Source organism: Spermophilus citellus, assembly GCF_964194105.1.
Source record: "Spermophilus citellus genome assembly, chromosome: 4".
Taxonomy (NCBI): domain Eukaryota; kingdom Metazoa; phylum Chordata; class Mammalia; order Rodentia; family Sciuridae; genus Spermophilus; species Spermophilus citellus.
In genome coordinates, this window is record NC_138185.1 from 192,313,921 (window position 1) to 192,435,321 (window position 121,401).

The 121,401-nt window shown below is 46.9% G+C and overlaps 8 protein-coding genes across 19 annotated transcripts; 5 read left to right on the top strand and 3 right to left on the bottom strand.

Moving 5' to 3' along the window:
• The first annotated feature begins 3,501 nt into the window (after positions 1-3,501).
• Positions 3,502-26,698, top strand: LOC308646928 (myosin-6). Its single transcript, XM_081290504.1, has 37 exons — positions 3,502-3,714; positions 5,138-5,281; positions 5,534-5,690; positions 5,782-5,809; positions 6,019-6,130; positions 6,397-6,489; positions 7,154-7,217; positions 7,491-7,589; positions 8,116-8,219; positions 8,312-8,450; positions 8,932-9,200; positions 9,463-9,633; positions 10,934-11,243; positions 11,866-11,936; positions 12,222-12,309; positions 12,399-12,516; positions 12,642-12,765; positions 13,040-13,176; positions 13,999-14,254; positions 14,413-14,655; positions 14,799-14,975; positions 15,253-15,398; positions 15,654-15,744; positions 17,734-18,123; positions 18,471-18,597; positions 18,688-18,806; positions 19,366-19,562; positions 20,067-20,250; positions 20,408-20,573; positions 20,668-20,792; positions 21,622-21,930; positions 22,437-22,640; positions 23,508-23,633; positions 23,741-24,016; positions 25,409-25,504; positions 26,160-26,294; positions 26,622-26,698. The coding sequence occupies exons 1-37, from the start codon at positions 3,514-3,516 to the stop codon at positions 26,643-26,645; spliced, it is 5,820 nt and encodes a 1,939-aa protein (XP_081146630.1). The 5' UTR covers positions 3,502-3,513; the 3' UTR covers positions 26,646-26,698.
• Positions 26,699-28,217: 1,519 nt separating this feature from the next.
• CMTM5 (CKLF like MARVEL transmembrane domain containing 5) lies at positions 28,218-31,439 on the bottom strand. 4 transcript variants are annotated; one of them, XM_081293231.1, is made up of 5 exons: positions 31,201-31,430; positions 30,118-30,270; positions 29,544-29,636; positions 29,270-29,354; positions 28,218-29,184 (listed from the first exon to the last, which is right to left on the bottom strand). In XM_081293231.1, exons 1-5 carry the CDS (start codon positions 31,324-31,326, stop codon positions 29,171-29,173), a joined length of 471 nt encoding a protein of 156 aa, XP_081149357.1. In that variant the 5' UTR covers positions 31,327-31,430; the 3' UTR covers positions 28,218-29,170. The 4 variants fall into 4 exon arrangements, with proteins under 4 accessions (XP_081149357.1, XP_081149359.1, XP_081149358.1 ...); XM_081293233.1 differs by lacking the exon at positions 30,118-30,270 and having other exon boundaries at positions 31,201-31,439; XM_081293232.1 differs by lacking the exon at positions 29,544-29,636 and having other exon boundaries at positions 31,201-31,431.
• A 1,319-nt stretch (positions 31,440-32,758) lies between these two features.
• Positions 32,759-35,915, bottom strand: IL25 (interleukin 25). Its single transcript, XM_081292417.1, has 3 exons — positions 35,829-35,915; positions 35,427-35,671; positions 32,759-33,099 (listed from the first exon to the last, which is right to left on the bottom strand). Exons 1-3 carry the CDS (start codon positions 35,835-35,837, stop codon positions 32,844-32,846), a joined length of 510 nt encoding a protein of 169 aa, XP_081148543.1. The 5' UTR covers positions 35,838-35,915; the 3' UTR covers positions 32,759-32,843.
• An 8,844-nt stretch (positions 35,916-44,759) lies between these two features.
• Positions 44,760-54,523, top strand: EFS (embryonal Fyn-associated substrate). Its single transcript, XM_081289730.1, is given in 9 exon segments — positions 44,760-46,102; positions 46,104-46,205; positions 46,207-46,257; positions 46,260-46,319; positions 49,742-50,020; positions 50,274-50,414; positions 50,514-51,236; positions 51,517-51,606; positions 53,509-54,523. Coding segments are annotated over 9 exon segments (1,926 nt in total). The 5' UTR covers positions 44,760-46,057; the 3' UTR covers positions 53,944-54,523.
• A 2,779-nt stretch (positions 54,524-57,302) lies between these two features.
• Positions 57,303-64,373, top strand: SLC22A17 (solute carrier family 22 member 17; the record flags this gene model as incomplete). The annotated part of the gene is made up of 11 exons (XM_081292924.1): positions 57,303-57,308; positions 58,034-58,174; positions 58,407-58,910; positions 59,003-59,106; positions 61,213-61,367; positions 61,935-62,100; positions 62,287-62,432; positions 62,738-62,843; positions 62,998-63,215; positions 63,506-63,617; positions 63,738-64,373. 11 exons carry the CDS (start codon positions 57,303-57,305, stop codon positions 64,024-64,026), a joined length of 1,947 nt encoding a protein of 648 aa, XP_081149050.1. The 3' UTR covers positions 64,027-64,373.
• Positions 64,374-75,882: 11,509 nt separating this feature from the next.
• LOC308647005 (bcl-2-like protein 2) lies at positions 75,883-94,157 on the bottom strand. Of its 5 annotated transcripts, XM_081290699.1 has the most exons (7): positions 80,037-80,417; positions 79,555-79,669; positions 78,805-78,872; positions 78,395-78,501; positions 77,198-77,285; positions 76,956-77,107; positions 75,883-76,084 (listed from the first exon to the last, which is right to left on the bottom strand). In XM_081290699.1, exons 1-7 carry the CDS (start codon positions 80,385-80,387, stop codon positions 76,045-76,047), a joined length of 921 nt encoding a protein of 306 aa, XP_081146825.1. In that variant the 5' UTR covers positions 80,388-80,417; the 3' UTR covers positions 75,883-76,044. The 5 variants fall into 5 exon arrangements, with proteins under 5 accessions (XP_081146825.1, XP_081146826.1, XP_081146829.1 ...); XM_081290700.1 differs by lacking the exons at positions 75,883-76,084; positions 76,956-77,107; positions 77,198-77,285; ... (2 more) ...; positions 79,555-79,669; positions 80,037-80,417 and adding exons at positions 89,254-92,149; positions 92,746-93,185; positions 93,656-93,743; positions 94,043-94,157; XM_081290703.1 differs by lacking the exons at positions 75,883-76,084; positions 76,956-77,107; positions 77,198-77,285; ... (2 more) ...; positions 79,555-79,669; positions 80,037-80,417 and adding exons at positions 89,254-92,149; positions 92,746-93,185; positions 93,656-93,743; positions 93,989-94,126.
• Positions 94,158-98,566: 4,409 nt separating this feature from the next.
• PPP1R3E (protein phosphatase 1 regulatory subunit 3E) lies at positions 98,567-105,227 on the top strand. Of its 5 annotated transcripts, none has more exons than XR_014021363.1 (4): positions 98,567-99,350; positions 99,654-100,114; positions 101,708-101,879; positions 102,132-105,227. XR_014021363.1 is itself a non-coding variant. In XM_081289110.1 (3 exons), the coding sequence occupies exons 1-2, from the start codon at positions 98,934-98,936 to the stop codon at positions 100,074-100,076; spliced, it is 840 nt and encodes a 279-aa protein (XP_081145236.1). In that variant the 5' UTR covers positions 98,567-98,933; the 3' UTR covers positions 100,077-100,114; positions 101,708-105,226. The 5 variants fall into 5 exon arrangements, 3 of the variants coding, with proteins under 3 accessions (XP_081145236.1, XP_081145237.1, XP_081145238.1); XR_014021364.1 differs by having other exon boundaries at positions 102,400-105,226; XM_081289110.1 differs by having other exon boundaries at positions 101,708-105,226.
• A 5,972-nt stretch (positions 105,228-111,199) lies between these two features.
• HOMEZ (homeobox and leucine zipper encoding) lies at positions 111,200-119,837 on the top strand. Its single transcript, XM_081290515.1, has 2 exons — positions 111,200-111,835; positions 118,235-119,837. The coding sequence occupies exons 1-2, from the start codon at positions 111,517-111,519 to the stop codon at positions 119,830-119,832; spliced, it is 1,917 nt and encodes a 638-aa protein (XP_081146641.1). The 5' UTR covers positions 111,200-111,516; the 3' UTR covers positions 119,833-119,837.
• Positions 119,838-121,401: the final 1,564 nt, after the last annotated feature.

A 121,401-nucleotide genomic window follows, 5' to 3' on the forward strand; every position in this document is an offset into this window, starting at 1 on the left:
GAGCCAGGCAGAAAAGGGGCTACTCACGCCAAGGAGACCCTGCCTCCTGGTCCCCCTCACCTGTGCTGGAGTCTCTCTCCTGTGCCTGCACACTTCAGGACTCCCAGCAGAATGCAGAGCTGGTTTGGGAAGCAGCTGAAGAAAGATGGAGAAGAGTATGTGAGAGCCAGGAAAGAGGAGGGGGCCCAGCAAGGGAGGAGGAGGGCAAACCAGACCATACAGGGGGGTAGAGCCAGGAGCCAAGTTAACTCCTTCCTTCTTCCTCCTTCCATAGGAGAAGCAGGAACCGCCTGCCCACCTTCACCCCTCCAATCCATACCTATACCAAGTTTGGCATGCTCGGTGCACTGGGTTCCCTGAGGACAGAGCCTGGTCTTTGTCACCTGGACCTGACCCAACCTGACCTGGTGTTCTCAGCCCCTTATCATGTCCCCAGGGCCATGAGAAGCAGGCAGTGACGCATGTGGGTCATGGGCTAACCCCCAGTTTGCATACTGGCACCTTGAGTAACCTAAAGCTGGGAACAGGTGGCCTGCATCCCCTGGGAATAACAATTTGGCATATGCACCTGCAGAAGATGGGGATGTGGGATCAACTCAGGTCCCTTCAAGGACACTGAATACAGGGTAATAATTCCCCTGGTGGGAGATGTATGTTCTTGATCCCCATAATGGGGCAGTGAAGTGTCCTAGGGGGTTGATGACCTTGGGGGGAAGTCACATCTTTAATGGAGAGTGCTCCTACCCAGAGAGGCTGACCCCTGTCTGTCCTACCCACCTCCACACCCTAGAGCTATATTGAGAGGTGATAGTAGATGGCGTGGGAGGGGGGGAGCTGGGAGATTGTTCCTGGGTGTGAGGGTGTAGGGGAAAGCCAGAGCAGGGGAGTCTGGCTTTGTTTCCTGAACACAATGTCCACTTAGTCATAACAGGCACGGCCTGTTGAAGACCCAATACCTACAGCCTCTGAGAGGTGGCGACACTGGAGGATGGGGAGGGGTGCCTTAGGGCCTGGACACTTGAGGACATCATGAAGAAAGCCATGTGAGTGTGGGCTCCAGAAAGGTTGGGAGGGGACACCAGAGTTCTACCTGGGGTGGAGGGTCGTCTGCAGAGCCCTACACCCCTGGAATGCAGAGCCTGGGGCCCAGCTGGTGTAAATCCCCAGGACTGCCAGGCGCCCCAGCCATCCTCAGCAGCACCTGCACCCTCTGGCAGCACAGAGAGGCGGAAGGGAGCAGCCCCCCACCCCCACCCCTCCTCCCTCAGGCCCCAGGATTAACGCCTCTGACCTCTCCACCAGGAACGAAGGATGGCAGTGGGACAGTAAAAACCTATGTGAGCAAATGTTGGTGGGCAAATGTGTGCATTAATGTGCATAAAAGCAAAAAGGGAAATCTGCAAGCTTCAGTGGGTAAGTGAAAAATCTGCATGTGTATGGCTGAAAATGGCCATGGACTTATGGCTGGTCAAGTCTATATGTGAAGGTACTAGACTGTAGGTCTCTGTGCAAGTCTGCCTGAGGCTGTGTGGGAGAAACCTCATTGTATGAGGGAGCTGGATGACAGCCACTGTACCAGAAGCACCAGGAGTTGGGTGGGAGCCCCAGATGTGCCCCCAAATCAAGGCAGCCTCAAGTTCTCTAGAGAACACCTGGCTGGAGACTTGAGGGATAGAAACCAAGCAGAGCATTTTGGGCAGAGTAAGGGCAGGACAGAAATTCTTTTCCTGATGATGGGAAATTGAGTCAGGGAGCTGATGTCCTCTCTGGGCATCCTGGTTCTAGCCCCCAGACCCCAGAACTGTGGGACTCCAGGTCTGAGAGAGTAGGGAGATGCTCTCAGCCTGAGGCTATGTGAGAACAGGCAATGTAGAAAGCAGAGGGTAGGGAACCAAGGAGGGGGCCCTGTGACTGAGGGATAGGGGACAAGTATTTGTCCTGCAAGAGAAGGTGACCCTCGCCCAGTGTGTTCAACTCACCCTTCAGATTAAAAATAACTGAGGTAAGGGCCATGGTGGATGGGGGAGGTGGTGCGAAATGGTCCTGTCTTCTCACTATCTGCCCATCAGCCCTTTGGAGGGGAGGAATGTGTCCAAGGACTAAAAAAAGGCCCTGGAGCCAGAGGGGCTGGGGCAACGAACCTTTCATGGGCAAACCTGGGGGCCCTGCTGTCCTCCTGTCACCTTCAGAGCCAAAGGGATCAAGGAAGGAGGAGCCAGGAGGCAAGAGAGGTGGGAGGAGAGGGTCCCTCCGGAAGGACTCCAAATTTAGGCAGCAGGGTGGGGGAAGTGAGATATAAAGGAACCAGAGCTCTGTGGACACACAGAGACTCGTCCGACACAGGTAAGAGGGAGTTTGGGATGAGGGCTCTGCAGCCAGTGCAGACAGCTCCCCTCGAGGGCTCCTGTCTTCCTGGGAGTAGGGTGCGGGTCCACTGGGGGGCCCATGGGTTCTTTTACGGCTGCCTTCCTCCAGCTTAGGAAGTTCCCTCCAAGAGTGTGTTTCTACTGCAACACCAGCCCTCTTTCTTCTCAGACTCCATTCTCTTCCTGCACCTTTCTGAGTCTTGCACATGCTGCCTCCTTCCCCTCCTTTGGGTGTTTTCCTTCCCTTGGTCCTGATCTTATCATGCTTCTTGGTCTTTACCAGTCCTTGTCTAGATGGTGCTTCTCTACCTGTCTCTCTCCCTGGCCCTTCCCTCTTGGCTGTGTTCTAATCTGCCTCTCTGTGTCTCACTCTGTGTCCACTTATCATGGCTCATGCTTTTACTAACTCTTCACCCTTTTTTTTTCCTTTCTCTCTCTCTCTCCCTTTCCCCACCCCCACCCCATCCCAATGCTGGGAGGTAGAACCCAGGGTTTGGTGGCATGCTAGGCAAGTGCTCGACCCCTGAGCCGTGTCCCCAGCCCCTCTGCATCTGTTTTGCTCTTTCATTCTCCCTCTCTGCCTCACTCCTTGTTTTGGTCTCTTCTGTTCAGTCTGGCTCTCTGGGTCAAGTCTCCTCTTCCCAGCTGTTCATTCTCCTGTCTGTTCTTCTCTCTGTCCTGTTGCACCTCTGGGCTGCCTCGCTCCACCTGTGGTCCCAACTCTTCAGGATTCTCTGAGAAGAGATAACCAGGTGAGAAGCCCCCTAACTTCCTCTGTAAATGGCAGATCAGGTTTCTCCTGCCAGGTCGCTGGACCAGGGTCCTCTGTCTCTCCCCTAAGCAGCTTAGCACCTTCCCTTGGCAAACTCCAGTCAACCCGAACCTACAGAAACCCCTTTTTGAAATCCACCTTCAGGTGACCTCGGAGGGCAAGGAAAGCAGAACTCCCAGGACAGGACAGGGGTGGGGAGGGGGGGCAGGGGGGCGTTCAGCATGTACCTAGGCAAGCGCCTATTGCTGTGGTGGAAAGCAATAGGAAAGAGGTGGGGCAGGAGGTAGGGGTGAAAAGGACAAGGCCACCCACCAAAGTCTGGACCCACTGCAGAAATAACAGGTCCCTCCTGTCTTCAACCAGAAGAGCGACAAGATGACTGACTCCCAGATGGCTGACTTTGGGGCAGCAGCCCAGTACCTCCGCAAGTCAGAGAAGGAGCGTCTGGAGTCCCAGACCAGGCCCTTTGACATCCGTACTCAGTGCTTTGTGCCAGATGACAAGGAAGAGTTTGTCAAGGCCAAGATTGTGTCCCGGGAAGGGGGCAAGGTCACTGCTGAGACCGAGAATGGCAAGGTGCGTGGGGCACGGTGTCAGGGCAGAGGGTAAGTTCCTGGGGGGGGGGGAGTGCAGGACTGGAGCCACCTATAGTGGGAATTGAAGGCCTGAGGAGAGAGCTGGGATGCAAGGTCATTTCCCTCAACAGCCCAGCATCTGAGCCTTCTCAGAGGACCCTGAGCAGATGCATCAGGATGTCACCCCAGGGATGCATACCACTTGCCAAAGAGGATGCTGGAAGGGGTGCAGGGGGTTCACTGTTTCCCCCTCAGAGAGGTCTTATAGATAAAGAAGGCACAGACACACCATTAAATGAAGCCCCCTTCCCCCATCCCACAGAACATGGTGGCACATGCCTATAATACCAGCACTTGGGAGGCTAAGACAAGAGGATTGAGGGTTCAAAGCCAACCTCAGTAACTTAGTGAGGTCTAAGCAACTCAGTGAAACCCTGTCTCTAAATAAAAATATTTAAAGGACTGGGGATGTGGCTCAGCGATTTAGTGCCCCTGGGTTTAATACCTGGCACTAAAAAAGAAAGAAAGAAAGAAAAAAAAGAAGCTCCCCCTTCTGGCACTTGCACCCCTCCTCTCTGTGCCTCAGTTTCCTCTACTGGTTCCTTTTCTCAAATTCTCCTCAAACAAACCAAGAGCCAACTCTTAGATCCAAATGAACATAGAGCAGAAACTTTTGAGCTGAAATCTCAGTACTGGGGCCAGTGATTGTCACTCGGAAACCCCTGCTCCTGGCTTGCTCACTCTAGCCATGAAAATCACCACAGCTCACCGGCAGGGCTCAGAGCTGTGTGCCTCCCAGACTTGCTGACTGAATGTTGCATCCACTGAGGTGTGTAATAACGGGCCAAAACCCATGAGGCCCTTGCTTTGATTCTTATCCTGACTCTGCCACTACCTGGTCACTGTGAAGGCAAATCATTTAATTGTTGAGAGCCACAGCCACCACTATAAAAAAAATGCTGCAATACCTACTGACAGGATCTAATGTCAGGCCATGGCAAATTAACTAATGCCAATCAAACCACACCAACAGTGGTACATGTGGTGTGTAGGGTCTGTAAGTTGTTCTTCCAGTAGGGAAAACCCTTGCCTTGAGCAAACACTGCCCTGGAACACAGACCCCAGGAGACAACTCCTGGTAACACATAAGGTGGGCACATATCTTGGAGCTGCCAGCACCCAGGTTTGCCTCTAGATACTTAAAACATAGGGACGGGGGTGATATCATAGGGCCTGGAGAACTGGCAAAATAAAAGGGTCCTAGGACAGTCTCTAGGGTAGAGAGTCTGTGAGCAGGAAAATTATCAGGGGACTGTGTCCTGTAGAAGATAGAACTCGGATGATGGAAGAGCTAGGGGAGCAGAGCCTTACTTGGCAAGCACAGGCTGGGAATTTGGTTGTCCTACCACCCACTTCCTCTCTAGACGGTGACTGTGAAGGAGGACCAGGTGATGCAGCAGAACCCACCCAAGTTTGACAAGATTGAGGACATGGCCATGCTGACCTTCCTGCATGAGCCGGCGGTGCTGTACAACCTCAAGGAGCGCTACGCAGCCTGGATGATCTATGTGAGTGGCTGCTGCACACTGCAGGCCTCCTCGTCCTGGATGGAGGCCCTAGTAGGCCAGCAGAACCCTCCAAAACAAAGGGGATAGGGACTTTCCCAAGGGACCCAGTCTCTTCCTGCCCGCTATCCCTGGTCAGCTGCAGAAAAAGAGAAACCAGCTGGAATAACTAGAAAAGCTCCTGCCTGTCACCACTGTCCATCCCAGTCTCCCTGTTTTCCCTAACCTCATGCCCAGCCCTGTCTCCTACTCCAGACCTACTCCGGCCTCTTCTGTGTCACTGTCAACCCCTACAAGTGGCTGCCAGTGTACAATGCCGAGGTGGTGGCCGCCTACCGGGGCAAGAAGAGGAGCGAGGCCCCACCTCACATCTTCTCCATCTCTGACAACGCCTATCAGTACATGCTGACAGGTGAGCCCTGCACCTGCCCTGTGCCTACCCACCCAACCCCCAGCTGAGCCCTCAGCCCTCACTGCATTGCCTCTCCTCTTTTCTCTTCCAGATCGGGAGAACCAGTCCATCCTCATCACGTGAGCAAGTGCCATCCACCTACGGGGGAGGGGGTGGTATATCCAGACTGTGATTGCAGGGAGTGTAGAGTATTGGACTCTTTCTCAAGGGAAATTCCTATACTGTGCTGGACTCTGGTTGCTTAGATTGGGAAGGGAAAAGCAAATGCTGAGCTCTGTATGAACAACAGCAAGAATCCTGGGTTCTGATTGGTCCCTGTTATCCCCAGTGGAGAATCCGGAGCAGGGAAGACTGTGAACACAAAGCGTGTCATCCAGTACTTTGCCAGTATTGCAGCCATAGGTGACCGTGGCAAGAAGGACAATCCCAACGCAAACAAGGTATCGTGTGGCTGACTCACAGGTTCAGAAGGGGGCGGGGCGTTGGGGGCAAAGCAGGGCTCCTGAGGGTCCACACTGTGCAGAAGACCTTGTTAGCAGGAGTCACACTCTGAAATCTGAGGTCTGACTCCCTTTGGAGCTGCAGATACACCAGCAGTTCATCCAACCCCACCTCACCCCCCAGGGCCAGAGCAGCCTTGCTGCCCTCCCACCACCACCTAGAAGTGGACAGAGGATGAATGCCCATGGTTCTGCTCCCTTCACAGGGCACTCTGGAGGACCAGATCATCCAGGCCAACCCTGCTCTGGAGGCCTTTGGCAACGCCAAGACCGTCCGGAACGACAACTCCTCCCGCTTCGTGAGTTGTCCCTGACCACTGCCAAGTGGCCTCATTCAGAATTGAAAAGAGAAGGGGGTGCTGTTTTGCCAACAGTGGGCACACTCAGTTGATTGTACTGTGTCTAGCTTTGGGATATCAACAAGCATGTGCATACACACAAATCCTCCCAATCCTCTCCTGGGAACCCAAGGAAAGTGGCCCAGAGTCACCATAACTGTTCTCTAGCCAAGTAATAGAAATGATTTGGTCATATTTTAGATTTCTCTTATGAGTATTTCCAAAGCTCTTCCACAATGGACATAAGAAGATAGCACAGGCTTTGGAGCCAAAGGCCTGACTCTCTGTGTTCTCAGCAAGTTCCCACACCTCCCTGAGCCCACTTCCTTCACTGTGAAGTGGGAGCCATGACGTCTACCTTGCATAGTACGGATGGGATTACGTGAGAGAATGTAAGAGGCATAAATGGGAGAGGTTCTCCCTGTGTCAGTCCCTGGGCTGCTGATTCCACTCACATTCCCCACTGGGCATTGACACTGCTTTCCAATTTACTGAAAATGGAAAAGAGATACCGAATATGTCATTTACATTCCAGAACAACCAGGGTTTCTAGGTTGAGTTGAGGTGCATGATTTCACTCTGTCCCTTCTGGCCAGTCCCCTTACGCTGTTCCATCTGCCCACAGGGGAAATTCATCAGAATCCACTTTGGAGCCACTGGAAAGTTGGCTTCTGCGGACATAGAGACCTGTGAGTAACAGCAGAGAGCCTGCCTGTCCTCTGAGTCCTTCTCCTTTGCCTGCCCTCCCGGCGGCACCCTGACCTCCTCATTCCCTCCACCTTCTCTCTAGGTCGACATCTGCTTTATGGGTTTAGTTTTTTTTTTTTTTCTTTAACTCAGTCTTTTCCTGTGGGTCTAGCTGTTGCTCTGCAGGAGCCTTTCTCCCCATCTCCACCCTTCTGTTGGCTCTCCTCTCTTCCCTTGCTCTCCCACCTCACCTTTCTCCACCTTCCCCACCTCAGACCTGCTGGAGAAGTCCCGCGTGATCTTCCAGCTAAAGTCTGAGAGGAACTACCACATCTTCTACCAGATCCTGTCCAACAAGAAGCCAGAGCTGCTGGGTGAGCCCCACCTGCACCCTTGCCCTACTGCCTACCCCAAAGCCCACCTGTGTGCAGTGCGGGTCCTCCTTCCCCTCACTCTGCCCACCTGCCTGCTTCCCTTTCCTCTGCTCACTCTCTTCCTCCCCCGCCTGGGACCCTGAGTCTCCTGCCTCCCCGCTACACCACCACACTCCTTACTCCTTCTCAATGGCTTCTTTCCACACCTCCCCTGGCACCTTTCTTCTCCTCATTTCTGGTTGATTCTCTCCTTCTCTTCACTCGCCTTCCCTTCTTCTACACGCCATTCCCTACTATCCTCCCTCTTCCTTCTTGCTGAGGCCTCAGGTATGTTCCCTTCCTGGCCCCCCCCCCATGTAGGTCTTCATGTCCTCTGGATTCTCTCCTTGCTCCTTGCTGATCCTCCTTTTCTCTTCCTGTTCCCTTTCCTCTCCTCCTCCATTCTCCCTCCATTCTCCTCCCCCTTCCCTTCCCTGCCCCGTCCCTATCTCCTTGTCCCTGCCCTGCCCTCCCTTGCCTGGCACAGACATGCTGCTGGTCACCAACAACCCCTACGACTACGCCTTCGTATCTCAGGGAGAAGTGTCCGTGGCCTCCATCGACGACTCTGAGGAGCTCATGGCCACTGATGTGAGTGAGGAGGCTGGGGTGGTGTTGTGAGGGCTCCTGAGAGCTCCTGGCCACTGCTCCAACCTCCCTCTGAACCTCTGGTTCTGTCCCAGAGTGCCTTTGACGTGCTGGGCTTCACTCCAGAGGAGAAAGCCGGTGTCTACAAGCTGACGGGCGCCATCATGCACTACGGAAACATGAAGTTCAAGCAGAAGCAGCGGGAGGAGCAGGCGGAGCCTGACGGCACAGAAGGTGAGCAGGGCAGGCGGCCAGAGGCGTTGACTAGGCCAAAGGGGCCTGTTGACTTATTATGCCAGAGACGGTCATGGGAGCAGGGTCTCCCATGCTGTGTCCAAAGGTCCTTTCAACAATTCTTAAGGAATTAGGTTGAAAACAGGCTTATTTGGACCCCACAAGAGAATGTGAAAGGAAATCAGGAGAAGTAGATGGTTGGAGAGCCTGGCCTTTTCTGAGGGGCAAGCCCTGAATCCAGGCTTTCTTCTCATTTAGAGCCCAGTTAGGCCTCTGACCACTCACGGTCCCCAGACAGGCTGGTTCCTGAGGACCCGAGGCTTGGGGGCCAGAGGAATGGGTTGACAGGTGGGAAGGACAGAGACACAAGGGAGTTGGGCAGACAGGGAATCCTCCCATGCCCACAGCTGCACTAACTAGAAGTGATTTGAGGCAGGGAGGGAGAATCTTTGTAAGTGCTCACTCTCTCTTTCTCAACCAGATGCTGACAAGTCCTCCTACCTTATGGGGCTGAACTCAGCTGACCTGCTCAAGGGGCTGTGCCACCCTCGGGTGAAAGTGGGCAATGAGTATGTCACCAAGGGGCAGAGCGTACAGCAGGTGTACTACTCCATCGGAGCACTGGCCAAGTCAGTGTATGAGAAAATGTTCATCTGGATGGTGACACGCATCAACGCCACCCTGGAGACCAAGCAGCCACGCCAGTACTTCATAGGAGTCCTGGACATCGCTGGCTTCGAGATCTTTGATGTGAGCCAGGGAGCCACTTGCACACTCACAGTCACTTGTGGAGGGCCAGCTATGGGTCAAGCACAGAAAGGCAGTGGCACTGACAGGGCAGTCATTGTCCCTGTCCTCAGGGCAAGCCCTCCTTCCCCTGCCCTGACCTGGGAGGGGACCAGCCCCATCCCTCCTGGGCTTGGGCATGGTGCATGGCACAGCCCTGGGCTGACCCCCATGGCCACCCAGACACCTGCCTGCCTGACCTGCTCCTGCCCCTCCCTGCCTGCAGTTCAACAGCTTTGAGCAGCTCTGCATCAACTTCACCAACGAGAAGCTGCAGCAGTTCTTCAACCACCACATGTTCGTGCTGGAGCAGGAGGAGTACAAGAAGGAGGGCATCGAGTGGGAGTTCATCGACTTTGGCATGGACCTGCAGGCCTGCATCGACCTCATCGAGAAGGTGCCTGGCCCCATCTTCCGTAACTCCCTCCTCTGCCATATCAGAAAAAGTGACAGCCCCGCTCCCTTCTGCATTCAAGAAACTAGAGTTCCCCAGAATCCTGGGTCCTTCTCCAGACCCAGCTTTCACCCACTGTGAAGTCATGGGCATACACAGGATGATCCCCTTTGGTCTTTCCCCAGGATTTCTAATCCTGTTCTCTCTGTATGGTGGTGGCATTTCTGTAGTAAAAGTGAAGTGTAGAGAAGGAGAATCTTCTGGCCTCTCTCAACCCCATAAGAAGCATCTTTCATGGAAAAATCCTAGACTAAAACTAGAGACGTTTGGCTTCCTATCCTCTTCCGGTTCACTGAGAAATAAGCCAGTCTGCAGCCCCTCTTCTCTGTGGATGGTCCTCAGGAGAGACGGGGGAGAAGGTGGGAGCCACCTCATGCCAGTGCTGACTGCCCTCAGTGTGCCTTTGTTCTTTGCTAATACAGGCCAGAGCCTGAGTATCTCCCATCCAAATAGTAACTAGGTCCGACCCTGCTTAGATTCTGAGACAAGAGGAGATCTGGAACATTTGAGGGTAGTATGGTCACAGAGACAGCCTGAGTATCCCACCTGCACCTAACCAGTCTCTACCTTCACAAAATGTGAGCTTCCCATAGTCTTTGAGTCATTATCCTAAAACTATGGGAAAAAAGCATGAGTACATACATATATACATGTATGTGTGTGTGTGTGTGTGTGTGTGTGTGTGTGTGTGTGTGTGTGCATACATATGTTTTTCTAGAGAGATATTCTTTGGCTTAAACAAATTTTCAAAAGCATTCCTATACCAAGAAAAGCCAAGAACTACATTCCCTGAAAGATGGAGCGTTGTACAGAGCCTAGGTCCTTCTAATCAACCCTTGAAGCATTGCTACCTGTGTCCAGTAGATAGACGTCTGACCTGCCCCTGCAGTCTGATTCCTCTGACACTTCTGTTCCTGGCCTAGTGTCCCTGGTGCAGAGACATCAGGAAAAAATGGTCAGTGTTGTGAAGTATTGAGGCCTTGAGGGATGATTAGGAGTACATAGCTCTTTGCTGGGTCCCCTGAAGCAGAAAAGGTCATACAGGCTAGATCTGAGTGTAATTGGATTTAGGTCATTTCCAGGAATATTGGCTTCTTATCCTGGGACAAGAGGTATAAGCACAGGTTGCCTTTGGCCCACCAGCAACACTGGGCTGTGGAGTCTTCTCACTCAGGATGTGGGACTCTGGAAGCCTGGGAATATGCTAAGTGATTCTCTCTCTACCTTCCCACCCTGACCTCAGCCCATGGGCATCATGTCCATCCTGGAAGAGGAGTGCATGTTCCCCAAGGCTACTGACATGACCTTCAAGGCCAAGCTCTATGACAACCACCTGGGCAAGTCCAACAACTTCCAGAAGCCACGCAATATCAAGGGGAAGCAGGAAGCCCACTTCTCCCTGGTCCACTATGCTGGCACCGTGGACTACAACATCATGGGCTGGCTGGAGAAGAATAAGGACCCACTCAATGAGACAGTGGTGGGCTTGTACCAGAAGTCCTCCCTCAAGCTCATGGCCACACTCTTCTCTTCCTATGCTTCTGTTGATAGTGGTAAGGAAGCAGCCCCTGCATTGAGCCAGGGGACTTTTAGAGGTGCAGGGTCCAGAAGTAGGCAAGGGGAGGCTGTTAGTCAGGAGGTCCCACCAGAGTCCATCTCTACCTCCCCTTAGTACCTGCCTTTGTCCACTTGGTGTTTTGCATACTGGTGCACATGTCTGCTTCCTCAAGGTCAGTAAGAGCAGTACATACAACCTTGTCCCAGGCCCAGCATAGAGCCATGCAAGCAAGAATTCTTAGTCTACAGGAAGAGGATCACTGAATACATGGTAGAACTAATGGACCTGTAATTCAGAGAGAAAGAAAAAGGGTGTGGATTGAAATTAAAAGGATAAGAAGAAAACTAGAAAGTGGGAAGACATAAGAATGGAGGGGAGTGTTAGAAGAGGAGGGTCAGGCCCTTGATGGGATTTCAATGTCTACCGATGAGCTTCCTTATGGGCTTGGTCTTATCCAATCCCCTGTCCAGCTTTTAGAGGTAGTTACTCCATCCTCATGGAAACCTGAAGAATAGCCTTACCAAAATCACATAGCTATTGAGTGCCAGAGCCCTGTCCCTGCCCCAGGGTTCCTCTGTTGTTAAGCTCTTGTTCCTTGTTCCTTTTCCCGTTATTAGGGGATAGTGGTAAAGGCAAAGGAGGCAAGAAAAAGGGCTCATCCTTCCAGACCGTGTCTGCTCTCCACCGGGTAAGAAGGGCCCAGGGATTCCTGAGGACCTGTGGTGGGGAAGCCCTAGGCCTGGGGCTGCATTGCCCTCTCCTGCTGCTCTGAGGTTGAGGAGGAAAGAGGCCAAAGTCATGTGGTAATTTTTAGCATGTAAATTCTAGACAAGCCTGAACTCACATGAATTAGTTGTCAACCCTCTGTCCCATGGCTCCCATAAGTTCTGGTGACAGGGTGCCTGGGACCAGGGCTCAGGGACCTAAAAACAGGCCCTTGTGGTTCCTAACTCTCCATCTTCATCCACCCCAGGAAAATCTGAATAAGCTGATGACCAACCTGAGGTCCACCCATCCTCACTTTGTGCGCTGCATCATCCCCAATGAACGAAAGGCTCCAGGTGAGCCCCGGGGAAGGCTTAAGTCTGGAGAGGATGCCTGACATCCACTTACCCTGAGAATGACCCCTTCTCCTCCCCTCCTGCCACAGGGGTGATGGACAACCCCCTGGTCATGCACCAGCTGCGCTGCAACGGCGTGCTGGAGGGCATCCGCATCTGCAGGAAGGGCTTCCCCAACCGCATCCTCTATGGGGACTTCCGGCAGAGGTGGGTACGGGTGTGCCCCGGAGTGCAGGGAGAAGAGGAGCAGTAGTCTGCAGACAGCCCTGGAATTCTGTAGGCAGAGCATAATCCATGCACAATGCAAGTGACCCCAGCACTCCCTTCCCCAGGTATCGCATCCTGAACCCGGCGGCCATCCCTGAGGGACAGTTCATTGACAGCAGGAAAGGGGCAGAGAAACTGCTGAGCTCTCTGGACATTGACCACAACCAGTACAAGTTTGGCCACACCAAGGTGAGTCTAGAGCCCTGCTAGGTGGTTGCAAGGCAGGTGGCTATGATGGGTAAAGCTGCAGGAGGCAGATCCCCAATTCCTGGCTTCCTTGTTAGCCCAAGAGCTGAAACCCAGGCTTCACTTCTCTCTTGTGTTTTGCATTTGCAGTCTTGGGTTTAGGATGTGGAGTGATGGGTCCTCTGGGAACTCATCCAGGGTCCTCCCACCTCTTTCTCCACCCCAGTTGTCTCAGATCTGAGGCTGAGGCCTCCTTGGTTCTAACCCCTGTCCACAGGTGTTCTTCAAAGCTGGGCTTCTGGGGCTGCTGGAAGAGATGCGAGATGAGAGGCTAAGCCGCATCATCACACGCATCCAGGCCCAGTCCCGGGGCCAGCTCATGCGCATTGAGTTCAAGAAGATCGTGGAGCGCAGGTAAGGCAGGAGGGAAAGGGGAAGGCACCCCAGAGATGCAAGAGGCAGACAAGAAGTACCAACTAGTATGGTTCAGAAGATTGGGCTGCACATCCTGGCTTTGCCACTTACTTGCTGGCCTGAAAAAGTTATTTCTTACCACTCTGGGTCTCATTTGGATTTTTTTTAAATAAAAATACTCCAAAGAAATACCATTTTAAAACACCAGATCAACCAAAATTATGAATGCTGACCCACTGTTAACAAATGTGTAAATTAGTACAACCTCTTTGGAAAGCAATTTATCATTATCATTTAAAAATGAACAGTCACAAACTTTTAAATTCCCATCCTGAGTACTTTTCCACAGAGAAGCTACACATGTGCACCATGAAAAAAAAAAAAAAAAAGAATCTTCATAGGAACATTGGTCAGAAATCTAGAAACAATCTGAATTTCCATGTTTTTTATCCAAAGGCGAATAGATAAATAGTATTATAACCATTCAGTGGAATATTACAAAGCAATAAAAAGAGTGAACTACAACTATACAGTACCATGTGTTGAACCTTAAAGTGTATTGTTGGTTTTTTGTTTTGGTTTGATACTAGGGACACTTTGGTACCCAGGGAAACTTAATCACTGATTTTTATTGAGCAACTCCATACTCAGTGTAGTGATGTTGGGTTGGGAGTACACGTAGGGAGTAAGGCTACAAGAAGGGCTCCTGCCTCTGATGCCTACAAACTTGCTTAAATGGGAGGAAGGCCAAGTGCAGTTGGCTCCATGATTGGGAAGTGCTCCTTCATGGGGTTCCTCCCTACCTCCACGTTTCCTTGTCAGGGATGCCCTGCTGGTAATCCAGTGGAACATTCGGGCCTTCATGGGAGTCAAGAATTGGCCGTGGATGAAGCTCTACTTCAAGATCAAGCCACTGCTGAAGAGCGCAGAGACAGAGAAGGAGATGGCCAACATGAAGGAGGAGTTCGGGCGCATCAAAGAGACACTGGAGAAATCTGAGGCTCGCCGCAAGGAGCTGGAGGAGAAGATGGTGTCCCTGCTACAGGAAAAGAATGACCTGCAGCTTCAAGTGCAGGCAGTAAGTCCATGTGATTACCTGCGCATGTCTCCCTTTCTCTCACCCGGATCATAACCCTTTTTATCACAAGGGACCCCAAGTCTAAGAGCTCAGCTCTCCTTAGACCCTGCATATCTCCTCTCTTAATCACCAGTTTCTTCCCTGTCCTCTTCTCCCAGGAACAAGACAACCTCAATGATGCAGAGGAGCGCTGCGACCAGCTGATCAAGAACAAGATCCAGCTGGAGGCCAAGGTGAAGGAGATGACCGAGAGGCTGGAGGATGAGGAGGAGATGAATGCTGAGCTCACTGCCAAGAAGCGCAAGCTGGAAGATGAGTGCTCTGAGCTCAAGAAGGACATTGATGACTTGGAGCTGACACTGGCCAAGGTGGAGAAGGAGAAGCACGCAACAGAGAACAAGGTGAGGGCAGCTCCCTCTGACTCCAGCCCAGGTCTCCTCAGGATTCCCAGGCCAGCATGTGGTCCTGGTCCTTGACATGGAGGTCCCAGAGAGGTCTCCAGACCAGTGACCTTTGACCTTAAGCTGGGATTTCGGATTGACAGGTGAAGAACCTGACAGAGGAGATGGCTGGGCTGGATGAGATCATTGCCAAACTGACCAAGGAGAAGAAAGCTCTGCAAGAGGCCCACCAGCAGGCCCTGGATGACCTTCAGGCTGAGGAGGACAAGGTCAACACCCTCACCAAAGCCAAGGTCAAGCTAGAGCAGCAGGTGGATGATGTGAGTAGAAAGAATCATGTTCTGTCTCTCTCAGGTCCAGATTTTGCAGTCAACACCAATGGTCAAGGGGGTTCCTGATCCCTAGACCTAAGTTCTATGGCCCCTGGAGATTTTTTTGCTCTCTTCATTGGGCTAGGTCTCTGAATCCTGTGGGCTCTCAAGATTTCTCTGCTAATTTGACTTCCAATCCCACTGGACTTCACGTTTAAGTAAAAGCAGATGAACACATATGGATTTCAGGTTTTCTGGATGTTGTTCATTTTCTTCTCCTCACCAGCTAGAGGGATCCCTGGAGCAAGAAAAAAAGGTGCGCATGGACCTGGAGCGAGCGAAGCGGAAGCTGGAGGGTGACCTGAAGCTGACCCAGGAGAGCATCATGGACCTGGAGAATGACAAACTGCAGCTGGAAGAAAAGCTCAAGAAGTATGCAGCATGGCAGCCGGAGGGGCTAATGGCGGTGTCAGGCCTGGTAGTTGGGGCTCAGGGTGCTGCACCTCTTCTGGGTATGCGCACCCTGGACACACTGAAAATGAGGGTGATCACAACCCTCTACCTTCACTGTCTGGGCCCGAAGGGAGGGAGTTTCACTGTCTTGGCCAGCTTGCCATGCTGAGGCAAGCAAAGAGAATGGGCCCAGAGGAAGGAGGACCACTATTCACCATCCCCATTCTCCTCCAGGAAAGAGTTTGACATTAACCAGCAGAACAGTAAGATTGAGGATGAGCAGGCTCTGGCCCTTCAGCTGCAGAAGAAACTGAAGGAAAACCAGGTGATGTTCTTCCCAGCTCAGCCAAGGGGCAACTCAACCTCCTGAGGCTGAGGGAACTGCTTAGGGTTTTAGATGATGTCTGGAACTCAGTTATCCCTGACTTACAGGCACCCTAGAACACCAGCCTACCCCTAGTGAGCAAGGATATATTATTTCAGCAACACTATTTTAAGGATGAATTGTACCTACTAAAAAGGTTTCTCTCTTTGAGATATGCTTTACATCATGGGCTTTCTGCTCTGGGGTTAGTAATGGAACTCAGTTCTTCCCTAATCCTTCCTCTGCATGGGTGGGGCAGCTCCTACCACCTTGAGCAAGTCACTTACCCTTTCTGATCCTCAGATTCTCTTCTCATCTGTAAAATGGGACTGACAAAACCCTGCCTTTCAGGACCAAACAAGATAATGTATATGGAACCACTGTGTCAACTACAAAGCTCCACATTAATGTCATTTTGAGAATGAAGTTACAGAAGTTACCAACCCCTAGCAAGAGAGTATTCTTTCACTATAGGCCACGCATGCTAGTGCACACCTGTACTCCCAACTGCTCAGGAGCCCACAAGTTTGAAGACAGCCTTGGGCAACACAGCAGGACCTATCTCCAAAAAAACAAAAACAAAAACAACCCAGTCCAGTCTCTCTTACCTTTAACGTAACTTGAATTTTAATGTGTTTTTAGCAGTGGGTTTGTCAAACAAGCCCTGGAAACCTAAAGACAGGCACTGTCTCCATGGCCATATCTGGACAGAGTGAAAACAGACACTCAGCTACCAGGGGCAGGGCCTTGTTCTCTCATTTTCTGAGTAGGCTGCAGCTTATAGAAAGAACTGGTCTCCCCTCAGCACAGGGGGCCCTTGGCTCAGAGTACAAGTAACTTGTAAACACAATTTCACTCCTTTAAGCTATTCAGGGATTCCCCTCTCATCTTTGGTGCTCCTTCTGGGGTTTGGCCAGAATATTGGGCCATTCCTGGGATCTTCTATCCTGGTGCAGGCAACTTCTTTGTTTTTGTTTTTTGTTTTTTTTTTGGACCCAGAACAACAGTGTCGTTATCCTCACCAGGTCTTGACATGAGCTGTGGCTTCTCCCCTCCCTCTTTGCGTTCTTGAGCATAAGTTCCAACTTCTCCATCCCAGGAACAGAAGCATGGTCCTCTCTCTCTTCCTCCCAGGACCAACCCTGTTATCCATTAAAGCCACCTATTTTCCCAGATGCAGGAAACGCCAACAATCCTCCTCTTTGCTTCTAACTAACCAAACAGCAGATCAAAATGGTAGATGGGACATTCTCCCAATTTGGTCCCAACCAGGGCTAAGTCCAGAGCAATGAGATAGGGGCACAATAAAGAGGAGGGCACTCTTCTAGCTCTCACCTGAACTAAAGGGAGCAAACAAGCTAGAATCCAGTCCTGGTCATAAATAAGTAAGCCCCGAAGAGTGAGGAATATGGTTGATCAGACTTTGTCATTAACTTGGAAAATTACAATAGTATTTGATTGTTCTGAGGCAATTGAAATATTGTTGCAAACATTTGTAGAAATACAAGCACCCTCTGTCCTGTCTAATGGTAAGGGGAGCACAATATGTGGACTCTGAGATTCCTGATTTCATGGGATCTCATGGTACTCCTCAGAACACCAGCTCTGAGAGTTGAAAGCTGCAGATGCCCAGATGGAGTCTGAGAAGCCCTTAAGAAATGCCTTGAAGGTTTCACTTCAACTAAATTCTTATTGATGGCCAGTGCATTATATGGTTCTTAGCCTTATCCCTGGCCTCTACCCACTAGACACCGGTAGCATCTCCAATTATATTATAACAATTAAAAATGCCTCCGGACATTGCCAACTGTCCTATAGGGGTGCAAAATTGCCCGTGTTAAGAACCACTGCTCAAGAGGGACCAAAGTATTTGGGAGTATTTTAGAGTCTTGGTGGGGCCCAGTGGAAGAGTCTGACCAGCTGGTCTGAGCCCTTCACATCTGGGCCCAGGCACGCATTGAGGAGCTGGAGGAGGAGCTGGAGGCTGAACGCACGGCCAGGGCCAAAGTGGAGAAGCTGCGCTCAGACCTGTCCCGAGAGCTAGAGGAGATCAGTGAGAGGCTGGAGGAGGCCGGAGGGGCCACATCTGTGCAGATCGAGATGAATAAGAAGCGAGAGGCTGAGTTCCAGAAGATGAGGAGGGACCTGGAGGAGGCCACGCTGCAGCATGAGGCCACAGCTGCAGCCCTGCGCAAGAAGCACGCTGACAGTGTGGCCGAGCTGAGTGAGCAGATCGACAACCTGCAGCGGGTGAAGCAGAAGCTGGAGAAGGAGAAGAGCGAGTTCAAGCTGGAGCTGGACGATGTCACCTCCAACATGGAGCAGATCATCAAGGCCAAGGTGAGCCCAGCTCCACTTCTCCTCTCCCTCTTCTCTCGGAAACTGTGGCTTCCTCCCATGTTCTCTCTACGTGTCCTCTCTCTTGTCCTTCTCACTCCCTTCATCTTCCTGATCTTCAGATCCTCTCTATCCTGCTCCTCCCTGGCCCTCACCTCCTCCTTTCTTTAATTCATGCCCCCTCTTCAGACTGATCCCTTTCCACACTGCTTCTGTCTCCCTCCTGCCCTCTGTGCTCTTCCCACCTTCGCCCTCTCTTCTTTCCTGAGGTCTGGTTAACCCAGTCCCTTCTCCCTGCCAACCCTGGCCCTTCCCGCATTCACCTTCTCTGTGTCCATTACTGCCTGAAGGCAAACCTGGAGAAAGTGTCTCGGACACTGGAGGACCAGGCCAGTGAGTACCGCATGAAGCTGGAAGAGGCCCAGCGCTCCCTCAATGACTTCACTACTCAGCGAGCCAAGCTGCAGACCGAGAATGGTGGGTGCCCCTGACCATCCCCGCTCCTGCCCTGCAGAGGGCATTGGTTTCCCTCTTTCACGGCCCACAAACCCCTCATTCTGCCTCCAGGAGAGTTAGCCCGGCAACTAGAGGAAAAGGAGGCTCTGATCTCCCAACTGACACGGGGGAAGCTCTCCTACACCCAGCAGATGGAAGACCTCAAGAGGCAGCTAGAGGAGGAAGGCAAGGTGAGGCCCAGCTAGGGGAAGTGGGACAGGCTTGATGGTGGCCCTGAACATTAAACCTCAACTCCAGAACTAGGTCTGGAGAGACTGGCTCAAAAGTACACACCTATAATCCCAGCTACTTGGGGGGCTGGGGCAGGTAGAACACAAGTTTGAGGTCAGCCTAGGCAACTTAGTGAGATCCTCTTAAGATAAAAAGAACTGGGGATGTAAGCTCAGTGGTAGCGTGCTTACCTAGTGTGATGAGCCCCTGGATTCATTCACCAGTTTAAAAAAAAGGAAGGAAGGAAAGGAGAGAGGGAAGAATTGGGCCTGGAGGCTGGAGAGACACCTTCATAATGAAGAACACTCTAGTCCAGATTCTCCTACCTTGCAGCTAAGCGATACCCTGTCAGTGCTTCTTTCCTTGTTTGTAAAGGTGTGGGGTGGGCAAACTGGGAAGCCACTCGAAGACTGAGATTCCACCTCAGCGCTCATGCTGAAAGAGGCTGAGGCTCAATTGAAGGGTCTAGCGAATGTGGGCAAGGATTCCCTCTACCTCTTGGTGTCCACCTCTCCCCAGGCCAAGAACGCCCTGGCCCACGCACTGCAGTCGGCCCGGCATGACTGTGACCTGCTGCGGGAGCAGTATGAAGAGGAGATGGAGGCCAAGGCTGAGCTACAGCGTGTCCTGTCCAAGGCCAACTCAGAGGTGGCCCAGTGGAGGACCAAGTATGAGACAGATGCCATCCAGAGAACAGAGGAGCTGGAGGAGGCCAAGTGAGTGCCGAATGCCTCCACCCTGATTCTCAGAGAGGAACAGAGAACCTGGGGTGGAGACAGGCAGAGTGGATATAAGTAAGTGGTTTGGGGTGGGAGTGACAGGGGATGGGTGAAACCTGGCAGGCAATAGAAGTGCTTGAAAGGAAGCCTGGATTCTGCGATCTGTGAGCCCTGGCTGGCCCTGACCCACTTCCTGTGACAGGCGAGCTTTTGGCCCGGGTTATACCTAATGCTCATGTATAAGACGAGCAAAAAGCTTGTTGGTCAGAGGAGCGATCGTCAATCAGCCTGATGAGGGACTAGGAAGAAGTTGTGCAGCCTATGCTGATGAACTGTTCTAGGCACCAGCAGTCTTGGCTCCTCTAGGCTGGGGTTCCAGTGTCCCAGGGAGCTGTGGAAGGATGTGGGTCTTCCTCATCTGCAGTACCAGTACGAGAGAGTCAACACTGATCCCCACCGTTCCCATGTAGAGTCACACACACACACATATTCCCTGGGCAGGAAGAAGCTGGCCCAGAGGCTACAGGATGCAGAGGAGGCCGTGGAGGCCGTCAACGCCAAGTGCTCTTCCCTGGAGAAAACCAAGCACCGGCTGCAGAACGAGATCGAGGACCTGATGGTGGACGTGGAGCGCTCTAACGCTGCCGCTGCAGCCCTGGACAAGAAACAGAGGAACTTTGACAAGGTGGGTCATGGGTGGGGCCACAGCCAGTGTGCAGGTCTGGAGGGCCACAGGCATGGTACTAGTGCTGGGGAGGAAGGCTGAGCCCAGGCCAGGGGTCTGGAGCACCTGGACATGGGACTGGATGCGGAGGCTGCACAGTGAGCCTTGTCCCTTGCAGATCCTGGCCGAGTGGAAGCAGAAGTATGAGGAGTCACAGTCCGAGTTGGAGTCTTCGCAGAAGGAGGCTCGCTCCCTCAGCACCGAGCTCTTCAAGCTCAAGAACGCCTATGAGGAGTCGCTGGAGCATCTGGAGACCTTCAAGAGGGAGAACAAGAACCTGCAGGGTGAGTGGCCCCAAGGCAGGAACTACAGGGGCAGGAAGGGTCATGTGGGTCAGGGTGAGCCAGGTTTTGAGCTTTCTGACCCTCTAACCCCCAGAGGAAATCTCGGATCTGACTGAGCAGCTGGGAGAAGGAGGAAAGAATGTGCATGAGCTGGAGAAGGTCCGCAAGCAGCTGGAGGTGGAGAAGCTGGAGCTGCAGTCAGCCCTGGAGGAGGCCGAGGTGAGGTGGCCTTCCCAGCACTGCCCCCCAGCCTGTCCTGCTGTCTTCCACCTCACCCTCACCCTGGAGTGACCTTGACCCCAGGACAAAACATATTAGTGAAAGGCTATCTACTGCCCCACTACCCATGACTACCTCTAATGCCAAGGTCTGCACAAAGGGAAATGTCAGTCTTAATTTTAGGCAGAAGGTTTTTTAAAGTTGGAATCTGGCCTCATGATAATCACTCAGACAGTGGGGACCTGAGTTTGAAATGGCTTGAGGACCAAGTTTCCTCTGTGTCATTGGACATTAACCTCTCTGTGCGTCGGTGTCCTTTTCTGTTAGATGACATTCATATAACATACCTCCAAGATTGTGTGTCTGATTATTATGAAGATTAACTGATGTGATCTGCTCAAGCACTTAATTTACATTAGCTATTGTTTCTATGCATTTTTAAGGCACTGGGAACAGCCCTGAGTTTGGGACTTCTAATTTTTTCTCACTCAAGGAGAGGGACCTAGTAAACAAAGAGAGTTTTACATTATAGAAATCTCTCTTTTTTTCTGTGATCTTAAAGTGGGTCAAGAATCCCTGCCATGTTAGTGCCAGGGGTCTGGCATCCGACAGGTTCAAACTCCTCCCTTCACAGAGGAAGACCCATGAGTCAGGAAGCCCAGGAAGTCCAGCACTTCCTCCCCAACAGGATCTTGGGTGCAGGGCCCACCTCCCCATCTCTTCTTCAGGCCACAGTCCTGGTGATTCCTGTCATCCTCGGGTCCTCCCTCCCTGTCCACCCTGGGCCCTGACTGTCAGCCTCAGACCTCTCTCCCCACCCTCCTTCTAGGCCTCCCTGGAGCATGAGGAGGGCAAGATCCTTCGAGCCCAGCTGGAGTTCAACCAGATCAAGGCAGAGATTGAGCGGAAGCTGGCAGAGAAGGACGAGGAGATGGAGCAGGCCAAGCGCAACCACCTGCGGGTGGTGGACTCGCTGCAGACCTCCCTGGATGCAGAGACACGCAGCCGCAATGAGGCCCTGCGGGTGAAGAAAAAGATGGAGGGCGACCTCAATGAGATGGAGATCCAGCTCAGCCATGCCAACCGCATGGCTGCTGAAGCCCAGAAGCAAGTCAAGAGCCTCCAGAGCTTGTTGAAGGTACACAGAGACTCTTGGAAGCAGGAGGTCACCTCATCCAGAAAGGGGATTGGCTTCCATGGGTCCTTTTAAGGGGACACCAGCCCCCTCCTGCCCTCGGTCATTGCAGAGACCTTTATCAGGTCCCTGCTAAGCTACTTCAATGGGCTCTCAGCCAGGCCAGAGGCCCAGAAGCACCTGAAGACTGCCCAAGCCCATCTGAAGGTAACAGGAGCTGAGGCTCTCAGAAGATGGGGAGCCCAGAGGAATGGTGAAGGCCATAAAAAGTGTCTTGGGCTAACAAAGATGAGAAACTAGGAGCTGCCTGTCTCCCAGATTTGGAGGCTTGATGATTAGAATGTCCTGGACCAGTCCAGCCTCCAGGATAGAGAATTATTGAGGGAACATGCCCCTGTTTCCTCATTTGACAAGAGGTTGATGAATGTAGGATGGGGTGTTATCAGAGCCAGAATGGGAGGCCTGATGGTACAGGGTCCAGGCCTGTTCTCATCATGCTTTCCCCTCAGGACACCCAGATCCAGCTGGATGATGCAGTCCGTGCCAATGATGACCTGAAGGAGAACATCGCCATCGTGGAGAGGCGCAACACCCTGCTCCAGGCTGAACTGGAGGAGCTACGGGCCGTGGTGGAGCAGACTGAGCGGTCACGGAAGCTGGCTGAGCAGGAGCTGATTGAGACCAGTGAGCGGGTGCAGCTGCTGCACTCCCAGGTGAGGGGTTCAGAGGCTATCATGTGGAACCCTGCTGAGTGTCAGAGCCCAAGACAGAAACCAGATGTTCCAAGTGAGCATGTCCAACTAGGATTTCAAATTATTTCACCTCTTGGGCCAACACTCATCTGTTAGTAGCAGCTGACAGAACCACTATTTTGAGAAGTTTTACATATAAAGTCTAGAAAAAGCTAAAGGTGTCATGATTGATTGGTGATGGCTGCCAAAGTTACAAATTTGGGAGTAGTAGAATGCATGCTGTTATTCGATACCCTTGACCTAGAAGACAGCCTCCAGTTTGCTCTGTAAAGATGGGAATCTAAAGAAGTATATCTGAATCTCTTTGCCACCTGAACTACAGAGAGAATACCATTTTCTGCAATTCCACTCACACTATTTTCAATTATACTCTGCAGTGGGTGTTTGTGCCCATCTATTGAAGTGCCCTGTGGAGTTTTGTCTTGTAATTTAATGTGTGTGCATGAGTGACACCATCCGATGACCTACTGTCCTCTTTTAGCCCACTCCATTCTTTCTCTAACTATAATCACTTCCAGAATATTGTCCTAGTGTGAAACTTGGTTTTATTTTCCTTGGAATATTTTCATGCTCCTACATAAACATGCAACTGAAGAGTTCAGGAGTAGAACTGTGGACCTTTTGCTATTTGAAATCTTTCTTCAGAGATGAGTAGTTTTACATATAAAGTCTAGAAATGATCTGTAGGAAAGGGTAAAACAGGTGCAAATCAATGTCTATCCCAAAAGCAGGGCTTGTTGTTTTAATGTGGCCCCTTTCAATTCTCTCTGGATAGTGGTGTGAAATCCAATAACAAAGTATATGATCGTTTTCTCTACTCATATCTAGAACACCAGCCTCATCAATCAAAAGAAGAAGATGGAGTCAGACCTGACCCAGCTCCAGACTGAAGTGGAGGAGGCAGTGCAGGAGTGCAGGAATGCCGAGGAGAAGGCCAAGAAGGCCATCACAGATGTGAGTCCCCCACCCTGCTCACCCACTCCAGGCCCGTGTCCCCTGGGCTAGGCAGTGAGGGTGTGAAGACTTGACCATACCACGTACCCCTGCTTTCCTGTGCACAGGCTGCCATGATGGCAGAGGAGCTGAAGAAGGAGCAGGACACAAGTGCCCACCTGGAGCGCATGAAGAAGAACATGGAGCAGACCATCAAGGACCTGCAGCACCGGCTGGACGAGGCTGAGCAGATAGCCCTCAAGGGTGGCAAAAAGCAGCTGCAGAAGCTGGAGGCCCGGGTGCGGGAGCTGGAGAATGAGCTGGAGGCGGAGCAGAAGCGCAATGCAGAGTCAGTGAAGGGCATGAGGAAGAGTGAGCGGCGCATCAAGGAGCTCACCTACCAGGTGCGGGCAGGTAGATCAGAAGCAGATGTGGCAGCTGCTTCGCCAGCACACACAGGGCACCTGCTGAGCTGCTGTCCAGGATTGCCGGGCTGCACACCCATCAGCTACTCCTTGAGATATTGTTTGTAGATTTATTTTTCTTTCTGACCCTGGAGTCAGTTCCACTTGCATCCATGAATTTTTGTAGCAAAAATGGAGAATTCACTTCCATTTTAACCAGAAAACTCTTTTAACCAGAATCCCCCCAGAGTTCTTTGTTTAATTCCTTTTTTGCAGTGCTGAAAATCAAATCCGGGGATTTGTGCATTCTAGGCAAGAGGTTTACCACCGATCTATGTCCCCAGCACCCCTGCCCCAGGAGTTTTTGTAACCCAAAGTTATAAAAACATGATAGCCAAAGTGCTACCATGAGTGCTACCACGAAAGCTTCAGAATAGTCGGAAATCTTTCCACCTACTACCAGCCTGACAGGGAGACATGAGTCAGGTGATGGGAAAAGACTCAGAGTTCTTCCAGGAACTTCTGGGACCCACACACACACAAAAAAAGCCTTAGAGAAAAACCTCCACCTGCATAGCTCAGAGCCTTCGCAGTCTTCTGGAAAGTAAGACCAAGAAGATGGAGATGTTGGTCCATTAGAGAGGTGGATATCAGAGGCATAGGAAAGAGATTATAGATAGAGAACTGCAGATTTTTATGGATAAAGATGGAAAGGGCCTCCTAGCACATACATGATACGAAAATAGGAATGATCAAATGACATTGGAATCAGTGATCCTGGTGCCCAGATTTTGGCACAGGGCAATGTATTAGAATATTAGGCTGTGATAGATTAGAATAATCTGGACGGGGTGGGGATATAGCTCAGTTGGTAGAGTACTTGCTTCTCATGCACAAGGCCCTGGGTTCAATCCCCAGCACCACACACACACACACAAAAAAAAAAAATAGGAATAATCTGGACAATGATAATATCCCCTTCTTTCTTCCTTCCTCATTATTTCTCTCTGGTCATCTCAAGAACCACTATGCAATAGCACCCAAGTTGTTCCAGGTGGGAACTCTATCCACCAGATCAAGGCTGGAACAGGCCAAGTGCATCCAAATGACCACATTAGAGAATTCTATTAGGTTCTGAGCCCCTTCCCTGACTTCCAGCATTTGGACCACAAGCCTCATTGCTTTGTGAGTCCCTGACTTAGAAGCTTGCCCTGCTCCTTTGACCTACAGTTAGAAGCAGAGATGGACCCTTACCTACCACCTCTTTGATCTGGGCTATTGGAGGGAGGAGGAGTGGTTGAGGCCTGGGGAGAAGAGTGGAATAGGGAAGACAAAAAGGTAATTGCACTTATTGTTCTCTGAAAACTGGATTCTCCCACCCACACACTCTAGACAGAGGAGGACAAAAAGAACCTGCTGCGGCTGCAGGACCTGGTGGACAAGCTGCAGCTGAAGGTCAAGGCCTACAAGCGCCAGGCTGAGGAGGCGGTGAGTTTGTGGTTTTCTCCCTTCTTTCATCAACATACCTACTATGTGTGAGAGCACATGAGTATCTGCCATAGCCAGGCCTGGACGAAGGGTCAACTCTAATCTTTATCAGACATTAACTCTATATGTCTGTGAGCTCTGAGCTGTGTCAGGCACTCTGAGTTCATGATGTAGTGACCCAACAGCTGCCCATAGTCCACTCACCATAAACCCAAGGGAAAGCAGTGGAGAGGGACCATTGGTGTTGAAGGCAGGAAGAAGGCCATGGAGTTAGAACCAGGCCTGAAAGGGAATCTGACTAGGCATAACACAGTAAGGAATACATCTGGTGAGCATGAAAGTGTGGGCATGAGGTATGGATGAGCATATCTATGCAGGAAGTTCCAGGGTCAGCAAGCATCTGAGTTATGATTAGAATAGGTGCAGTGAAGCTGGACTCTGGGGTGGGGAGAGGGCCATACCAACCAGCATGGCATTTATCCTGGGCACTGGATGGCTGTGAAATATTCTAAATGCTGGACAAGTTTGAGGAAGGTGTAATGTCAGGTGCATGAGACCCTTTAAGGCTGTTGCAGGAACTTGGGTAAGAAGCGAGTGGTTCAGAGACAGGGAGCTGGTCTCAGGCCCCATCCTCACATCCTCCCCCTCCCCATAGGAGGAGCAGGCCAACACCAACCTGTCCAAGTTCCGCAAGGTGCAGCACGAGCTGGATGAGGCAGAGGAACGGGCCGACATCGCTGAGTCCCAGGTCAACAAGCTTCGGGCCAAGAGCCGTGACATTGGCGCCAAGGTGGGTCTCTCCCTTGGTCTGTACTAGTCAGACAGGAATCTCTGCAGAGAGCCCAACCCCCTTCTCTCATCCGCTAAACTATAAACACCCCTAACATGGGATCCCAAGATCATTGAAGCCTAACTGCCCCCACTTTCTTTGGTGGTTCTGGGGATTGAAGTACTCTACCACTGCACTGCATTCCCAGCCCTAACCTCTCCCTTTCTATGGGTGTCTCTCTTGGCTCCTGAAAGCCCTAGTGACCCAGCACCTGCCCAACAGCTGAATCTTCCCCAAACCTTCCTCCCTCTTGCCAGCCGCCTCTCACACCCCCTTTTCCTTTCTCAGCAAAAAATGCATGATGAAGAGTGATGCTGCCTCCAAAACCTGGCTGATGCTCACCCACAATAAAATATGAGACCTGACACTGCTGTGCCTTTTTGTTCTTCCCACCTGAAGCCCATCCTGGATCAAGAGAGCTGGTGGCCATAGCCCCTGTATCAGAGCTGTGGGAATCAAAGCACCTCACATCTTTAGAGGAGGAAACCAAGCCCAGAGAAGTGAGGTGTCCTGCTTGGCAGCATGAGTCCTAGATCTGCTTGGTCAATCCCAAGGAAGGGGGACAGAAATTTTAGCAGTGGAAGAAATAAAGACACCAACAGAGTGAGCCAATTATAGACACTGAGATACAGAATTTTGGTGTCAAAGCGGAAGCTACCCTCTGCCTACCCATCTCTGAGGCCACTACCGGCATTAACATTGTCCTGGGATATCTGATCTTTGCAAACAAATTTTCTGCTGATACCCAACATGGTTCAGAGCTGGTCTAGGAGGGAGGCACAGGGAAAGGATGTGGAAAAGGTCCTATTCTAGTCAGCTCCTTGGAAATAGCTCACAGGAATTACCCCCAGCAGCCCCAGGGGTCTGACTCCCAGCCTCTGTGGGTTAGCATCTCCCCATGAGGGTATCCCAGGACTCCAGGGCCAGCCAATGCTGAGCCCATTCAGTATGCAGGGTGGATGAAGTGTGGCAATGCTCATCCATTTTTACTGTCACACAGACATGGACAAGCACAGAGGCATACACAGGCACTCACCATTGAGCAAGGTTCTCCTGTCTCTGAGCTTTTACTGAGGACCAGTCACATAGTTGCTCAGGGTTCAGCTGGTTTAACTTCCTTTTGCTCAAAGTAAAGCTCTACCCTCCACTGGACTTTTTGACGAGGCTCTCCAGACTACCTTCTCATTCTTTTACCTGGCACCCCGCTCCCCAACTCCACTAGTTGATCTTCTTCTATCCCTCCTTTCAGGTGGTGCCCATCCAATCACATTCCTGCCAGGTCAGCCACCTCGTCTTGAGAATTAATTATACATAAAACCTGAGAGCTGTGAGCAGAATCCAGGAAAACAAAATCCAGTTGGTTCTAGACTTGGAGAACCTGCCAGGAGAGGCTGTCAGATCTGATGAGTAGCCAGGGCAAAAGGATAGGAGAACAGAAAACAGGAGGCAGGAAAAGTCAATCCAAGAGAGGAGTGGGCAGGACCCAGGAAGCAGAGCACCACCCTAGAGCTCAAGATCCAAGGTCCAGGCAGGGCTTGGGGACTGGGGCCTGCAACTGTAAGGAGCACCCCAAAAGATAAAAGAAGGCATTTCATAACAGGAACAATCAAGCACTCGGGATAGGGAACAGCAAGTCAGCTGATTGCAGCCACTGAGCTGGGCCCTGTCTTAGACTGGGCAGGGAAATCCTGGCTGCACTGAACTCCATGGACCAGGCCAGGCTGATTCCCAGGCTGTGGGTGCTGCTCCAAACTCTTAGAGCTGAGCTCTCCCATACCTTTCATTGTGGGAAGCCCTCCACCAGCCTGTCTCCCAATCTGTGAGGGCTCATGGACAAGGCTTCACCTCTGAATGCCTGATACGCAGCACAGGGACAAAAAGCACTCAGGAAATGTGCTCTGAGGAACCAGCAAGCTGAGAAAGAGGGCCCATTGGTAGAGAGAGCTGCAGATGAGGCTGGTCTATTGTTTTCAGAGCTACAAGGGAGCTTCATATCATACTGTATCTGGAACACCTGTCTAGGTGTTAGGACAGTTGGCTTCTAGCCCTAGTTCTGTCAACAAATCAGTAGGTCACTTCTCCTGAGCCCCAATTTTCACTTATGTAGAACTGCTGATATCTAAGAGCTCTTCTACTGCCAGCATTTTGTGAATTTCTTCTTATGAAGCCCCTGACTGCCCTCTTCCCTGCCGCCTGCCGGCCAGGTCCTCCCCTAACCACAAGGGGGAGCTCTACACAAGCCCGGGGCAAGCACCTCGGCTCAAGCCTACTGAGGTGAGCACAAGTAGATGGGGGGCACTTCCTCACATCAGGACTCAGAACTCCAGGTGCCCAGTCACCAGGCACACACAGAGTGGCCTTGAGCACAGCATTTCAGAAATCTCTCCCTCTGCTACCTCAGGCTGTGGGGCATTTTTTGCTTTGGTGAATGTCTTTAGCTTCTTCAGGCTGGCTCCCACCTCCTCACTGCTTGGACCTGGTCTCAGATAGGGATCATGGCCTGCTCCAGGCAACATTCCCATGAATACTACTTGGCATTCCTAATCTGCCTTAATTTCTGGGGAACAAGAAGACTCAATAGTAGGATTTGAATCTTTTAATTTGGGGGCCCAGTTTCCTTCCCTCCCCTCTTCCCCCTCCTCCTCTGGACAGAACCTCATCAGGAACCAGGCTCAGGGCACTAGGCTCCACAGATACATCCCCACTGACTTCTTGGGCAGACGCCTCTGTAGATCTGGTGTGGGGGATGGTGGCCAGGGGGTCAATGAATCCATAGGAGACATATCTGGGCTTCATGGTTCCCTGTGTCTGGGTGGGCTTGGGAGACAGCCCAGGAGTCACTGCTGAGTCCCTGTGAAGATGGAACCAGGCATGGAAGCCATGTCAGGCTGGGGCAGCTAGGGTGAGGATAGGGGCATCTCAGGGAGCAGACTCACCCTGGGTGGCTCTGGGTGCCATCTCAGTCCGGTAGATCTTAAAGGCGTCGTAGGCAAAGACCGATACCAGGATGATACCAAACACCTGTGGGAGGAAGGTCAACATGGCACAGCAGAGGCTATTGAGCCATTGGACCAAGAGAGAGGGAGGTGGATGTACAGGGAGAGGGGTGAGCCAGACCCCAGGCATTGGCTTCCACTTTGGACACAAGAAGTGTCCAAGCATCAGCCAGAGGTCCTAAGGAACCAGAGTGCCCCACAGGACTGGACTCACGAAAGCAGCAATGGCAGCCCCTTCCCTGGAGGTCACAGCAGCAAAGGAGACCACGAGGAAGATGATGATGGCACTGAGGCAGCGGAGGAAGTCCTGGGGAGCCAGGGATGTCAGAAGGCAGGGAGAAATCACCCAGAGGTTTCCCAGGCTAGTCAGCAGCCTGACCCTCGGGGACCCTGAATTTCTATATAGGGATGGCCCTGGACACTTTCAAGAGAGCTCACAATGCTATCCAGGGAATAAGAACAGAGTCCACAGCAGCCAAGGACTGGGCAGAGTCAGCCCAAGCCAGTGGCTGAGCTTCCCAGCCTGCAGGCCCAGGCAGGCAGGGCTGATGCTGGGCCTCTGGTGAGTGGGAGGGCAGACTTAAGGGATGTATATCCTCCTTGTTCGCAGGGACCCTGTAGCTGTGAAATCTGTCTGGGTAAAAGCACAGTGTGGAATACAGGGCATAACCTGGGACAAAGCCCAGCTGGGGTGTGGAAGTGGAGGGGAGCTGGGAGAAGAGAGGAAAAACTCAGCAATTGGATAGAAGGATGGACCAAGATGGGGTGAGGGAGGCAGGGTTCCTCACCAGACAGGGCCAGTTAAGCTGGTCGAAGCGCTGGTAGTACTGGGTGGCGTAGAAGAAGAGGAAAGTGAGCGTGATGAGGAACTCCAGCAATGCGGCCGCCATATAGGCGGAGATGGAGGCCGTGAAGCAAATGAAGATGATGAAGGTCAGGGCCTGCAGGACCGAGTGTGGAGATCTAGCCAGGAAGGGGACACATGCACAGGCCTGACCTTGGCCTTTCCCTCCTCAGGAACCCCACAGGCTGGCACCCACCTCCCATCCTTGGAGAGGATAAGGAAGAGCTCTGGCATGTCTCCCGGTCCTGGTGTTGGGGACACCATTCCAGGCATTTGACCGTAGAGGGCCATCCCTAGCCCCAGGGACCCCAGTAACCCCAGCAGTTAGGCCAAGCTACACAGCTCCAGGGAGTATGAGCCTATGTGATCCTCTAGAGTGATGTCCCCCAGGAGTGCACAGTAGGCCTCTGGAGTTGTGCCCACAAAGGCCCTGCACCTCAGGAGGTGGCCCCTGGCCCACAATGCTCTTTCCACTCTCAGATGTCCTAAACTTCTCTGATGAGAACCAGAGCCTTTATTCCACACCAAGAGAGAAGGCTTAGAAGGCAGGTGCTCCCCAGCTATACAGGATGACAGAGAGGCAGAGGCCTTGCTAAGGAACTGGGGGAAGAGTCTTCCTGAAAATAGATGTTCATGGGCAGCAGCCAGCAAATAAAGCAGAGCTGTAGGAAATCTGCCCTTTTTGGTAGTTGGGTTTCTTAGGCATGCCAATAAGTGGTCACCCTGGAGGCTGGGAAAAGACAAGCCAGCTTTTTATCCCTGTCCTATCCCTATGTCCAATCCCTCCATGTCCCAGGAAGCTGCCCTTTTGTCTAACTTCAACCCATCCTGCTGCAACTGAAACCTGCTCCAAATGGAGAGGCAGCAAGAAAGCTGAGCAGGAGATGAAGAAGGTGCAGCTGGAGACGGGAGGAGCTCGAAAAGAGAATTGCTGGGCTGTGAACCTGGGAACCCAGCTCAGGGCTGGTGGGCCAGGGAGCTGGGGATGGGGGAGACAGAAGCACCAGATTGGGGAGGCAGCTGTTACCAGCTCAGTTTCCAGCAGGATGCCTTTGAGAGAAGAGAAGAAGGTCTTGTCCACAGCGAAGCCCTGGAGCTCTGCAGCTGCCCCCTCCTCAGGGGGCCGGTCCCGGCGATTCCAAGCACTGAACATCTCCTGGGGACCACTGGGCACCGCCCCACCCACCCACCCACACACTGCCACCAGCCCAGGAAGGGACCCAGAAACCCGGCAGGATGAGAAAGCAGACAGGAGCAAGAAGCCACTTGGATAAACCTGAAAGTGAAGCAGAGAGGTCTGCTGGGGGCCCAGGAAAAGGCAGCCGCTGAGGAGGCCTCCCAGATGGGCCTTCACCAGGCTGCCCAGAGAGCCTCTGCTGTTGCCTGCACCAGCCCCCTAGGAGGACACTGGGAGGGCTGAGAGGCGTGGCCAACCCCTCCCCTTACTGGGAGCCCAACCCAGCCTGGAAAAGGGGAGAAGGAAGACGGAAAGAAGGAGGTCAGAAAGAAACTACAGGAGCTGGGAGTAAGCATTAGACAGGGACAAGAGTAAGACACCCCACAACACCTCTTTGACCTAAGCCTGAATAAATTTATTTCCCCCTCCTATAACCTTAACCCTCTTCCTTGGCTGGTCCTTTCTCCCTTTTCCTTTTAAAGAGGGTGAGAGCTGGAGCCCAGCCCAGGCAGCACCCTCAGGACCAAGCTGCAGCAGAGGACAAAGACAGATTGTTGGGGAGACAAGGGGGCGCTGTATGCCTGCTGCAGTGCCTCAATGGGCCTCTGTCTCTCCAGCATGCCAGGAGGAGGTCTGACCCTTCCCTGGTGTTCAGGGCTGGGTCAGGGAGCCAGAGAGTGAAAGGGATGGGAGAGTGCAACAGAAACTGCATGGCATGGAGAGCTGGCAGGGCGGGCAGTAGGTGAGGGCTGGTGGTAGGAAGGAGGAGGTGGTGGGCTGAGGGCCGTGGGATGTTCGGGCACCATGGATGCCAAAGACAAATTAGGCCATTTTTAAATACAGATATTTATTTGGATAAATCTCTCCACATTCAATAACAGCTTCCTCCTCAGAATGATCCATGTTGAAGGATTTGTAACTACACCAGGACATGTGCAAAGTAGATGATCACTGAGTGTTTGATGAATGAATGAATGAATGAATGAATGAACAAATGAAATGAGGGGCAACAGGGCAAATATGAAGAAAGTTCCTGTGCTGGGCCAGGGCAGCTGGAGATGGGAGGATAAGAAGAGTCAGGAGTGTGGCCTCCAGAAATGGGCAGAGCTTTGAAGGCCTTTTCTGAAAGGAAATGCCAGGACAACAGATTCCAGCAGCCACAAGCTGCAGTTGCTCCCTTCCAAAAGTGCTTCCAAAAAAAGTGCTAAAGTGGGGGGCTGGGGATATAGCTCAGTTGGTAGACTGCTTGCCTCACATGCCCGAGGCCCTGGGTTCAATCCCCAGCACCTCCAAAAAAAGAAGTGCAAAAAAAAAAAGTGCCAAAGTGTGTGTTCTCCCTAAGGCCTCCATCCTGTCCGAGGAGCTTGCTGATGCAGGTGGTGCTTCAGAGGGACCAAGCATGTGGGTATCTTGGCCTACCATGGCAAGATGGTTGTGCACCTGGCTGCAGTCTTACAGATAAGGATCTGGCTTCAGGTAGGTGGCAGGCATGACTAGGCCATCACACGGGGCCGTACACACACACAAGCCAAGGAGACGCGGTAGAGCCTACGCTCCAGGCAGTAGCCATGGTGGGTGCCCCTTTCACCATGGCATGGACGCCGGTAGAAGACGGTCTGGTTGTGGTAGAGCAGCTCCGAGTTGCCCAGGGGGTCCATGTGAGAGCCCGTCTGTAGGCTGACGCAGTGTGGACACAGGCAACGGGCATGATACAGATCCTGGGGGAGCCGGTTCAAGTCCCTGTCCAACCTGTGGGGATGCAACTGGTCAGTCCCTGGAGAGATAGGCCAGAGCAGGGAGGGCCAGGTGGGATGGGGCTGCTAGAGGAAGGACATGGGGGCCTGACTTCTTGTCTCAGTTCTGGAACCCACATGCTGTGTAACTTTGAAGAAGTCATCACCCTGCTCTCTGGGATTTATCTTCCCTGACTGAAAGTGAATGTAGGGGACAAAAGAGTAGTTTTCCACCTGGTCCTGTTCTGGAGCCCTTCAGGAGGCAGGGGACGGTAAGCAGGCTTCTGCCTCCGCCTCCACCAGACCAAGTTCTTCTTCCATATGATATCGAGCTGGGCTTTAGCATGAGGTTTCTTAGGGTAATTATTACATTTCAGGTCTTTTAAAATTATAATTGTTAAGCCAGGCACAGTGTCGCACACCTGTAATCCCAGTGGCTCTGGAGATGGAGACAGGAGGATCTCGAGTTCAAAGCCAGCCTCAGCAAAAGCAAGTTGCTAAGCAACTCAGTAGAACCCTGTCTCTAAATAAAATATAAAATAGGGCTGGGGATGTGGCTCAGTGGTGGAGTGCCCCTGAGTTCAATCCCTGGTGCCCAAAAACTAAAATAAAATTATAATTGTTTCAAAAGTAAAAACTACTCTGACAGCCAAGTATAAAATAATTTTAAAAAAGAAAGAAAAAGAAAAAGAAGACAATCTCTCTCTCTCCAACAGTTCTACTTCCTAGAAGGAGCTGTTTCCTATACCCACAAGACACTACCAAAGCATATATTATAAGCACACTTAACAGTGCAGGGAAAGACTTCTTTTCCTATTCTGAAAAGCTTTTGTGGCAAAAAAAAAAAAAAAAAAAAAAAAAAAACTTGAAAAACACAGAAAGAGTAGATACTCCAAAGGTTTGGATTCCGACAGTGGAGCAGGAAAACCCCCATCCCAGGTTGTAAGACTGTTTTCCATACAGAAAAACCCTGGAAGACTGGGGTCCACCTTCTATAGCATTTCCCAATGGGGTTCCCTAATAAACACCATTCAAGAAAAGGTTCTGAGGTCAAATGAGTTTGGGAAACATTGAATTTAATGGTTCCTTTTCTGCAGACTTCTTGCAGATTTTAGTGTGTAAGGGGCACTATAAATCTCAGGGTGTGGGGACTGGAGCTGCTGCACCCAAACTTACTTGACATCACTTTTCTGAAGAGCAGCTTGTAGAACAAGTGTTGTACATAACAGAATGGGCAAGGCTGACTAAGTGGTTATCAGGGAATCACGGCCTCCCAACCAGTGGTCTGAGCCCTAGTTCAGTCAGCCATCTGGCACCTAACCTCCCCCAACAGGCTTTACACCATCAGATTTGGCCCAGAACCAACTGACCTTCTGAGACCACTCAAAATTGTTGACTCCACCTGAGATGTAATCTCAGTTAAGTGGAGTAGGCCCCCTCCCTACCCCCACTAAACTTCATCCATTCCCAAAGTCACTAAGAAGAGTCAGATGTATGGGGAGTGGAAACACAGAACCCCCAAAGACAAAAGAATTATGGTTGGGATCCCTAAGACCCTAATCTTTAATATGTTTTTAAATCTCTGTCTCTATTGCAGTATTTCCTAACATTTTTCACATTATGGCACAAATAGAGAATTATAATATTTCTGTGGCACACGGAGTAAAAGAATAAGGTGACATTATCATGATCAAAGATAAGCAGCCCAGGGTTCTAGATGCCAGGTTTACCCCAAGAATTGAGGTTTTTACAATCTTCATATACTTAAAACCCATTCATGACCCAGAGAAGTTACATTTGGTACTGGGATGCTTTGTGCATGTATTATACCATATATCCTAATATTTTAGTTTTTTAAAAAAGTGGGATATTATAGAAAAAGAAGGAGAAGGAGGAGGAAGATAAGAAGGAGAAAGAGAAAGAAAAAAGTAGAGTACCAACATTAAGAACAGATTTTACATATGTGATTTCATTTGATCTACATATTAGCCTATGGGGTATAAGAGTACCAACATTAAGAACAGATTTTACATATGTGATTTCATTTGATCTACATATTAGCCTATGGGGTATAATCTCATTTTACAGATTAAATAAATAAATAAATAACTTGGGGGGAGTTATTGGCCCAAGGTGACTAAATGGGAGTCACAGGTAGGACTCAAATCTAGGCTTGTTAATTTCTGAAACTTTATGGCCTCTGAGATCAAAGAGGGAAAGTAGAATTGGGTAGAACTTGCCTGCTCCTTCACACGGCCCTGACACACACACACACACACACACACACACACACACAGGAAAGCAAAGGCAGGGTTTTCATTTGGGATAGGGGGGAAGACTCACTCATATCTCCAGGGTGAGATGGCCCTGCTATTGAGGGGTCCATCTTCACTGGCCCTGCAGGATTCTGGGTGCTGGGCAAGGCTTTCAGGCTCCGGGGGAGACATGAACACAGTTGGCCCCTGCAACAAGTCCTCGGAGAGATCCTGCCCTTTGCTGGGACCACAGCTGGGCCAGTGGCTGCAGTCCTTCCGGAGTCGAAAACTAAGGGTGTGGGTTCCCAGCATCATAGCCAAGAATGCGACCACCTGGAGAAAAAGGCCAGTGTGAGAACTGCTCCCACCTAATCCAGTCGCTTACCATCCAAACGTCTCCCCCAAACCTGAGAGCCTGGCCTCCCTCAACCCTCAGCAACACTCTGCTCAGTTTCCTCTCAGCAACCCCTCTGGCAGCATGTGCACTCACCTGGTACATGCTGGATGCTGCTCACTCAGCCACTGGTGGTGGTGCCCTGACTGACAGGCCTTCTGGAAGCAGGCTGACTGGAGTGGTTTGGGAGTCCTGGTTTTATTTTCAGCAAACCTGTTTTGTTTATTCAAATTTATTTCCACTATCATTTGGAGGGAGTGGCTTGAGATTAAAAAACAAAACAAAACTGAAAAAACCTGAAAGCATTTCCAAAAGCTGTTTAGAATGCTACCTTCATGGAAGTTGTGGTGACATCATTATCTGTCTGGTAGCTGATTGGGTAAGCTTTGCTCGTTGTGCTTTTCCGGGTGTGGGGTCAAAGCAATAATGTTCTGCTATTATGTATCTTTGTAACTGTCATTATGGGAATTTTCCGGGTTGGTTTGCCACCCTAAATTATGGAATATCATTGGCCTTTCCTTCAAAGGCCTCATTTCCGTGGTCTCTGCTACTCCCACCAAGCATCTGATCTGCACTCTTCCCCTTCTTCAGATGGCCCTGACCACCCATGATAGTAAATATTTCCCTTTCTCTCCATCTCCTTTGACCCCCTCATCCCCTGGTTCTCTGACCTCTTTCCATCTTTGATGACCACAATTCCTATGACCCCATCATCTATGGCTTCTCCCCCATTGTTCAGACTTCTCCCCCAAAGTTCAGTAGCTGCCCCCTGACTTCCCCTCACCCTCTCTAGTTGCTGCCCCACCCCCACACTTTCCCTGGCGTCTTCCTTAGAATAAGGACACAGGCCTCACCTCACAGGACTGCCAGGACTGACCCCCGACCCCATAAGTTTGTTAGCTAGATGGGCAGGGCCTGATGGAAGAAGGTGTGGGTGAGTGTTCCCATTGCACAAATGAGAAGGTGGAGCAAGGAAGAGGAGGAGCATGGTAACAACCTTACCTAAGTCCTGAGAGGAAGTCACCTTCACTCACAAGGCCTTGAGGACAAGGCTCATGGCAGGAATAGCTGCCACTCTCAGGCCATGGGGGGACCCCACTCAGTCTCACTCCAGTATCATGATGCACCATCCACCAGAGGGGATATACATGCTTCAGAAAGGATGACCCCAAAGACACAGGCCAGTGGGGGTCCAGCATGCTGAGGAAGACTGCAGAAAACAGACCAGAGTTCACTTCCTGCCCATTGACCACCCCACCCCAACACACTCATACACAGACATTGTCTCTAGAATAATGCTTCCTGATTTGCATGTGCTTTCCCTCAGAAAATACTCCTCTAGTAACCAAGGACTCGGGAAATAAACAGAAGGAACCAGGAATAACTTTCTGTAGAGGGGGATTCCTCCAAAAGCAGCCCTAAAGGAGAGTCAAAATGTCAGAGGGCATTTTGGAGAATTGGGATAAGCTGTTCTGGTGAGTCTTGGTGGGGTCTGGAACAGTAGAGAAAGGCCACTTTGGGGAAAAATTGTGGTGGCTGGGAGAACAGGAGCACTTGGGAAGAACAACAAGGTCAGGAATATCATCACCCCACTCCTACTACCCACCCTCAACCCCTGTGCTCCCAGACACCCTCTCCCTTTTATCTACTGTTGGCCGGGCTCCTGTGCACTTAAACATTGCCAAGGAGGATGATAAGCCCTGGATATGCATCATCTTACTTTATCCTGACAATAAAACCAGGACATGGAAACTATTATCTCCATATTACAGGTGAAGAAACAGACCCAACGAAATTTCGTCATTTACCCAAGGTCACATAGTTAGAAAGAGCCAAGCTGGTTTTCCATTCTAGGCCTGATGAACTCCAAATCTGAGTCCCTGACATATAAGCTAGGCCAACCCTCAGGTGGCTGCAAATGGAAGGGGAATCACTACAGTGAATACTTCAATTTGAAACAGACTAAATTTGGGGGTCACCTCTCTGAATTAAGATCAAACTTCCTCTTGTTGAGAGAAGGAAGCTTGCCATCCCCAACCCTGCAGACCCCAAAGTGGGAGAGCAAGGGAGAACCGAGAACTACCCCTTGCTCTCATCCTAACACAAGATGACTAAATCTATAAATGTATGTCACCTGGCTTTTGTTTCTTTAAATTGTAACTGCTTCTGTGGGGCCTGTGGAGAAAAGCAATTTAGTTGCTTTTCCTTAGTTCTATCAAAGTATATAAAGCTCAAATCTAGACAGGATCCAGGAATAAAGGTCCCTGGGCTAGACTGCCAGGAACATGTGCACCTAGGCTTGGGTTGCACAGGTCTCACCTGCACCTATCAACACCACGGGGCATTCAGCCCTGCTGGAGGGGATCCTGTGCTCCAGATTCCTGTTGTCCAGCCTTTGTCTGACACATGATCTCAGGGTGGCTTCTGGTGTTCCTGGACAATCCCCAAACCTAGAATGGGTCCCCAGGTATAGTGCTATTTCAGAAGAACAGTTTTCCTATGGGTCTCCTCTAAAGGATCAGAACCCCAGGGCAGAGGGAGAAGAACAGGAGTCTGATCTTGGCTCAAATCTCTTGATCCTGCAGAGAGGGGTGCTCAAAGGAGCTGGAAGTGATCCCAGCTGCTTGCTTCATTTGCTGACACTGCAGAAAGGACTCAGCCTGGGTTACTGGGGACACTGCCCTTCAAGAGAAGCCTTTGGGGAATCTCCCTGCCTCTGTACCTCAGAGCAGAGGAAACCCCTAGAAGGTAAAGGGAGGGCCCCTTCCAAAACAGAGTTTCCCCCAGGCTTGGCTTTTTCCATACTATGAAGACTGGGCCTGACCCAAGAACCTGTTCTCTGAGCCACATGTGCCCACCCCACCCCATTTGCTCAGAGCCTCTATCCTTATCTCAGTAGCAGCTTTGTGGAACTCTTTAGGGTGACTCCCTGCCATGAGAAACATTTTCCAGAGGGTTTCCTCCTGGGGTGACTAGTTTGGGAATCCCTGAGTCACTTCAGCTTCCAGGGAATCCCTGGGGGAGGTGTGGGGATGTGGAGGTGGCAATAAGGACAATGCTGGAGGCAGAAGCAAAGGAAAATTCACCCAGCACCTGACATCAAGAGTAACCTCCCAACACGTCCCCACTTGCCTGGGCCTGACCTCACAGCCAAAGAGGGCTTTCTGGGATTCCTACCTCTGTGTCCCTGGAAAAAGTGGTCGGCACCTATCAGGAAAGGGCAGGGAAGGTGTGATGGAATTTACCTCCCACCCTTAGCTTGAGAAGGTTCTTGGGGCTCATAGGGAGTTAGAATCTAGCAGTCCTGCCCCTTCTCAGAAAGATTTTCAATTTTTTACCTGCTTCCTCAAAGTCTCAGGCCAGCTCCTATCCTCTCTTGACTTTACGTTCTCTCTCTGACGTTTCCTCCTCATTTGCAGAAGTGTGTGTATTAGTGCGGTGGTGCCGGGGGTTGCCCTGGATGGCCAGAAAAACGCTAACCAGTCTAGCAGCTCTGCACCTCAGTTCCTGAAATAGTGTTGAATCCAGAGGACTCAGCAGTGTCCACTGATGTTCATCAGCACTTAGTTTTTTTGAGGCTGGAACACTGGTTTTATTAAAATGTTAAAATATACCAGATATGGTGGTGCCTGCCTATAATCCCAGTTAGTCAAGAGACTGAGGGAGGAGGATTGTGATTTCAAGGCCAGTCTGGGTAACACAGCAAGACGTCATCTCAAAATACAAATAAACAAAATAAATAATGTTGAGATACTTCTTCACCTGCTAGTAAGTATCTGCTGCCCTCAGACTTGGAAACCCCCCATACCAACACACCTCCTGATCTAGCCACTGAAGTGTAAATACCTGGCATGGATGGAGGCCTCCAGAATATTGTTTCTTTTTTCTTATTTATTTATTTATTTTTATGTGGTGCTGAGGATCCAACCCAGGACCTTTTACTTGCTAGGTGAGTGCTCTATGGCTGAGCCACAACCCCAATCCCTTCTGTGGGTTATTTTAATAAAATGGTCTGACCATAAATAAGTAAAAAAACAAATACATTAATAAATAAATAAACCCTCAATTGATGACCCATTACGGTTTTTAAAATTTCTTAATTGGGACACATAAACCTCATTTAGGAGAGATTCATTCTTTTTAATGTCACCTAATTTTATTCTGCTTTCTTCTCATATGAAAATCTCAGAGTGATAAATTAAAATCTTTTAAAAATGCACTTCAGTTCTTGTAGAAAAACATAAATGATGCATCCATTTGAAATAAAACATGGGAAATAATGATTCATAAGGCTGAAAGTGGAGTTTTGAGATGAGCCAAAATTTCTCAGTTTGCCAATTGCATCTGGGTGCTTGTCTCATAAATTTTGAAGAGAAAAATCTAAGAAATAGAACTCCCACCATGTGGTATGAGGAATGACACTAGGAAAAAAAAAAACTCATTTTGGTATGCCATCTTAGAAGTTTACTCCAGAATATTGTTTCTCTGTTCTGACTGGTAGGTGATAATGATCCCAGTTGCTAATTTGTTTATTTATTTATTTTTGGCACTGGAGATTGAAGCCAGGGGTGCTTTACCACTGAGTTACATCCCCAGCCCTTTTTTTATTTTTTTATTTTGAGACAATGTCTCACTAAGTTACTGAGGGTCTTGATAAATTGAGGCTGGCCTTAAACTTGCAATCCCCCTGCCTCAGCCTCAGAGTCACTGAGTGCCTAAGAGTCACTGAGATTAGAGGCATGCACCACTACCAAGTGCTAATTATTCTTAAGATATCACTTTTTTTTAATTTTAATTTTTTAAATTTACATATGACAGCAGAATGCATTACAATTCTTATTACATATATAGAGCACAATTTTTCATATCTCTGGTTGTATACATAGTATATTCATTCCAATTTGTGTCTTCATAGATATACTTTGGATAGTAATGATCATTCCATTCCACCATCATTAATTATCCCATGCCCCCTCCCTTCCCCTCTAAACCTCTCTGCCATATCTAGAGTTTGTCTATCCCCCCCATGCTCCCTATCTCACTATGAATCAGCCTCCTTATATCAAAGAAAACATTCAGCATTTGATTATTTTGGATTGGCTAACTTCACTTAGCATTATCTTCTCTAACTCCATCCATTTACCTGCAAATGCCATGATTTTATTCTCTTTTATTGCTGAGTAATATTCCATTGTGTATATATCAATGTTTATAGCAGCACAATTCACAACAGCACAATTCACAATTCACAACAGCTATACTGTGGAATCAACCTAGATGCCTTTCAATAGAGGAATGAATAAAAAAAATGTGGCATATATACACAATGGAAGATATTTAACTACAAAAATGCTTTAGGTCAGGAGCCTGCCTTCAAGAAGAACTCAGGGAGTCACATGGAGAATCAGAATTAAGAGGACAAAGATTCCAACAACTCAATACTCCAGCACATCGATGGTGCCTCCCCAAGGAGGACCAATATGGTTCAAGTCTGGAATATCTGCCAAAGGCTCATGTTGAAGGCTTTGTCCCAGTGTAACAATGTTCAGAGGTGGGACTTTTGGGAAGTGATTGGATCATAAGGGCTCTAACATCATCAGTGGATTAATCCACTGATAATTCATAATTTGATGGCATTATTGAGAGGTAGTGGAAACTGTAGGAGATGAGTCCTAGTTGAATAAAGTGGGTCACTGGGGGCGTGTTCTGGAAGATTTATCTTGTTTCTTCTTTGCTTTCTACTTCTTGGCTGCCATGAGGTTAGAGTTTGTTCTGCTATGCCCTTCCGCCATGATGTTCTGTGCCACCAGAGGCCCAAAGCAATGGAGCCAGCCAATCTTAGACTGAAACCTCTGAAACCACAAACCAAAATTAATCTTTCCTCCTTTAAGTTGTTTTTCTCAGATATTTTTGTCATAGTAACAAAAATCTGACTAACACAAAGACCTTCAGCTTACTTAGCTGTGTCCTATAGCCATGGATGTCTGAGTGCATTTATCAATTCATCAAATATTTATTAAGCACAATATACACCAAGCACTACTACTCTAAATGCTAAGAATGCATAAGAAGATAAGACAAGCAACTTTTTTAGGAAGAGATGGATAGTACACAATGAATCAAGATAATTTCTGATAATAATAAGTGTGATGAGGAAAATGAAACAGTGTTATGAGATAAGGTTACAGGGGGATGGGGAGGGGAGAGGGAGGGCAACTGTAACTCAGAAAGTCAGGGGTTGTGGTATTTAATGTGATGATAGAAAGGATCTGGGAGAAGAAAGAGGGAGCAAGACGTGCAGTGTCCTAGAGATGGGAAAGGGCTTGGCATATTTAAGAAACAGAAAGGACAGTGTGGGTGAAAAAAACAAAAGGTGAAAGTGAAGAGAAGATGATGTGGAAGAGGAGGTAGGAATCCATCACTTAGAGTCTTAACAGGGCATGGTGGAGCATTTGAATTTTATTCTAAGGTCAGTGGGGAGGTACTGACTGGATTCAACCCTATCTATGAGTTTCTTGAGGGCAGACATCATGTCCTCCTTATCCTGGTGCCCCCTCAGGGTACCACTAAATAACAATAATCATAGTTGCCTTTGCCAACATTTATATATCATGGGTCAGGTGCTGTTCTCAGGATTTTCTTAATGCTCACAACAAGCTGGTATTCTAGGTTCCATCATTATGCCCATGATTATTGTCCTTTGTGGACAAGAAACCAGAGGCTGCAACAGGTCACAGAGCCATCATGGTCATTAGCTAGTGTTGGAACCAGGATTAGAACCAAGACAGTAGGGGTGCTGTGGGTCCAAAGAGATGAGGGTTAGAAGAATTAGCAAGTACCCGAGAAGTTTTGAATAATAAGAGGGATCAAAGAGACCCAGGAAGTCCCAAGGTGAGGTGAGGAAGAAACCAGCTGGTTGGACCCTCCTAGGAAGAGGAAAGATGGGGAGAAGATTGGAGCCCTAGAAGCCAGATGGAGGGTTCCTGCCTTTCTATTCCCTGACATGTCTAGGACAAATCTTTGGAGCCCAACTTATTGAGGCTTCTACCCACCCAAGGCCTCCACGACCTCCCAAGCCTGGACCCTAGAGCTCCTCCTGACAAAATTCAAATCACATTAAACTTTTGCTTGCAAAGAAGAGGGTAAAAGGGTATAGAACATGAGAAAGGTTCCTCCTGCCCTCATTCAAGATACCTTTTCAGCTTTCATACCATGGGGAGCTAAATATATAGAAGAAAGTATGAAAGAAGAATAGTGTGTCAGGCTCTTTCCATGTATTTACTTCCTGCCAAAATTATTGTTAAAGATGAGAAACTAAAGTTGGGCACAGTGGTGCACGCCTGTAATCCCAGCAGCTCGGGAGGCTGAAGTAGGAGGATCTCGAGTTCAAAGTCAGTCTCAGCAAAAGTGAGGCACTAAGTAACCAGTGAGACCCTGTCTCTAAATAAAATACAAAATAGGGCTGGGGATGTGGCTCAGTGGTAAAGTACATCGGGTTAAATCCCCAGTACAAAAAAAAAATGATGAGGAATTGAGATTCCAAGATGGTCTATAACCTGACCAAGGTCACACAGCTAATAAACCAGTACTCACTTCCAAGACTGATTGGCACCATTCCATGCCTGGGCATTCCAGAAGCACAGTCTTCTCATGCTGATGTGCATTCTATTGTCCATCACTACACTGCCCAGGCACTGAGTTCCACTGCCCAGCTCCCAAGCCACTACCTTGCCTGGTCCTAGCAGCTTCATCTCCTCTTGGCCTCCATCTACTTTCCTGTGCCAGGTAAAGCACTTGTCTTTGTGAACAGAGTATCCTACCCACCTCCCCTTGACTCCAAATTTGCCTTGGCAGACCCTGAGCAAAGATCATACCCAGTCTCTCTTTAGCAGCAGCATGTCTGTGTACCTAACAGCCAGGCCCACCAGAACTGGTGTCTGGAGGAGGATGAAAGTCTTCTCTAGTGACTACCTCTAACCAGACTGAAGCTGGAATGGGGTAGCTCTCCTTTCAGATGTATCTGGAAATTTAAAAGTTCCTTTATGTTCTAATGGAGTTTCAGTCTGTTCCAAATTCCTAGCCCCATGCCCTAACCAGGTTTGAAATCCATCACTGACAACCAGGCTCAGGGCCAATAGTGTTTGACCCCATGTTGACACCAGAATCTCTCACTAACCCACCCCACAGATTCCACCTCTTCCTTCTGCAGGGGGTCCTTCATAGGTGCCCAAATAATAGGGTGAGGAAGGGGCTGGGGCAGAGAACCTCCCCACACAGAGAAACATGTGCAAGTGTGAGCCTCCAAAATGTGAGGATGGAGGGCCTTAAATTATACTTCTGATATTATCTCCAAATGAAGTTATGCATACGTCCTTGTCTATTTTATGTTGAAGTGCTTGTTAAACATAAATAGTGAAAATACACTACAGCTTTTCACTCTGATAGCATCTTGCTTTTTAAATACCAGGGACTTTAAAAGTGGAAAATGGGCTTCCCCCAAGCCTCAGGAGGCTCTGTTGTGTGCTCTAAAATAAAGATCCAAGAAGCAGGGCGGTGGGAAGGCAGACGGGAGAGATGTAGGAGGCTAACAGCCCTGCCCTCGGCTGAAACTCCTGGGAGCTAGATCCGCAGACCCTCTAAAAGACTTCTGCCTTTTTGTGCCTGTAGTCCTCAATCCTGCTTCTAGAAGCAGCAAGAGCCAGGCAGGCTGAGGAAGGGCGACAGGCCCAGACTAGCAGAGGAGGCTAGGAGGCCGCCCAACCGGCCCGCCTTGCAGATCTGGGGCCAGACGTTAAGGCTTCGTGTTTTCTCGCCAAGGCCAGAAACTATGTCCAGCGCCAGACTCCTGGCCCGTGCCCCGCAAGATCGGCCGAGCTAAACCGGCCACCCCTGCAGAGGCAGCACTAAGGAGCTGAGAGGCTAGGCTAAGGACCCCAGCAAGGCGGAAGGAGCGCGCTCCCTCCCCACGAGAAAGACAGATGTGGGGCTAATGAAAGGGAGGCGCGGGGCTGACGGGGGAGTGTGGGGGCGTGGCAGGGAGAGCGAAGCTCCCAGGAAGGAGGGGACCAGACCACCCGGAGGTCTGCGGAGAGGTCCAGAGGAAGAAGGCGCCGGAGAGAGGGGCTGGACAGGGACCGGCAGTTTGGCCCCAAGGTCCTAACTGAAACTCAACACCCGCCTTTGGAAGGATCGTCCCCTTTTCTCCTCCGCCCCTTCCCTTTCCCTCCCTTTCCCCCTCCCTCCTTTCTCTTAATCCCCAGGACTGAGCCCCGCGCTGGAGAGGAGAGGGCCCGAGGGGAGGAGGAAGAACTGCATTGAAAGGGAGCCGGGAGCCGGGGAAGGGGAGGGAAGGGAGCCGCGAGCGAGGGGTGAGCCGGGGAGCCACGCGCGGCCCCCCTGAAGCCTACCCAGCCCTCTTGGTGTCCCCACCCCGACCCTAACCCCAGTCGAGCCCACAGGACCCTAGCCCCTGCCTCTCCTTCGCCTTCTCTTTGCTCCTTCGGTTGCTTCTTGGCCTTTCTCTTCTTTCCCAAAGACACTTGGGAGCTGCCTCAACTCCTGGGGCGCGCCGAGGGGCCCTGCCAAGGGTGCGTGCGGTGGGGGCCGGCTCCGGGTGTCAGGGCCGAGGGTGGGGGTGGGAGCTCCCGGCCTGGCACCCCCGACCGAAGGTGGAAGGGGGCTGGGCCCCTCTGCTCCCTGGGCGCAGGAAGGCAGTCCCGCCTCTTCGAGTTGTACCTCCGTGCTGCTTGCTGTGACCCGGGCGCCTGGCGTCCCCGGGCCCCTGGGTGCGCTGAGAGCTATTGTAGAGAGTGAGAACACGCCTCATCGCCGCGGGTGCGAGGTTCTGGGCAGAAAACAGCCACTCCGGCAACCCAGCCCAGCGGCCTCGCTGTTGGAGGACTTGGGCGCCAGTCTGGCTTCCTTTCGCCAATTTGGGCGAGTTTGAAGAGGGACAAAAGGCTGGGACCTCGCTGGTCTTTCCTCCCAGTGGGGTCCTGTCACAGTGCCCTGGGCCTCCACTACCACAGCCCTGGGATTCCTGGTCCCCAGCGGGGCCAGTGGTTGGGAAGGGTTGGCCCCTAAACTTGCTCATCCAGCCCAACCGTCCCGGCGGCTTCTCCCAGCCCTTGGGGCTGTCCTGAACCTCCTGGACAAGCGTCGAGCAGCCCCAGATCCCGCCTCCTCGCCAGCCCAGCCCTGGAACGAAGATTTCGGCCCATGCGGGCCAGGGAGGCCTCTGCGGCCTAGGGCAGGCAGCTCCGGGGGCCTGGCCAACCCAGCGGCCCCTGGGAGGCCGTGGGGACAGTTCAGAGCGCGCCCCTTGGATGAGGTCCCGCAGCGACGCCCCGGCCCGCCCCTCTCCTCCTCCTGCCTGGCCAAACTGCCTCCCATTTGGGAAGTTTTGTGGGTTTTCTTTCTCCTCCAACCTTGGCGGAGGCCACTGCTCAAGCGCCACAGCCGGGGGTAGCCTCCTTGCTTGGAGGCCGCGAAGCATGGTGCGGGGCAGCCACCGCTGAAGTCAGCGAAATCGAGCCTGGCCTGAAGCAGGCGGCGCTGGAGGCCAAGGCCATGGCCATTGCCACGTCGGTGAGTCCACCAGGGAGAGGAGCAGAAACCTGTCCAGCCTGCCTTGACTCCTGTAGCGTTTATTTCTGCCCTCTCTTTGTCTCTCTCCTCGATCGATCCCTTTCTCCTCCAGGAGGCTGTGTCCTATCACTTTTGTTTCCTTTCCCCCTCTCACTCATCCCCTGCTCCTTCGGCTCCTGGGTTCGCCCCTCCTCTTCTCCCCCTCCCCAAGCTCTTTCTTTCTAGAGGTTGCTGCTGGATAGAGGGGAGGGGGCAAGGGTAGTCCCAGTCCTATCTGCTCCTTTCTGGGCGGGAACAGATGGCCACTGGTGGTTGGCAGGGATTTGTGATTGGGAAGCAAAGTAAACGGGATTGAAAGGACAAGCTGCTCAAGGAAAATGGGAGGCCAAAAGACCAGGAAGACCTATCTCTGGAGGAGGGATGGAGGAAAGGAGGCAAATAGAGGAAAGGGGGGTGATCTGGCAGGGAGAGAGAATATAGAGGGAGGAGAGAAGGTGATGTCAGCCTGCCTCAGGCCACTTTCCCGGGACTAAGGACAAAGGGAGGAGACAGCTGGCATGATGGGACAGTGGGAGGTGGCCTCCCAGAAAGCTGCAGTGGTCCCCTGCCACCTCCATTTAGCCAGCCATTCCCTAGCAAGTCAGCTGGGCCGCTAGGCGGGAATAGAACAGGGGCCACACCCATCAGCACTCCTTCCATCAGCAGCTCTGTCCTGGGTTTCTACAACTGCAAGGCCCAGAGGTTTAGCTCCATTGGACAGAATTCAAACCTAACACAGGGAGGAGCTCACCACTGACCCACCCCTCTGCTTTCTGTCCAGCACTCTGAGTAGTCTGAATCCAGGCAACTTCGCCTTTCTGCCCTTCCCTGGCCTCTGGCTTGAATTTCCAGGAAAAGCAAGGGTAACACCTGCTTTCTGATCCCCTCTGAAGAGGGACTCTGGGAGTATTTTGAGAGTGGAAAGAAAAGCAGAGAGCCACCCACACCCTCCCATTCCTCTTAAGGACCAGTTGGATTTGGGCTCCTTCCCAGATCAAACTCCTGTTAGTTCCTCAATCATGATGACTTGAAGACACTAGCCCAATGCTGGGAGAGGGGGAGAGCCTCTGGGAGTACTTGGACACAAGGTGATGATTGTGTGACTTTGCAGTCCCAGGAGGTAGAATTTTTTTGGTGGGGTGGAGGCATATTTATGCTGAGTAAGCTCAAGGATCCTTAATAATGTTAGTATTTATTAAGTACTTGCTACACCTGACCTTATGCTAAAGTTTTTCACATTTTGTTTTTTGAGATGAGGTTGATGTTGCCTAGGCTGGTCTCAAGCTCCTAGAATCAAGGGATCCTCCTGCCTCAGCCTCTCAAGTAGCTAGGACTATAGGCTCATGCCTAGCTATGTTGTGGGGTTTTTTTAAGGAATTATCTCATGCAGCCCTCAGAACAGCCTTGTGAGGATACTACTGTCCTTATACAAAAACCGATATTTGGATAAAAAGATGGAATTCTACAAAGGAGGAAATTAAGGCTCACAAAGGTCAAACAACCTAACCAAAGTTACCCCGTGAGAAAGGGACAGAGCCAGGACTCAACCCCAGGTCCATCTGCCTCTTGAACTTTACTTTTAATCCCCTGACTATATGCAAAACACTGATTTATAATTTACAGTTAGAAAGAAAAGTGTGGAGCCAACCAGGAATTTGTGTTATCTGATTAGCATTCCCTTACCCCACCTGCCATGGGACAATATCCTTTAGGAGCTACAATACAATTAGAAAATAGTTGGATGCATTTGGAATCAAGCAAGAGGAAGAGTCCATTTGTTAAAACCACTTAGCCATGAAGGGTTGGACAGCTATTGTCCACCAGCAGAAAACACCAGCCAAGAGGAACATGCACTGGTGCTGACTGAGCAGGGATTCCTTCTCCTCACAGTCTGGTGGCAGTCCGCCTGAGGTCTTTAGCTTGAAGGTGTTTGCTGAATTAGTGAGTTCACATTGTTTCCTGGCTAGGAGCTGTTCTCCAACACTATTGTATATGCCACCACTTCCCAAGATCCTACCAGCAGGCATGGTCCTTTAATAATATATTTTGACATTTTGAATGGTTTAATTTTGATTCTACCAAAGGATTCTTGGAACAAGAGCATCATGAAGGGTTACAGAAAAGGGAAATTGAGTATAAGGAAGACTTGATATGTACTTGACTCACCTTTGAGTCATGGACCCTTTTGACTCCACCACTGGTACCATTGAAATAAACAAAACAAAAATAAGCAAATATCTGCCATTGTGGAAAGGTAATGGAATAAAGTGACTGAGGGTGCAGGCTCTGAAATCAAACAGCCTGAGCTTCAAATCATGCTCCACTACTGTACCAGCCATGTGTCATTGAGCAAAGCACTAACCTCTCTTCCCAGTTTCCTTTCCAAAATGCAGATAATGGTTTCTCCCTGATAAGGTTGTTGTGAGAATTAAATGTGATGATGAATGCAAAGACTTGCACAGTGGAAAGAAATATCATCTGCACTTAGCTTCTGCATCTGACCTGAGCATGTGGCTCCAATGTAAAAAGCTCACATGCCCCCTCCAGACAGGACTGGAAATGAGATAGATGCTTATTCCTGATTGGCCTGCCAGCTCCCTTCCTTGTTCACACACTAGAGCATATACACTTTTCTCCATAGTAACCTCAGCCTCTTCTGGTAGAACCTTATTTGCTCAGACTGAGAACAAAACAATTGCTTTGGTTTCTGTTTTCTTTCATATCATGCCTAGGCACTGTCTGAACAGGGCTTTTTCCAGTCTCCCTCAGAATAGGGGTCTTTGCAGCTGCTTAATCTAAGCTTTTGCATGTGAGGGGCAGCCACTAGGGAAAAGAAGGAAAGTGAAGGAGATTCCATGAGAAACCTTAGCAAGACCTCTTCATGTGCTTTGGGAGAAATTAATTCAACAAATGTGTACTGAGGACCAGTTCCAGGTGAGTCCCTATTACAGGGACTAGGAAGAAGTAAGGGCTTACAGTGTAAGGAGAGAAATTGCTAATAATAATAAAAGAAATGACTAAAAAGACAAATAACTTTGGGTATTATGAAGGAAACAGTGATAGAGATGATGCAGAGAATGGGACGGGGCAAACAGTGATTAAGGAGGAGGAGACATTTAAGCTAAACTAAAGGATGAAAAAGGGCCAGTCAGATGAAATCAGGGGAAGAGCATTCTGAGGAGGGAAAATAGTAAGTCCAAAGGTCTTGAGGTCAGAATGTTATGGAAGAGGAGGACAGAGGTGATAAAGCTGGAGGCAAGACGGGACTCGTCAGTGCTGAGTCAGGAGTCAAATTGTTAAAGGGGATGGGAAGCTCTAAAGAGGCTTCCCATGACCAGATAGGTGTGTACAGACCCTCTCCTTATACTCTCCTCACCCACCAGGCCCAGCTGGCCCGGGCACTGTACGACAACACTGCTGAGTCTCCCCAGGAGCTGTCCTTCCGCAGAGGGGACGTTCTACGGGTACTGCAGAGGGAGGGTGCTGGCGGATTGGATGGCTGGTGCCTCTGCTCCCTGCATGGCCAGCAGGGCATTGTGCCTGCCAACAGAGTGAAGCTTCTTCCTGCTGGCCCAGCGCCCAAGCCCAGCCTCTCCCTGGCACCCTCCGCCCAGCCTGGCTCACCACACCCAACCCTAGAGCACAGCAATGAGGAACAGGAGGTGAGACTTGAAGTCCCCCAAGCCCCAAACCTGGAGACCCCTTGTCCTCCCCTGGGGCCTGCAAGCAGGCAGGCAGACCCCCCCCCCCCCCCCCGTCACTGCTCTCCTCCCACTGTGCTCTCTGAAGTCTGTGCCACCCCTTAGCTCTGTGTCCCTATTGGTAGCACAGCAGGAAGGTTTCTAAGCTCCTCCAAGTCTAACATGGTTCACCAGCCCCCTCCTTCAGACCCACCCACCTGTTTTGATCTCCCAGGTGTATGTGGTACCACCCCCAGCTCGCCCCTGTCCTGCCTCAGGACCTCTGGCTGGACCCTGCCCACCCTCCCCTGACTCCATCTACAAGGTCCCCAGAGGCAATGGGACCCAACTGTCCACTCCCAGAGATGCCTTGGAGGTGAGGGTTAAAGGTCTGTGTATTTGGGGTAAGGGACAAACAACCTCAGGGTTGGTCCATTGCTGAGCTGAAGGGTGACTCACTGTTCCCTCTCTCCAGGTCTATGATGTGCCCCCCACTGCCTTCCGAGCTCAATCCAGTGACCCCTATGACTCCCCAGCTTCCTTTTCTCATCCACTGGCCCGGGTTGCCCAGCAGCACCCTGGGGAAGATGAAGCTCCCTATGATGTACCTCTAGCCCCAAAGCCATCCACAGAGCTGGAGCCAGATCTGGAGTGGGAAGGGGGCCGGGAACCAGGGCCCCCACTCTACGCTGCCCCCTCCAACCTGAAACGGGCATCAGCCCTCCTCAACCTGTATGAAGCACCCGAAGAACTGCTGGCCAACGGGGAAAGTGGGGACACTGATGAGGGCATCTATGATGTGCCCCTGCTGGGTCCCGAGGCACCCCCTTCTCCAGAGCCCCCAGGAAACTCGGCCTCCAACGAGCTGGACACCCTGGCCCAGCTCCTGGCCAGAAGCCCTCCACCACCACACAGGCCTCGGCTGCCCTCTGCTGAGAGTCTGTCCCGGCGCCCTCTGCCTGCCCTGCCTGTCCCTGAGGCTCCCAGCCCTTCTCCAGCTCCCTCTCCTGCTCCAGGCCGCAAAGGCAGTATCCAGGACCGGCCTCTGCCTCCACCCCCACCCCGCCTGCCTGGCTTTGGGGGTCCCAAGATCGAGGGGAATCCAGAGGACAGGGAAGTGGAGGATGATCCAGCAGGACCCCACAATGAGTATGAAGGCATCCCAATGGCTGAGGAGTACGACTATGTTCACTTGAAGGTGAGTTCCTCCTGGGGCACTCCCAGAAATGCCCCAAGAGGAGGAGGAGTGTGGAGGCTTGGGGCAGAACTTCCCTGCTTCCCTTCTTCCTCTCTCGCCTGCCCCTTCACCCTGTGGCCAGGGACCCTACCACATGTTCTTGGCCTTACCACATGTACTAGTGCCACACTCCCCCCTTAATCCCAGCCTGGGACCACCAGAGCTCCCTCCTGAGTTAAGGGACTGGAAGGGAGACTGGGGAAGCCACCACTCCTACACTGAGACCTGATCCCCTTTGCAGGGCATGGATAAAGCTCAGGGATCTAGGCCCCTGGATAAAGCCTTTCCAGAGGATCCTGAACTGCAGGAGAAGGGACTGCCTGAGCAGCAGGTAACCCCCTGTTGGAGGTGTGCTAGAGAACGGGGCTGGTGAAGGAGGGCTGAAGACTTGGGGGAAGGGGTATTCTTAACCAAACTATAGAGGGAAATAGATTAGGATGAGGTTAGAGTTCACATGAAGCAGGGACAGAGTAGACAGGAGTTAGAATTCAACTGGAAGGTGCTGGAACTTGGAAGAGGATATTAGAAATTCAGAAAGAGGGGAAAGAATGTGTTGGAGAGGAGTCAGAAAGCCGGGCAGCCAAGGGAGCAGAAAGAGTTTCTGGGCTGTGGCTCCTTCTAAGGCTCCTTCCAACTGTGAATTCCTGGGCTCCTAAGAGACCTGGCTCCTAATCCCAGCTCCACCACTAAGAAGGGGCGGGGGGGTGGGCACAAAGCGATCACTTAAGTCTTTCTGGACCTCAGGAAAGTGAGATAGTTTCCTTGACTCAGTCTAGAATGGACATAACACAATAGCAACCATTTATTGGGTATTTACCAAGTGCCAGACCCTGTGCTAGGCACACATGCTTCAACATCAATCACAGTCATAGTCGATGCTCATAACAGCTTAGGGTGTGAGTGCACTGTGCCAAGCCCTTTTTATTTATTTTCTCGAATAATGTTCTCTGCAGCCTTGTTAGGTACATGCTAGAACTATAATCTTCAATACAGTTACCACATGTGGCTACCAGACCCACAAGATGTGGCTAGTCTGAATTGAAATGTGCTATAAATATAAAATGCACCCTGGATTTTGAAGATTTACTATGGAAATAACTCAATAATTTTCATATTGATAACAGATGGGAACTACAACATTTTTAATTTTGGAATTAGAGAAAATATACCAATTTCTTTTTACTTTTTTAATGTGGCTACCAAAATATTTAAAACTTCACATGTGACTTACATTATGTTTTTATTGGACAGTGCAGTACTAGACTCCCTGTTTGCTTTTTTTTTTTTTTTTTTCCATGTGTGTTTATGTGGTGCTGGGGATAGAATCAGGGCCTCATACACACCAAGCAAGTGCTCTACCACTAAGCTACACCTCCAGCTCTACACTTTTTCTTTTCTCTCTCTCTCTCTCTCTCTCTCTCTCTCTCTCTCTCTCTCTCTTTAATTTGTTCTAGTTATATAAGACAATAGGATGCATTTTGACACATCATACAGAACTTCTCATTCTTCTGGTTGTTCATGATATAGAATCACACTGGTTCTGTAATCATATATGTACATAGGGTAATAATGTCCAATTCATTCTACTATTATTCCTATGCCCAGACCCCCTACCCTCTCTTCACTCCCCTCTGCCTAAACCTAGGTACCTTTATTCTTCCCTAAACACCCCCCTTATTGTGAATTAGCATCCGCACATCAGAGAAAACATTTGGCCTTTGGTTTTTTTTGAGGTTGACTTACTTCACTTAGCATAGTATTCTTCAGTTCCATCCATTTACTGGCAAATGCCATAGTTTCATTATTCTTTATGGTTGAGTAATATTCCATTGTGTATATATACCACATTTTCTTTATCAATTCATCTGTCAAAGGGCATCTAAGTTGGTTCCATAGTTTGGCTCTTGTAAATTGAGCTGCGGTAAATATTGATGTGGCTGTGTCACCATAGTATGCTGATTTTAAGCCCTTTGGATATAAACCAAGGAGTGCCCAGCCCTATACTTTTTGTTTTCGAAATTAGAAGCCACAAAGTTCAGAGACTTGTTTGAAATCAGGTTTGAGGTTATTTGAATCCAGAGCTGTCTCACACTGAGTCTGGGCATTTCACTGCCAATCTAAATTTTCTGGTGAGCAGGGAAGAGAGTTTAAGGGATTGTTCTCAGGAAGAAGGAGCAAGGGAGGAAGTGGCACTGAGGAGCACGTTCCCACTGACTCCCCTCTTGCCCCTCAGGAGGCCCCATCCCCAGGGGAACCACTGGTTCTGTCCACCGGAGACCTTCAGCTCCTGCACTTCTATGCAGGGCAGTGCCAGAGCCACTACTCAGCGCTACAGGCGGCTGTGGCAGCCCTGATGTCCAGCACCCAGGCCAAGCAGCCCCCAAGTCTCTTCGTGCCCCATAGCAAGCGGGTTGTGGTGGCTGCTCACCGTCTAGTATTCGTTGGGGACACCCTGGGTCGGCTGGCAGCCTCTGCCCCTCTGCGAACACAGGTCGGGGCTGCAGGTACAGCGCTGGGCCAAGCTTTGCAGGCCACTGTGCTGGCTGTTAAGGGGGCTGCCCTGGGCTATCCCTCAGGCCCTGCAGCCCAGGAGATGGCACGGTGTGTGGCAGAACTGGCAGGGCGAGCCCTGCGATTCACCACCCTGCTCACCAGCCTGGCTGCCTGAGGGTCTGTTGGCACAGCCTTCCCCTCCCCTGCCTGGAGAGAGCCTCCACACACTCAGGTCTTAGGTGGATGGAGGGCTGTTTCAGGGAAGGGGAGGTATCTTCCCCCTCCCCTTCCCCTTTCAGTCATCTCAGCCTCTCACAGAGGCATCTCTTTCCCCTAATCCACAGCTTTTTGTATGAGAGCCATTTTGTATAAATTATTTATATTTAATGTTATTCCCTGCTTTGTCAGGGCCAGGCACCAGGTCCTCTGAGGCAGGGATGAACTGAACCCTCCTCCTCACCAGCCAGGGTTAGAGGTCACTGCACTGCCTCCTGCCTCTGGAAATTTGGGACACCAAGAATCAAGTGGCAGGAACTTGGGACCACACAGAGTCTCTTTCCCTTCCTGTTTCTTGGTTCCTGAACACCAATTCCTCACTTAGCCAAGAATGAGAGAAGGACATTGACTGCCCAGAATATGAAGGTCTGGGAGACATCAGAAGACTCCTCCCCTCAAAAGGCAGGAATGTTGACCTGAGCATGGGTGTGTGCACTTCAATAAACCCTGCGGTCTGGTCCCCTGACTCTGTTGCTTGGGAGCGTTGTGGGAGTGGGGGTGGGGGGGTGGCATCCCTCGCCATACCCATGGCAGGTGGGGGGATTTTCCTCTTTTGACAATGTGCATTAGACTGGTTCTCAACTCCCATAAAGGACCAGAGAGAATTCTAAAGGTATGTAGTGAATGTGCCCTTCTAATAAGGGTTGGATGGACATCAACAAGTCATTAAAATAAGTGCATAAAAAATAAACCAGATTGGACACTTGGTGGTGGAAATCCACAGGACAATGAGAAAAGATGAGCAAGGTGAGGAGAGGACAACTGACAAGACATTAGCTAGGCACCTGGAAGAAGAGAGAACCAAGAGGGTCTGACTAGTGTTCCAGGAAGGCAAGCCCAGTTTGCTGACTTGGGAATCAAGCCTTCTTCTTCAGATGATGTCACTAGAGGGGTGCAGTTGTGGAAAGAAGCTGGCCATCACCTAGGTGACTCCAAGAGCATCTAGCCCCTTACACTGCACTTCCCAGGCTTCCTACTGATAATCCCTCTGGACAAACTGTCTTCTAGGGGAGCTGGGGTGGCAGACAAGGGCAATGACTTGGAAGTCCATAGTCCTCCAGACTTTGGTGAATGAAGTCAAGAGCCTGTGGGTTTATAGGGGGGATTACTCCAGCCATTTACCTACCACAGGGAAGAAATCTGAGCCACAGACCCATTGCTTCAGTTTTGCACTCCCAGTTATCTGGCACAATAACCACTTTCGGGGCACCTCAGATTTCAATCACAATCTAGTACCTTGGCACCCTCTGAATTTGCCTCCTCTGTTGTGGGCTCCCTTCTCATTTCATTCTCAAGGAAAAAAATTCCAGATTCCAGGATCGACAAAATTCACCTCTATGTATTGAAAGCCATCCCCCATCTTCCAGACAGATTTCATAGATAACCCCTGAACTGGAGTCAGGTTTCAGTTCAAGTCTCAGATCTGTTATGTACTTGAGTGTCTGTAGGAAAATCATTGCTAGTCACCTCTGAGTCCTGGTTTAGCTTTAATGTGAGAGGATCATAATGGTCTGATAGGGTTGTTGTAAGGACCTACCAAGAAAATGCATGTGAACAGGGCTGGGCTTGTGGCTTACCGATAAAGTGCTCACCTAGCATGTGTGGGGCCATGGGTTCGATCCTCAGCACCACATAAAAATAAATAAATAAAAATATTGTATCCAACTACAACTAAAAAAAAAAAAGAAAAAGAAAATGCATGTGAACAGCCCAGCACCACATAAAATTAAGAGATTATTATCCAAGACAGACAAGGATGTAGACAATAAATCCCTAAGGTATGTTGGCTGTGATTGTATTGCAGTAACTCTGGAAGAGAGGCTAAAAAGAATAGAGGGAGGGGGAGTGGTGAGAGTCTGCTTGATGTATTAGAAAAGAAGGGTTTCCTGTATTGGGGAAATATGAATAGAGGAGACAAGTGGAAGGTGGTTCAGTGTAGAGAAAGGGGAATGAGCTAGTTGACTTGACACATGGTCCATCCCAGTCCTTACCTAGGATTGGGGAATGAAGTACCTATCAAGCATAAAAATTTATTAGAGAAATGCATCACTAACTTGAATGTACATACACCTGGGGATCTAGTTAGATACAGATAATGATTCAAGGGTCTGGTTGAGGCTAAGATTATGCTCTCAAATGATAATGGGTGCTGCTGGTCCTTCAATTCCACTGAATAGCAATTCTAAGGTTAGAGAAGATTTTGAGGCAAAGATGCTTGAGCCGACAGCTGAAGGATGGGAAAAACTTGACTAAGAAGCCATCTAAGTATAAGAACCAGCTTGTGCAAAGACGCTGTAACATTGGAAAAACTGAAGAAGGTCAGAGGCTAGAGTGCAGCAAGTTTGAGACATGAAGTGAAATGGAGCTACATAGAGCATATGACCAGGCATGCAGGAGCATGTGTGAGTTCGTGAGCTGTCTAGAATACTTATCTTCATGGTGATAGCCTGGAAGGGACACACAAGGCACCTTTGTGTGTGTGTGTGTGTGTGTGTGTGTGTGTGTGTGTGGTGCTGGGGATTGAACCCAGGGCCTTGTGCATGCAAGGAAAGCACTCTACCAACTGAGCTATATCCCAGCCCAGCAGCCCTTTTTATTTTCTATTTTGAAACAGGTTGCTTGGGGCCTTGTTAATTTGCTGAGGCTGGCCTTGAACTTGTCATCCTTCCTGCCTCAGCCTCCCAAGTCACCAGAATTACAGGTGCACTCTACTGTGCCCAGCAGACCTCCATTTTTAAAAAGATTATTCCATCTGCATCCATAAGTAATAGATGGGGGAGGGGATAGATATGAAAGGATGCAGAACACCAGGTGGGAATTTGGAGGTTGCAGTATTGGTAATAGAGATGGAAGAGAAGCAGAATATCTGAGAACTATACAGGAAGTAGAATGGCTAGAATTTTGTAAATAACTTGACATGAGTTAAGAGGAAATTTCAAGGACTGTCACCTGAGCATCTGGCCATAAGTGGTTGGTATTATTCCTTGAAGAAGGAAGACTAGAAGATGACCAACAAGGTTATAGTGGGGAAGAACATGAGTTTGGTCATAGGGAATTTGAGGTCCCTGTGAGTTATCAAAAGTGGACCCTGGGCTCAGAAAAGAGATGAGATCTAGGGGGTATATCTGGGACTCAGATTTGTATCATTTGTACTGGTGGTGACTGAAATGTTGGGAATGAGTGAGATCCCAAAAGGGAGACAATACTGTAAGGTGAGAAGAGAGTCAAGGACCAAGTCTCTGAGGATTGCAGAACTGAATGAAGGTGAGGAATAGGAGGATGTGCCTGCATGGAGAAAAGGAGTAAAAGAAAAAAAAAAAACCAGGGGAATGTGGGTCTTAGAAGATAAGAAAGTATTTAGAGGAAGGGGTTGTTAATACTGCCAAATGCTGTTGAAAAATCATGGAGATTCAATCAGGATAGGATGGTGAATCCCAGAGAAGTGGTCTCCTTGTAGCGATTGAAGCTAGAAAGCTGAGTACAGTGCCAAATCAGCTCTCCACATGCATAAGCTGAACTACAATTGCCTGTTTACATGTCTGTCTCCCCAAGGTGGTCTTGTCCAGCCTATTATCCCCAAAGCCTAGAAAAGGCCTGGAACATAGTAGGCATTTAACAAATTTCACTGATGAATGAATGAGTGGGGAAGAACTGGAAGTGATGGAGGACCCTCTGGCATCTGTCTGAGTTACTATCCTTCAGCATTTTTCCCTTTTCACCGCAATGGCCCGCAGACCAAGGAACAGAAGACAGAGCCCCCAGCCCCTCCCTCCCCTGGGCCCTGGCCCCCCTTCCTCTCTCTGACGAAAAGTCTGGACCGAAGGTTCTGCTGACGTGGGAAGGGGAGGGGAGTCTAGAGGAAGAGGAGGGGAAAGCAGCGCAGAGATCGCAGAGACTGAGGAGGCGCCCGCGGCTGCAGAGCTGCAGATTGGGGTCCCTTCGGTCTTTCACTGTCCGGCCTCCCGGCGCGCAGCTGGGCCAGAGGGTAGTGCATCCTTTTGGCGCGGTCCAAGAGGGCCGCTGTGGTCGGCAAGCTGGCTCCCCGGGTGGCCACTGGGACCCCAGAGCCTAATGGCGGGGGTGGCAGCAAAATCGACAGCACCGTAGAGATCACCCCCAGCTCCAACGGAGTAAGTGCCTGCGCCTCGCGCGGGGGGTGGTGGTGGTGGTGGTGGCTACGCCATCCTATCCCGCACCCCCGTCCAGGTCCCCGCTGAAGGCCCGGCATTTTCTCCCGTGCATCCCCTGTCCCTACCTGCCTTCCTTGCCCTAGCTTCAGCACCTCCCGCCCCCTATCTCCCCTTGCTCTGCGGCTTTCTCCGCTTCACCCTTCTGCCCCCAACACCCCACCTCGCCCCACAGCAGGTCGGGACCCTTGGAGATGCTGTGCCCACCGAGCAGCTGCAGGGTGAGCGCGAGCGCGAGCGGGAGGGGGAGGGCGATGCGGGCGGCGACGGGCTGGGCAGCAGCCTGTCGCTGGCCGTACCCCCAGGCCCCCTCAGCTTTGAGGCGCTGCTCGCCCAGGTGGGGGCGCTGGGCGGCGGCCAGCAGCTGCAGCTCGGCCTCTGCTGCCTGCCGGTTCTCTTCGTGGCTCTGGGTCTGGCCTCGGACCCCATCTTCACGCTGGCGCCCCCACTGCATTGCCACTACGGGGCCTTCCCTCCCAACGCCTCTGGCTGGGAGCAGCCCCCCAATGCCAGCGGCGTTAGCGTCGCCAGCGCGGCCCTAGCAGCCAGCGCAGTCAGCCGCGTCGCCACTAGTACGGACCCCTCGTGTAGCGGCTTCGCCCCGCCAGACTTCAACCATTGCCTCAAGGACTGGGACTATAATGGCTTGCCGGTGCTCACCACCAACGCCATCGGCCAGGTGAGACGGTCAGGCGGGCCTCGGGTCTGGGGGAGGGCCTAGGGTGGCAAGGGCGGGGCCTCATGCCCGGTGCACCCTTCTCACATCCCCAGTGGGATCTGGTGTGTGACCTGGGCTGGCAGGTGATCCTGGAGCAGATCCTCTTCATCTTGGGCTTTGCCTCCGGCTACCTGTTCCTGGGTTACCCCGCAGACAGGTGAGGGCTGTCGCGGGGGCCGGGATGGTAGAGAGGGGGGGGTGCTAGGGAAACTAGCCCAAGCAGCTGGTGTTTGCAAAAGATAGAGGACAATTCGCTGGACTCTGCTGGCCTTCTCTGGACTTCCGTTCAGTGATCTACCCCTGACTCAACTTCATTCCCCATCAAGAAATACATTCTTCTGCACAGGAGAATGACCTCCATGGACCATTTCCACTTACCTGTAGCCCCATATCCATGGACCAATGACATCATCTCCAAAGATAATAGTCCCATCCCCTAAACGAAAACCCTGTTTTGACAAGGAAATGCTCTCTCTTCCTTTGTAGCACTTCTCATCCTAACCACCTCCCTTACCATCTTCATGGATTAACAAATTCCCACTGGCTAACAGCCCATCTGCACTGTTAGCTCCACCTCAGTGGGCTCATTCCTAAAGATCAATGTTAATTCCTAAATATCAGCAGCCCCATTCCCACTGACGAATAGTTCAACTTTACAAACGACTCAATCTCTGACCCACTAGTGGCCCCTCCCACATAGATCAACAGATATTTCAAAAGAGTACCTTCATCTTCAGTAACCCATAGTTTCATGCCTACCACTAAATAAATCCACCTTTATGAATCATTAATCTCAAGAGCACCCCTCATAGATTGATAGTCCAATCTTCACAGATCCTCAGGGATTTCAGATCCTTTCAGACCCAAATTTCCATTTTCATAAATCATGGCCTCATCAACTGCCTGTCTCCACCAACCAGTAATTTTCCCTGTGTATCAAAAATCCCATCTCCTCTGTTTCTGGACACCATCATCACCGATCAGGAACTCCAACTCCACTGGCTATCCCCATGGATTACTCATCCTCACTAGTATAGCCTCACCTAAGTGGATTAGTTCAACTTCCATGGATCAAAGGCATCCTGACATTCAATAGTCCAGTTCCTTAAAAATTAAAACCCATTCTCACTGTCCAATAGACACCTGTAGGCCAATGATCCTAAACCTACATATCAGTATCCTGTCCCCATGCATTAATGGCCTTTTTTATATGCCAGTAGTCTCATTCCTATGGACCTCATTACCAAAGATCAATAATTCAGTCTCCCCAAATCAGAAATCTTAGCCACATTTAACCAATAAGCCATCCTCATGAAAAATGAACCTGCCCTAAAGGTTTAGTGACCTTGTTTCCAGGGATCAGTGCCACCTTTCCAATGACCAGTGGCCCCCAATCTTCATAGATCAATAGCCTTATCCCCAAAGATCAGTAGTCCATCCCCTAAGGATTAGTAGCCCTGTGCTCACTAACTTGTGGTCAGTTACCATCATCACTTGCCAATAGTTTTATCTCACCTGGCCCATTCTTAGTGATTATCCCCATGAATTAACAGATTCATCCCTTGAATACCCATCCATATGGATACTGAGATCCTTGCATCATGAATCAATGGTTCCATCCCCAAAGACCAATTCTTCAGTCTCCAAAGATTTATAGTCTTATCCTCACTGGTCAAAAGTCCTACCCCATGGATTAATAGACCCATTCATGGATCAGTAGCTCCATCTCCTGCTCAGTGCCATTCCACTCATCCCCAAAAATCAATTACTGAGCCCCTAAGATTAGTAGTTCCATCTTCACTGACCAAAATTATACCCACACACAAGTGACCAGTGGCCTCACCTCCACAGAGGTGACTTATATCAGTGACTCCCATCTCTTGACTAGTCTGAACAAGACAAGCTCCATTCCTACTGACCAATAGCTCTATTCCTATAGATCAGTGGTTCCAAATCCACTAAGCAATATCCCATCCCCCTATGGGCAACCTCACATATAAACCTAAATGCCCTAATACCAATAGCCCTATCCTCAAGAGTCAATTTCCACCTCCCACAGAACCATAGCCACAACCCAGTGCCTAGTAGCCAGACATCACCCACACATAGTACTCATCTCTTCTCATCTTCTCTAATCTCAGTTCAGCTCTTACACCAGGAGCCTCATCCTCTATCACCAACTTTGAAGTGGCCAGCCGGCCCCCACCCAGGACATCTTCCCCCAAGCAAGTCTAGGTAACCAGAAGTCCTCCCCACTTTCCAGGTTTGGCCGACGTGGGATTGTGCTGCTGACCTTGGGGTTGGTAGGCCCCTGTGGAGTAGGAGGAGCTGCTGCAGGCTCTTCCACTGGAGTCATGGCCCTCCGATTCCTCCTGGGTTTTCTGCTTGCTGGAGTTGACCTTGGTGTCTACCTGATGCGTAAGTGGCACCCTGCCAGATGTCCCTCCCTTGGGTCTCACACCTGCTTTTCTATATCCCCAGGGTCCCCACTGCCCCTTCTTCAGGCCTAAATTTCAGCTGTTCAGAATCAGCTATATTTCTAGCCAGGCTTTTGAATGATCCAGGGGTCCTGCTTCTCTCACATCTGTCGCCCCGCAATCTTTAAAGCATTGCCCTGGACTTAGTGCTGTTAGGGAATATCACCTTATTTAAAAACTGAAGCCCTGACTAGCTATGTGATCTTGGACAAGAGTTGACATGAAGGTCAAACAGGAGACCTGATGTGAAAGGGTCTGTAAACTGGAAATGCTGATCACTCTCAGGGAGACCGAACCTAGAGCCCTCCTAGGTTTGAGCAAGAGAGGAGAGGGGACTGCATGATCTCTCTGCTCCTTGACACCTAGAGGTTAGTCTGTGGGAGGTGATGGCTACAACTCTGCTCAGGGTCTGACCTAGCTCTCTGTCCTCCTCTTTCCCTCCCTCTCCCCTCTCTAATGTCTCCTCCCTGGCCTCTCCCTTCTCCCTCATCCCTGCTATTATCTCTAGGCTTGGAGCTGTGTGACCCAACCCAGAGGCTTCGGGTGGCCCTGGCAGGGGAGTTGGTGGGGGTGGGAGGGCACTTCCTGTTCCTGGGCCTGGCCCTTGTCTCTAAGGACTGGCGATTTCTGCAGCGAATGATCACCGCTCCCTGCATCCTCTTCCTGTTTTATGGGTTAGTATTGCCCTTCATGTGTAGTCTGGCCCAGCTCTACCTCCAGTCTAGCTTTTAGCCCAGAGACCCCTCCTCTTCTTCAACTGCCCCTGGTCCAGGCCTGTCTCAGTCCCTCAGAGGTGGGAGTTTCCTAGCCCTGGGTCAGGAGAGGGGAGGCCTCATTGCACCCCACCACCCTGCCTCCAGCTGGCCTGGTCTGTTTCTGGAGTCTGCTCGGTGGTTGATAGTGAAGCGGCAGATTGAGGAAGCTCAATCTGTGCTGAGGATCCTGGCTGAGCGGAACCGGCCCCATGGGCAGATGCTGGGGGAAGAAGCCCAAGAGGCTCTGCAAGGTAAGCAGGGCTCTCAGGGCTGGGGCTATAGCTGAGTAGTAGAGCACTTGCCTCGCAGGTGTAAAGCCCTGGGTTCAATTCTCAGCACCACATAAAAATAAACAAATAAATAAAGATATTGTGTCCATCTACAACTAAAAAAAAAAAAAAAAAAAAAGCAAGGCTCTCTATGGGTGACACCTTGTATGCACACAGGACAGGTGCCTTCTGCATGTAGCTGTGCCATCTCCCAGGGTCCCTACCCTCATGTGGGAGGATCCTGGTTTCTCAGCTGTCTCTTCTAAACTCCTCTCTCTCTCCCAAAGACCTGGAGAACACCTGCCCTCTCCCTGCAACATCCACTTTCTCCCTCGCGTCCCTCCTCAACTACCGCAACATCTGGAAAAATCTGCTTATCCTGGGCTTTACCAAGTGAGCCTGGGTGTCAGACCTGAGGGCCAGCCCAGTAGCTGGGATGGGGATTGGCTGGGTGGGGAAGGCTGGAAGACCTACAGAGGATAACCAAGGATGTGGAAGGCTGAAGATGGTCAATCACTTTTCTTTCTTTCCCTACCCCTCGTCACAGCTTCATTGCCCATGCCATTCGCCACTGCTACCAGCCTGTGGGAGGAGGAGGGAGCCCATCAGACTTCTACTTGTGCTCCCTGCTGGCCAGTGGCACAGCAGCCCTGGCCTGCGTCTTCCTGGGGGTCACTGTGGACCGATTTGGCCGTCGGGGCATCCTGCTTCTAGCAATGACCCTCACTGGCATCGCGTCCCTAGTCCTGCTGGGTCTATGGGATTGTAAGCGTCTTCCCTTCCCCATGATGTGGGCTCAACAAGGGAACCCCAATAGAGGTGCCTCAGATAGACTCAGCCAATACTTCTGGCATAGGCCTCCCAAGATAAGACCCTGAACCTGCCCACAGCTTCTACAAGCCTCCACCTAGCCAGGCAACCCCGTCTGTTCTCCCAATTAGTGAATGCCCAGAGCCCACTTAGAGCACAGGATCTAAGAACAAAGAGGATCACTAGGGATTAGGCCAGGCATGATCTCCCCACCTCCATTCATGTTGTCCCTCTTGATCTTCCAGATCTGAATGAGGCTGCCATCACCACGTTCTCTGTTCTTGGGCTCTTCTCCTCCCAAGCAGCTGCTATCCTCAGTACTCTCCTTGCTGCTGAAGTCATCCCCACCACCGTCCGGTGAGAGAAGGGTACTTCTAAGGCCAGGCCTCAAAGCCTGAGGGATGGAGGGAAGCTACTAGAGAAGGGTTGGGGTGAGGCCCACAGCTATTGGCTGAGTATCTCCTACATCTTCCCCAGGGGCCGTGGCCTGGGTCTGATCATGGCACTGGGGGCACTTGGGGGACTGAGTGGTCCAGCCCAGCGCCTCCACATGGGCCATGGAGCCTTCCTGCAGCACGTGGTGCTGGCGGCCTGTGCCCTCCTCTGCATCCTCAGCATTATGCTTCTGCCAGAGACCAAGCGCAAGCTCTTGCCTGAGGTGCTCCGGGATGGGGAGCTGTGCCGTCGGCCTTCCCTACTACGGCAGCCACCCCCTAACCGCTGTGACCATGTCCCATTGCTTGCCACCCCCAATCCTGCCCTCTAAGCGGCCTCTGTGCACCCTGGTGTGAGGCTGGCCCATAGAGAAAGGTGACAGGCCTTGGCAAGGAGACCAGGAAGAGAGAGGAAGGCAGGGCTGCCCAGAAGGCTCCAAGGCACCTCACACCAGCCATGGAGGAAAACTCCGAGGGCCGCCCCCACCCCCATCTCCTCCCTGCTGCTTTGTGTTCATGTCTTCAGCAAGTCAGGGAATAGGGAGAGAGCTCCATACTGTAACATGGGTCTGGGCTCCATCTTGTGCCCAAAGACATCCTCCCAGACCTCATTCTTTCTTGCTCTATCATTCTGTTTCAATAAAGACATTTTGAATAAATGAGCATATCACAGCCTGGACTTCCCTCCCTGCTGTTGTCCTTCCATTTCTTGGGGAAAGGCTTCTCAGTGGAACACAAACCATTAACAATCTCCTCCCCCTCCCTGTACCCTGCCCCCCAAAATTAACTTGCATAACTATCTCCACTTACTGCTTGCTTTGCTGCCAGGACTGCACTAGGTGCTATACACACTTCATATTTTAAGGTAGGTATTTGGATAAATTAGGTTTTGTTAAAAGCAATACAAATTGAGTCTGATGAATTAAAACAAAATGGGAGTTTTTGTTAAGTGTATCGGGGCAGGTTAATGTGAGAAGTCCCAGAAAATGGAAGAAACAGACCTAACCATAAAAGGTCAGGAGCTGAAAGGCCTCCTGGTTCAAAAAGCAGGACCAGTAACATTCTTATCAAGGTTTCTGGATGAGTGAACTCCAGTGGGATTCAATTCTTGGGAAAAATCATTTCCAGCAAGCATGTGGCTGGCTTGTTTGAGTAACATAATACTCCCACCTCTGTTACTGACAACTAAGAGGAGGAAAGCAAAACTTGGGCACTGTTAGCTTAAGTGGGACTTGATGTTGTTCAGGTAAAAAAAGTGGATGTCCACTACAGTATTATTCTTTTTACATATGAGAAGACCAAGCTCAGAGACTCAGTAACGTGCTCAAGGTTACAAAACAAACAAGTGACAGAGTTAAGATGTCCCAGTGCTAGACCTCGTCATCACTGCACACTAAGGCTACTTTCCCTACCCCTAACATTTGGGCATTTTCCTTGGCAATGAGGAGTGGAGTCTCCCTGAGAGGTGGCAGCAAAATGACTAGAAGTTCCACTTTAGTGTCAGGACCTACCTCTCCAACTAGCCCAGGCCTGGCTTTACCACTTTGAGCAAATCTCTTACCGCCAACATCCTTCAAGGAAATCGCTATGAGGATTGAACAAGTAATGTTTTTGAAGTATGATGAGCTCCTTCAGGATGGAATCTTATTCAATTTTGAAACACCAATGTCTGACGTGGTAGATGTTAGAAAAGTTGAATATTTGCTCATTTTTTCAATAAGTGTTTCCTGTGACAGATTTATGTGATACCTAAGTCACAGGCCACCCTTCAAGGAGCTTAAAATCCATTAAACACTATGACTATTAATGAGGAAAACAGGCTAGTGGTTTGGAGCACCAAGAGGCTGCTTCTTGAAGGTAAGACTCATTCAGAAGCAAGAAGCCCGCAATGCTTCATAGTCTCTACAGTGCTCTTAACCCTAGGCCAAAAGGAACAAACTCTTGAGAACTGGATAAGGTGAGATTTTTCCTAGAAGATTGGTGTTTGGAGAGAGATTCTTAGGAAAATGGAAGCCTTAAGGCTAGTACCTTGCAGAAAAGGAAGGCCCATTAACTAAGAGTGCAGCAACCCCAGAGTTCCTTTCTCCTTCTGCCAGTTCACATTTGAGGCCCAAGCTCTATGAATCAGGACTTATTACTAGACTCTCAAAATGTTACTCATGTAATCCCAGTGGCTCAGGAGGCTGAGGCAGAAGGATTCTAAGTTCAAAGCCAGCCTCAGCAATGGTGAAGCTGCTAAGCAACTCAGTGAGACCCTGTCTCTAAATAAAATACAAAATAGGGGTGGGGATGTGTCTCAGTGGTTGAATGCCCTAAGTTCAATCCCTCGTCCAAAAAGAAAAAAAAAATTAATGGAGAATTCATCAGGACCTTCCCTCATTTAATTAATTAGCATAATCCCCGATAAATTTTCATCCCTGCTTTACTACTGAAAAAAATAGAACATGAGAGAAATAAAGAGGGTTTATCATTAAATGGCAGAGCCAGGATTCTACCCCACTCTGGGTCTTTCAGTTAAATACCCTGCTGTATACACTGTGTAAAGCAATATCCAGGGGGTTTCAACTGACTCCAATGTTGACATTTTAGCTCTGACAATCAATGATGAAGCAAGAAATCATATTCCTTTATAACTCCAGAGATTGTGCAACAAGATGGTAGACAGGGAAGCTCTTGTACTTGTTTGCAGAGTCCATGTAAACTGGGCATAATGGCACATGCCTGTAATTCTAATTTCTTAGGAGGCTAAGGTGGGAGAATCATAAATTCAGGGCCAGCCTCTGCAACTTGGTAGGACCTTGTCTCAAAATAAAAAACAAAAAGGGTTAGGTATGTAGCCCAGTGATAGAGCACCCCTTGATTCATTCCCCAGCACCACCAAAAACAAAACAAAGTCCCTGTAAAGCAAGAGTTCTTTATGTTAAAGACACTGTTCAGTATATTCTCCAAGGAATAGATCAAAAGGACATTTCAGTGGATCTCCTCTACATAACCAGTGAAAAAAATGAAAAAGAGTTTCAGGAAAAGAAGTAAGAACAATCAGAAAGCCAGAGCAGCCTCTGCATGGAAGGCAGGAAAAGTGAGCAAGATTCTCTGATTCCAACTAGAGATAAAGGCAAAGAATACGGAGGCACCAGTACAGCACAGGAGATACAATGCCTCATCCTTGAACAATTCCTACTTAGAAAAGGTCAATATGTCTAGCTAAAACAAATGGCATCTTGTTAGTTGCTCTGAACTTCAATCACATCTCATGGGACCCTAAAATTCCACAGAAAATAAAAATTATTTTTTTAGACTTTTATAAATGGGAAGGCCAAGGCTTGGAGAAGTGAGTAATTTATTTAAGGTTATGTGATGGTAAATAGAGTAGCCAGCTCCAGAGAAGTGAGACCCTGCAATTTTCTTCCTGCATGCCAGACAGGAAATATTTCCAAATGTCATTAGAGAAAGTATCACTGTCTAATATTAAACTCATTAGGTACCCCAGTAACTACAAGGAAACTGTTTTCAGGCAAATAAGAGAAATGATTACTTTTCTGGAAGAGACTGTATTGATCGCAACAGTTTTCAAAAACATTTAGATTCACAACTAGGAACCATAATGGATTACTGGGATAAAATTAAAAGGATACAGAGGGTACATTTCTAAACTTGAAAAGTTATATGAAAAAAAAAAATGAAGTTAAAGCAACATAAGGACATTTATATGCCTCCTCCGTCAGCCTAGCCTGTCCACCATGCAACCAACTTTTACAAATTAGCTACTAATGTCTGGTGCAGTCTCAGGTCTAAAGTAGCACACATACCTGACCTCACTCTGGGTCAAGTCTGTGAAACAAAAAAATTACAATGCTCTGTGGAAAATGCAGAGAAATGTTAAGAGTACCAAAGCAGCTTTGAGCAGAAAAGATGTTCTTAGTCTGTTCAGATTGCTATAACAAAACACCATAGACTAAATGGCTTACAAACAACAGAAATTTCTCTCTCTCAGGGCATGCTGGCTCATGCCTACAATTCCACCACTGAGGAAGCTGAGGCAGGAGGATCTCAAGTTCAAGGCCAGCCCAGGTAACCTAATGAGACCCTGACTCAAAATAAAAAAGGTCTGGGGTACAGCTCAGTGGTATAGCACTTGCCTGGCACGTGCAAGGCAACGTTAATAATAATAATAATAATAATAATAGAAACAAAAGAAACATATTTCTCACAGTTCAGGAAGCTGAGAAGAAGTTCAAAATCAAGGTGTTGACTGATTTGGTGTCCAGACCAAATTTCTGTTCATATATACCACCTAGCTGCTGCCTCCCATAGGAGGGAACAAGCCAACTCTCAAGAACCTCATTTTTCTGGGCTTGGGGAGTGGTAATGGAGACTAAACACAGTAGTGCTTAACCACTGAGACACATCCCCAGTGCTTTTTATTTTTTTAGTTTAAGACAGGGTCTCTCCCTCAGTTGTTGAAGCTGATCTTAAACTTGCAATATTCCTGCCTCAGTTTCCCAAGTCACCAGGATTACAGGCACATGAAACCATAACCAGCTCAGAGGTCTCTATTATAAAGGCACTAAATCTTTTATAATGGCAAGACCCTCATGCCCAAATCACCTCTCAAAAGACCCAACTCATAATACTATCATACTAGGGATAAGGTTTTAACATATGAATTTGGAGGAACATAAACATTCAGACTATAACAGAAGGTCACCCTCTATAGGAGGCAGTCCAGGAAAGCTTCTTAGATATTTAGATTAAATCTTGCAAGTAAGTCTTTGAGTTTTCCAAGGAAAAAAAGGAGAAGTAAATAATGCAAAGTATACAGACATGACAGAATATGATGTGCTTGGAAACCAGTAAGTGTGAGTGTATGTGTTTATTTTGTGAGTTGGGGATCAACATGGGCCTCACATATGTTAGACAAGCACTCTATTACTGGACTATACCCTAGCCCAGCAAAGAAAATAAAGGGCATCTATAAAAACCCCATAGCTGGGCTGGGGCTGTGTAGTTCAGTGGCAGAGCACTTGCGTGGCATGTGTGGGGCACTGGGTTCAATCCTTAGCATCACATATAAATGAACAAATAAAATAAAGGCATTCTTTCCATCTACAACTACAAAAAAAAAAATTTAAAAAGAAAGAAAACCCCATAGCTAACAGAATAATCAATGAAAGACTGAAACTTTTCCCCTAAGATCAGAAAAAAAGATAGGGAGATCTGCCCTAGCCACTTCTGGTCAACATTGTACAGGAGGTTTAGCCAGAAAAATGAAGAAATAAAATGAAATAAAGGGTACTCAGATGCAAATAAAATTATATCTGCAGATGACACAACTTTATAGAGAGAGACTCTTAAGAAATATACACACACACACAAAAAAAAACCTGTTAAATAGTTTTCTCTGATAAATAGATGCTAATCCATAGTGGGGGTGGGGAGTTAGGGAAGAATGAAGGAACTTTGGATTCTTCAGAGGGGAGTGAGGGAAAGTGTGGGGCAGTGGGGATGGGAAGGATGGTAGAATGAAACAGACATTCTTACCCTATATACAAGTATGATTATAATCAGCACCAAGTACAGCCAAAAGAGAGAGAAGTTATGCTCCGTTTGTGTACAATGTATCAAAATACTGTCATGTAACTAATTAGAACAACAACAAAACCTGTAAAATAAGTTTAGCAAGTTTACTGCACTCACAGTATATAAGATGAGCATTAAAAAAAAATTACTTGAACTTTTTTTTTTGGGGGGGTAGTACTGGGCTAACTGGGAATTAAACCAAGGACTTTATGCATATTAAACAAGAATTCTACTACTGAGCTACATTGCCAGCCCTTTTATTTTGAGATAGGGTCTTAGTAAATTGCCCAGGTTGGTCTCAAACTTGCAATCTCCTGCCTCAGGCTCCCAAGTCACTGACATTTACAGATATGTGCCACAGGCAGCTTAACTGTACTTCTGTGCAATAGCAAAAGCAAAAAAGATCTGAAAATGAAATGAAGAATTCCATTTACATTACATAAAAGCACACAGTTCAGAGAATGGTTCATACACTGGAAGACTTAATATTACTTAACGTGGCAATACCCCAAAAAAATAAAACCAAGAAAAGTAACAGGGTTTGGGGGGTGGGTATGGACATAAAATGGCAATATTCCCTAAACTGCTCTACAGATTCAGCATAACACTATTAAAATTCTGGTTATCTTTTTTTGCAGAAATTAACCAGCTGATTCTAAAAGCCATATGGAAATATACCCAGAATAGCCAAACAATCCCAAGATGATCATAATTGGAAGACTTACACTTCCAAAATTTTAAAACTTATCACAAACATATAACAAAAACAGGGTGATACTGCCATAGAGACAGATTCAAGGAATACAACTGAAGAGTCCAGACATTTGTCAACTGTTGTCTAAAATGGAGGCCAAGACCATTTAATGGTGAAAGAATAGTTTTTAACAAATGGTGATAAGACACCTGGATAGCCACCTGCAAAAGAAGGAAGTTGGGCCCTTGGCTCACACCAAACACAAAAATCGATTAAAAGTGCATCAAAGGCCTAAATGTAAGAGCCCAAACTATAAAATTCTTACGAGAAAGCTAAGCACAGTGACATAGGCCTGTCGTCCCAGCTACTTGAGAGGCTGAGGTATAGAGGATTGCTTGAACCTATCAGTTGAAGATCAGGCTGGGCAACATGAGATCTCATCTAAAAATACATCAAACCAAACAAACAACAACAAAAACAAACAAAACCCCTGCAAGAATTCTTAGGAGACAGACATACATTTTTGTGGCTTTTTGTATTTCAGAGGACACTATCAATAAAGTGAAAAAACTCACAAAGGGAGAGAAATACTTGTAAATCACTTATCTAGTAAGGGTCTGGTATTTAGAGTGTATAAAGAAGGCCAGCACAGAGCTTGGTGGTGCATGCCTGTAATCCCAGTGGCTTGGGAGGCTGAGCCAGGAGGATCATGAGTTCAAAGCCAGCCTCGCAGCAGGTAAGGTGCTAAGCAATTCAGTGAGACCCTGTCTCTAAATAAAATAGAAAAAAAAAATACAACTGGGGATATGCATCAGTGGTCGAATGCTCCTGAGTTCAATCCCTGGAACCCCCCCTCAAAAGTTTCTTTATGGGATGATGAAAATGCTCCAAAATTAGGTACTAATAATAGTTTATATTTACTAATAATATATACATTAATATATTCTAAGAATCACTGACCTGTACTTCAAAGGCAAATTTTATGGTATGTTAATTATATCAGTTTTTTAGAAAATCAGTGGAAGTTTTTTAGTGGGATACAAATCAGAGGTATAACAAATTGACGCCAAGCTTCAATAAATAAAATTTTTTGCTGAGTGGCTCTTTTTTCTGTTACAAGTCTTAGCACCTACAACAGTGATCAGCACTTGCTAAATACTCAATAAAGGTCTATTTGTTTGAATGATTATCAATAAGAATAAAGGGGAAAGAGGCACGGGAAATTAACAGGGTTGATATTTTAAAATTTGACCGTGACATCCAAAAGATTTCTCATAATCACATATAAAAGCAAGAAAAAATGTTATATTATTGAACAAGTCCAGCAATTTTACCTTCCCTCTGAAGCAGGTAAACATTGAAGATGGTAGGAAGGAGTCTGCACATGTGTTCAATTCTTTTTTGTTTTTTCTCCTTTCTACCACACCTCCTTCCTTTTGCTAGCTCAAACTCTTTTATCAGTATATATTACTTGAAGCAAATTTATACTACTAGATATTTGATTAGAGCCACAGATACAGAATCTGTATGGAATTAACATTAAATTTAAATAAAACAAACCTAAATTGAAAATGCAAAACAAAAACAACAGCAAATGCTTTTCTCTATAGCCAATGTCAGATTAAGCAAATCCTGCCTTAAAATGTACTGGATTAGCTAGGTACATGTTGTGGTGGTGCATGCCTGTAATCCCAACTACTCAGGAGACTGAGGCAAGAAGACTGCAAGTTTGAGACCAGCCTGGGCAATTTAGCAAGACTCTGTCTCTGTCTCAAAATAAAAATAAAAAGGGATGGGGGTTATAGCTCAGTTGTAGAGCACTTGCATAACAGGTGAAAGGCCCTGGGTTCAATCACCAGTACCCCAACAAAAAGTGTTCTGTATTAACCAAAGGCCCTCTAAACATCTGACTCTGAGCATGGAAGCACACACGTAAAATACCAGCAACTCTGGAGGCTGAGATAGGAGGATTGAAAATTTGAGGCCAGCCTAGGCAACTTAGTGAACCCCAGTCTCAAATAAAAAAGTAAAAACAGGGGGCTGGGGATGTGGCTCAAGCGGTAGCGCGCTCGCCTGGCATGCGTGCGGCCCGGGTTCGATCCTCAGCACCACATACCAACAAAGATGTTGTGTCCGCTGAGAACTAAAAAATAAATATTAAAAATTCTCTCACTCTCTCTTTAAAAAAAAAAAAAAGTAAAAACAGATGTAGAATGTAGCTCAGTGATAAAGTGTTGCTGGATTCAATCACCAGTACCACAAAAAAACTGGCCAGGGGCTGGGGATGTGGCTCAAGCGGTAGCGGCGCTCGCCTGGCGTGCGTGTGGCCCGGGTTCGATCCTCAGCACCACATACCAACAAAGATGTTGTGTGTCTGCCGATAACTAAATAAATAAATATTTAAAAAAAAAAAAAAACTGGCCAATCACAGTAGCAGATAACCTTAATCCCAGTGATTCACAAGGCTAAGGTAGGAGGATAACAAGTTGGAGACGAGCCTCAGCAACTTAGTGAGACTCTGTTTCAAAATAAAAAATAAGCCAGGCATGGTGGCACATGCCTGTAATCCCAGCTGCTCGGGAGGCTGAGACAGGAGGATCGTGAGTTCAAAACAGCCTCACCAATGGCAAGGCCCTAAGCAACTAAGTGAGACACTGTCTCTAAAATACAAAATAAGGCTGGAGATGTGACTCAGTCCAGTGCCCCAATTCCCAGTACCAAAAACTAAACAAACAAACAAACAAACAAATAAAGGCTGAGAATGTAGCTCAGTAGTTAAGCACCCCTGGATTCATTCCGCAGTAACATTTTTTTAAATATAGCTCATAAACCCTCACCTTAGACAAGTAGGTTTTCCTAATCTCCCTTATTCTAAAGACTCTTCCCTGCAATCTGAAATCTATTCAGACCAAACTCATTGCTATTCTTCAGTTAATAAGGAGCTTATTATGAGTGATAAACAGCATATAACAAAAATGACAGAGCTTGCTCGAGGATAGCAAGTTTCTTTCCACGCTTCCTTTAAAACCCCAAACAAGGATAAAGAAAAAATGAAAAGGCCAAGTAGAGTAGAAAGTCTGACTCCTGTAAGGACAGGAGAGGAAAAAAAGAAAAGACAGGAACCAACAGGTCCAGGACAAAGGGAATACTATTGTTGTTACTACCGTCTCCAGGACAGAAAATGCAACCCAAGAGAACGCCTTTTGAGCATCTACTAAATGGTAGGTACTATGAAACATACAAAAGCACAATCTATGCCCTCAAGGAGCTTGCCATCTACTGAAGAAGCAGGAATGTAATTATTTTAATTATAAAATCATTAAGTGCTAGAGAGAGGAACAATTTGCCCTGAGTACATCAGTGATTAATTCTGACTGAAGAATCAAGAAAAGTTTTTAATTTTTTTTAGTCGTTAATGGATCTTTATTTATTTATATGTGGTGCTGAAGACTCGAACCCAACTGAGCCACAAGCCGAGGCCTCAAGAAAAGTTTTGCTGCTGTTATATGGCTTATACTTTGAAGGATGTGTATGATCTTGATAGAGAAGCTGGGATGGTCATAGCAGGCTCAATGCACCAGCAAGAATCATACGTGAACATACAGCAATTCAACTGGAATGCACAACACATTATAAGTAGGCCAGGATGTAGCAGGAAAAACCTAATTAGGATCAAATTCAGAAAGATCTTAGTTTCACACATTTGTAGTTGGAAGTTACTGGTGGCTTCATAGGGCCTTTTTGGCAACAAGGACAAATAAGAGTTGCTTAAGCAATGGAAAATAGAAATGGAGAGGAGAATGGACATAGTACAGAATTGACTGAACACAGAAAATTAAAACCAAAGAATGGCCAAAAACATTTACCCAGGGGCTTGGGTTGTGGCTCAGTGGTAGAGCTCTCGCCTACTATGTGTGCAGCCTGGGTTCAATTCTCAGCACCACATAAAGATAAATAAATAAAGGCATTATGTCTATCTACAACTAAAGTGTATGTGTCTAAAATTTATTCTCCAAGATCTTTTAGAGCTAGCCGTGTAGTGCCCTCTGGTGGATAGATGACACCTCTCCAGTATTAACAATCAGTTCTTCTTCCAATACACTATCCAGTCCACATAAGTTTCCACAAAATGATCACAATACACTATTCTAGTTGTATTTGAAGACAGACCTGAAATGCCTAACTAATCAAACAACAGGAAGTAATATAGTGATCAAATGCTAAATATGTTGTGAACACTGACCTGAGAATTCAGAATACAACACAACTTGAGAGGTGGATTAATGCTTCCTGGATATAGAACACATCCATTTCTTTAACCTAGGATTTTTGGAGAAGAGCACCCAGGTCAGAGGTAATTATAAACAAAACATTTGAACAGAAGAGACTGGCAAAGTAGAGTATGCAAATATTAAATATCAAGATATCCAGTAGGTTAGGTAATGAAAAACCTACAAAGGCTTGCACTAGGTAAATGATGTAGTGCCTAAGAATTTAAGACCAATCTGATATTACGATATAAAATGGAGAAACTTATTAAGATGGTCAAGTAACTACCCAACAAAACTTAAGATACAAAAAACTGGGCACACTGGCACACGCCCATAATCCCAGGAACTAGAGGGGCTGAGGCAGAAGGATCAGAAATTCAACACTAGCCTAGTTAAACTGATAAGACCCTGTCTCAAAATAAAATAGGGCTGGGGATATAGTTATGGTAAAATGCACCCAGGTTCAATCTCCCATACTGTCGGGGGATGGGGGGGTCCAGTTATGACCCAAAGTTAGTTGGCTAAACATTAAGTGGTCACTTGCATAGCTGGAGAAAACAAAAGCTTTGAAGACATCTTTGTTAATTATGCTTTAGCATTTCTTGAGCCCATCCTCAAGCAGACATGAACCAGACCCCAATCTAAGAATATAAGGTATGGGAATGGATTTCATTTGCATGTAAGTTTTATTAGCGCACATACACACTCTTAGATCATTCTAGCCTGGCCATTCTTTTACTATCCAGAAAACCCGTCATTAACTAAATGCAGAATATTCCTGGTTGTTATAATTTAACTCCTACTCCTTAATTTACAAGTGGCAACTTCCCCTTCACAACACCAGTACTTCTGTAAAGTAAAACTAATAGCCATCTGCAATCTAAGAGAGAACAGGTAGATAAACGATCTTTACAGCCAAAAGGCCAAACAATTTTTATTTTCAAAAACAACTTTATTCATGACACATATTTAAAAAAAATTCCCACCCCCTGGAAATGAGCTAAAAAAATAAACAAAATCCACCTCCCACCTCCCTGTTCCCACTTCCTCCCATTCCCTCCAAATAAAAGGGAAAAAAAGGCAAAGGAAAAAAAACAAAACAAAACAAAAAAACTGAAAAACAAAAAACACCCCAAAACCCCCCAAAACAAGGTAGTGCATTTCCCCAGGGGGAAGGGGAATTTACACTGGAGCCGCTGGGAGCGGAACGGAGATCTTCCGGCTACAGAAACCTGCAAAGAAAGACACTCAAAACAGAAAAAGAAACACAAAAGGAAACAAAATAGATCACCAGGCAATCTGGAGGGGCAGGGAGCCGGAAAGAGGGTGGGGTGGGTGGTAGACCTGGCAGGACAGGAGCAGGCAGGCAGGGACTGTGAAAGGCAGGGAGAAGATGGAGGGAAGGTAACAAGCAGAACAGTTTGGTGTCCTTCCAGAGCCCTGGGTAAAAAAAAACCCCTCCTACCACCCATGCCCACCTACCCTTGAGCAGCCCCCAAGGGGGTGAAGTAGGGCAGGGAAACATGGGGAACAGCTTGCGCAGTTGAGAAGTGTCCATGGCGAATCCCCAGAGTGAATGAGCAGCCCCCTGCCCCACTCCCTGGGCCTTCCCCTACTCCCCAAAGCAGGTCCCTCCTCAGCAGTTAGTTATGGGATTCTCCCCCCTTCCACAGTATATCTTTTTTTTAAAAAATATTTTTTTTCCATCAAGGTCATCTTCTGTTTTTCTTTTTTTTTTTTTTAATTCTTTTTTTTTTCCTTCTTTCCTCTTTTTTTCCTCTCTCTCCTCCTAATACACACTTTTTTTAGTAAGGGGAATACCATGATGTCGCTCTAGCCCGGCCCCTGGAAGAAAGAAGGAGAGTTAGGTGTTAACATATCACTAAATAGTTCAGTATAAGCCCCTCCCCGTGGGCCCTTGCCCCAGTTACTGTGAAGGGAAGTGGGGAAAAGAAGTTTTTCAAGTATCCTAAAACTGACTCCACAATCCCAGAATCAGAGAAACACCTGGCAAATAGGGGGCTAACAGGGCATTAATGGAATACTTTGCCAAACAGCAGCAATAAAGAAGTGCATCTGAGATAAAGGAGTAAGAAAAAAGGACCCATTGTTTATCCAGTTCAGTTCTCCACAGTTCTCAAACCCTATCTTATGAAAAGTCAAGGCTTATATGTGTGACCTATTTAGAGAGACAAAAGTAAAAAGCAAAGCCACAACTTGGGTACCACATTGGGCCTGTGAGAAAGTTAACCTCAAAAAAGACTAGGTCCATTAAATAATTAAGTATCTCAAAACCCTCCCCACATGGCTATGGGAGAATTCAACTAGCCTCTGGTATCCTTCCAAAGAAGGTTCAAACTTTTACCCCTCCCTAACTCTGAGAATAGTAGCAATGTCCAAGCAGTGCTTTTCACTGTCTTAAGACCCTGTTCTTCTTAACTTTCAATGTCACCTTCAATACAACAACTACCAAGGGGGGGGGGGGGGAGCATCTCGCAGAATAGATCAGCACTTATCACCAATTTCTGCTCCAAAGATGATGAGACTGGCCTCCTGACCTGGTCTACAACTACCTTCCTCACCCTGCACAGGCAGGAGACCAAGTCCCTGGAGACCAAGGGGGAGGGAAAGGGAGGGTCGGTCCTCAGATCAGGAGAGAATGAAGCATACAGGGCTCATGGGAGGCTGGGAAGAGGAGCAGCCCATCTATCCTGACCTGTAGACGCGACCCCGGGGCCTGCTGTTAAAACCACTGTAGAATCGAGAGCGGGAACTGTTGTAGTTGGTAGTCCGAGCACGGTAGCGGGCACGTGGGAAACCCCGGTCTGTTGTGCTGATGCCTGGTCTGTTGGTTCGTTTTGGGATCACCTGAGCAGAAAGAATACACAACAGAAAGCCTTAGAGTCAACTGGAGAGAGTTAGTTTATATATAACCAGAACAAAGGGCACAGGCCTTACCTTGATTTGTCTTCCTCTAAATAAGGACTCATCTAAGGCCAGGGAAGTCCTCACTGACTCTTTGTCGGAGAACTCTATATATGCAAACCTGAAAAGAATAATTGTCATTTTTTTATCTGAGTTTACAATATTTCATAAGTTATTTGTTAGGAGTGTAATGTGTTTACATTTTTAATTAGCTGATTTTTAAATGAAAGGTTTTAATCAAAATTTCCAGCTATTCTTGGAAAAATCATTAAACAGACAATATGTTTAGCCATGTGCGAGGCCCTGAGTTTAATCCCCAGCACCACAAAAAGACCAAGATTTCTATATGCTGGGGTCAACTACAAGCTTCTAGTCCTTCATCCTGCCCATACCTAGGCTTTAATTTTATCATCTGTCTGGCCCCTGAAGGTATTTTATGTGTAACCCAGTACATTATCAAGTTTAATGACACATTAGAAGGCAAAGACCTCAATTTTTTTTTTTTTTTTTTTGATGCTGGGGATTGAATCCAGGACCTTGTGCATGCAAGGCAAGCACTCTACCAACGAAGCTATACCCCAGCCCTTTTTTCTTTTCTTTTACATTTATTTTTTAGATTTAACTTGACCCAATCTATTTTGTATTTATGTGGTGCTAAGGATCAAAACCAGTACACCTCATGCATACTAGGTGAGCACTCTACCACTGAGCCACAACCCCAGCCCCTCTTGTGTTTGTGTGTGTGTGTGTGTGTGTGGTGGTGGTGGTGGTGCTGCTGCTGCTGCTGGGGATTGAACTCAGGGCTTTATGCATGCTAGGGAAGTACTCTACCAACTAAGCTATATCCCCAACCCCCAAGACCATTTTTTTTTAAACATCAAGTAATTACCAACCAATGTAAAACATAAATTATCGGTGGGAGTGTAGCTCAGTGATAGAACACATGCTTTGCATGCAAAAGGCCCTGGGCCCTGGGGTTCAATCCCAGTGCTGCAAAACAAAAAACTACACACACGTAGATGTGGGGAGACATCTACTTTTAAATTCTGATTAAAATTATCTTGGGCTGGGTTGTGGCTCAATGGTAGAGTGCTTGCCTGGCACATGTGAGGCACTGGGTTTGATTCTCAGCACCACATAAAAAAATAAAATGAAATAAAGGTACTGTGTCTCCATCTACAACTAAAAAATATTCTTCAGAAAATTATCTCAATTTATTCCCCTACTTACCCTTTGGGATGGCCACTAAATTTGTCACAGAGTATGGTAACACGATTGACTGAACCACAGCCATGAAAGTGAGCTTCCAGCTCTTCTGCTGTTGCACCATAGTCTACCTAAAGAGAAGGGATATTTCACAGGTACTGAGCAAACTCCTTTCTCAACAGGTACCCTGCCTGGCCTTTGGTCTGGGCCATCTCTATAACCCACAGCACATCAAATATGGTTCTCTAAGGAATTAACCTTTTTCTTCCATTCCCAGTCTTTGTTGATTACTCCATCACTTTTTACCTCCCCCTAAACCTCCCTCTACCACTTTTAAAATTGCCAACTTATACTGGCGATCTTCCTTTCAAGATTATTAAATAATTGCCCAAAACAAGAATGTCCCCAATCTTAATCAGAACCCCAATACATACATTGCCAACATAAATGGAACGGGCATCAGCCTCCATCTTCTCTTCAATAGACATGATCACTGGGCCAGCTATAGACAAAAATAATTCAAAAAAGAAGTAGATTTTCTATTGAACCAATATATGCACTTCCACAACCACCGCCACCCTATCATTTCAGCAAAGACAAAGACCTTGTTCAGTTCTGTTCCCTCTTGTACCCATTACCTAGATCAGTGCCTAGCACACAATATGGTCTTACTAAATATTAAGGAATAAATGAAATACATCCTTAACAATCAGAGAACAGTGTAAGAATACTCCACTCCCAAATCAAGCGCCTATGAAGAGCTTTGTTAAAATGCCTTGAAGACCAAACAAAATTAAGTGGGCTGAGACTCGACATTTCTGGATTAAAGAGGCCCCCAGCAGCCTACCCACTTCTCTTAAGAGTCCTAACTAAAGGATCTCCAACTGAAAAAAAAAAATTAGACTTGAAGGTCACATGCCAGCTGACAATCTCCAGCCGGGTAGAGGCAGGCTAAGAACAAAGAGAAACACATTTATAACCGAAACAAAGGGAGACACAAGACTACAACTACCAAAACAGGTTATGTCTCACAAAGGTCAACGGAACACACAATGGACTATGACCACAGCAACTGCCCAGTAATTGCTCAAACAAGCAGCTCCAGGATCCCACATTCCCCGTGCTCCCCACAACCATTCCAACCCGAAGACCCAGGCTGCGCGTGCAACCGCCGGTTTACTCACCATTGCCTGGAGGTGGACTCATATTCATCTGCTTCTCTACCTCGTTCTGTAGTTCCTTCAGCTTTTCAGCTTCTTCCTCCATCTCCCTGACTCGAGCTTTGATAGCTTCAAGCTCCTACAGTGAATGGGGAGTGCATGCAAAAGAGCTTAAGAGGAACCAACGTAGGGGCTGTGCCGTGCTCTCGATAGGCGCGCGGCCCCAGCCATGCTCGGCCATTTCCCTCGCCCCACGCGAGGGTCGTGATGAAAAGAAAAGCAAGTTACCTTCTCTGGAACAATCTTAAACACCCATGTCGCCTAAATCAACACTGCCGGGCCCCTTGCGACGATCCAGGACCCGTCCCCCGCCCGGCCCCAGCCACATTATTCCCCGCCCAACCCCACCCCCAGCCTGCCTCCCGCTCGCTCGCCCGAGCTCTGGGCCTCCCATGACCCAGCCGGTCGGCTGCTGCCAGCCTGCTCGCTCGCCCTCCTTCCCTCACCGGGTCCTCAATGGCGCCGTCCCCCGGGTCACCCTCGACTAGTCCCGGTTCTTCCTCCTCCTCCTGGCTGCCGGGGGCTCCCGAACCAGGCCCAGGGCCCGGAGCTCCCGGGGGGGCGCGGGGCCGGGGCGGCTCCTCTTCGGGCTCGGGCTCCGGCTCGGGCTCCAGCAGCAGCTCCCCAGGCTCCAGTTCCTCAGACTCCAGGCCGTTCCCGTAGTCCCCTGCGCCCCCCGGGGCCCCCTCCCCGGCCTCCCCACCGGCCCCGGGCACAAGATGGCGCCGCCGCCCCGGCCCGGAGCCCCGACCGCCCGCAGCCCCCGCTGCTGCTGCCGCCGCCGCCGCCGCCGCCATCGCCGCTCAGACTGGGGCCCGCCGCCCAGCGATTGGAGAACTGCGCGGGCCTCGCGGAGGATTCATTAGTCAAGCAACCTGCCCGTCACTCCAAGCTAGCACTCCATTGGGGAGTATCAGTTGGCAATCAAATAAGACCCCACCTCTTAGGCGGGGCACTGTACCAAATTCTCAAATCCCGGTAGGGGAAACCTCTCTGTCAATCAACATTCGTCCCACCTCCTCTCGAGGCCTTAGGTAACAATACTGCCACGCTGTGACGACATTCCTGCTTTTCCCCCGCCTACTGGAGGGCCCGCGAAGTATAGGACGTTCTGTGATTGGTCCCTGATTAAGATCACTGGAAAGAACCAATCTTCCGATCGCCTCACAGCAGTAGCCCGGTCTCAGATGCCGATTGGCTTGCGAGATTCGAAGAGAGGACACCCGTAGCGTGACAGGTGAACCTTGCCCCCGAAAGGGCTGTCGGACTTCAAGCTAGGTCACATGACTAGTCAATCCTTAGGGAGCCGCCATCTTGACATTACTGCCGACACCGGTGAGCGTTGTAAGGCAGAGGCCCCATACAGGGTAGACATTTCTGGAAGTTCCGACCAAGCACCAGTAGGTGGGATGCTGCCAAATTAGAGGTTCTGAATGGAGCATTCTAAGGGGGAATTTTTCCAACTTCAAAGTTATTGGCACCACCATCCATTAAGTCTCCCAAACCACAAAGAAAGTAAGAATCCTTACTCAGACCTACCAGTTCATAGACCTCTTTTCCAGGACCCCCGCGCTGCCTAGTTTCGGCCTATTCTCTATCCTAGCCTGTTGCAGCCGCTATGGGGTTCTCCCAGCTTTCAATATCCGTCCAATCCTAACCGCTACCAGACTGGTTTCCCTTTCCTGTCAGGTAAAGTCTCAAAATTCCTTACAGTGATCTTAGACACCCCAAGATCTATGCGAATTTTGTTGCCAAACTCCTTTCTATGGGTGTGCCTGGCATCCAGACTGTGTATATGTAGTCTTTCCTCAACCAAGTCTGTACAACCCTCCCCATCTCTTACAGCGGCCTTTCTGGTCCAGAGACCAATGGGCCTATCTCCTCAGTAACTTAACTGTTCCGTACTGAATTTCCTAAATAGGTGGTGAGTACCTGCATATAAGAGACTGAATCTTATTTATGTTTGTATCTCCACTGCAGGATGCCTAGTACGTGTTAATAATACTGGGTATTTGTTGATTGAAAGATGCATTGTTTGGGGATCTAGGTGCCACCTCTTCATCTTTTGCAATTTCCCAGGTTCCAAGTCCCCTTTTAAGCCCCAGAGGAATTTCTTGGGGCAGGTTCCCACCACACTGCTGCACCCTAAGATATCAATAACACCTGGCCTGGAGAAGGCAAGGTTTCCACATTTGAGTAGCAATCCTACACATTTATTAAAATGTAAAGAATGGTGGTGCTAAGTTTACAAGAATTTTTTTATAGGGAGACCAAAACTATAGGCAGGTTTGAGAGTCAGGTTCACATGAACCCAACCCAAAAGTTAAACAAGTATGATTGGAGCATCAGAATCTGGACAAGAGAAGATCCAAAAAGTAAGAAGCACTCATCATACCCCTTTTTCCATGGCCCACTTTTTCTCCCAATTCCTTACCTCAGGAACTGAGTTACTTTGAGCAGAATCACAGTCACTTAAATTTCTTGTGCATTTTTCATCAGCCACCTCAGCTTCAGTGATCTAGGAAAACTAAAGTTGAGCACGAAAGACAAGCTCTAAATGAGTTCTCGGGAAGGAGGAGTGTCTTTTATACTGATCCTAACCTAATCCAATTCTGAGTGCTTCACTGTTGCATAATTTAAGCAAGACTACTAAAGGAAATGGGATTTTTTCAAAATGCCTTTGAATCCTGTTTTTGTTAAGTACTTGATTTTGTAGCAGGCACTATTCTTTGTATAATCTCATTGAATTCTCACAATTCTGTGAAATGTAAATATTTCCACAAACAATAACCTTTCTAAGTAAAGAAGAAAAAGGGCTGAAGAAGTAAAGTAACTTGTCAGTGTCATAAAGCTAATTTATAGTGTGCAGGGAACTCGAAATCAGCTTTCAAAGCTTAGATCAAAATTAATGCCAGCAGAGCAAGATGGTGTACGCCTATAATCCCATAATACACGCCTATAATCCCAGCAGCTCAGGAGGCTGAAGCAGGAGGATCTTGAGTTCAAAGCCAGCCTCAGCAATTTAGCGAGGCCCTAAGCAACTTAGTGAGACCCTGTCTCTAAATAAAATACAAAATAGGGCTGGGGATGTGGCTCAGTGGTTGTTGAACGCCCCTGAGTACAATCCCCGGTACCAAATAAACAAACAAAAAACTAATGCCAAACACTGTGGTGTACTCCTGTAATCCCAGAGGCAGAGGAGGATCTCAAATTCAAGCCCAGCCTGATCAGCCTAGTGAGGAATTTAGGGAGACCCTGTCTCAAAAAAAAAAAAAAAGTACTGGGAATATAGCTCAGTGGTAAGCACTGCTGAATTCAATCCCCAGTAACAACTAAACAAAACAAAAAACTACTATGTCTGATTTAATACAAAAAATTAGATTATGATATTATATTGAAAACTGGAAAAGGTATAAATCCCAATAATGCTTAAATTAAGCATAATTACATAATTATTACATAATTACATCCAAAGATTATTTTGTTTCTAATAAAAGGTCTGTACATTATGTATGTAACATGCAAAATGATGTCAGGTCAAAGTAGTAGAAGATAAAATTGTATATAAACTATGATTACAAATGTATGTATATCTGAAAGTTTAAAAAATTACAATTAAAAAAAACTTTAACATGGGAGAAAAAGAAACAAAAACCAATGCCATCTTTTGATTCTTTATCAATATGCAAGAAAAACTTTAATAAATATTGAGATTTGCCTGGTGTGATAGCACATGCCTATAATTTCAGCAATTTGGGAGGCCAAGACAGGAAGATCAAGTTTGAGGCCAGCCTCAGCCACTTAGTGAGACTCTCAGCAATTTAGTGAGACTCTGTCTCAAAATATAAAAAGGGCTGGGGATGAGGGCTGGGATTGTGGTTCAGCGGTAGAGCATTTTCCTAGCACGTGTTAGGCCCTGGGTTCGATCCTCAGCAACACATAAAAACAAACAAATAAATAAATAAAATAAAGGTATTGTGTCCAACTACAACTAGAAATAAATATTAAAAAAGAAAGAAAAGGCTGGCAATGTAGCTCGGTGGTAAAGTGCCTCTGAATTAGATCCCCAGCACCAAAAAAAAAAAAAAAAAAAAAACACAAGTTGAGATTCTTTTTTTTTTTTTTTAAAGAGAGAGTGAGAGAGAGAATTTTTAATATTTATTTTTTAGTTCTCGGCAGACACAACATCTTTGTTTGTATGTGGTGCTGAGGATCGAACCTGGGCTGCACGCATGCCAGGCGAGCGCGCTACCACTTGAGCCACATCCCCAGCCCACAAGTTGAGATTCTTAACCCACAATTCTATTCATTTTCTTTTCTTTTTTTGGTACCAGGGATTGAACCCAGGGGTGCTTAATCACTAAGCCAAATCCCCAGCCCTTTTTATTTTTTATTTAGAGACAGGGTCTCACTGAGTTGCTTAGGGACTCACTAAGTTGCTGAGGCTAGCTTTGAACTTGTGATCCTCCTGCCTCAGCCTCCCAAGCCACTGGGATTACAGGCATGTACCACCACACCGGCACATAATTCTATTTCTTATAATTGGTTCTTAAGACGTAATCAAAAGGTGAATAAACAATTGTGAATTGTTATGGTCTGGATATGAGGTGTCCTCCCAAAAGCTCTGTGGTAGGCAATGTAGGAATGTTCAGAGGTGAAATGATTAGATCATGAAAACTAACTTCATCAGTAGAGTAATAATTTGATGAATAAATAATTTAAATGGACAACTGAGTGGTAACTATAGGCAGTGGGGTGTGGCTAAAGGAAATAGGTCACTTGGGGTTTGAGACTGTGAGTCCAAAATAACCTTTTTCTCTTCTCAGTTGTTTTTGTTTGATATTTTGGTCAAAGCAAAAGGAAAAACTGATTAACATATGAACAAAGATGTTTATCAGAGTAAAAAAAAAACATAAAAAAATAAACCACTTAAAATATCCTAGTGGGAATAAAATTATTATACACACATATATGTAATTTTATATAGTCATTAGGACTTGAAAATGTTTTAATGACAAGGAAAAATGCTTGCAATATAATAGTAAGCAGAATTATATACAAAATTATATGTGCAGTATGATCACAAAACCACAGATAAGAGACTGGAAAGAAATAAACCAAAATGTTAGTAGTAGTTCTCTCTGGTAGTAGAATTATGATTAATTTTCTTCGTTTTTTTTTTTTTTTTTTTTTTTTTTGGTACCAGGGATTGAACCCAGCAGCACTCACCCACTGAGCCACATGCCCAGCTCTTTTCTTCATTTATTTTGAGAGGAGGTCTTGCTAAGTTGCTTAGAGCCTTGTTCAGTTGCTGCAGCTGTCTTTGAATTTGTGACTTTCCTGCCACTAGGATTACATGCATGCATAGCCACACCCAGATAATTTTCTGCTTTATAATTTTGTTATGATTTTTCAAAATTAACACATAATTTTAAAAAATTGCTCCAACTTGCACACTTTTTCTAATAAGCATGATTACCTTATCAAAGAAACAAACACATTGAAAAGGATATTTGAGGGCTGGGGTTGTGGCTCAATGGTATAGTGCTTGCCTAGCATGTGTGAGGCACTGGGTTCAATTCTCAGCACCACCTATAAATAAATGTATAAAATAAAGGTCCATCAACAACTAAAAACATGTATATGAAAAAATCAATTTAAAAAAAGGATATTTGAATGTGATTTCTCTTTCCCTATGAGATTGTAAGTGGTAAAAGGGATATCTTAATTATATTTGTATTCCCTTTGCCTATCATTCTGTACTCTATAAATGTTAACTGAATGAATGAACCTATTTAATATTTTGCCTCATGTTGATGAAGAGACTATCAAGGAGTTTTTCTCTGAAATAAATTTTTAAGAATTCATATGTAATGTTAAGAGTTTCATCATTATGAGCATTCTTCTCCTTAAGTTATAAGCTATAAATAAAGGATGATAGTTTTGGAAAAGCTGAAATTCCAGTGCCCCATCCAGAAGAGGGGAAAAAAAATGTGTTAATAGAAGGAGAGGTCAGTGGAGTTGAGAAAAGGATAATTAAGTGGTAAAAATGGGTGAAGATATCTCTAGTTCTGTTCAAAAGGGAAAAGTTTTGTCAGTAGATAACATAAATATTTGGTTTCTGGGTAGTTTCATACCTACTTTTAATATTTGCTTTGAAATTTTCACAGACTATAATAATCTATGATCTAGAATAACATTGTTTAATGTGGTAGTCACTAGTCATATGTGGCTATGGAGCAATTGAAATGTGTAGTCTCACGTGAGATGTGTTGAAAATGTAAACTACACCAAAATATTATAACTTTGTATGAAAAAGAGTATATGAAATAACTTATTAATAGTTATTTAATATTAATATTGGAATTATATTTTTAATACATGGGCTAAATAAAATACTATTGCAATTAGTTTTACCTGTTTCTTTTTTGTAGTTTTAATGATGTTAGTAGATCACAGAAAACTACATCTGTGGCTTGTATCTTATTTCTTTTTTTTTTAATATTTATTTATTTTTTTTAGTTTTCAGCGGACAACATCTTTATTTGTATGTGGTGCTGAGGATCGAACCCAGGCCGCATGCATGCCAGGCGAGCGCGCTACCTGCTTGAGCCACATCCCCAGCCCTTGTATCTTATTTCTATTGGACACTGCTAACAGAACTTTGAAACCTTTATTTTTACTTACCTCTCTTTTATAGCAGATCCCAATTATCTTCTACCATGGTCTGGTCTTCATATATCAACTCCCTAGCTCTGTCCTTGATAGTAGGGGACTGTCCATTTAAATGTGAAGGAACCTATGCAGGACTGCTTAATTTCCATTCTGACTGGTTAACTTTTTAAAAACTTTGTAACTGAAATACTAGCTTTAATGTACCATACCAGATATGTGTATGTTCATCATCAAAACATCAGAAAATACTGATAGCAAAAAGAACAAAAATCACTCATAAAATCTGCCACCCAAAGATAATCACTACTGATATCTTAACATATACTCTTCCTAAAATGTTCAAACTATAAATACAAAGAGGCACATACATACACATATATTTTTCCAAAATGGGATCAGTGGGCTAGGGATATAACTCAGTCGGTAGAGTGCTTGCCTCGCATGCACAAGGCCCTGGGTTCAATCCCCAGCACTACAAAAAAAAAAAAAAAGAAAGAAAAAAAAAGGATCATATCATATGATGTTATTTTCTAACAGATAGTCTTTATTTATTTATTTATTTTTAAGTGGTGCTGAGGATCGAACCCAACACCTTGCACGTGCTAGGCAAATGCTCTACCACTGAACCACAACCCCAGTCCACAGATATTCTTTTTTATGCAATAAAATACAGAAACATCTTTCCATTTCAATAATATATTTCTGTAATTTTATTTTTCATGTTTTTACTTAAAAATCATCCCTTTAGAAAATAGGGGCTTGTCTGACCACTCTTTAAAATTAAAATCTAGCTAGGCCCAGTGGCACACACCTATAATCGCAGCTATTCAGAGGCTGAGGCAAGAGGATTGCAAGTTTGAGGACAGACTGGGTAACCTAGTGAGACTCTGTTTCAAAATAAAAAATAAAAAGAATTACGGAGGTAGCTCAATGGTAAAGTGCCTCTGGGTTTAATCTCTAGTATTTTAATTTCTAAATTAAAATTAATTAAGATTGAAATTTTATTAATTAAAATGTAAGAATATCTACAAACATATTTCCATCATCCTTCAATTATTTTTCTTTATAGAATTGATCACCTTCTAAAATATTATGGAATTTTGTTCATTTTTGATTCCTTCCCTAGAATGTTAGCAACATGCAGGTAGAGATCTGAGTCTGTCTGTTCACTTTACCTCAGTGCCTAGAACTGTGCTTCCCACACAGAAGATGCTTAAACATTTGCTCTGTGTGAATGAATGATGAATGAAAAAAAACAACTGCATAGCACTCTGTTTTCTGGTGAGTTTTAAAAGTTAATATATTTATATATTTCACCTATGTTCACATTTAAGGCAATCTTTTTTAAGTTTTCAAAGGACCTACTATTAAGTGATAGCAGAACATCTACAGTTAATCCATTTGCTAGAAATTATAACTAAATGTTGCTTGACTTTAACTAAAGTGCCATTTGGAGAAATAGCACTTATGGAGAACTGTCTGAAGGAAACACAATCCATCTGTCCTTTGGATAGACTGAAGTTTAACCCTAACTAAATCAGACCATCATAAAGCAGCATATGTGGCTAAACTATTATGAGCCTGATAGACCTTCTAAATCCCTGTTTGTGTTTCTAGAGGAAATAGTGGTATAGAATTCAACATCATATTTGCTGTTAGGTATTATAAAGAATGGTGTCAACCATATCACCAATTGTGTTCTTGGAAAAGTCACAGAACTTTTTGCTCTTCTTGAGTAACTGATTTTTTTTTTTAAGTTGGATACAATATCTTTATTTTATTTTTATGTGGTGCTGAGGATCGAACCCAGTACCTCACCCATGCTAGGTGAGCACTCTACCACTTGAGCCACAACACCAGCCCTATTGATTGGTTTTTAAGTCCTAAAAGGAATGTGAACCTCATTATATTTTTCAGTTTGCTTTGGCTGCCAAGTTGAGAGCCAAATTCATAGCCTGGCTTTTGTATTTGGGAATACTACTTATAGGATGTTCTTCTGTGTATTAATTTTCCTTTTACTTAAATTCACTATAATATTTCAATTTTCCCTTTACCCATACTTAAAAATAATTTTATTTTCTCTTTGTTTTTTCTTTTGTATATTAAAATGTTTCAAAATTATTTGGAACTAGGTAAATATAAAACACACTGCAGCACAGATAGAAGCACTAGCTATCATACCTGATGATATTAAGAATATCTAATTTCCTTTTTCTTAGTGTGTATTCACCAGGCTACTCTCTGATTTTCCTACAGCTTCTTTTGTAGATTTTCCTATAGGGAGAGAGTAGAAAGGCAATACTAGATTCCTCTAAGCAATTATTTCTCACAATTTAACACATAAACCCAAACATCAATTTATTGCACTGGGTTATAGAAAGACCAGAAATTTCCATTTGAAATTTAAAATTAAAATCACAGTTCCTATCAGAAATGACTTTGATGTGGTCCTAACTAGAGGTACAGAGGGGAATGGACTGAATAATCCTGGAGATTCCATCCAATTAGCAGTTTGCAGTGAAATGGCTGAAACCAAATATCTCTGGGGACTAGACAAGAAAGCAGGAGCTCCATTTCTGATAGATATATTATAAATCTGAAGTAGGCATCAGTGAGAAAGGATCATTATCACACACTTCTGATTTGAGGCCAAACAATAACTGGGGAGTTGATTTTGCATAAAGATTTTAGGGAGGTTTTCTTTGTTTTGATTTTTTGTTTGTGGCGGTCCCAAAGTACCATATACCTACACCCTCTTGAAGCTTGGGTTGGGATAGATGGAGTTCTTGGCTTTGGGTACTTGACCAGAATAGGGGTGGGGTGAGGAAGATGGTAGAACAACTCTGATTTTTTTTTTTTAATCTCAACAGTTTCCCAAAACCCTATAACTCTAATTCTTGCCCTTAGCAATATCACGAACAGATGATTGGATCGAGGAATGTTCTGACCCCAGTTATACAGTATAAAGTCACAAAACCCTGTTCAGTCCTTCTCATTAAACTTCTGGGCTTTATTTATTTTTTTAATACGACCATTACATATTACACAAAAATAAAAGTCAAATGAACTTGATATTTATAAATTATTAAATAAAAATACAGGAATATATATTTATATTTATAGAGCTTTTTCTTTTCTTCTAAACTAACCAAATCTGTTCTCCTGCTGTTTTATGATTTAAAAAAGTAAAATAGTGTATGTATGCCCTACAATAAGTGGGGAGTACGATTAATAATCGCAGGACCCAGTTGCCCTACTTCCAGTCCTTCCTTGACCTAAGCAAAGTCCCTATTTGTCCCTTTGGGCTCTGGAGAGCAAGAAACACCCTCTCCACCTATTTAATCTTTGAAAAATGGCCATTACATTTATTTTCCTCATTAAAAAAAAAATAAATGAATTTAAAAACTGGGAGCCATACTCAGCCTTCTTGGCCAAGAGCTAATCCCAAAGAACTATATGGCTCTAGAAGAGAGTCCCTAGTTTTCCCTGACAGAAGAGTCTCTGGGGTTTCCACTGCTCCTCAAACTAAGAAGGGCAAAACAGGTCAAAACTGCCCACTGTGATCTCATCCAAGTTCTGCTTCTGGGAATCCAGACCAAGCCCTTTACCCTTTCATAAAAAAGCCTCTCCTTCCACCCAGGTGTGAAGGCCTCAGAATGGGGCACTTTGGTAACCTGATCATGGTCCCTGCTGCCCCAATTTGCTAAAGCCCCCCAGGAATGCTAACACAGATAAGTATCTTGTGGTAGAGGGTAGAGTGAAGAGTCTGCCCCAAACCTTGGGGACCACAGGCTCCAATTTGGAGCTGATGGTCTAGTCAGTGGTTTTCCAACTTTTATTTTTCAGCAGCAAAACCCTTAATGCAAATAAAATCTTACCCTGAACCCCGATATGTAAGACAGCTACAAGAGGAGCTGTTCTGTTTGAGGACAAGTTGCCCAGCCTGCTCAGCCCCCATCCCCTTCATCTCCCCAAGGACTCCTGAGGCAACCCCTAGGATACTTTGGGGCTCTGCCAAGCAGTTTGAAAACCACTGGCCTAGTTAGTCCTGAGCAAGTCAGACCCCCCACCCCAACTGCCTGCCATAGACCAGCTCTGAGTTTCTGATATCAGCATACTCACAACAGACCAAGTGGCATATGCAGTCTACCACCTCCCCCATAGAGACCATTAAAAAGTGCAGCCCTCTCTCAAAAGCAAAAGTCTGGACTAAACACCTGAGGCCAATTTGGTCCCACTTTCTAACAAACACATCCATGTTGCCATATTCTGGGACCAAGTAAAAATCTCCAAGAAGAGTCAACCATGTCTAGCTAAACTGATCAGTGCTCAGGATTATGGGTAGGGTTCTAGAGCACTGTGAATGAAGTCAGCATTGGAGAGCAGCAAATTTTAGCACCTTGGAAAGTGCAGCAGTGAGGTCTGGCTCAGGACATGCATCTGGAGTGAATCATTTCTTCTTTAAAAGAAAAAGCTATAGCCTGAATCTGTTCTAGAGGACTGTGAGTTCTAAAGTTAGCATCCTCAGACTCTGAGGTACAGACAAACAACACCCATGCAAACAGCGTGGCTTCAATGAAATATAAATGCTTCCAGATCATGGTAGGTACTCTCAAACCCATACACCTGCCCCTGATAAAGCAGCACCAAAGCCCACAACACAGAATAGGCCCAGTCATGGAGTACCTGTCACCCTCACCCCACAGGGCTCAAGCTAGAATGGTCTTTTCAAGGAATCAACAGTCTCACTGAGAAACAGTGTAGGACCCAGACTATATTCTAGATCAGCATTTATGTCTACATCCTCAAAAGGAAAATTGAGCCCCAATTTAGAGTTTCAGTTTGGGTATAGAGGTCCCAGAGCTATTAGGCACCATTGTGCCCCAGTGGGAGGGGAGGGTAGCAGGCATATCCAGCTACTGAAGAAGCCTTCACCTGCCCAGGCTCCAGAGCCCTGCACTTCTGTCAGAGCCCAGGAGGCAGCAGGAAGTTCATGATGCACAGGAAAATGGGTAATGAAGGAACAAGGCCAGCTGCAGAATTGCTTTCTCTCCAAAGCCCTACCAACAACTTTCTGCAGAGAAGTGCCAGAGCCCTCCGTCTGGATACAGTGTTTCTCCTTCTGCCTTGAGGCATCTGGACAAGGGGAAGGGAAAAGAGGGTTTGGGAGGAGGGGCAGAGAACTGTCCCTTGTTCTTGCCACTGCAAAAGGGAATGTTTTTCCTTGAAGAATCTGAACCACCTCCAGATTAGACAAACAGCCCAGCATGCACACAAGTACCCGTGCACATGCACACTTGTGTCCAAGCAGCCCACAGCCACAGCCACCTCTCCCAATCACCTGAGAACCCCAAGCTTCCATTCCAAAGGGATATGCCTTCTAGTTCCCCAAAACCCACTTATCCAGGGGAGACACAACTCCTTATGCAAGTCCACCTTCCTCATCGCTGCAAATTCATCTCTGGGTAGTTTCATGTGCCCATACCTATAGGCATGATCCCTCCCACCTCCCCCCAAACCCTGGAATGACTCCATCTCCTGGTCCTCTGACTTTCCTAAAACTCCTTAATAACTGTAGCTCACTCTTCCAATCACCTGCCTAGCACACTTGGCTCCCTCACATGCTACCTCTCCCCTTCCCTGTTCCATGCCCAACCATTCACTTCACTTCTTGTTCTCTGTTCCTGCTCTCCTGGCCCCAACCACACCTAGCCCCACCTGGCCCTGAACTTTCTCACTTGCTAGCAAAAAAGGCCCCTACAGTTACCAGGGCCCCCAGTGCCACGGCCCCCGTCAGCACTGTCCTCACTGATGCCCAGTTCCCCTCCCGCAGACGCCGTGCCTCCTCCAGGGCCCCGTCCCCGTATAGAGCTGTGAACTCCGCCTGTGGGAGAGAAGGGAAGTAGGAGAGAAAGAAGGAGAAAGGGATATCAGGAGAGGAAAGAGTGGAGAGAAGAGGAGAGGAAGAGTTCCAGTTCCATCCACTGCGAGCACTATCCCATACCCAGCTCCTCTCCAGCCAAAGCTCTACCAACTGCAAGCCCTCTGATCCCCCCATGTGCAGCCCTATGACACCTGCACTCACTGCCTCATCCTTTCCTTGATGAAAAATTCTGCTTAGAACTGGCATCCTTTGCCAAGGCTTGCCTGACCACCACCCATCCCTGATCCTCCCCACCTCTCATGCCATATACTCAGGTATAACACCTTTCCCTGCAGGCACTTCTTGGGTATTGTGTATTCTGTCCTCTGCTTGGGACCATAAGCCCATGCAGTGATAACTGTATGGCAACCCTGGAGTAGAGTCCAATGTGATGCTCGGTGAGGGAACCTCAGTCTGACTCCACCTAAATAGGGGAATTCAGCCCCATGCCTCCTTCCCAGCACAGCTGTCCCAGCCTCCAATCAGAGCACCCATATTCCCCCTGGAGAACAGCTTTGCAGAGGGATGTGCAGAGCAGCATTTGAGAAACTTCTTACCCAGCCCCCACTGCTGTGGATCCAGTCAGCCAGCCGCGTCTCCAGGTAGGCCACCATCCACTCCTGCACTTGTCCCACCAGTGGCTCCATCTCTTTGTTGACACTCTCAGCACACAGGGCAGCCCCAAAGACAAAGAAGGCCACAAGACGACCCCAGTTGGGACCCCCTTGGAAAAGTTCGTCAGAGACCTGGGTGAAGCGTTGCTGAGCTGAACCCGGGGTCACATGCAGCTGAGCTGCCAGATCAGAGAAGGTGCGCCGGAAGCGGGTCTCGAACTCATCTCCAGCTGCCCGCATGGCTTGGTGCAGTGGATCAGCTGCTGGGCCCTCCCCAGGGCCAGCTCCACAGACATAACCCTTCTGCCTCAGTTTATAGCCTACAAAGTCGGCCACCAGAGCCCGTGTGTCTGGGGCCGAGGCTGGGGTCGCCATCCGGGCGGCTGTAAGGGGCAAGGATGAAAGACTGGCATGAATACATGAAATATAGAGAGGCCCAGAAGGGGTGTTTTTGGTTTGTCCAACTCAGTAAGATGAGGTGGGGGAGGAGGTATGATCAGAGACCCCTGGGCACCAAAGAGCAAGAAACAAGGGATTTAAATTATGTCATAGGGCCAGGGCATTAGGGGATGGACACTGAATTTGTTATATGCCAAATTAAATGTAAAACAAGGAAATTTTATTTTTAGAATAGATTCTTTGCATAAGATAACACCAGCTCTATAACATCCCAACAGCTCCCTCCCACCCCCACCATAGTATACACCTTTTTGGCTACAGGAAGGGGCTTAAACCTACCCAGAATCAAGATGTGAAGATGTTGGCAGAGGCACAAGATGGGAGGAGATAAGGGCTGAAAAAATATGGGAGAAGCCAAAAAGTGCTGGGACAGAGAAGGGCAAGGGACACTCACCCAGCCTGGATGGCAGCTCTTAGGACCCAGCGCTGGTGGCAAGGAGCCCCCAGCTGGGGCCTTTCATCCTCCCGGCCAGCGTGGAGCCCTGAAAAAGGGTGAGAGAGATCAGAAATATGCAGGGAAGTCCAGGGATCAGGATCTGGCCTGAGAAGGGCTGGGGTTGCAGCTCCTGGGACCCGGTCCCTGCCCCCAACGCTCTACCAGCTGTGTGGCTGAATCCATGTTTAATGACTGTCCTCCCGGGAAACCCAGGGCCAAGGGCTTCCTGCCGGCACCATCTCTACTCTCGGCTCCCCCCAGTGCAGCCCAAAGGCTCAGCTCCTACCTTACCCCCACCTTCAACTGGTCTCCAACCCCGCCCGCCTGCCAGGTTAGGGATCTCACGGGTCAGGCCGCTGCTGGGATCCGGCCGTTTCCTGGTGCAGGAGCTGGGAGGGAAGGAGAGAGGGAGGAAGGGAGGGAAGGAAGGAGGGAGGAGAAGGGGGGGCAGGAGGGAGGGCCTGGCGCCGGGTGATGATGGGGCCCAGAGATGCGTCCAGAGAGAGGGGCGGGGCTGCACACAGGCCTGGGAAGGCCACAACTCTGAAAGAGAGGGCCATTGAAGGCAGAGACACCATGGGCTGGACTGAGCTGAGCTGCTAAGCCTTGAGACTGCCCAGAGAAACACCCTGGACCTCAGAACATCGTGGTACAAATTCAGCATTTTTAGAAGGTCTCTGATATTCCATGCACTTGTTGAATTGTTCCAGCCCTGGATTGTATGCCTTAAAAAGAGGAGCAGTTCCCATTATACTGGAAACTTCCTGCCAGGTGCCTTGCCCTTATGGGACTAGCAAATACCACAAGGATACCAAAACTTTCCAATCCCTTTTTCCCCAGGGCCTTTAATCTGGTGGTCTCTTCTAGGGCTGAGGCTTTAATCAGGCATCAGGCAGGCAGGACTTAAATTCCAAGCAGTTTCTAAAGGTACTTTTCTTCATCTTCTTTTGTTATCAGATTGATTTCCTTTTAATCTTTTTTTTTTTAAACCAGCACATGAACTCATTCTCATGGGAAAAAAAAAATCAAACAATAGAGAGACAGAGAGTAATCAAATACAAGTACTCAGCTATACACACACACATGTACCTGTCTAATTCCACCTCCCTCACTGTAGGTTGCCAATTATAAGGTTAATGTTTATCTTTCTAGATTACATATATGTATATTATTTATAAATGGCAATACATTTATAAAGGGCAGTTCACAAGACATGAAGCAATTTCACCACAAATGATCTACATGAGGGCGCTCACAAGCATTCGACTCCAAGGCCACTCAGGACTCTTGGAGTTGACAATTCCACAACTCCATTTGGAGAGAGCCCCAGCTAAAGGCCAGAAAGTGGCAGTCCAATTCTACTTTCCTTTGGTTCTTTTCCATTTATTCTTACAGAATTCATACCCTTTGCATCTACCTCCAATCCAATCCTTGATGCTCTCACCTATTCTTATGGTCAAGAGAGAAGCAAAGTCCTCTGTATAACAATAATAGTAACTAACATATTATAAGGGCTTACCAGGTGCTCAGTGCTTTCTTTATATGTGTAATAGTTTATTCTAATCAGGTGCTGTGATACATGCTTGTGATCCCAGCTACTTGGGAGGCTAAGGCAGGAAGACTGCAATTTTTTTTTTAGAAAGAATTTTTAATATTTATTTTCTAGTTTTCAGCGGACACAGTCTTTGTTTGTATGTGGTGCTGAGGATCGAACCCGGGCCGCACGCATGCCAGGTGAGCGTGCTACCACTTGAGCCACATCCCCAGCCCTGGAAGACTGCAATTTCAAGGGAAAGCCTGGGCAATTTATGTGAGATCCTGTCTCAAAATTAAAAAAAAAAAAAGGTTGGAGATATAGCTCTATGGTACACTGCTTGTAGGCTCTAGGTTCAATGCCCAGGAGCACAAAAATAAATAAATAAATAAAATAAAAATTATCTTCACATCAACCCTTATGCTATTTTATCCTTTCTACAGATGAGGAAATTGAGGCTTGGAAAGGTTGAGTAATTTGCCCAAAGCCATATACTAATAAGGAAAGAAACTGCCACTTAACCTAAATCTGCCTGACCTCAAGATCATCTCTTCCCTTTCAAGTAGTCAATGTTATTCTGACAGAATCCACACTATTTACAAGACCACACTCAATTCTCTTTGTTTTTCCTTTTGTGGAGGCTGGCCTCAAGCTTGCAGTCCTTCTGCTTCAACTACTCAAATAGCTAGGATTAGTGGTATGCACTACCATGGCTGGTACCACACTTAATTCTCTATTCCATTCTGAATGTACAACCAAATCCACTTCTTTATAGCTTTCTCTTTCAACCATGCTCCTTTCTTCTTTGCTCTTGAGCTGATTCTTCTAGCTGCCACCAGGAAGACTGCCCACTTCTTTTCAGGCTAACCTAGTTAAGTCCTCTATTTGCAATCCTGGTTTCTTCTAAGACATTTACTTGTAATAAATCACCAGCTTTTAATTTCAAGTAAATGTCTTAAGTGTCCAAATATATTTGCCTTTTTATTTATAAGCTCCTCAAGAGCTAGAACTACTGACGTTTATTCACTTTTGTGTCCTTGTGGCCAAATAGGCCTCCAGTAAACGTTGACTGAATGAATCAATTGACACCTCTGGCCAGTTATTGAATAGTCCCAGCCAGACATTTGAAGATTGCTGCAGTAGCTGCATAAGAAAGAAAAACTGAGCAGGACACAGTGATGCATGCCTATAATCCTATCCACTTGGGAGTAGGAGGCAGGAGATTTCACAGTTGGAGATCAGCCTTGGCAACTCAGAGAGAACCTGTCTTAAAATAAAATAAAAAGGTCTGGGGATGTAAGCTCAGTGATAGAGCACTTGCCTACTAGTACAAGGTTCTGGATTCAGTCCACAGTACAACACACACAAAGAAAGAAAGGAAAGAAGGAAAAAGATATTTGATTTAGAATAAAGATTCAGTGTCAGTCTGAGCTACCAGCAAAACAGAGCTATAACTTATACCCGGTCCAAAGCTATGTATCTCAAGTATCTTCTCAGATCAACACTGCAGAGCCAAGGTATAGCACAAAGCAACAAAGCCTTTGCCAGAAAACCTGAGGTCACAAAGGCTGACCTTCATCTATTTTACTTCAATGACACATTGTTTTACCAAAGCAAGGAAAATCCTTTTACACTGCTTGACTGTAACCTTAATTATCGTATGATTATTTTACATCATAAGATATGAAGAAAATATGTTCACAGATTTAATATGTATGTGTAAAATAAGAATATAAAACTCAATATGGTTTTAAAAATAAGTTCTGACTAAATAGCATTACTATGGTTGATACTGGTGTGAAAATTCAACAGGCATGAATTGTAGATAGTAAGATAGCATGTTTCACTGTTTATTTCCAACCTAGGGGTTGTAATTTTTCAAACTACCTGCTGTTCTAAATTTAGATATTTTATCTCCACTCTAACATTTCCTATTTTAATAGTCTAAAGATGTTAACATTATCATTAAATGTTTCAATTTTGTATAACAAAATGGAAAGAAAGTGAATTCTAGAAATGGACTGCTGAGGTTCCAATTCCAGATCCCCAATTATTAACTCTGTGTCCTTGGGCAAGGGTCCTAACCCTTCTCTCCCTTGATAAACTTACCTGTAAAATAGGTCTAATAGTACTCCCTACTCCTATGATGATTGTATTTTATAATATTTGTAAAACTCTCAAAACAGTACATAGCACATCGTGCTACATAAGATCAGTAGGGAAGTTAGAAAAAAAAAATAGAAACACTTCACATGTTTTTTTTCACTAACATAGGGGAGAATAAAAGGAGAAAAAGCCAATCCTACAACCTTCAGTCCAGTGGGCTCCCACTGGAACTAGAATCCTACAGTCCCAGCTCCAAGAGTTATTCTGTGCTCACTCATTCAATACTTTGAAGACTTACCATGTACTAAACTGGTCATAAATCATACAGTGTGTCTCCTCAAAGAGTTTTACAGTTGGGTTAGCGATCAGAACTCTAAGCTAAGTGTGGTGATGTAAGCCTGTAATCCTAGTGACTTGGCTGAGACAGGAGGATCATAAGTTTTTTTTTTTTTTTTTTTTAAGAGAGAGTGAAAGAGGAGAGAGAGAGAATTTTTTAATATTTATTATTTTTTTAGTTCTCGGCGGACACCACATCTTTGTTGATATGTGGTGCTGAGGATCAAACACGGGCGTACGCATGCCAGGCGAGCGCGCTACCGCTTGAGCCACATCCCCAGCCCGGAGGATCATAAGTTTGAGACCAGCCTCAGTAATTTAGTAAGGCCCTCAGCAACTTAATGAGACCCTGTCTCAGAATTAAAAATAAGTGCTGGGGGAATGGCTCCATACTAGGTTGAAACCCTAGTATCAAAACAAATTTTAAAAAATCAGAATTTTAACCCACTTTTTCAGAGGTGAGAAAACAGAGGTTCAGAGAAGTTGTGTCTTGCTCAAGGTCACAAAGCTAAACAGTCCCAGACCTGGGATTAGGCTGTAGGTTTTCCCCACTGCTCAGTTCCAGCCTCTTTCCACTGGGCCGTGTTCAACCACCAATCCTTTTGAGTGCAATGTCATACCCTCTATTTGAAATTCTATCTAGTGTTCATGATTTTCCCTCCTTTGCACCCACTATTACCCTCCTCCCACGCCTGGGCAAAAGAAAAAAAAAAGTGAGACCTGAAGACAGTCACACTCTGGGTGTTTTGAACCTTCAAAATAATGAAAGATTACCTTTCCGTTCCTGTATTAACCCTTTACGTGCCAGAAAGGTTGAGAAAATTTTTTTAAGGGGCTAGGTGGCTTCACTTGGGATCAAAAGGATGGAGTCCCCGCCCCCTGGTGCAGCAGTTAAGACAGATACCAAGCCACCTGTCAGAGGGTTGGGGGCGGGGGCGGGGTCCGGGACTCAGGCCCGCAGAACCCAAGGGTGAGCGTTGTGGAGCGCACGCTCAGAGCACACAGCTCATAGGAGGAAGGACGTGATAGTCCAAAACCCTGGGAGCTGACGGTCAGAGAGAGGGAAAGGTAGTTACGGAGACCATGCAGAGCAACGGGAGGTGGAGGATCCCGGAGGTGACAGCAAGGAGAGTACGCAACGGCTAGGGGATTCTGAAGTGGGCCCAGGTGACTTCTGTGAGGACGCAGGGCAAGCGGGCAAAAGGAAGGGAAGGCAGCCCCAGGGTGCTGCAGACCAGCCCCGCTGGTGCGGGTGATAACATGTCCGGCGAGCGGCCCCCCCGCACCGACATACCCCGCAACCTGAGCTTTATAGCTGCGCTGACCGAGCGCGCCTACTACCGCAGCCAGCGGCCCAGCCTCGAGGAGGAGCCGGAGGAGGAGCCAGCCGAGGGCGGGACGCGTCTGGGGGCCCGATCCCGCGCTCACGCTCCGAGTCGGGGTCGCCGGGCCCGTTCCGCACCCGCCGGAGGCGGCGGGGCCCGGGCACCCCGCAGCCGAAGCCCGGACACCCGCAAGAGAGTGCGTTTCGCTGACGCGCTGGGGCTGGAGCTGGCCGCGGTGCGCCGCTTCCGCCCCGGAGAGCTGCCCCGGGTACCCCGCCACGTGCAGATCCAGCTGCAAAGAGACGCCCTCCGCCACTTCGCGCCTTGTCAGCCGCGCTCCCGAAGCCTCCAGGTAGGCGGCCGGGACACGCCCCCACTCCCTGGGACCTGTCCCTATCGGCCGCGGCGGTCGTACGAGAGTGGATTTGTCAAGGAACACCCACCCATCCCCAACCATGGGCTTGCGCCTGTTTAGCCCTTTTGAGGTCCTTTCGCTTAGGACTCTAGGCCACTCTTCAGCTGGGCCCCACTCTGCTGTCCCGGACGTCGCGTCGGCCCCTGATTGGTCCAGTGTCCCGCTCTGACCCCGCCTCCTTCTCTTCCCACTCCCCGCCCCGTGCTCCCTCCTCCCTGTCCTTTTTTCCACCCCCCACAGGAGGCGCGCGCAGCCCTAGAGCCGGCCAGCGAGCCAGGCTTCGCCGCCCGCTTACAGGCGCAGCGCATCTGCTTGGAACGCGCCGAGGCGGGCCCACTGGGCGTGGCTGGGAGCGCGCGCGTGCTGGACCTGGCCTACGAGAAGCGCGTTAGCGTGCGCTGGAGCGCCGACGGCTGGAGAAGCCAGCGCGAAGCGCCCGCCGCCTACGCCGGCCCGGCCCCGCCCCCTCCGCGAGCAGATCGTTTCGCTTTCCGTCTTCCAGCGCCGCCCATTGGGGGCGCTCTGCTCTTCGCCCTACGCTACCGTGTGACGGGTCGCGAGTTCTGGGACAACAACGGCGGCCATGACTATGTTCTGCGTGGGCCCGAGCATCCGGGCAGTGGCGGAGCCCCGGAGCCCCAGGGCTGGATCCACTTTATTTAAGACAAGACGTCCGCAGCCCATGGCAGAAAAAAACTAAGGCACCCGGGGGGGCAGGGGAAAACCAATGTGGTGGGAGGAGTGGGAGAAACTTAGATTGACCGGGAGAGGTCCCAGTCAGGTGGGGGAGGGCGAGGAAGGTGGGAGAAATCAACAAGGTTTGGGGAACTCGAGGTGGAAAATGCTGGCTGGATGTGAGTGAAAAGAACCCAAGGCAAGGGAGAAAGGAAACCAGAAAGGACGCTGGAGGGATTAGAAGAAAGCTAAAGAAGGGGGATGATGGTAGCCTCTTTGCTGAATGGTCACTGGGAGAGAGTGAGTTGCAGGCCTAGGCATCAAATGTTAGGAAAGTCTTTGGATTTGAGGAGGCATTATGGATTGAGGAGGTGTGACGTGTGTGAAATAATCCATCCCATTTGAAGTCAACGGATTGCTGGTTTATTTCCGTTTTTCGGCTTTTGCCACCTCAGGTCCCTCAGTTTGCCCATCCTAGTTTTATCTCAGCCATAATTGCCTTGCTTAATCCTAGGAACTTGGCCATTGCTCCTTCTGGACCCTGGCATGACAGGATTCCCTTATCACCCGACAGTTCCTCCCTAAAATTTTCATGTATTGGCTGGGGAATGATGACAGGTAGAACTATTTTCTCCGTCCTCCAGGCAAGTTCTGGATTATAATCGAGGCAAAAGCAACCCCAAGCCTGTCCTTGTAGCCCAATAATGGGGCACCTAAGGTGTTGATTTACTCAGGGGCTTCCAGAAAAATGTCAGCCTTATATTTCTGGGTACCTTTTAATAACCTCTAAGCACTTTATGGACTGTTGTCAAGGAACAGTGAATCAAAAAATCACTATTCTGATTTGTTGCTTCTGGTTTAGAAGAAAAAGAAGTCACTGACTGGCTGTACAACTTTAAGCAAGTTGTACTTCTTTGGGCCCCACTTTGCTTCTTGGGAAATTGGATTTGGTTTATGTAGTTATTCTACAGCTCCATTTTGTTTGACATTTTATCATCTGCATTGTATAGCATAGATTAGAAGCCACATTTTTCAACCTTTTACTATAGTTCAGGAGACAAAGCCCTGAGCTTATGGTTGTGGCTGAGGAGGGGTCCTCCAGTTTTGGGCAAGAATGTTTCAGAACCCAGAAAGTATTCCACAATCACCCCGTAGCGTCTTTCCAACCATGGCACATCTACTGCCCCTTGCTTTTTGCTCTTGCCTCCAGAGATTTCCAGCCTGGATGCTCTGAGACAGCTTTGGGGAGGTATATCTGAGTTGGGGATATGATTGAGAGCCCCCAAATGAAAGGAAAGAATGCCAGGATCTCTCTTGAGAATAAAGAATGGAAAACATCAAGAATGAGAGCAACTTGACAAATGACACCAGAAGATGGCAGTCTTATCTTATCCATATTCTGAGCCAGTGAAATGGGCTCTCTTGGTTAACCTTAACATGGGAGTTATTTCTTTCCTGGTTGCTTAGTTTCCTTTCCTCTTACCCTATACCTAACCTCTTTGCTTTTTTTCTTGTTCCTCTCCCTTTTCATCACTTTTTTTTTCTTTGAACATGTAAGGTATTTACTTTTATTCTAGGTCATTTACCTATATTTTCTCCCTTTCCCTCTTCATTCTTAGTTGATCTCTGCTATTCCTTCTTCCTCCAGAAGGGGTAGAGAGTCTACTTCCTTTTCTCCAAGACCATGGTTGATCCACCTTCCTCCCTCAGGCTCCTTCTTGACAGTCTTCTAAAGGGAGAAAAGGGGAAAGAAGCAGTTCCTGTTGTTACAGATGAACAAGGAGCCTTAAGGTAACCAGCTTCCCACATCCTTTTTCATTACTAATTTCTCAAAAACTTCTGTCTCCCCTTATTCTGTGACTCTGAGTGAAGGGGACATGTACATGTGCTCACACATGTATTCAAAATAAAATATGGGATTTGTTTAAATGCTTTTACTGTTCACAGCCTTAATCCTTTGAGGCAAGAAAGGAACTCTGGATCTTTACTCAAGCAAATCATCATAATCTAGTGGGGAAAAAAAGAATTTCATGTATCTTGTAGGTCAACCTCAGGTCAGAGTTCCAGCAAAGTGAAGAAAGAAATTACTGGAAGTCACCAAGCAATGCATGGTTTAGTCATCAGTGAGAACCCAGGAAGTCTGGGTTGAGGTTCATTGTCTAATAATGTCTTGCCTGACTTGTATGTGTTACCGTTATATCACATTAACAGTAGTAATAGCCCATTTTCTTAACATTTATCTGCTAAAATCTGTTTTATGTGCATGCTCAAAATAATCCTGAGTATTATCATTATTCCTCTTCTATTAAAGATAAGCCCTGGAGAAACTCTCGTCTTGTTCAAGATCTCACAGCTAAGTAGGGTGCAGCGGCACACTCCATAATCCCCGTGACTCAGGAGGCTGAAACAGGAGGATTGCACATTCAAGGCTAGCCTCTGAAATTTAATGAGACCCTGTTTTAAAATAAAAAGGACAGGGGATATAGATCAGTGGTAAAGTGCTCCTGGATTCAATCCCTAGTACCAAAAAAAAAAAAAAAAAACAAACAGCTAGTACATGAATTGTGAACCCAAGAAATCTGCAGAGCCCATGTACATAACCATGATATTGCATTCTTATTTTTTTTAATTGTAGATGGACACAATACCTTTATTTTATTTCTTTATTTTTATGTGGTACTGGGGATGAACCCAGTGCCTCATGCATGCTAGGCAAGTGCTCTACCACTGAGCCACAACCCGTTCCCTGCATTATTATTCTTTAAAAAAGACAAAATTAAAAATATTGCTATGTCATCTCTTAATAAGAAAAAAACATAATTCCTGATTGTGCTCTGCTTTCCCATCTTCCCATTTCCCTGAACTGACTTAGAGAAGATATTAAGAGCCCTAGGCTTCATCTGTTCCTCCCAGGAATTTGCTGCTATCTCCTATGCCAGATCTGCAGGATCAACAAGGGCCCATCCGTCTGTGTGCTAGAAAAGTTGGAAACCTGTTCATACTCCACCCTTTTTGTACATTGAAATTCTCTTGTACATTGGCTGTCGCCAATCCTCCATACTTGTTAATGTGCCACCACCTCTCCTTTTCCACTAGCCTTGAAGGTCAATTCCCTGGTGTTTCCATTAGAAAGGTCCTCAGCTAGGGTGTGGGCCTGGGCTCACTGGGATCTCTAGTATTACTAAATGGATAAAATGCCAACTCTGATCAGAGAAAAGGAACTAGGGATAATCCTAATCCCTTGAGCTCTTTATCTGAAAGAATTAGTTCTGTTCTCAGCTTTATAGAATAACATGTGAATCTGGAGCTGGAGATATAACTCAGTCGGTAGAGTGCTTGCCTCACATGCACCAAGGCCCTGGGTTCAATCCCCAGCACCACAACGAAAAAAAAAAAAAAATGAGAATCTTCCAGTTCTTCCCATATTAAACTGTTGCAGGGTTTGGGAATAAGCTGACAGTTTTCCCCATTGTTGCCCCAAGATGGGGGCCTGGACTGAGCTTCCTTGCACACATGCATAATGGGTGCTTCATATGGACTTAAACAACTAACAGTACCACCAAGCCTTGTAAAATAGGGAAGAAACAAATACCTTGAGAGACTTTTGTATGCCTGGTCCTTTTGGTATGTAGTATTGCTCCAGGATATGTCCCTATAGCCTGGTTTTTCCTTACCTTGGGTTGAGCTACCAATATTAGGCCATATGCCCTTTCCATCAAGTCCCATCCATATTTCTTACACAGAAGGGTACACCCTAGACTGCTGCAACCAGTGACTTTCCCTAGCTAGTGACATGGGAAAGTTTGAATCTTTCATGGGGCAGGGGCCCTATTATATGTTATGCATTAAGCAATTATGGTGAAGACTCTAAAAACTGATGGTTTATGAACAGGAACAATTTGGAATATAACATGGTAGCCATGAACTGGGAAGTGCCACAAGAGAAGTCAGGGAGTTGATCCTTAAGCAACCCTCTAGGAAGGAACACTGTGTCCCTTTTCTTATCCAGAACTCAGAAATTGTCCTACACTTGTCCTATAGCCTTCCTTCTGTTCCTTTGTTTCTCTTTATGACTGTAGTTCATCACTTCTCTTTTTTTTTTAAAAACAGGATTTCTTTTTTTTTTTTTAAAGAGAGAGAGAGAGAGAGAATTTTAATATTTATTTTTTAGTTTTCGGCGGACACAACATCTTTGTTTGTATGTGGTGCTGAGGATCGAACCTGGGCTGCACGCATGCCAGGCGAGCGCGCTACTGTTTGAGCCACATCCCCAGCCGCAGTTCATCACTTCTCTACATAATAAGCCCTATCTGATCAACTTTTTTCATAGAGTTGTGAAAGTTAATTTCCACATTCCCTTGCTTCTAACTCCTGTGTTTCTCTGGAGTTCTTGTTAATACAGGTTATAACATCAGAGACCTGAAAGGCTTATCTTAGAAACCATTAGGTTGAGGCTTCTTTACAGAAGAGCACATAGGTCCAGAGATGAGAACTGACCTCATCAGGATCAGAAAATTTGTGTGACTGAAAATGGGCTTAACTCAGCTTCCTGACTATATTATATTACCAGGCTGAGTTAGGTGTGGTGGCACACACCTGTGGTGGTACACATCCTAGCAGCTTGGAATGCTGAGGCAGGAGGATCACAAGTTCAAAACCAGTCTCAACAACTGAGAAGGCCCTAAGCAACTTGGTGAAACCCTGTCTCAAAAAATAATATGTATGTGTATGTATATGTGTGTGTGTATAGACACACACATACATACACACACACACCCTGACTGAGGAACAGCCCCAAGATTTTTCATAAGAGATAACAATGTTTTATTTTTTTTTTCCTACTAGTTTCCATTCCCTTCCTCTTACAAGCATAAAGAAAAACAAAGGCTCTTGTTTCCCCAACTTTGGGAATTCTTTTGGAGATACTGCCAAAGAGCACTGACCTTGAGACTGAATAGTCTACCTATTGAATAGCAAACCCAGGGAAAGAATGAAAATTTGCTATGCAAATCCCCCAAAAACTAATGTTCTCACCAGGTCCTCTCAAGTCTCCCCCAAACCCATTCCAGTAGTATTGTGCCTTATTTCAAATTCCTCATGCAGTTGCCTTTCCTTCTGGGTACAAAACTTCATATTTGAAATAAAGTTGAAATCTGAAAAGAAAATATGAGGTACTTGGAAGTATTTTTTGTTTTAGACTGAGATAGCAAGGGATTCAGAGCAAGATTCCCTCCCTGAAAACCCCCTCCAAATTACTTTCATTTCTTAAAAGTCATTTCATTTCTTAAAATTCCTATTCCTATTCTGCTGGAGAATAGGCTCTGTATAAGTTGGATGGGAAGGAGATATGGAGGAGTTGGGCAGCCCTGGTATAAGATAGCCCAACAGGATCCCACACCATTTGGCATGGTGAGAAAGTCACCAGGGCCTAGCTGACACCCAGCACCAGCTGCTGGTGCATTTAAAGGGAACAGATTGGGAAAAGCCCTATTTCCTATTGAGTTGGGGATCTTCTTCCTTAAGAAGCCATCTGCGTTGTATTCTGCCCCTTAAACATTGAAAGGGAAGATTAAAGCCCCTTGCTTATCAAGGGCAACCCAAAAATAAAGGATGAGAAATATGTAGAAAAGCAAGAACCTCTGTCTGACCCATAATGGAACGATAAAAATAAATATCAAAGTACTTGCACAAAAGATCAAGTTCTAACAGGATTGACTCCCACATCACCTGAATGATGGAAGAATCCAGTTACTCACAAGGTAATGAGACAACAATGTTCCTCATAGGGAAGCACCAGCTGGAGCATAATCAGATGCCTCCTCATTACATCATAATGGCCAAGTTGTGATGTCACTGCAGAGCACCTACTCTTTATTGGATATTGTAAGTGAAACCAGATATGTTGAAGGGAAGAGTCAGCATGAGGAGCAGGCACCCAAGGAGAGGTGAGTGTGGAGCTGTTCAGGGGTTCTCTCCATAACTTATTGCCTAGGGGCTCTGTGGCCCTGACCTCTTTTCCAGATGTCTGACATCCTAATTTAGCAATAGATTTGTCTGAACCCTTTCTTTCACAAACAACTTTAATGCAGCCTTTGCTAATCTAAGTCTACCCCAAATTCTTTTTTTTTTATTTGTACACAATACCTTTGTTTTTCATTTATTTATTTTTATGTGGTGCTGAGGATTGAACCCAGGGCCTCTCACGCACTAGGCGAGCACTCTACCACTGAGCCACAACCCCAGCCCATTCCCCAAATTCTTAATACTCATACTTCTGTCTAGTTAGCCCTCTTGCTTCCTGTAACATGTTACTTTAGTATTTTCTAGACGTCAAGATACAGAATGCTGGAGCACAGTTCCCCTAATTGGGATAGAAACTCACCATATCCATTTGGATAGTACCAGGGATAGATTCAGTTTTCTGGATGCCTGAGGATACAATTTTTTTGGAGCCCCTTTTAAGAAAAAGTAAATACAAAATCACAAATTTCTCATTTAAAAAATACTTGTGTATTTTTTAAATGAGAAAAGATCTCAAGAAATTGGAATTTTTAAAAATCTGCCAAAAAATTATCTGCCTGGAAAACCTATACAATTTTTTCTATAATTCTTTTTTTGAGATACACACTCTTTAATAGCCTTTTCATAGCTTTTTTTTTTTTAAAATCCGATTCTGGGGAATGAACCCAGGGACACTGAACCACATCCCCAACCCTTATTTGTATTTTATTTAGAGACAGGGTCTCATTGAGTTGCTTAGGGCCTCGCTAAATTGCTAAGGCTTGAAATCCTTCTGCCTCAGCCTCCCAAGCCACTGGGATTACAGGTATGTGCCACTTACAGGTATGTGCCCAGCTCATATCATTATTATATAAAGTTTCCTATAAAGAAACTAGGTGCAGTGGCATGTGCCTGTAATCCCAGCTACTTGGGAAGCTGAGGCAGGAGGATTGGAAATTCGAGGTCATCCTGGACAATTTAGCAAGGCCCTGTCAAAAAAAAGGGAAAGAGCTGTGAGTGTAGCACATTAGTAATAGAGTGTCCCTAGGTTTAATCACTAATACCACAAAAATAAGTAAAATAAAAAGGATTGGGGCTGTAACTCAGAGGTACAGTATTTGCCTAGCATGCAGAAGCCCCTAGGTAACTCCCCAGTACTGGGAAGGGAAAAAAAGGAAAAAGAAAATTCAGTCTTCTTAGCATAATCACATTTTATAAATTCTTGAAAATTTAGAAAAGTTTTATCTTCACACTTTGTGGGGTTTTTGTTGTTTTTAAATTTTTTTTCCAGCACTGGGGATTGAACCCAGGGGCACTCCACCATTGAGCTACATCTTGGGATCTTTTTTTATTTTTGAAAACAGGGTCTTGCTGAATTGCCCAGGGAACCTCGAACTTGAATCTTTCTGCCTCAGTCTCCCTTGTAGTTGAGATTACAAACACCATGCCTAGCTATAAATGACTGTTACAAAAACCTTTAGGATTTTTTTCTTTCTTTCTTTTTTTTTTTTTTTTTTTTTTTGAGAGAAGAGAGAGAATTTTAATATTTATTTTTTAGTTTTTGGTGGACACAACATCTTTGTATGTGGTGCTGAGGATCGAACCCGGGCCGCACGCATGCCAGGTGAGCACGCTACCGCTTGAGCCACATCCCCAGCCCAGGATTTTTTTCAAACTTGGAAAAATTTCTATGAAATTTCTTTCAGAAATATGATGTAAGATTTTGGAGTATTTTAAACTTGCAATGACTAATTGAGTCTTTGAATTGATGATATTATTCTTGGAAGCTATGTATTAGTTTTCTAGGACTGCTGTAATGAAACAGCACAGACTGAGTGGCTTAAACAGAAATCTGTTGCCTCAGTTCTGGAGGTTAGGAGTCCAACATCAAGGTATTGATATTATTCTGAGGCCTCTTGCATTGGTTTGAAGATAGCCCTCTTCCATACATCTTCATGTGATCTTTCCTCTGTGCATATGTTAGACCAAGACGCAAGAAAAGACCACTGACTCTAATTAAAATCAAATTAAAGCAAGCTTATTATTTTGACGGGCCGGGCTGCCTCTCCCACCCAAGCTGCCTCTCCCACCCAAAACCGTGGGAACAAGATAGCAGCTGCAGCTTTCCTGCAGCCCAGCTTTAATAGCCTGGCAAGTTACACAAAGGGGGGTTACAGATAACAAAACTCTGATGAGCATAACACAAATGGTAGTTTACATTTTTGCTGGCCCCAACATCAGAATTTATGAGGGTCATTAGAGCCTCAGAAAGGGTCATTATCTGGCCAAGGAAGGCCAATATTTATGAGATGTCACTAAAGTTTCAGAGAAGGCTGCTATCTGGCCAGAGAGCCAGGCATGGGTGAGTTCAAGGCACGGGCAGGCATTCCAAGCAGGTTCAGAATTTGCAGTAATTTATAGTAAAGCCAAAATTAGCTTTTCATGGCTTTGTGGCGAGATGGCTCCCAATTTTAAAAGAAAATCAGGTTGGGTCTATCACATACTTAATTTATTAGACATTTAGACATTTCTATGTCTAAATTTCCTCTTCTGGGCAACAGTCATAATGTATTAGAACCTACCCTAAAGACTTCATTTTAACTTAATTTATTTTTAAAGATCTTATGTCCAAATAGTTACATTCTGAGGCACTGGAGGTTACTACTTTAACATGAGCTTAGTGGGTACACAGTTCAGTCTATAGTACTATACCTACATGCAGATAATTTATTCACAAAAGCAACTACAAACCATGTTATATACCAGCTAAACCCAAAGTGTATCCCCAACTCGGCTTCCTTAGCCAATCCCCAAATGTCCATGGCTTTTCTACTGCCAACTAACAAAAGGGGAAATGTGATGCAGGGGAAGTCAGAAAGGAAAGAGACATCAATCTTTATTTTTTGGTACCAGGGATTGAACCCAGTGGTGCATAACCATTGATGAGCCACATCCCCAGCTCTTTTTATTTTTTGTTTTGAGACAGGATCTCACTAAGTTGCTTAAAGCCTTACTAAGTTTCTGAGGCTGGCCTAGAACTTGCAATCCTCCTGCCTCAGCCTCCCAGTCTCTGGGATTACAGGTGTGTACTACAACACCTGGCTTTGAGACATCAATCTTAATCAATTACAGTTTAAATATATTTAAAATTTTACAAAAACTAACAGCCTCATTAACAGATTGTTGGGTCTCCTCCAGTGCCTTGGAAGATGGACATTAACATCTCTATATTGAGGATGACATGAATCCTCATTCTTCAGCACAAATTCCTGGAAAAGCTGGGTGGGTTATTGTCTTGCTAAAGGTGGGATCCTCTGTTCAATTATTAGAGTCTAGACCTCTTCCTATTGTCCACTTTACCACCCTCTCGAGAGCACTGAGTCTTCTAAATCTACAGGGTGGACTAGGGAGATTGCTCAGTGATAAGAGTGCTTGCATAGCATGCATGTTGTTGTTTTTGCACTACAAAAACAACAACAAAAACAAAAAATACCTGCATAAAAATCATTGGGGTGAAACTCACAAGAAAGAAGCTTCAGACTGCGCTTCAGAACTGGATCAGAGGAGTGACTTCCTATAATGAATTCTTCCCTCTCTTGCCACTCCTGACTCTTGAGAATGTGTCTTGAGAAAAGAAAGTTGACAAAGTTGTCTGTCTTTTACAACTCCAGGCCCATGAACTGCAATGCCCAGAATGACTTACCAAACCCTCCAGGTCAGGCGCTTAGTTCTCACAGGCAATTCTGCCTAGCTTTCCAGCCAAACAAGCATGAATTCTTCCCAGTTAATCCAGTCTAATAAAATGCTTGGATTATGAGGGAATGACCTCTCCACTAGTAACAGAGTTGCTGCTACCTAAAATGTTTTCCCTTAATTACATATGAACTAATGGATCACGGAAATAATTGTGATTTAGGAGAAAGTCTTTTAGATATCACTAATTGCCGCAGTCTGGCTGGGCATAATTCAGGAGCCACTTATCAAGCACCAAAGAACTTTATTTTTAGCAAGCACACCTTGGGCACTTCCTGCAAGCCGCTCAACAGGCACTTTTCCCGCTCTTAAGGCCGATTGGCTGGGTCGTGTGGGCGGAGCCAAAAGAGTCCCCCAATGAGCAGCTCCGGGGTCTGAAAGGGCAGGGAAATAGCCCAATGAGCTTCACCGCAGAGGAGCCAATCAGCTGGAAGTTTGCTGGGGCTGCAGTGAGCCAATCAGCTGGAAGTTTGCTGGGGCCACGTGAGCCAATCAGCTGGAAGTTTGCTGTGGCCACTTTGGCTGCGGCTCTCAACAACTAGTCCTGAATCAAACCTCAGGGGATCAAGAATTTCTAGCCTTAAAGATGAGTGTATATGTCTTTCTATTGGTTACCCCATATTTTTGCCAGATATTAGTTTGAAGGAAGTAGGATGGCTGTTAGAAATTGCTATTGTTACCAAATGTAATGAGGAGAGTTGGGGAGGCAGGGGCAAAGAAGGGGATAGCAATAGAAAAATAAAGCTCAGCGCTGAAGCAGGTAAGTTTAAGATGTCTGGCAACCCTGAAAGAGCTCTAAGACTGAGTGGAACAATGAAGAACGAAAAGTAGTTTTGTGGTTGGTTTTGGGAGATACGTAAGGAGAGGGAAGTTGTGAGGTCTGAGAATATAGGGCAAAGTCTGAAGTTTTCTATTAAATGACCTAAATAGGCAAGATGGGGCTTTTTCAAAGACCTATATGAGAATAGATGAGTCACTTCTGAAGTTATGGCTTCTACGTTTTAGTCAGAAGATGGTGAATCCTAAATATATAAATTTTGGCCCAGAATTTCATACTATAAAGGATAATGCCTCATTGAAAACCTCATTTTATTGTCATCCCTCTCTCAATAGTGCAAACCAAGGCACCCAAATATGAGGCAGAGGTCCAGGTCTTCTTTACCAGGACAGGGAGGGAAGCCTGAGAGTTTGGTAGGTCCCAAAGAGGGACCGCTCCAGCACTTCGTCCTTGAGAACACCTGTCTGGTGCCAGTTTGATCCAGGAAGCGGCCCGTCTTTGGGCTCGTTTTTTTCGGGTGGCAAGACATCTGATCCACCTCGAGAACAAGTTCCCTGTTGCTTTACACACTTCGCTACAGCTAACGCTGCTGGCGGCGGTTGGGCTCTCTGCTGAGGAAGGCACAGTTCACATGTACCCCGGGGAAGGGGATGTTAAGATCTGCGGAGGGCTTCCCGCAGGAGGAAACAAATGGGAGTTGCTGGTGGTCCAGTTTAGCAAGGGACATTTCTGGGAGGAAAGTGGCTCGTACTCAGAAGGTCCGGTGCGGATAGGTGGAGGGTACCATTCACAGCACTCTGGTACCGGGGGACATCTTCCCTGCCTCACACATCCAATAGCTAACCCGCAGTGGTTCACGTAGCCAATTGCAGACTTCAGCTGAGATCCACGCAGCCAATGGCCGGCCCAGTGCGCTGCGCTGGTGCCCGCCTGCCTGCGACCGCCAATAAGGACTCTGGCCACCTTCGCACCGCCCCACCCATCCGCCCCGCCTCCAAGTCGCTAGAGCAGGGAGGGCAGGGCCAGGGACGCTCTTGGGGCGGGGGTAGTGGGGGGGACAGTCAGGTCCTGGCCCTCCGCGCGGGTGGGCTCGGAGCAGGCCGCACGGGGCAGCAGCATCACTCCCATCTGGAGGCTCCCTGCCCTGTTCCCCTCTTACCCACCCACACCCGGCCCGTGGTGCGAGGCTGGGAGCCGCCGCCCGGGCTGGACCGCGGTGAGTGATCCCCAGCCCCTCGGACTTCCCTTCCTAGCCGGTGTACAATCTCCGACCCTCAGAGCCCCATTCTCCTCGAGGAGAATAGTAGGTTCGAAGTCGTCCGATTCTCTCCGCTTTCTTCTCTGGACTTTTTGATTCCTCCTGTTGTAACCGGGTAGAAGGGGGTGTGTAGGGAGGAGGGGAAGGTTGGGTTGGGACGCCCTTGGAGAGGAAAGGATTGAGATTCGCTTGCCTCCTGGGGCTCACCATCCCAAGTGTAGCAACTTTTTGTTCTCTGACCCAGTTCAGAGCCTTCTAGACAGCTTGTGAAATGGAGGATAGGAGAAATGTTTCCTTCCCAGGCCTTCCCTCCCACCCCATCCCCATGACTACCTCAACACACGTACAGAACCTGAATTTACTTCTGGGGAGCAGTGGCCTTTGGAAATGAAAGGTTTAGAAGAAGCTGCCCCTTCTTACTCCCGTGCCCAGCTGTAGTCAGAAAACCAACCAGGAAACTTGAGAGTCCGAGTCCTCAGAGGTTCCTGGTGTTGCGTACTAGTCTGAGACTTCTAAACTGAAAGAAGACTAAAGCTGAGACCCGTTTGGGCCCAAATCAGGAGATCATTTTTTATCCTATGAGCCTCCTTTATCATTCATCTGAAGACCTTTTATATGATTAGACAGATAGATGGCAGTAACTGAAAAAGTTGGGAAGTTAAAAATAATGCATACATATCTTAATTATTATAATTCAAAGTACATTCGTTTCACAGGCCTTTTGGTGTAGTGCTGAGGCTTTTTTGTGTTAAGTCTGCTGACTGGAGTACCCAATTACCTTTTTAGTATTAACTACACAAGGGACTCTTCAAACCTGGCTGCATCCTGAGAACTTTATAATATATGGATGCCTGACCCCCAACCCGGAGTAATTAAATCAGAGTAGGGAGAAGAGTGGCCTGGTTTTTAATTTTCCCAGGTAATTCTAGGATGCAGTCTGGGATGAGAACTAAACACTTTGATCATCTATGACTTTCAGTTTTGGATTCTTTAAGTGACATGAAATTAGACACTTAGGAAGCAATCTAAGTGAAGAATACTTTTGAGATGTTTGTCTCATATCCAGTCTTTTAAAGTTGTCTTGCCTACTCCTAACTCATCAGTGTTTAAATGTATACTCTCCTTGTATTATCTCCTTGTATTTATAGGACAGGGTTTTTTTGTTTGTTTGTTTTGGTACTGGGAATTGAACCTAGGGGGCACTTAACCACTGAACCACATCCTTTTATTTTTTATTTTGACATAGAGTCTCACTGAGTTGCTTAGGGCCTAAGTTGCTGAGGCTGGTCTGAAATTTGTGATTCTCCTGCCTCAGTTTCCCAATTTGCTGGGATTACACATGGATGCCCAGCTATAGGAACAGCTTTTTTGTTGTTGTTGTTGGTATTGGGGATTGAACTCTGACTACTGAGCCACATCCCCAGCCCTATTTTGTATTTTATTTAGAGGCAGGGACTCACTGAGTTGCTTAGTGCCTCGCTTTTGCTGAAGCTGGCTTTGAACTTGCAATCCGCCTGCCTCAGCTTCCCAAACTGCAAGGATTACAGGCATGCACCATATAGGAACAGTTTTTAATGTAGTATTTTTCATCATATGATGTGATGTTTAGTTACATTATCTCATGTATATATGTACACACACACACATTGAGCAACAGTTTTGTTGGAGTCACAATGCTGTTCCAAGCACAGACTGAATGAAATCAATGATTTTGGTGCACTAAAAAGCAGCCTACTAACCTCTACTACCCAGTTACAACTTGTGGGTATTGGTTGAATGACCTACAAGTTCAGTAGGTCATTTAAACACCCTTTTCACTCTCTCCAGCTGATACTATGAATACCCTGTGACCCTTCTAAATCAAGTGGAATTCTTGTGGATCTTTTCCTGTTCATGCACATCAAGCTGCTTGTTTATCTCTAAGCATTTGCCACCACTGCTTTTATTAAAGTTGGAAAGACATAAGGCAGAGGTTCTTTTTTTTTAATATTTGTTTTTTAGTTAAAGGTGGACCCAATATATTTTATATTTACGTGGTGCTGAGGATTGAATCCAGTGCCTCACGCATGTTAGGCAAGCGCTGTACCTCTGAGCCACAACCCCAAGGCAGAGATTCTTAACCTGACTTCTTGGCTGTCAGTGAACCCTGAGTATGTGAATGTTTATTTTGGGGGAGGAGTTATTTTAACTTTCTAAAGATCTGTAATTTTTATTTGATTCTTATGATCCAAAAAGTTAAGAAGCATATAAGTATCGAGAAAAGTCCTTAAAACTACCAAAATACATTTTTAGGTAGTACTTCAAATCTCTGAATACAGATTTTGGGAATTCAGCAGGATCATATCTAGTTTCCCACTTTAACTGTCTTCCACTTTAACCATAAGCCTATGTTCAACAGGAAAGTTCCAAAGTCCTCTTTTTTCCTAGGACTGTGTGAACACTGAAGCTTAAGTTAATGCAGCCCTTTCTCTGCCATTTGCTCAGGGATGCAAAAAGCCCAAGGGGAAAAGAAGGGCTTTCTGCATTTTTTATTAGTGACTTAACATACTAGTAGGGTATATCTGGTCTATTTAATAAGGAATAAAATGTAATGATTATTCAGGAGAGATACTTACAAGCACACCTCTGCCCTAGGAGTCCTTCTCCAGCTTTGTTTCCCTTTCTCTATCCAAAATGGAGGCATGAGAATAGATACTACAGAGTCTAATTTTTTTTTTTTTTTTTGAGGGGGCGGGATGTGCTGGGAATTGACCTCAGGTACTCAACCACTGAGCCATATTCCCCAGCCCTATTTTGTATCTTATTTAGAGACAGGGTCTCACAGAGTTGCATAGCGCCTTGCTGTTGCTGAGGTTGGCTTTGAACTTGCAATCCTTCTGCCTCAGTCTCTGGAGCCACTGGGATTATAGGCATGGGCCACTGTGCCCGGCTTAAATTGTGGTTTTGATTACTATAGTGTCTGCCCAACTTGTTATAATTCTCATGAGCCACTCTGGTGGTAGTTTCCTTGTAGTCTAAAGCCAGATTCTTCCAGGGAATTGCCATCCATATACCTGTGCCTTGATTTAAGCCACCATTTCATTTCAGGAGTACTTCTATAACTTGAGTTTTATGTAAATGAAAACTAGATGTATGTGTTATTTGTATGAGTGCATGTTACATTAAATATCAAGCTGATGCTATGAGAATCTGAAGTATTCAAACCACATGAATAAAAGCAAAATGCAGAGGCTGGAGTTGTAGCTCAGAGGTAGAGCATTTGCCTTATACATGTGAGGCACTGGGTTCGATTCCCAGCACCACATATAAATAAGCAAATAAAGGCCTATCAACAACTAAAAAAAAAAAAAAAGCAAAATGCTTCCTTGTAGGATTATAGCTGTGACTGTCTCATATTCTCATGTCAGTTCTCATCCTCACAAAGGACTAAACTGCTTTATTCCTAGGACTTATGCTATATTTTCTTCATATTTAAAGTGTGAATTGGGAGTCCTGATGGAAAAGGACAAAAAAGAGGTTAAGAAGATGTCAAGTATTGCCATCATAAAGTATTCTCCAGCTTGGATTTGATGGTGTTTCTGGGGGAGGGGGACACATTTCTAAATAGCAGTTGGCCCCTGGCCATAAAGCAGTGTCTAGAATGAAACTAGAAGGGGAAAGGTGGAGCAATTCATATGGCATTCAAAATGGATTCAAATTTTGGAAGCAATTCTCCCCAAAACTGTGATTTTTCATACATTAAAAAAAAAAAAAACCACAAAACCATACACTCTGAAATTGTATCCAAACTCCAAAATATTAAAAAGTGTAAAATTATAGGGACTGGGGATGTAGCTCATAGGTACAGTGCTTGCTTGCCTATCTGTTAAGGCCCTAGGTTCGATCCTCAGACTGCAAAAAGAAAAAAATCATTAAAATTGTAGTTTCCTCCACTGTTAGCTAGAATTTGGATTCTGCAGTCAGATTGAAAAACCATGATTTTAAAGAATACAGTCTTTGCCCCATTTTCCCAAGGGGAGCATTAATTTATATCAGAGTCACCCATGAAGCTGAAGTAATTTTAAAAAGCTCAACTGTATTGGGCCTTTACTTTGTTCTAGGCATAATGTCAAGGGCATTTTTTTTTTTTTAATTTAGTCAAAAACTTTCCAGGTAGATAACTTTTTTTCTGATGAGAAAATAAGGCTTATGGAGTGGTTAAATAATTTGCCTAAGGACAAACAACATTCTAGAAGTAATGAAGCTGGCAATTAACCTCAAAACTGCCACACCTCAGTTCTCCAGGTCTTCACAGTTACTCTAACCCCTTTCTATTCATAATGCCTAGCAATAGTAGGTGCTTGGTAAAAATATCTAACTGTTCACATATATTCAGCATTGTTTTCCTTTTTTATATGAGGAAACCGAGGCTCACAATTTCAGTAACTTTTATCAATTTCATATAGCTAAAATTTTAGAAATTGTAGAAACTCATTCTACATAGAGAAAAAGTGGTAGAACTGGGATTTAAACTCAGTTCATTTTTCTTGGACTTGGGGTGTAGCTCAGTGGTAGAGCACATAATTAGCATGCATAAGGGCCTGGGCTCAATTCCCAATACCCCTAACCCCTCTCCCCAAAATGGATTTTATGTTTTTACCTACCATGTCACACTGTCACCATTTAACCCCATAAGGTACTATTAAAGCTGTACTGCTTTTAAGATTTGCATGGCATTCGATTTGCTAGATTTAATTATTAAAGGGAATGGCCTCAAGTGCAAAAATGCTTCTGAATTTTTTTCAATTTTAAAGTCCATGGGCCTGGGGGTGTTGTTTGGTGGTAGAGCACTTGCCCAGCACACACAAGAGCTCTGGGTTCAATTCCCAGCACCTCAAAAATAATAGTAATAATAAATAAAATCCCTGATATTACATTGTTGTAACTTTTGGACTTGATATTTATTTTCTCAGTTCATCATGTAACATTTACATAGAAATCTAACAGATTAGTAGTATAGTAGTAATATTTATAAATACAGATGGGATTCTCCTAAGAGGAAAGGGTGATGTGTTGTTACAGGATCTCTCAGTCCACATAGGGAAATGAATTAAAATTGTCAACAGAACTTTCTGGGAAATAACCTGAGCAGGTATTTCAGGAATGAAACACAGTTGGGGCTATCCCTGTAGTCCCCACATCCTTAACCCTGGGAGCAGTGCTTCTGCTGGGTATTTTTTGTAAGAGCTGGCTACAATTTATAATGAACCTGTCCACAAGATGTTGAGGAGAAAGCTGAACTGAAAAAGGCCACACAGCAGGTGGCCTTTTGCCCAACCTGGAGGGGGTTGCCAGTATGGGAAGGAGTTCTCCAGGCTCCCTGGAGAGAGGCTGAGCTGTAGGAAGAGATAAAGGCTGGGGGAGGGGATAACCTTTGTTAAGAGGCTGTTTTGGGGAAGGAAACATTCCCTTTTCCACAAGACCTAAACCCAGGGTGAGGGAGCCCCATTTATTCTAGATCTCTATATTATCATCCTACTTGAGATGGAAAATAATAATAAAGGTTTCTGGTTTGAGTGTAGGGCTTGAAGGTACTCCACCTCCCAGAAGGGAAAGAAAAAGAAATGGCTGGGGGCTGGGCAGAGGACAATGCTTACACCTTACAGATAGTCATCAGTTATTTTCCCAACCTATCTCTACATTCAAGAGGTAATCATAAATTGTTAGGAGGTGGAGAGTAATAGTTCCTTTTGTTTTTGAGTCTCCTTTTGTGATACCTGTTCCATGAATTTAGACGGTGAGAGATGGGGGAATAGCTTCCAGAAGCAAAGTTGAATTGGAAAGATAAAAGCTTTTTAAGAATAACTTTTAGCCTTTCCACGGGGCATTGGTGGTACACACCTGTAACCCCAGCAATTCTGGAGGATAACAAGTTCCAGGCCAGACTCAGCAATTTAGCAAGACTCTAAGCAACTTAGTAAGACCCTGTCTCAAAAAATATGAAGGGCTGAGGTGTGGTTCAGTGTGGTTAAGCACCCCTGGGTTCAATCTCCAGCACCAAAAAAAAAAAAAAAAAAAAAAAAAAGCTCTTCCTTTTGAACCTCTATAGACGGATTTTCTGTCTTGGTGACAACACTTACTAGTCATGTGACTTGGTATAATTTAAATTCTATGGGCTTTAAAAAAATGGGAATTGTAACAGCTCTCTGACTCTACAAGGTTCTGAAAATTAACAAGAAATTGTTGAAACACTTTAAAAGCAATACAACATGATGCAGATAGAAAGTTAATTGTTTGGTATCCAACAGTTTGGTAGAAATTGAGTGATGTGCCAAAAGAGGAGCCTCAGTGATTGAGCTATTTCTCTTCTTATTACAGCTGTCTCTGAAGGGCACAAATCAGACTGCACCATGCCTCCTAATAAAGAGGCCAGCAGTGTTACTAGCTCACCAGCAGGGCTCATCTGCCTTCCTCCAATTTCTGAGGAGCTACAGCTTGTGTGGACCCAAGCAGCCCAGACCAGTGAGCTAGACAGCAATGAACACCTACTACAAACCTTCAGCTACTTTCCCTATCCCAGCCTAGCAGACATTGCCCTTCTCTGCCTACGTTATGGGCTACAGATGGAGAAAGTCAAGACTTGGTTCATGGCCCAGCGCCTCCGCTGTGGCATTAGCTGGTCATCTGAAGAAATAGAAGAGACTCGAGCACGAGTGGTATACCATCGGGACCAACTCCACTTCAAATCCCTTCTCTCTTTTACTCATCATGCAGGGCGGCCACCAGAGGAGGTGCCACCTTCTCCAGTGCCACCTTCAGAACAAGTTGGTCTTGGAATAGGCCCTCTGACTTTTAGAGAGCCCCCCCAGATAAAAGGATTGAAGGTAGAACCTGAGGAGTTCTCTCATATATCAACACTACCACTGAGTCACCAGAAAGCAAAGGAGTCCCTTTTGACACCTGACAGTGGAACATTCTCCCAATCAGATTTTTGGCAGGATCTTCAAAGTAGTGGCCTCTCTAAGGAACTGGCAGGCAGTGGTCCTGACCACTCGCATGGTGTAGGTACTTCTTCCTGGAACCACTCCATAGCTGTCCACCAGTCACATGCTCTGGATAAGCCCCCATCAATCTCATTACTTGCCAGTAGTTGTAAGGAGGAGTCAGCACCTAGTATGACTCCTTCTTCCTCCTCTACCTCCTCTTCTTTCCGGGTACTGGCTAATGGAGCTACTGCCACCTCTAAACCCCTCCAGTCACTAGGCTGTATCCCACAGTCACTCTCACCCAAGGAACAGGCACTACCCCCACATCTGGAGCCAGCCTGGCCTCAAGGGCTACGGCATAACTCAGTACCAGGTAGGGTTGGCTCCACAGACTACCTTTCCCCAGATATGCAACGCCAACGAAAGGCTAAGCGTAAAACCAAAGAGCAGCTGGCTATTCTCAAATCCTTTTTTCTACAGTGCCAATGGGCACGGCGTGAGGATTACCATAAATTGGAACAGATCACTGGTTTACCTCGGCCTGAGATCATTCAGTGGTTTGGTGACACACGCTATGCTTTGAAGCATGGGCAACTAAAATGGTTTCGGGACAACGCAGTACCTGGTGCCCCTAGTTTTCAAGACCCAGCAATTCCTACACCACCGTCAACCCGCTCTTTGAAAGAATGGGCTGAGACACCACCTCTACCAATTCCCCCGCCCCCACCGGATATACGACCTTTGGAGAAGTATTGGGCAGCCCACCAACAGCTAAGGGAAATTGATATCCCTCAGCTGAGTCAGGCATCAAGACTTAGCACCCAGCAGGTACTGGATTGGTTTGACTCTCGATTACCTGAGCCAGCTGAGGTGGTAGTTTGTCTAGATGAAGAAGAGGAAGAGGAAGAAGAGGAACTGCCGGAAGATGAGGAGGAAGAGGAAGAGGAAGAAGATGAGGAGGAGGAGGATTATGTGATCATACAGGACTGAGCGAGGGAGGGATTTTGGGAAGGAAAAGATCTGTTACTAAAAGATGAACCAAATTTTAGTAACTTTAAACAAAGAAACTACATTTTTTAAATTACCTTGTGGCAAAGAATTTAAAAGCTTTTGTATTCTTCAGGGTGGGTGATGGGGTTGTAGTAAGTTGAGGGTGGACCAGGGAGGATGATCATAGTACACAAAATCAGGGATTGGATCAGCAAATAATCCAGTACTCTAGCCACATGTAGAGGAGGCCAAGAACCTGGGTCAGGAAATGTCTCCTGTTCTTGTATAGGCTATTCTTTTCCCTTAGTGTACTACAGAAAATAGACCTCAGCTACACATATATAGGAGGCCTGGAAAGAAGGGGTAAAGAATTCTGATTTAAATAATAATTCTAATGAATCACCAATCCCACCATTTTCCCTGGAATATAAGGCTGCCTTGTACTGTTTCCTTCCTCTCTGAGCACAAATTCTGTATAATGCAGCTAAGATTCTCAATAGGTACCAGGCCTTGTCAGAAATACTCTCTCTTCTTATATCAATTTGATGGCTCTGTGTTTTACCTGCTTCATCACCAAATCACTGGTGGTAAAAATGTTCTCATTTTTGATACTGAGACAGCTTTGTCTTCTACCTTTTTTTTTTTAAAGAGAGAGTGAGAGAGGAGAGAGAGAATTTTTAATATTTATTTTTTAGTTCTCGGCGGACACAACATCTTTGTTGTTATGTGGTGCTGAGGATCGAACCCGGGCCGCACGCATGCCAGGCGAGCGCGCTACCGCTTGAGCCACATCCCCAGCCCCTTCTACCTTTTTATCTTTACAAAATCCCCTCTCTATTAACTATTTGTCTCAGGGTAAATCTTTCCCACAGAGTTTGTAAAAAAAGTTTTAATAATAAGTAGTGAATATTTAGTCTGGATATTTATTGGAGGTGAGAATTAGGAGAAGATATCCTTTAAAAAAGTAGAATTACATTATAGAGTGATGGAGAAGAGGGGATGATTTCTCCTGTTCAAAGGAAGGATGGTAGGAAGTTCCAGGTTTGGTTTTACAAACTTGACACAAGCTCCTGTCTAGTTTGACAAAGACTGATTTTTCTTCTTTCCAACCCCCACCCCAACCTCCTTGGCTCAGTTTGCATCCAAAGAGAATTTTCCCTCTCTTAACTGAATTATTGATGTTTTGGAATGATTTTCTTCAGTTGGGATCATATACAAAGCAAAAAGATATCAATGGGTTAACTATCTGAAAATAAGAGTGGAAGCCCCAAATTGCTAGAATAATAATAAAAAAGCCAAAAATAAAATTGTTTCTCTTTTTTCCACTTTACCATGCCTATGGTTTAGAGATTAATGGAGCCAAGTCCATTAACATTTCTGATTTAGGGGCTGGGAGTGTGGCTCAAGAGTAGAGCACTTTCCTACCATTTGTGAAACCCTGAGTTTGATCCCCAGCATTGCTTTTAAAAGAGTTCAGGTTTAGTATACATTTTATTATTTGAAGGGGCAGGACTTGAGGTAAACTAAAAGAACAAAAACTAAAAGGCAGTAGGTTGGAATCTGTCACCA

Excerpts from the sequence above, each read along its gene's own strand:
- LOC308647005 (XM_081290699.1), bottom strand. The coding sequence starts at position 80,387 with ATGGCGGCGGCGGCGGCGGCGGCAGCAGCAGCGGGGGCTGCGGGCGGT. Across the intron at positions 78,502-78,804 it reads GTTCCATTTATGTTGGCAAT|GTAGACTATGGTGCAACAGC; the intron begins GTATGTATTGGG and ends CCTTCTCTTTAG. Across the intron at positions 77,108-77,197 it reads TTAGAGGAAGACAAATCAAG|GTGATCCCAAAACGAACCAA; the intron begins GTAAGGCCTGTG and ends CTTTCTGCTCAG.
- IL25 (XM_081292417.1), bottom strand. Across the intron at positions 33,100-35,426 it reads ATCTCACCCTGGAGATATGA|GTTGGACAGGGACTTGAACC; the intron begins GTGAGTCTTCCC and ends GCATCCCCACAG.
- CMTM5 (XM_081293231.1), bottom strand. The coding sequence starts at position 31,326 with ATGTTCAGTGCTTGGAATCGCCGGGACCGGCCCCCTGAGGAGGGGGCA. Across the intron at positions 29,637-30,117 it reads AGCTTAACTGGCCCTGTCTG|GACTTCCTCCGCTGCCTCAG; the intron begins GTGAGGAACCCT and ends CTGGCTCCCCAG. Across the intron at positions 29,355-29,543 it reads GGGCTGCCATTGCTGCTTTC|GTGTTTGGTATCATCCTGGT; the intron begins GTGAGTCCAGTC and ends TTCCTCCCACAG.
- PPP1R3E (XM_081289110.1), top strand. The coding sequence starts at position 98,934 with ATGTCCGGCGAGCGGCCCCCCCGCACCGACATACCCCGCAACCTGAGC. Across the intron at positions 99,351-99,653 it reads CGCGCTCCCGAAGCCTCCAG|GAGGCGCGCGCAGCCCTAGA; the intron begins GTAGGCGGCCGG and ends CACCCCCCACAG.
- LOC308646928 (XM_081290504.1), top strand. The coding sequence starts at position 3,514 with ATGACTGACTCCCAGATGGCTGACTTTGGGGCAGCAGCCCAGTACCTC. Across the intron at positions 9,201-9,462 it reads CTGGCTTCGAGATCTTTGAT|TTCAACAGCTTTGAGCAGCT; the intron begins GTGAGCCAGGGA and ends CCCTGCCTGCAG. Across the intron at positions 18,598-18,687 it reads CAAGCTGCAGACCGAGAATG|GAGAGTTAGCCCGGCAACTA; the intron begins GTGGGTGCCCCT and ends TTCTGCCTCCAG.
- HOMEZ (XM_081290515.1), top strand. The coding sequence starts at position 111,517 with ATGGCCGGCCCAGTGCGCTGCGCTGGTGCCCGCCTGCCTGCGACCGCC. Across the intron at positions 111,836-118,234 it reads GCCGCCCGGGCTGGACCGCG|CTGTCTCTGAAGGGCACAAA; the intron begins GTGAGTGATCCC and ends TTCTTATTACAG.